Below are 124,381 nucleotides of genomic sequence, written 5' to 3'. Positions count from 1 at the left end.
AGAGGAGGCTCAGGAGGCAGGACAGGGAGCCAGTCCTGGGCTTCCTGCCTGGTTCAAAAGGAGGAGATGTGGCAGGGCGAGGCCTGGGAAGGCTGGGAGTTGTTGTACCCTGTCCAGCTTGTAGACCAGGGCTGTTTGGTACACTTGTCTAATTAGCCCTTGAAAAGCATGGGCTCGTGCTGTACAGGTCCGCTCATCTGGGGCCTTTTTTCTTTTTCTTTTATATATAAATACAGTTCAGTGCTGTAAATATATTTTCTCTTCCTTATGATTTTAGTGACGTTTTAATGGCATTTTAGTGACACTTTAGTTTTCTTCACTGTGAGAATACAGTGTATGATACATACGGCACAGAAGATGTATTTGATCGACCCTTTCTGTTGCTGGTGAGGCTTCTGGCCAACACCAGGCTGTTAGAGTTAAGTTTGGGGGGAGTCGGAAGTTACCCAGAGGTTTTGAACTGCGCGTTCACTTAACGTGAGCCACAAATGCAAGCCACGTGTGAGATTTTCAGTTTCCTAGTAGCCGCTAGCAGCCGCATTTAAAAAGAGTAAAAAGCCACCGGTGAAACTGATTTTTAGAAGTACATTTCATTTAACACAGTGTATCCAAAATATTGTGACTTTAATCAAGATAAATTTTTGATGAGATTTTTTTTTTAAAGATTTTATTTATTTATCTGACAGAGATCACAAGTAGGCAGAGAGGCAGGCAGAGAGAGAGAGAGAGGGAAGCAGGCTCCCTGCTGAGCAGAGAGCCCGACGCGGGACTCGATCCCAGGACCCTGAGATCACGACCCGAGCCAAAGGCAGCGGCTTAACCCACTGAGCCACCCAGGCGCCCCTGTTGATGAGATATTTTACGTCTTCTTTCACACTGGGTCTTTGAAATCCAGTGGCCGAGGTCTTGGGGCTGCCGCATGAGGCGGTTCAGTTCTCCATGGAGGCTCTGTCCCGTCCCAGCCTTCTAAATGACCATTGTTTTTCTCACATATTTAAAGCCCTACATCTTTTCTTTCTTAGTCCCTCCCGAGTTTTGGTCTTGGGGGGTCAGGGCCCTGCCATCTGACTAGGAGTGTCTCCAAGATCAGGCTGTTCCTGCTGGCGGCATGTCAGCCCCTGTCTGGGGAGCTGGCCGCTGATTTGATTCGGCGTTAGACAGTCACGCCAGGAATTCAGCTCTTGTTTTTCTTGCAGTGAATCAGTTAGCCTTAATCTGGGGTGTGTGAGAGCCTCCGTGGTGCTCATTTATTTCCAGGAGAGCTTCTGCAGACTGGAGACAAAGCTCAACCGTTTCAGATCTCAGCCTGGCTGCCTTTTGCCTCCTGCCGTGGCAGCCTGGGGTCTCCATCCCTCTCCCCCGTTCAGCTTTGGGAGCTGGGGGAGGCTCCCCTGGCTGCTCCTGCTCCCAGTGCTGGAGTCTTGACATTTTTCCCTCTGGGCCCCCTTCCGCCAGTGACCACCACCTCCCAGGAAGGGGCCCAGAGTTCTCGGGGAGGTAGGACCTCCTCCTCCTGCCTCCTGTCTTGGCTCTCCTGGGCGTTGCCACCACTCATCTAATCTCAAAAATAAGGACGTGAGCTCAGTGGTCGGAGATGAGAGGCCGGCCTGTTCAGGGCTGGTTCCTGGCTCCCTCCGTTGGTCAAGCAGCGGCCCCTTTCTGAGGACAATCGATTGCACGCCTGCAAGTAGTGGTTCAAAGAAAATTGTCACCCAGCAGTAACGTGGAGGAGGGGCTGGGGCGGGGCTGCGTGGCCTCTGGGCCTGGTCTTCCATCTCCTGCTCCAGCTCACAACACTGAACTGGGAACGAAGCTTCGGAGACACTCAGCTTCCCTGTTGCTACTGTCAAGGCCCCCTGGTACCCTCCCCTCCCCCGCTGCACCCCCAGCCTCTCCCCCATCGGGATGGGTGATTCCTGGGTCCCCTCTCCAGGACCAGGTTCAGTGGCGTGTCCATGAGACTCAGCCAAAAGGGACTCCAGCCTCTTCATCCCACTGGGACCTTTGGCCAGTCTCGGTTCTCCCCCTGCCCTCTCTAGTTGGAGGGATTCATCCCTACTTCGTCTGTTTTCTGCCCTCCGCTGGGCCTGCCAGTTTGTCCCCGGGCTCCAAAGCCAGCACAACGGCTTCCTTCCCCTTTGCTACTTGTCCTGCCTGCCCTCCACCAGCGCCGCAATGGTTCCGGGGAGTGGCTCTGGAGCTGTAGAAGGATTCTTCAAGGTGGGCCAGTGAAAGGAGGGCCTGGAGATGGGGGGGGCGCCGCAGGGAAGGCGGCTACCAAGATGGCCTCTCTGGCACTCAATGCGGGAAGAGGCCGGTAAACCGGCACCTCTGTCCACCGCCCCATCTGACTCCAGAAGAGCCACCCGGGGCCACTTCTGGGGGGACCAAGTGAGGAGAGGCAGAGAGAAAACCCAAGCACGGGGTTCCCAGGGGGCTCAACCAGACCCCAGGCTCGGCAGCATCTGGAGGCTGATGCTGGGGGTCCTGGGGCGAGGGGCACGGGGGGCGTCCCAGCCCCTCGGGAGCTGGTCTGAGACTTCGGGGGATCCCAGAGCCACAGACAGGGTGACCCTGAGCCAGCCAGGAAGCTCGGGCAGTGGGACTGCAGGGTTGTCCGAGGAGTCGACTGCGGGTGCCCACTTTTAAAAATGGACCTTGTGCCGGCTGTCCAGGGTGAATGCCCCCGGCTGCCCCACAGCGCTGGTGGAGGGCGCAGAGCCGAGGCCAGACGGCCCGGGCCGGGGTGGGGTGAGAGCTGTGGGTGGGGACGTGCCCGATCGCCTGAGAGCCGGCTGCCCTGTGTGCCTGCAGGTGCTTACTAACCCCCAGCCCGAGCTCTGAGGCCGGGCCTCCGTCCCCGGGCATGTGTGAGCATCTGCCTGTCTGCAGCCCTGTCCCTCCCGGGCCGGCTATTTCCCCGTCTGGGTGTGATCGCTGGTTCCCTCTGGGCGTGTGGGTGTAACAAGTCCAAACCTTCTCTGGGAGTCGGGCAGGCTCGGGCGGCCCGCCCTCTGGGCTGTGCCCTTTCCTCCCAAACTGGTCGTGCAGGAGCAGCCGAGTGTGGGCAGTGTGGGGTGCATGCGTGGCAGCCCGGCCCGCGCTCGCTCGCAGCCTCTACCTGCGGGGAGGGGCCTCCCAGAAACTGCCTTCCCTGGGCCTGACCGCCCCACCTCACCAGAGCCCAGCTAAGCAGCCGGGGAGGACACACGCCTGCCACCCGCCACCTGCCTGCACCAGCCGAGCCCCGCCTGAGCCGGCACCTGCCTTTACGACCATGTTCAAGGGTCTGAGCAAAGGCTCCCAGGGGAAGGGGTCCCCTAAGGGCTCCCCGGCCAAGGGCTCCCCCAAGGGCTCTCCCAGCAAGCACAGCCGGTGAGCGGGGCTGGGGCAGCGGACTGGGGCGGGGGTGGTGCCAGGCCCAGGTGCTCTAGGCTCCTGGAGATGGCAGCCCGGAATTCAGGACCAGCCCAGTGCTGGCATTTAGTGTCCCGAGGCCAAAAATCTGGGGGTGGTGGTGGGGGTGGAATGTCTCCCAAGCCTGGATGGAGTTCCAGCCCCGGCAGGAGGCCAGGGCTGGCGGGGGGCTCGCGCACTGTCCAGGGAGCCTGAGAGCCGTGGGTAGGGGTGCTCTGCAGGAGACACACTGGATGGGGTGGGGCCAGGTGGCTGGGAGACCGGGGTGCTTGGCTCCCTGTCTGTGACTCTGGCCCTCAAGACTCCGCTAGGGCTGGGCTGACCCTTGGAACCTGGGCCCAGGGTGGGCAGAAGGACTGAGGCCAAGAGGTGGAGGCGGGGGAGGGCTGGTGCGGGGAGACGGGGTGGGGGGTGGGGGTGGAGGGGGTGGCTGGTGCGGGGAGGCGGGGCTGTGCTGCGGAGCCCAAGCTGCAGCTTTCATCCGAAGGCTCTCCCCTCTGACTGTGAGTTGTGTTACAGTGTTGGGGTGATTCTTGAACCGAGTGGTATGAGGAGAGGGTGTTACTGGGAAAGGGGAGGGCCCTGCAGGCCAGGACATCCTCAGAGCCTCCCCCTGCTCCCCCAGCTCCCCGCTGGACCCAGCCTGGCCCTCGGCAGCCCCATGGTCCGCAGACAAGTTGTCTGCTTCCCTCCCGTTCTTGCCTCTCGCTGGCCTGTGCAGGGTGGCGGGGGCAGACGGGAGCGGAGATGAAAGGCTCATTACCTTGATAGGGATCGGACTGGGGCGATGACACGGAGGCTGGGCTTCTGGGCAGACAGGAAAAACAGCAGTTAAGACTCTCACTGGAGTGACCTGTCCTCCCTGGCGCTCCTCGGCCCTGCCCAGGGTGGAGTGTGCTCCTCCCGGTGGGGGCAGCCTTCCCAGGAGGCCTGGCCTGAGGACAGGTCGCCCAGGGGTCAGGGCCCGCAGCTCCCTGTCCCCAGGTAGGCTCCTAGCTGGGGACAGCTGGCAAGTCTGTCCACACAGCCTGGCCGGCTCCGGCTGCGGCCCCCCAAACAGCTCACTGGTTCCCTGGTGTGCAACCCACTGGTTGAACACGTATTTATTGAGCACCTACTGTGTGCCGGGACTCTTGTAGGCACTGAGGACGCCAACTTACAGAGAACTGACGGGTCCTGGCCTTCATGGTGCCTGCACTCCAGGGGGATAAACCCAGCGCGTGTGGACGCCCATTCTAGGCAGGCTGTGCCCTGGACGCCTCAGATGGTTCATTTTCCAAACACTCGCAGTAGCGCTGCGATGCAGTCAAAGCCCCACTTTACAAGTGAGGAACCTTGGGCACAGAGTTTAAGTAACTTGCCCAAGGCCACACAGCATTAGTGCTAGAGAGTGAGCAAACCCAGGCTGTCTGGCCACAGAGTTCTTTCAGACTGCCCCTCAGCCTGGGCCGGGGTGGGAGGTGTCTGGGGGGGTTGGGTGTCTGGAGGGTAGGGGTGGGCTCATCCTCTGACCCCGAGTTCAAGGTCCAGCTCAGGGAAGCCTTCCCCAGGACTGTAACCTCGTAGGGTGCTATGCTTATGAGCCTTGGACCACTCTACTTTTATTAGGTCTGTGGTTCCCTAGGCCCCAGAGAGTGAGCTCAGGCACACAGCAGGTGCCCCATGGAAAGGACCCTGGGGAGTCAGATCAGGCTCATACTCTGCTGCTTGCTGTGTGACCTGGAGCAAGTCAGGTCCGAATCTGGGGCTCAATCCTCAAATCTGGGGTCATGGTCAGGGTACCCCAACCATCTCTCAGCCTCCCCCCTGCCCCACTGCTGTGCAGCCCCTCCGAACGGTTGTTAGCCTGGCTCTAAGCAAAGCCCAGGGTGGTGAGGGGGAGACAGGCCTGGGGTGGGAGGAGGATGAGGTAGGGGACAGCCAGTCCAACTGCCCCTCCCAAAAGCCCAGCCGTGCTGTCTCGGGTATTAGTGGCTGAGCCATGATTCACTCCCAAGGAAGTGGCAGGGAGCTGGGCGGGGTTGGGAAGTCACGGCCAGGACTGTGATGTTGGCCTGCTGCATGGTGCCGGATACCCCAGAGACCCCCACTTTCTGAACCCTCACGTGAGGACAGTGCTCCCCCACCTCCAGGGCCGGGTGTCTCACAGAGTCCCTTACTGAGAGAGACCAGAGCGCCCCAGGTCCTAGACGCCTCCCTCCCAGGCAGTGACACCAGCTGGAGGGCAGGACAGGGCAGAGGGAGACAAGAGACCCCACGCAGGTGAACAGAGGGGTCTTTTCCAACCGTGCTCGCTCTGTCCTCCCCCACCGGCACCCCAGGGCTGCCACCGAGCAGTTGGCCTTGCTCATCTCCCGCATGCAGGCCAACGCTGACCAGGTGGAGCGGGACATCCTGGAGACCCAGAAGAGACTGCAGCAGGTAAGGCCTCAGGGGCAAGCGGAGGGGCGTGGGGACATGGGAGGCCCACTAAAGCCCCTGAGTGGCCACTGGGGGCGGCTAAAGGAGGACAGACAACCCTCATCCTTCCCTGCTCGGTCCCCAAACCTGGTGGGAGAGAGGCCTCAGCTCTCCTTTTCTGGTGGACTCCCCACTCGGGGGCTTAGAGGGGTTCGGGGGTGGGGCTTGGGTCTCCCCGTGTCCCTGCACCCCCCCCACAGGTGCCCTGGGCCTGGCCCTCTGCCCGCGCGAGCGCCAAGGTTGGCGGTGCCGCCCGGGGAGCTCAGGGCGGGGCTCAGGCGGGATGTGGTCCCCCGCCTACAGGACCGGCTGCACAGTGAGCAGAGCCAGGCCCTGCAGCACCGGCAGGAGGTGGGCCGCAGCCTGAAGGAGGCCGAGATGCTGCTGAAGGACCTCTTCCTGGATGTGGACAAAGCCCGGCGCCTCAAGCACCCGCAGGCCGAGGAGATCGAGAAGGAGTGAGTGGGCGCAGCCGGGGCCAGGGCTCTAGGTCGGAGGCACTGGGGTTCCAGGGGAGCCCCAGGCCCGGCCCTGACCTGCTGACCCCCTCCTTGCCAGCATCAAGCAGCTGCACGAGCGGGTGACCCAGGAGTGTGCCGAGTACCGTGCCCTGTACGAGAAGATAGTGCTACCGCCCGACGTGGGGCCCAGGGTGGACTGGGCGCGCGTGCTGGAGCAGAAACAGGTCAGCGCTGTCCTCTGCGTCGGAGACACCTCCAGGTCCTCAAAGTCACACCTGGCACCATCAGACAGCAAAACCGAGCTGTGTGTCGTCAAGGGGCCTGCTGGGGCACTTGCACCTGTGGGAGGGTCTGGGAAGGGAGAGAGCAGAGGAGACAGTGCAGGCAGGGGAGGCTTCCTGCAGGAAGGGGCTGCAGGAAGAGGGCTCAGGGAGGTGGGGGAGCTTAATTGGGCTTTGGGTGGAACGGTGAGGAGAGGGCGCTCCAGAGGAAGAAACAGAGGCTCCAGCCCGGGGTGTGGCGGGAAACGGGGTTTTCTGGGCCGGCAGGTGAAGCCAGGTCATGGGCACCCTGAACTTCGGGTGAGGAACTGTGCTTCGATGTCACAACAGAAGGGGTGCCACGATGACAATGAAGGGAGAGTGGGGAGGGCAGGGGCAGAGGAGGGTGTCACAGGGTCCCAGAGCTAGTGAGAGCTTTCTAGGTAGGAGGTGCCGAGGCCAGGGAGGGCAGGAGGCAGGGAAGAGTAGGGAGGTGTTGTAGAGGCTGAGTGCTGTGTCCTGGGGACCCGTAGGAGTCCGGGGCCGTAGTCACGAAGATGCTCAGGCCTCAGCCCGGGCCGCTGGAGAACAAGCGCGTCCCCCGGGGCGAGCGGGCTGCCATCCCCCGAGGCCGCTCAGCTGGCCTGTCCACCCTCTGCCCAAACGACCGATTCCGCTTCTCCACACGGGGACGCAGGGAGGACGAGCGCAGGCCTAGCCCGCTGGCTGAGCTGAGCGGTCGGCTCTCCTGCAGAAGCAGGTCTGCGAGGGCCAGTACGGGCCGGGCATGGCGGAGCTGGAGCAGCAGATCGCCGAGCACAACATCCTGCAGAAGGAGATCGAGGCCTACGGGCAGCAGCTCCGGAACCTCATTGGGTCGGTACGTGCCGTACAGCCCCGCCTGGCCCTGCAGCCCTCCCCCCACCTCCCCCATCAGAGCCGGTGTGGCCCAGCAGGACCTCTGGGCCAAGGGATGCGGGCAGGGGCGAGATGGGTGCGGGGTGTGTGGGCTGCCCTCTCCCCCGCGCCCCGCCTCTCACCGAGCCTGCTTTGTGCTCCCCGCCCCCCGCTGGCCGAGGCAGGACGCAGCTACCATCAGGAGCCAATACCGGGACCTCCTGGTGAGCAGGGGAAGGGCTGGGAGTGGGGCAGACCTGCCTGCCTGCACCCTTGGGGGGCACAGCATCTCTGGGCGCAGGCTGACGGTGCCCCTCGCTACCCCTGTCCCCTCCCCGCCCTCCCGAGCACAGAAGGCGGCCTCGTGGCGCGGGCAGAGCCTGGGCAGCCTGTACACGCACCTGCAGGCCTGCACGCGCCAGCTGAGCGCCCTGGGCCAGCAGCAGCAGAGCATCCTGCGGCAGGACTGGAGCGACCTCCTGGCCGACCCCGAGGGCGTGCGGCGGGAGTATGAGGTGGGCGGGGGAGAGTGGTGCTGGGGGGCCAGGGGGGTGGGCGGGGAGACAGGGGCTTCCTCCACCTGTCCCCTCCTCACCCATGCTCCCGACTCTCCCCGCCCACCCAGCACTTCAAGCAGCACGAGCTGCTGAGGCAGGAACAGAGCGTGAACCAGCTGGAGGACGACGGAGAGCGCATGGTGGAGCTGGGCCACCCGGCCGTGGGGCCCATCCAGGTGCGAGGGACAGATCCCGCCCACTGTCCCAGGGATGCCGGCCCCCTCCGTCGGTGGGGCTGGGGGTGGGGGGCTTCCCAGGGAGGCTGGGGAGAGAGGGAGACGCGGCCCGGGTCTGGGCAGCGGACGGGGGCGCGGATCGGGGCGGGCGTGGTCCGAGGGCTCGGTGCCGCTGTCCGCAGACCCACCAGGAGGCCCTGAAGGTGGAGTGGCAGAACTTTCTGAACCTGTGCATCTGTCAGGAGAGCCAGCTGCAGCACGTGGAAGCCTACCGCCGGGTGAGCCTGTGGCCGGGGGCGCGAGCCAGGCAGGGGAGGCTGTGGCAGGCGGCTGCAGGGCTCCGGGCCGGGCACAGAGGGGCCCGGAGAACGCCACACGGTCACATGGCTCCCAGGGAGGGTTGGTTCTTAAGCGGGGAGAAAACAACTTCCTCTTTTTGAGCGTACGTCATCAGTACACATCCCTGACAGATACACGGCATATCTGTAGGGTTACAACTTTATAGCGAGATTAATAAGGGAAAGATGTCCCACAACTCTCCTGAGAAGGGATGATCGTGAAAAGAGGGTTGAGAAACGTTGACAGAATGCACAACAGGGACTTATTTTATTTATTTATTTGGTGATTTCCACCCAAAATGTTACATATGCTTTGAGAGGGACAAAAGCCAAAGAGTTTTTTCCTTCCCTTTTTTTTTTTTTAAGATTTTATTTATTTACTTGACAGACAGAGATCACAAGGAGGCAGAGAGTCAGGCAGAGAGAGGAGGAAGCAGGCTCCTTGCTGAGCAGAGAGCCCGATGCAGGGCTTGATCCCAGGACCCTGGGATCATGTCCTGAGCCGAAGGCAGAGGCTTTAACCCACTGACACCAAGGCACCCCCCCCTTTTTTTGTAAGATTTTATTTATTATTTGACAGAGACACAGTGAAAGAGGGAACACAACAGGGGGAGTAGGAGTGGGAGAAGCAGGCCCCCTGCTAAGCAAGGAACCTGATGCGGGTCTCGACCCCAGGACACTGGGATCATGACCCGAGCCAAAGGTAGATGCTTAACAACCGAGCCACCCAGATGCCCCTTTTTCTTCCTTTTTTAAAAACATATTTTCCTACATAACCACCGTACCGTTATCACGCCCACGGACAGGAGTTCTGCCGCATCACCCAGCTGCAGGGGTGATCCCGGCTTCAGAGCGTGCTCCTGGCTCCCACTCCAGCCCCGACACCCTGCACCCATCCCCGGCCCCAGCCAGGACCACCGCAGGTGCTGGAGTGAGCAGGAGAGGCCTGCTTCCCCCTGGGCAGGAAGGACAGAAGCCAAGGTGTTTTATAACACTAAGTCACGTTCAGGGAGCCCAAAATCCGGTGGAAAGGCCCCACGGCCTGAAAGCCGACAGTTCGGGGAACAGGGACAATTTGCGTTTAGCTGGCTTGCAGGGTCGGTGGGCAGTGGGCTGCCCCTGACTGTCCAGGACCTCAGTTCCAGGAAGAGGCCGACTCCGTCAGCCAAACCCTGGAAAAGGTGAACTCCAGCCTGGACACCCAGTACAGCCCAGCCCCTGGAGCGCCCCCTGGTGCCCCCACAGAGCTGCTGCAGCAGCTGGAGGTGAGAGGGGCCCCTCCCCCTGCCCAGGCCACCTGCATTCCACTCCAGGGATTGGGGCTGGCCCCTGGGTCTGGGCCTCACCCTTCCCGGGGGCTTAGTTCTGCCCTGAGCCCATTTGGAGGGCAGGAAAAGGGGGTCTGCTCCAGCAAGAGGGGGTTGCTCTGTTACCAGCAAGCCCGTCCCCCGCTCTGGACCTGTTTCCTCACCTGTAATGTGACAGGGACCCCCCAGGAGAGCTCTGAGCCAGACCCTGCCTCCACTCTGGAGGCCTGAGTGATGCTAGGCAGCCCCTCCACCCCAACCAGCAGATTCTGGAGTCCTGGGCCCCCTGGAGGGGCTTCTTTGACTTGCCTGTCTTAGAGACCCTGTCTCTGTGAAGACCGGACTCCTGGCTCTGGGAGGGGTGGCACGGGGCGGGCCTCAAGGGCAGCCTGGCACCCCACAGGCAGAGAAGAAGCAGCTGGCCGTCGCGGAGAAGACCATTAAGGACCTGCAGCGGCGGAGCCAGCAGGTGGCGCCTCTGCAGCAGCGCAGGAACCCGCCGCAGCAGCCCCTGCATGTGGACAGCATCTGCGACTGGGACTCAGGAGAAGTACGCACTCGGCCCGCCCCGCCGCAGCCCTGCCCCCTCCGGTCCCACCCCCTCCCCCAGGCCCCCAGCCCCACCGTTCCCCAAGCCCTGCCCGGCCTCTGGCCTGTCCCCGCCCCTACCCCATCTTGACCTTCATTCCTTCCCTTATTCCCTGCCCTGAGCCTCCACGAGCCCCTCCCCACCTGTCCCCCAGGTGCAGCTGCTGCGGGGCGAGCGGTATTTGCTGATGGACAACACTGACCAGCACACCTGGGTCATTCAGGGCCCAGGTGGGGAGACCAAACGCGCCCCAGCCGCCTGCTTCTGCATCCCGGCTCCGGACCCTGAAGCCGTGACCAGAGCCTCCAAGTGGGTCTGCCTGGCGCTCCTCAGGGGCAGGAGGCAGGCTGTGGGCCCAGACCAGCTCCTGTGCTGTTTGAGGCCGTTGCCTGGCCTCCTCCTGGACCTGTGACTCCTGGGTGGGGTGGGGGGCTCGGAGAGAGAGAGAGACGTCCTTCTCTGATCTCCTTGTTCTAGGTTGGCCTCGGAGCTGCAGGCCTTGAAGCAGAGACTGGACACAGTCCAGAGCCACCTGGCGGCCAGTGTTACGCAGCCCTTACAGACCGGCCAGCAGGGTACGAGGGCTGGCCGGGGACTTGGGGGGTTTGTTGGCCACTGTGGGTGGGTTGCGATGGGCAGGCGGTCGTCCTGGATTAGGGACTCCTGCTAGGGGAGTCCAGCTCTTGGGTCGGCAAGCCCCAAGCATTGTCCCTCCCCTGGTTAGGCCCTGCCTTCTGTCCCTCTCCCGTCCTACCCCCCACAGGATGCTCTGGGGGCACCCAGGGGAGAGCTGCTCCTCAGGAAGATGGGCCTCGGACCCTCACGGCTCCCTATGCCCCCAGCTCCCACTGGCTCGGCCCCAGCAGACCCTCAGGCCCAGAAGCTCCTGATGCAGATGACCCGGCTAGATGGAGACCTGAAGCAGATAGAGAAGCGGGTGCTGGCCTGGGCCCGAGCCCCGCTGAGCCGCGCAGCACCACCGCAGGACCTGGAGGGCCGCATCCAAAGCCACCAGGTGGGTGGGTGAGCGAGGACGGTGGGGATGAGAAGCAGTCCCGTGCTGGGGGCGTGTGAACTAAGGGTGAGGCAAGTGTGGGAGCAGCCGCAGGGACCCAGGGCAAGGAAGGGAGTGGACAGTCCAGGGCTCCAGTCCCGGCTCCTTCACCGACCAGCTCTGTGATGTTGGCAAGTCACTTAACCTCTCTGGGCCTTGGTCTCCTCATCACCAAAGACACACAATAATACTCAGCTCATCTGAACGAGGTGCGCTAAGACCTGGGAAGGTTCCAGAACGGCAGGGCCCAGAGTAAAGGCCCTGTAGCCCGCACTGGGGAGGCGTTCTGGTGACGGTCTGAGAGCGGCAAGGAAGCCTGAGCGGGATTTCTCCTGGAGGCAGGTGGGGGCGCCTCCCTGGCCAGGCAGCCGCATGTACTCCTTCTCCGTCCCTCCCCGGCGCCTGGGGCGGGGGGTGCAGTTTGGGTTCCGTCCTTCCCAACTGGTGGTTTGGTTTGGGTTTGGTTCCTAAATTTCCCAGTCGTGTCCGTACCCATCATCCTACAGCTTGCTGTCCCCTCCGGCTTGTATGGTCGGGGGGAGGACGTTTCCCGGGTCAGAGGCCGGGACGGGATGAGCGGGCGGTGTTGCCATTGGTTCTGAGGGAGTCTTGTGGGGAGGAGACGGGGTGGGGGGAGGCAGGGGCAAAAGGAGGCCGAGGGCAGTAATAGACACCACCCGGAGGCCCAGTGAGACCGCTGTGCTCGGCAGAGCCGGCACCGATGGCTTTCAGAGCGGATGAGCGGATGAGGAGGGACAGAATAACCCTACCGGGACAGAGCTCAGGCTTTGCTGTCTGACCTGGGGCGGCAGGGCAGGACACTGACGTTCTGTGCAGTGCACAGCGACACGGGGTCTCGCTGCCTCCTCCCATCATTCTTCAGTTGAGGAGACTGGGGCTCGGCCAGGCTGACTGGCCCACGGTCATCCACACGGGGACTCTCAGGGCCAGGACTGTCCCCGGGTCTGGGGCCTGCGCCCAGGCTCGCCCCCACCACACTCTGAGGCCTGGTGGGCAGGGTCGGGTTGACCCAGCAGGAAAGAGACCTCTGACCCTGTCCCTCCCTGCCCCAGGACACAGCCCAGCGGCTGCAGGGCCTGGGAGCGGAGAAGGAGGCCGTTCAGCGTGAGTGTGAGGCGTTTCTGTCCGCCCAGCCCGTGGGCCCCTCTGCCCTGCACCTGCCCGTGGTCCTCAACAGCGTCAAGAACAAGTACAACGACGTGCAGGTTCTCTGCAACCTCTACGGGGAGAAGTGAGTGCTCCGGGGACTGAGGAAGGGGACAGCTGGGTGGCCCTGCCGGGGTGCGGCTAAGAAAGCACCTGACCTTGGGCCCCCCTGGAGACAGAGCCAGAGCTGCCCTGGGGCTGGAGCGCCAGATCCAGGACGCGGACAGGGTCATCCGAGGCTTCGAGACCACCGTGGCGCAGGAGGCCCCCATCCCCGCCGGCCCGGGCGCCCTGCAGGACAGGGTCAGCGAGCTGCAGGTGAGGGGCCGGGTGGCCTCCCGGGGGGACGGGCCACGGCCTCACCAAGCATTCATGGGCGGGTAGGGTCACAGGGCGACTCGTGGAACCCTGAGGGTGCATGGCGTCGTGTCCTGTCCTCTCCCAGCGCCTGCGGAGGGAGCTGCTGGAACGGCAGGCCTGCGTGCTGGGGCTGCACCGGGAGCTGAAGGCCACTGAGCACGCGTGCGGCGCCCTGCAGAACAACTTCCATGAGTTCTGCCAAGACCTGCCTCGCCAGCAGCGCCAGGCGCGGGCCCTCACCGACCGCTACCACGCTGTGGGGGACCAGCTGGACCTGCGGTGAGTGGCTGGGCCATCGGGGCTCGGGGCAGGCCCCACAGCGCACAGCAAGCAGCTGCTGCCGCCGAGCTGTGTGACCTCGGACTGGTGACCTCACCTCTCTGAGGCTGGTTCCCTCAGCTCTGAAACGGGGTAATAGCAGTAGCCGTCTCCCAGGGTAAGCCCACCCACCTCCCTGGCTGAGACGGTCTGGTCCGTCCCTGAACGCCCAGCTCCAACGCAGGCCCAGAGTGAGGGGCTCAGCCCGGTGGGTCACTCGGCCCTTCTGGTTCATCCCGGGCAGGGAGGCGCCCCCCAGCCTCCTCCGTGCGCCCCTCACCTGTCCGCACAGGGCAGCGCTCACCTCAGCTCCGGGCCTCCTCCTCCCGCAGGGAGAAGATGCTGCAGGACGTCGGCCTCACCTACCAGCAGTTCAAGAACTGCAGGGACAACCTGAGCTTCTGGCTGGAGCACCTGCCCCGCGCCCAGGTGCAGCCCGGCGAGGGGCCCAGCCAGATCGCCTACAAGCTGCAGGCGCAGAAGGTGAGGAGCTGGGGCTGTCTGGGGGGCGACCTGTGGGGGGGAGGCACGTGGCCCCCGAGTGGCCAGTGTTCTAAGAGGCCTCAGAGCTCAGACCACAGACCCCCAGGGTGACCCCCAACCCCCCACCCCCACCCCCACCCTAAATGCTCCACCTGGCAAGGCCGTGTCCATCCGGTCTGAGGCGGGCAGCGAGCTTTATGCTCCTGGGGCTTCCAACTCCTACCGCTATGTACTGGCCATGAACCAGAGGCTGCGGGTCCGGCCGGCTCATGAGCAGCCCAGTCTGCGGGGGGAGGCCGGTGCACCACAGGTGCTCTGGTGGAGACAGAGCCCGCGGCAGGACACGCGGGGGCAGGACGAGAGGCCTGGAGGGCAAGGGCCTGGGACTGCAGGAGAATGACAGTGTCTGGGATAATGTCAGGAGGGTGGCTTGGGACAGTCTTAGACCTGCCTGCTGATTAGAACCACCCCGGGGCTTTTAAAACACCCATGCACCAGAACCCCACCCCGGCCTGATCAAATTGGCTTTGCTGGGACCAGAACATCAGCACTTTTTTTTTCAAAGTTCCCCAAGTGAATACAAGGGGCACCCAGGCTTAAGAACAAGTGGGACAGAGCAGGGGTCCTCAGAGGGTGGTCCCCGGACCCGCAGCACCAGCGGCACGGAGACACTTAGACATGCAAATCCTTGGGCCCCAGCCAGATCTGCCCGGAGACTCTGGGGGCGGGACGGGGCCTTGCATCTCTGTTTTAACAGGCTCTCTAGGTGGCTGTGAGGCACAACGCTGGGTGAGAACCTCCGCCTTCTAGAACCTGAGTCGGAGGGGCACTAGGTGGAGGGAAGGGACTCTGCCAAAGCAGAAGGAAGAATTCCTGGAGACAATCATGCCTGGAAAGGCAGTTTCCCAGGCGACCTCCTGCCCCTGTGGGGCGCAGGCGGCACCCAAGGCCCCTGCAGGGGAGACTGGGTGAGCGCTGTTTGCTGACCTCCCTGTCACTTCCTCCCTGGCAGAGGCTACAACAGGAGATCCAGGGCCGAGAGCAGGACAGGGCCACGGTGTCCCGCCTCTCCCAGGACCTGCAGTCAGCTCTCCAGGTGAGCACGTTCCTTCCTCTCCCCTCCCTCCTGCCGGTCCCCTGCTTTACCACCCCCAGCGGCCGCCACTGACTAAGAGCCCGTCGTCCTTCCCTCCCTGCTCAGGACTATGAGTTGCAGGCAGAAACCTACCGCTGCTCCCTGGAGACCGCCGAGGCAGGGTCGGCTCCCAAGAGAGCCCGCGTGACTCCCCTGGAGGAGAGCATCCAGGCGCAGGTGAGATGGGACAGGCCGGTGGGGCTTGGTGTCCCCTGCCTCCCCCCGGCACCAGCTCTGCAGCTGCTAGGGCTGGAGAGGACCCTGCCCTCCTCTGACCTTCCTTCGGCCTCTCTAGGAGAAGAGCCTGACAAAGGCCTACACGGAGCTCGTGGCTGCCCACCAGCAGCAGCTGCACCAGCTGGAGTTTGCCAGAAAGATGCTGGAGAAGGTATGGCTGGCGACAGCAGCCCCTGCGTCCCCTTTACGGGGCAGCCTGGGCTGCTCATTGACCTGGCCCCCTCTTGCCTTCCTCCTAGCCCCGGGGCCTTAGGGGCTGGCGGGGGCGGGGGGAACAGGGGGAGCAGCTCCCCACCTCCTCCCATCGTCCCCCCCCCCCCCCCGCAGCTCTTCCAGGCCCGTATCCATCTCAGCGTCAGGCCCTGGAGAGGTCATTCGGGGCGGTCACAGCTTCACCACTGGGCAGTCCACTGGTGGGGACGGGAGAAAATTCGCACGTCTTCAGCCTTAGGTAGAACTGGCCACAACGGCCGCCTAGGTCTCTATGCCTGGGGGACCAGGAGACTCTCCAAGTCTGGCTGAGGGACTTGCCAGCTTTCTCCTACCCAGAGGAGCACTCCAGCATTCCCCCAGAGGAGCGTGGGCCCATGTCCGGGAGCCTAGATGGAAGGAGAGGGGAGAATGTTTGGAGAGGAGACCTGTCCTGTTCGCACGTTCTAGTGCAAACTCTTCCCAGACACTGCCTTGCGTCCTAACATCGTGGGCCCGCGGGGTCCTCTCAGAATCCTGCATCCAAACACCTCGGGTCTGCAGCTCCTGGAAGTCTCCGGAAGCAGGGAGGGGTCTCTGATCTCAGGGTGGGGTGGGGCCGGTGGAAGTGGGGCTCATCCCTTCCCTGCCCCCTGCTCCAGTGCTCTTCCCTTCTTTGTCTCACTCTGCAGAAGGAGCTCAGTGAGGATGTCCAGGTGCCCCACGGCGCACAGCAGGGGTCTGCGGGCCCAGCCCAAGCAGGGCGGGAGTCAGAGGCCCTGAAGTCGCAGCTGGAGGAGGAGAGGCAGCGGGTGGCCCGGCTGCAGCAGCAGCTGGGGGAGCAGAGGGACCAGCTGCTGCAGCTGAGGACACAGCGGCCCGTGGAGAGGCTGGAAGAGAAGGAGGTGGTGGAGTTCTACCGGGACCCCCAGCTGGAGAGCAGCCTGTCCACGCTGAGGTCCCAGCTGGAGGACGAAGGCAAGCAGCGGGCCGGCCTGCAGGCAGACCTGGAGGCGGTGGCCCAGAAGGTCGTCCAGCTGGAGAGCAAGAGGAAGGCCATGCAGCCTCACCTGCTGACCAAGGAGGTCACCCAGATCGAGAGGGACCCCGGCCTGGAGAGCCAGGCGGCCCAGCTCAGCGGCGAGATCCAGCACCTGCGCGGGGAGAACGCCGCCGTCTCGGCCCGGCTAGAGGCGCTGAAGAAGGAGCTGCTGGCCCTGGAGCAGAAGGCGCCGAACGTGAAGGAGAAGGTCGTGGTGAAGGAAGTGGTCAAGGTGGAGAAGGACCTGGAAACGCTCAAGGCAGCCCAGGCCCTGAGGCGGCAGGTGGAGGAGGACGCGGGGCGGAGGAAGGCGGCGGCCGAGGCGGCGGCCAAGCTGCAGGCTCGCATCGGGGAGCTAGAGCGCGCGATCGGCGCGGTGGAGCCCAAGGTGATCGTGAAGGAGGTGAAGACGGTGGAGCGGGACCCGGGCCTTCTCGAAGAGGCGTCCAGGCTGAGGCGCCTCCTGGAGGAGGCCAGGAGCAGGGACACGGCGCTGGTGCGGGAGCTGGAGGACCTGCGCGCCAAGTGCAGCGCGTTGGAGAAGCAGAAGCCCACGGTGCGGCTCCAGGAGCGCGTGCACGAGACCTTCCAGGTGGCCCCCGAGACGCAGCGGGAGAGGGCGCGGCTCCGGGCGCAGCTGCAGGAGACCGCGGGCAGGAGGAGCCGCGCCGAGCAGGAGGTGGAGGGGCTGCTGCCCGACCTGGCCGCGCTCCGGGCCCGGAAGCCCACGGTGGAGTACAAGGAGGTGACCCGGGAGGTGGTGAAGCACGAGAGGAGCCCCGAGGTGCTGCGGGAGATCGACCGCCTGAAGGCCCAGCTCAACGAGCTCGTCAACGGCAGCGGGCGGGCGCGGGAGCAGCTCATCCGGCTGCAGGGGGAGCGCGACGAGTGGCGGCGGGAGCGGTCCAAGGTGGAGACCAAGACGGTGAACAAGGAGGTGGTGCGCCACGAGAAGGACCCGGTCCTGGAGAAGGAGGCCGAGCGGCTGCGCCAGGAGGTGCGGGAAGCCGCCCAGAAGCGGCGGGCCGCGGAGGACGCCGTCCACGAGCTGCAGAACAGGTACCTGCTGCTGGAGAGGAGGCGGCCCGAGGAGAAGGTGGTGGTGCAGGAGGTGGTGGTCACCCAGAAGGACCCCAAGCTCCGCGAGGACCACAGCCGGCTGAGCCGCAGCCTGGACGAGGAGGCCGGCCGGCGGCGGCAGCTGGAGCGCGAGGAGCAGCAGCTGCGGGCCGCCGTGCGGGAGCGGGAGAGCCTGCTCAGCTTCCGCGAGGACCGGAGCAAGAAGCTGGCCGCCGAGAGGGCGCTGCGGCAGCTGACCCTGAGGATCCAGGAGCTGGAGAAGCGGCCTCCCGTGGTGCAACAGAAGATCATCATGGAGGAGGTGGTCAAGCTGGAGAAGGACCCGGCTCTGGAGAAGTCCGCCGAGGCCCTGCGGCGGGACCTGGACCAGGAGAAGACGCAGGTGACAGAGCTGCGCCGGGAGTGCAAGAACCTGCAGGTCCAGATCGATGTCCTCCAGACCACCAAGTCGCAAGAGAAGACCATCTACAAGGAGGTGATCAGGGTGGAGAAGGACCGGGTGCTGGAGGGCGAGCGGTCCCGGGCATGGGAGGCGCTCAACAGGGAGCGCGCGGCCCGGCAGAGCCGGGAGGAGGACGTGCGGCACCTCCGGGAGCGGCTGGACCGGGCGGAGGCGCTGGGGCGGACCTGGGCCCGGGAGGAGGCCGAGCTCCACAAGGCCCGGGACCAGGCGGACCAGGAGCGCCGGCAGCTGCAGCAGGAGCTGCGGGAGCTGGAGAGGCAGAAGCAGCAGAAAGTGCTGCGGCTGCAGGAGGAGGCGGAGCTGCTGAACCAGAAGACGGAGAAGGAGCGCCAGAAGGCCGCCCAGCAGGGCCAGGAGCTCTCGCAGCTCGAGGCGGCCATCCTCTGCGAGAAGGACCAGATCTACGAGAAGGAGAGGACCCTCCGGGACCTCCATGCCAAGGTGAGCAGGGAGGAGCTCAACCAGGAGACCCAGACGCGAGAGACCAACCTTTCCACCAAGATCTCCATCCTTGAACCCGAGACCGGCAAGGACATGTCCCCGTACGAGGCCTACAAGAGGGGCGTCATCGACCGAGGCCAGTACCTCCAGCTCCAGGAGCTCGAGTGCGACTGGGAGGAGGTCACCACCTCGGGCCCCTGTGGCGAGGAGTCCGTGCTCCTGGACCGCAAGAGCGGGAAGCAATACTCCATCGAGGCCGCCCTGCGCTGCCGGCGCATCTCCAAGGAGGAGTACCATCTCTACAAGGACGGCCACCTCCCCATCTCCGAGTTCGCGCTGCTCGTGGCTGGGGAGACTAAGCCCTGCTCCTCGCTCTCCATTGGCTCCATCATCTCCAAGTCCCCGCTTGCCTCCCCAGCCCGCCAGGGCCCCGGCTTCTTCTCTCCCAGCGTCTCTCTCGGGCTCGCCGATGACAGCTTCCCCATCGCCGGCATCTATGACACAACCACAGACAACAAATGCTCCATCAAGACGGCCGTGGCCAAGAACATGCTGGACCCCATCACCGGGCAGAAGCTGCTGGAGGCCCAGGCGGCCACCGGGGGCATCGTGGACCTCCTCAGCCGGGAGCGCTACTCCGTGCACAAGGCTATGGAGAGGGGGCTGATCGAGAACTCCTCGACGCAGAGGCTGCTCAACGCCCAGAAGGCCTTCACTGGCATCGAGGATCCTGTCACCAAGAAGAGGCTGTCGGTGGGCGAGGCCATCCAGAAGGGCTGGATGCCGCAGGAGAGCGCGCTCCCGCACCTGCAGGCACAACACCTGACCGGGGGCCTCATCGACCCCAAGAGGACCGGCCGCATCCCTGTCCCCCAGGCCGTGCTCTCCGGAATGATCAGCGAAGAGCTGGCCCAGCTCCTGCAGGAGGAGGCCAGCTACGAGAAGGATTTGACAGACCCCATCTCCAAGGAGCGCATCAGCTACAAGGAGGCCATGGGGCGCTGCCGGAGAGACCCCCTGAGCGGCCTGCTGCTGCTCCCCGCCACGCTGGAGGGGTACCACTGCTACCGCCCCGCCTCGCCCCAGCTGCTGCGCTGCCGGCGCTAAGGGGCCCAAGCAGTCGTGGGGAGCGCGCGTGGTGGGGAGGGGGACGCAGGCACCCCTTACCCCAGAGCAGCCCAACACGAGGGGCTGGCCTTCCCTCTGTCTGATCGCGGTGCTATTACTCAAAAGTTTGTGGTGTTGGGCCCCCTCCCCTAACTCTGATGCCCAGTCCATCCCCAGACCCCGAGATCAGCGCAGTTGTTTTTCCTACCCCCCCCCACCCCGCCAAGTGCTTCCAATAAACGAATTCTCCCAGCGTCTAGTTCACATTTGGGAATGCGGAATTGATTTGTCTGAGCCACGAGCACAAGGGACAGATGGCTCGGGGTCCTTCCCAGGTGGGATGTGGACACGCCAACCAGCCCTGCCAAGGGAACAGGTGCTTCTAGGGGCTTCGGCTCCCTGGACCTGGGAGGGTATGTTGCCAGGTCATGGGAAGATCATGAACAGCCTCTCCCCATCGCCTCTGTTCTGGGTCTCTCGGTTCGGGCCAGAAATGCTTTCCAGCCCTCTGTCTACCTCCCCCTTGTCAGCAAGTCCCTGGTTACCCCTTGAGGAGAATAACACTGGAAAACTCAGGAATACATCACTTTTATTTCCTGTTCTTAAAACCAGAGGCAAACGAACGTAAGTATACGCTAAGTACAAGACGACTACTCAGAACCGGCACGCACACCCTCACCCACGCCGCGATCAGGAAAATGTCCTCTCTCCCTTGCCCGGCTTCCTGTTTAACTTGCTTTCTTCCCTGGAACGCAACTCTTCCCCCAAAACATTTTAAAGCCATAATGACCAGCAGGGGGCACCCTTTCGCTGGGGCAGGGGCGGGGCGGGCTGCATGGTGGGGAGGGTCTGGCTCCATCTTCCTCCGGCTGGGGCGGGCTTCGCGCTCACCCTGGCCTCTGTTGTTCCAGAGCCCAGGGACACAGTCTCTAAGGATCCCCGTCCCCCCTGGTGCACGGAGCTTCCGTGCTCCCACCTGGAAACGGCAACGGCAAACCAACCAACAACACGGGAACTTGCTAACCTGTGGACAGAACTAACTCAAACTCAGCCCTCTGGCGGCCAAGGCCAAACTCAGAGCTTTGCTGTTCTCTTTCTGGGGCAGTGGGTGGGGAGGCAGCAGGGGCAGCGGCTGGAGAGAGGCTGGGAGGCTCGGGCCTTCTCAGCGGCAGAACCGCTCCAGCACACACTGGTGGGGTGCCGGGCCGGGCCCCGTGGACGAGAAGTATGGATGCACAAGGGCGGCCTTGGCTGAGATCCGCTGGCTGGGATCGTACTGCAAGAGTTGCTGTGGAGGAAGGAGGAGGAGGAAAGACTGAGCCGTGGGGTGGCCAGGCCAGGAAAGGAGATGCCCTCCAGGCCCCAGGTGGCGGGCCCCAAGCCCCAGAGCAGCTGCCTTCAAACTAGAACTGCGTGCAGCCACTGCCTCTGGGCTCGCCAGCCAGTTCTGGCCACTCCCGGGATCCGGGGACAAGAAACTAGTTCTAGGCGGGCCCAGGAAGTCATCCCTGGCTCTGTAAGACTAGAGGCTGAGACCGTCCGTCTTCTTCCCACTGGGGTTCCCTGGCCTCTGTGCCTGCTTCTGGTGGAGACAGACTTCTCTCCAGGTACCAGGAAGGAGAGGGCCAAACCTGTCTCGGGAGCATATTAGGAACTCTGAGCCCCAGCTAGGCTGTGGAAGGACCCTTGCCCAGGGGTAGCCGGATGGAGCGCTAAGAGCCTGGGCTGGAGGCATACGCCTTCCCGCTGGCGCTGGGCTGGTAGACACACCGGCCCCTGGAAGGATGAAAATACTGCCCTGCCTTCTTCTGGCCCAACACTAGATTAAAGAAACAGACGTGATCCCGAGTCTTTGCGGGCAATGGACGGCTCTGCCTGAGGCCTTCTGGGCAGTCTGGCCTGGGCCAGCCCAGTCGGTCAGGATGGTGCGACAGCATAGGGTAGCTCGGACTGTGGCAGGGGCCCAGACTGCAGGAAACAGCCTCACAGAAGAGCAGCGACTGCGGAAGGAGGCGTGCTCCCTGCCGGCAGAAGCTCACAGAGAAAGGCTAAGTATCGGGCACCTGCGTGACTCAGTGGAGCATCTGCCTTTGGCTCTGGTCACAATCCCAGGGTCCTGGGATCGAGCCTCGTGTCGGGCTCTCTGCTCATTGGGGAGCCTGCTTCTCCCTCTCCCCCTGCTTTCTCTCTCTCAAATAAATAAATAAAATCTTAAAAAAAAATGTCAGGGACAAGTATCAGAGCATAAAAACAAAGCTAATCAGAAGAAAGATGTTTTAAAAGGACACGTGAATGCTGGACTTATCCAGGAAGGAGCCTCCGAGTTGAACGATCAAGAGGGCCAGGGACAAGCTGGCTATGTTCAGGGTCAGAAAAGAGGCCTGCTGGACTCAGGGGCACTGGGGCGACACGGGGCTGGCTGACAGAGACACTTCCCGTGGGCGCAGCGGCCATTCTTGCCCTCCCCTGCCTCCCTCCTGGACCTACCATGAGCAGGTCCTTGCCCTCTGGTTCCAGACTGGGCACGATCTCCTCCAGCCCCTTCCTGGTCCACTTGGGGAAGCTGCCCTTATAGTCGGGCAGCTGGGTGACCCCTGGCCACACGGCTTCACTGGGTGTCCCCAGGGTCCGAAAGATTCGGAAGAGCTGGTCAATCTCAGAGTCACCAGGAAACAGGGCTCTGCGGGTCACCTGAAATGAGGGAGAGGAGGTGTGGGGTCCGGTCCCCCCTCTAATCCTACGGAATCCAACCCCAGATAAGATACGCTTTCCAGGGCTGTGCTAAGAATCCCGGTTTTTGTCTGGAATACGGTTTGCTTCCTTAGTCATGTAGCCAGTCCCTAACAACCAAGTCCACCTCTCCCAGGAGAATCGGAGCCCCAGCCCTACCCCAGCAGGACCCTGCCTGCGGCCTCCCTGTGGCCACATCTGTCCCTCCCTCTACCATCTCGGCAAAGATGCAGCCGATGCTCCAGACATCCACGGCCGTGGAGTAGAACTTGCTGCCCAAGAGGATCTCGGGGGCGCGATACCAGAGCGTCACCACCTGTGGGGGCGAGAAAGCAGCGCCAGTGGGGCGGCCGAGTGCCCCGTGATGCCCCTTCAGCGGGCCTCCTCCTCCCGCCTGGGCGGCAGTACCTCGTGGGTGTAGGTGCGTAGGGGCACCCCGAAGGCTCGAGCCAGTCCGAAGTCAGCCAGCTTGATGGCACCCAACTCGTTGATGAGCAGATTCTGGGGCTTCAGGTCTCGGTGGATGACCCGATGCGAGTGGCAGAAATTGACCCCCTGCAGCAGCTGGAAGAGGTAGCTCTGCCCGAGCGAGCGGAGCGGGGAGGCGGCTGAGCCGGGCTGGCTGGGCGCGGCGTTCCGGGGCCCCCCCACGGCCTTCCCTCCTACCTTGACGGAGCGGAGCGGCAGCTCGGAGGCTGGGGCGGAGTCCATGTACTTCTTCAGGTCCTGGCTGAGGAACTCAAAGACCAGGTAAAGCTTCTTCTCACTGTGCACCACGTCCAGCAGCCTGGCCGGGGGACACCGGTCACTACGCGGCCCCCACCCCGGCGGACCTGGCCTCCCCACCTCCCTGCCCACCTCACCTGACGATGTTGGGGTGCTTAAGCTCTTTGAGCAGGGAGATCTCCCTGATGGCCGTGCTTGGGACTCCCTCCGTTTCCCTGCGGGAAGGGAGGGGACGGCGTGGAGGCTTCTGCCCCGAGGGAGTCCCCTGCGTGTTCCGTGTTCCGAAAGAAGGGCCTGGCCCCCAGCAAGAGGGCCCTGGGCCTCTCAGCATGTCCTCACACCACCGGGGGCACTGGGCGACGTGTGGCGGGGAGGAGGATGGCGAGGGCTGCCCCCGTGTCCCCCCCCCACCGTCCCCATGCCCCCCACGCCCCCCCCTACCCGCACGTGCAGACGCGGAGCTGAGCGTAAGGCCCCGAGGTGAGGGACGGGGGTGGCCCCCGGGCGGGAGGGGGGCGGTGTCTCAGGGGCCGCGGCGGCACTCACAGATCCAGCCTGATCTTCTTGAGGGCCACGAGCTGCCCGGTCTCCTTGTTCTTGGCCTTATACACCACCCCATAGGTGCCCTCTCCAATCTTCTCTACCTTCTGGAACACATCCATAGCCGCAGAGCTGCCCAGGAAACAGAGGGCGCCTGGGGCATTCACCGCCACACCCAGCACCCCTGCTGCCCCTCCGGCCCCCACAGAACACCCTGCCCAGTCCCCACCCGGGCCCAGGCTCCCCCTGCCCCACCCCCAATCCCCAGGAACCAGCCCAGCCCAGGCCTCCCCCAGCCCAGGCAGGAAGGTGCCCGGCTACGGGGCGCAGGAGGGCCCAAACTTCTCAGCAGGGCCCCTGCCTTGGGCCCCGCCAGGCCCAGGGTCTGGGGGCCAAGGCTTCCCAGAAGGGTGGCCTGGGGGGCTGGAGTCAGCCCCGGGACAGAGGTCAGGGGTCAGGAAGGGTTTCTAGAGCCATAGCCCTTCCCTAGGCCGCACGGTCAGGCTGAGGGGCCATGCCCCAAACTTCTGGGGTAGCCCGGCCTCCTCTGAGGGTATAAGTTCAGTGGGGGCAGCCCCCCTGCGTCTTGAGCCCACCCTCAGGGCCCCGGGGTGGGAGGGGGCCCTAGCACCCCTCCCACAAACCCCAGCCCAGAATTCACCAGAAACCCTGTGCTCCAGGGGCCTCACTGCTGGCAGGCTGCCTGCTCCACGGCTCCCCCTCCTGGCCCCCGCCGGCGCTGCACCACATGCACACAACGCAAGGTCTCCCCCACTGGGGCCTTTATTCATGACTACCTTCCAGAACCCTCCATATGCCCCCTTGAGGCTCAGCCCCCAGCATCCCACAGCTCAGCCACCCACAGGCTCCTGGCCCGGCGTGTGTGTGTGTGTGTGTGTGTGTGTGTGTGTGTGTGTCTGGAACAATCCAAATGAGTAACCCCTCCTCTCCTCTCAGGCTCCAGAAAAGGGCTGTCACTCTGGGGAAGGTCTGCATCTTCTCTGCTCAGGCATCTCTGGTGGGCTTGGCCTCAGGAGCAGGCTGTGGGGGACGGTTGCCAGGAAGTGCAATTTGGTACTGGCTGCTGTCCCTCTCTTGCTGGTACCGCCTCTGCTCCCGGACAGCTTGCTCCAACAAAGGTAGATTCATTCCTTCCACACAAGTCAGCACCCGGGCCTTCACCACAGACCCTCCATCTGAAAGACACAAGCACAAGGCACCAGCAGGGACTGACCCCCCGTGTCAGCAACGCCCCGGATGCATCCCAGCTGTTTCCCCCGGACTTGCTCTCAGGTTGAGTTGGAAGGATGGCATCCGGGATACTGGTAATTCTTCTCTACTTGGGCCTCAGAACAGTGGGCCTGTCGCACCCTATCGCATGTGTCTGGAACTTAGGGGATAGTCCGAAAGTCCCACTTCTCCACGGAGGAAGGGCCGGACAGCTGCCCCCTCGACCTCTGTCCTTTGTCATCTTAATTCCTGACGCCTTCCCTGCCTCGAGTGCCTGGGGTTGAGGGGGGTCCCAATCACCATCCCACTTCTCCATTTGTACTAAGGGAAGGTTCCCCTTGGCGAACTGGGCCCCACTGGCATTGGAAACTGGAGCAAAGAGAACCGCATAATGAGTCAATCCAAGGTGAGAGTTTGGCCTTGTAGGGCCAAGTCACCCCACCGCGGACGAGGGGCTGGGTGGTGCTTCTGGCACATGCTGGGCTGACCTGATGGAAAGATCTGTTAGCATGCCGGGATGGCAAAGCAGAAAAGACAACTGGGCCTGCCCTGATGGATTTGTTTGTTTGTGTTGGTGTTTTTCTTAAAGCAGGCTCCACAACTCACAGCCCTGAGATCAAGACCTGAACTGAGGGGCGCCCGGGTGGCTCAGCGGGTTAAAGCCTCTGCCTTTGGCTCGGGTCATGACCCCAGGGTCCTAGGATCGAGCCCCGCATCGGGCTCTCTGCTCAGCAGGGGGCCTGCTTCCCTTCCTCTCTCTCTGCCTGCCTCTCTATCTACTTGTGATCTCTGTCTGTCAAATAAATAAATAAAATCTTTAAAAAAAAAAAAAGTCAGACGCTCAACTGACTGAGCCGCCCAGGTGCCCAGGTTTATTCATTTATTTATTTATTTTTTTTTTCATCCATGTTCTTTATACGCTCTGGTCAGGTCAACAAACACATTTAATGTGCTGGGATAACCTGTTTCCTTCTGATGTGGTTTTGAGATACAGGCTCTTTGGTTAGATGGTTAGATAGGTCATGCCTTGCCTCCCTCCTAGTCTAGACCTCTTTTTCTCCCTCCTTCCTCCCCTTTCTCCCTCCCTCCCTTTCCTTTCTTTTTATTTATTTATTTAATATTTCATTTATTTTGAGAGAAAGAGCACGAGCAGAGGGAGAGGGAGAAGCAGACTCCCTGCTGAGCAGGGAGCCCGATGCAGGACTCGGTCCCAGGACTCTGGGATCGTGACGCAAGCTGAAGGCAGACGCTGAACCACCTGAGTCACCCACGCGTCCTGCACAGAACTTTCCTTACATGATGCCTATCAGCTCTTTCCTCCTGTCAGCGTGGGAAAACCCTCCCTCCTAGATTTACACTGAGGAACCAAAATGAAGCAAATAATCCTAACATTTGTGTGGAACCAGAAAAGACCCCAAAGAAGATGCTACTTAGAGCCGTCTACACACTCAATGCAATCCGTATACTGAGGAACGTATTGTCTCTCTCTGTGAGTGAAAAACATTATTTTTTTTTTCAAGATTTTATTTATTTATTTGACAGACAGGGATCACAAGTAGGCAGAGAGGCAGGCAGAGAGAGAGGAGGAAACAGGCTCCCTGCAGAGCAGAGAGCCTGATGCGGGGCTCGATCCTAGGACTCTGGGATCATGACCTGAACTGAAGGCAGAGGCTTTAACCCACGGAGCCACCCAGGCGCCCCAGTGAAAAACATTATTACACACGGAGCGACCGTAAAATACAGGATTGTCGTCCGGGGCGAACTGGGCAGTTCCGGCCGTCCACCTGCAGGCGTTGGAACTGCGATCAAGGAACGGCGTCTGAAGAACTACCGCAGGGAGGGGAGAACAGAGTCTACAGACAAGACGGCTACAGAGTCCTTCAGGGGAATTTCTGGCAAGTGGGACGAACGCAGAGCCACGGAGGGACTGAATGACAAGGGCAGCGGGAATGCGGTGGGTGGAGGCGTGGGCGGGAGAGGGGAAGGGGTGAGAGGAAGAACAGACCTGCCTTCAGGACGTCCGCCCGAGCAGGGAAGGAGGGCCAGAGAGAGGGAGGGCCGGAGAGCAGAGGCTGATGACACCGTCATTACTTTAACAAGGAATACGCTTGCGTGATCTATATCCTCAGAGGGAAGACGCAGCGGGAACAGGCTGAGGACTCGGTTGAGAGGGCAAAGTCCCCGTGGGAGGGCCGGCCGGGAGTCAGAGCACAGGCCCGCATGGAAGACAGGCCCGTCTTCCTCCCAGAGCGGAGGGGAGGAGCCTCGGGCAGGTGTGGACACAGGTCAGTCCAGGAGGGGCTGCTGCTGCGGCCTCTGTTGGACCCGGGACGTAGGAGGTGAGGCGGTCCCCCAGGCTGACAGGGGCGGGAGGTGATGAAGTGGGGGTCTCCTGTGACCAGTGAGTGCCAGAAACAGCGACTGCCCCCGGTGGGAGGGGGTGGGCCAGGACACGCAGAAGGGCCCAGCGCAGTAAGAGGCCTTGAAATCGTGCTAGGAGCCCCCCCACCCCCAAACGTGTGAACCTTCTGGATCAGCAGAAGGGGGCGGAGGTTGGGGGTTTGTCAGGCTGCGGTGATGGAAGGCGAGGGCCGGAAACTTCCGCCAGGAAAGGGCTTGCTGGGGCAGGAGGCCTGGCTGGAGCGGAGGAAAGTGAACAGGAGAGAAGGAGGGAGAGAAAGGAAGAGCCCGAGCTGCACAGGTCCCATGAGGCCGCAGGGCAGGGAGGTACCAGGAGTCACGGCTGTGGTCTCAGGTGGCAAAGGGGTGGCTGTGGGAGGCAGAAGTGGGCAGAACTGGTTGGCCGACGAGAAAGGCAAAGCTGTGAATGCCAAACCGGAGCAGCCAGGAGGCTGCCGGCCCCACCTCTGGGCCCTGTGGTGTGTGAGATCGGGGAGGCTGACCAGGCTCCACGTAGGGACGGAGGGAACTGCTGTCCTGGGAAAGAGCCAGGTTTCAGGCACTTTTCAGGCAAGGGCGTAAAAAGGAGCCTTTCGGGGCAGAGCGAAGGTTCCAGAAGACACAACAGGAAGGCTTGTGAAGGCAGGGAACAGCAGTCAGCTAGAAGAAAACCAGGCAGGGGGTGCCTGGGTGGCTCAGTGGGTTGAAGCCTCTGCCTTCAGCTCGGGTCATGATCCCAGGGTCTGGGATGGAGCCCCGAATCGGGCTCCCTGCTCAGGGGGAAGCCTGCTTCCTTCTCTCTCTCTGCCTGCCTCTCTGCCTACTTGTGATCTCTGCCTGTCAAATAAATAAATAAAATCTTAAAAAAAAAAAAAAAGAAAGAAAACCGCCAGGTAGGGTTTATGGGATTTATGGCAAGGGCTCGAGGGCAGCCTCTAGCTATAGGCAAGGTCACCTGCAACCTGGTACTTCTAGGGACTCTGGAGCAGAACTGAGGAAAGGCTGTGTCCCCACACCTCCACTCTGCACAGGAAGCCTTGGGCTCTGGGATGGTGCCCCAAGAATGTGTCAGAACCAGTGGGTTTCAGGGGTGCCTGGGTGGCTCAGTGGGTTAAAGCCTCTGCCTTCGGCTCGGGTCATGATCTCAGGGTCCTGGGATCCAGCCCCGCATCGGGCTCTCTGCTTGGCAGGGAGCCTGCTTCCTCCTCTCTCTCTGCCTGCCTCTCTGCTTGTGATCTCTGTCTGTCAAAAAAAAAAAAAAAAGTTTAAAGAACCAGTGGGTTTCTCACGTGGCAGGCATCTCTTCACCTTTTTTGGCCTCCTCAGCTCACTGTGTGCACAAATTTCAGGAAGGTGGCGCTATTTATTTTTCTTTTTAAGTTTTATTTATTTACGTAATCTCTACACCCCATGTGGGGCTCGAACACATGACCCCCGAGATCAAGAGTCACATGCTCTTAGAACTAAGCCAGCCAGATGCCCCAGAAAGGTGACTTTGGGTGGCATCTAGTCTGTCCCCAGAGCTGCTGACCTTGCCACCTGACAGATCTGTGTCTCATTGACGTTTGTGCCGCACTGGACCAAGGACACACAGCAGCTGAAAGCCGTGAGCCAGATCGCTGCAGGCAGGGGGTGAGCAGCCCCTCCCACGCTCAGCCCACACTCTGCCCCCGTTCCCAACACTGTCTTCCCTTCTGTGTGTCAGCGGCAAATGATGAACACGTCTTACTGAGAAATTAGAAACTTAGGCGGAGGGCTTTAAGAAAGAAAAAAAACACATAGATGGTGATGAAAATAATGAGAAGCAGTCAAGGAGCCAGAGCCCAGGGAGACAGGGCGGCTGCCTGACCTGAGGCTTGATCATTTGGGTTCAGGTTGGGGGAGGGGACAAGGCCACCTGGAGGTGTTGCTGCCTGTGACCCCCAGGTGTGTGGCTGCTGATCCACCTGCTTCTCCAGTGAGGCCTTGGGGCAGAGCCGGGTATGGCTGGCCCATCCCTGCTGTGCAGCGTTCCTGCCGCCCTGCCCTTTCTGGACCGATGGAGCGATAGGAGCAGTCAGTGATAACATCATTGCCTGGATTCATTATTTCATCAGGACTTGTAAAAAGGTGACTTTAGACATTTCCTGCGTTCATGCACTACGGTTCTTCTCTAAAGAACTTTTCCTCATCAACTGTGAGCTGTCCCTGAACCACAGTCCGTTCAGAAAAAGGCAGGGGAAAGGTGGTTTAGGGCAGCCAGGACGAAGCAATCAGCCAATTCCAGACCCAAGTTCTCTAATAAATGGCATTAAAAAAAAGGGGGGGGGAGGACAGAACTCGTACAGAGACTTGGGGTTTGTTAGCCAAACGCAACAAATGGACTTTGGAGCCTGATCTGAACTACTCAAGTTTGAAAAGCCACGGAGGGGAAGGGAGTAAACATGGACAAGGTGTTCGATTCTGTGGAGGGACAGCTGTTTTGTTGGGTGAGATGGGTAGTGGTAGAGACAGAGGACGTGTTTATGGGGAAATGAAATGATATCAGATTTGCTCCAAAAGACCCCAGCAAAGTAAACAGGTCAGTGCAGGCAGTGGACACAGTGACGGCCGACTGCGGGCTCCGGCCGACTGCGGGCTCCAGCATTCGACTTCTGTGCACATCTGGCTGGGATAGTCGAGGGATAAAGTTACATGTGTTGAACATACAAAGGTTTCTTCCCGTTTTTTTCCCCACCACAAGGGATTCTAACTGTCCGCTCCGGGCCCGGGTCTTGTCCTGGCCTGCTGCCCCACCTGACTTTCAACCCCTCTCTGTGTCTGCGGTCAGGCCTTAGTATCCTGGACACTGGGCGGTGGGCTCCCGGGAGCTCCCAGGATGCACTGGAGGGCTGGGGGTACAGGAGAAAGCCTCAGGGGACCTGGGCTGTCGTCAACGTGGCAATCACTTGTGCAGAACCCCCTTTGTACCTGTTCCCACCCCCATTCCTGATGCCTCTCTCAAATCAATACGAAGGCAGGAACTCCGTGAGCTAGCTCAAAGTCTTTTTTTTTTTTTTAAAAGATTTTATTTATTTAACAGAGAGAGATCACAAGTAGGCAGAGAGGCAGGCAGAGAGAGAAGAGGAAGCAGACTCCCTGCTGAGCGGAGAGTCGGATGCAGGGCTCGATCCCAGGACCCTGGGATCATGACCTGAGCCGAAGGCAGAGGCCTTAACCCACTGAGCCACCCAGGTGCCCCAAGCTAGCTCAAAGTCTTAAGCCTAAATAAAGATTCACTTCTATTAAACCAAAGGCAATTAAAGTAAGCACCATCTAATAACATTTTTTCTAGCACATTTCATCCAGAGTTAAAAACCATCACCTCTGGGACGCCTGGGTGGCTCAGTCTTTAAGCATCTGCCATCAGCTCAAGTCATGATCCCAGTGGGAAGCCTGCTTCTCCCTTTCCACTCCCCTTACTTGTATTCCCTCTCTTTTTTTTTTTTTTTAAGATTTTATTTATTTATTTGACAGAGAGATCATAAGTAGGCAGAGAGGCAGGCAGAGAGAAAGGGGGGGTGTGGAAAGCAGGCTCCCCGCTGAGCAGAGATCCTGATGCGGGGCTCGACCCCAGGACCCTGAGATCATGACCTGAGCCGAAGGCAGAGGCTTAACCCACTCAGCCACCCAGGTGCCCCTTGTATTCCCTCTCTTGCTGTCTCTCTCTCTGTCAAATAAATAAAATCTTTTTAAAAGATAAATAAATAAATAAATAAAACCCATCATGCCTGGGGCTCCTGTGTGGCTCAGTCATTAAGCGTCCGTCTTTAGCTCAGGTCATGATCTCAGGGTCCTGTGATCGAGTCCCTTGTCGGGCTTCCTGCTCAGTAGGAAGCCTGCTTCTCCCTCTCCCACTCCCCCTGCTTATGTTCCGTCTCTCACTGTGTCTCTTTCTGTCAAATAAATAAATAAAATCTTTTTAAAAAAACCCACCATGACTTTTAGAAAGGAAGTTGGCAGTATAAAGTAAGAAATATGAGGGGGCTGGGGCGCCTGGGTGGCTCAGTGGGTTAAACCGCTGCCTTCGGCTCAGGTCATGATCTTGGTGTCCTGGGATGGAGTCCTGCATCGGGCTCTCTGCTCAGCAGGGAGCCTGCTCCCCGAACCGCCCCCACCCCCGCCTGTTTCTCTGCCTACTTGTGATCTCTCTCTGTCAAATAAATAAATAAAATCTTTAAAAAAAAAAAAGAAGAAAGAAAGAAATATGAGGGGCGCCTGGGTGGCTCAGAGAGTTAAGGCCTCTGCCTTTGGCTCAGGTCATGATTCCAGGGTCCTGGGATCGATTCCCGCATCGGGCTCTCTGCTCAGCGGGGAGCCTGCTTCCCTCTCTCTCTGCCTGCCTCTCTGCCTACTTGTGATCTCTCTCTGTCTGTCAAATAAATAAATAAAATGTTTTTTAAAAATTAAATAAATAAAATAAGAAATATGAATGTTTGCATCCTTCAATAGAGCAATTCTACTTTTAGGAAATGATCATGAAGAAATAATCAGAAAATGGACAAAGACTGTACATGAGGATATGAACTACAGCATTTAAAAAAAAGATCTTATTTATTAATTTGACACAGAGAGAGAGACAGCAAGAGAGGGAACACAAGCAGGGGGAGTGGGAGAGGGAGAAGCAGGCTTCCCGAGAGCAGGGAGTTCGATGTGGGGCTGGATCCCAGGACCCCGGGATCATGACCTGAGCCGAACGCAGACGCTTAACAACTGTGCCATGCAGGCGCCCTGCAACCTTCAACTCTAAAGATTTTATTATTTAACTGAGAGACAGAGTGAGGGAGAGAGATGAGAGAGCACACAGAGGGAGAAGCAGGTTCCCCACTGATCAGGGGAAATTCAAAAAGACTGAAGGCAATTGTGTAAGACCAGGCCTGGCACATGGTCGGCCTTTAGAAATTAATGATTTCTCTCCCCTGGCACACCCCTAGAGCAGGTTCACTGAGCCCGATCACATCGGTTTCTGTGAGTCCTTGAACCTGTGGGCCGATGTGGAAGGGAAGCTAACCCCAGGGAGGGACTCCTGCAGGGTCAGAAGCCAGGCCTAGTCCTAACCGAAGACTGCCCCACGCAGGACCCAGCATGAAAAAGGAACGTGAAGCCACGGGCTTACCCTGGTGCTCGAGCTCTCCAAGGACGAGGTACAGGGAGTCCACCTGGGCTTGGAACGGCTCCACCAGCTTGGTGCAGACCAGGATCTGGTGCTCATCAGATCCGTGCTGAGCTCTCAGGGTCACTCGGGATTGGGTCATGTCATACAGGAACAATCTGCGGGTCAGCGAAAGCACAATCAATCAGTTCTGTCCACAAACAGCATGAACGCGGAAAGCTCAAAGGGCTCTAGCGAACCCAGGGGTCTCTGATCAGAGAAAAAAATGGCAGCAACGAGTCAGAAAAACTGTTTTCAGTCTAAATTGTGATGATGTAAATTATATGCATTACAAGGCACCTGTTTGGGTTTTCTTTTTAAGATTTTATTTTTTTATTTGACAGTAGGCAGAGAGGCAGGCAGAGAGAGAGGAGGAAGCAGGCTCCCTGGTGAGCAGAGAGCCCGACGTGGGGCTCGATCCTAGGACCCTGGGATCATGACCCAAGCTGAAGGCAGAGGCTTTAACCCATTGAGCCACCCAGGCGCCCCACAAGGCACCTGTTTAAGGGGTGTTGGCAAAAGTATACACGAGTGTAACCAGCACCCCAATTAAGATGTGGCCCGTTTCCATCACCCCCAAAAGCTCCCTTGTGCCACTACTCAAGCTCCCCATCTCCCACGCCAGGCAACCACTGATCTACGGGTTCGTTTTCTCACTCTGGCACCTCGTGTACAGAGGGGCACAACAGCACGTCCTCTCTCGTGCCAAGCTTCCTTCACTCAGCACGGCGCTTTCGAGAGTCACTGTACTGCTGGGTCAATCAGCGCTTCACTCCTTCTATCCCTCAGCAGCAATTCTGTTGAAATGACTGAAAACAGTCTGTGTATCCGTTCATCAGCTTGTCTGGTTTCCTGCCGGGGTCGGGCTATGACCAATACACTGTATGAACTTCTGCAGACCAATCTCTTTGCTGACATATATTTTCATTCCTCTTAGGTAAATACCCGGGTAGGATCGCAACGTCATTCGATCAACCTGTCTGTTCAACTCTAAGAGAAACCGGCGAATTGTTTTTCCAAACGGGTGTGTTACTTTACACTCCCAGCAGCAACGTGTGAGGGTTCTAGCGACTCTCCACATCTGGCCAGGACTTTGGTATGGTCGGTCTTTTTAAATTTTTTTTTTTTTCTTTTTTACAGATTGAGAGAGAGAGAGATTACAAGTAGGCAGAGCAGCAGCCAGAGAGGGGAGGAAGCAGGCTCCCTGCCAAGCAGAGAGCCCGATACGGGGCTCGATCCCAGGACCCTGAGATCATGACCTGAGCCGAAGGCAGAGGCTTAACCCACTGAGCCACCCAGGCGCCCCTGGTCGGTCTTTTTAATTGTAGCCATCCTAGTGTCCTAGGGGGCAGGAAAATAGTGTATCGTTGTGGCTGCTGGTTTGTTGGTGGGTTGGTTTTTTAAAGACTTTATTAATTTATTTGAGAGAGAGAGAGAGTGCAAGAGAGACTGGGGTGGGTAAGGGCAGTGGGAGAGGGAGAGGCAGGCTCCTTGCAGCAGGCAGCCGCAGGGGCTCGATTCCAGGACTCTGGGATCATGACCTGAGAAGGCAGACGCTTAACCCACTGAGCCAGCCAGGTGCCCTTGCTGAGGTTTTAATTTGCACTTCCCTGTGACTAACGATATTTACCATCTTTTCATATGCTTATTATCCATTTGTGTGTGTATATATGTATTTTTTTTTAAAGATTTTATTTATTTATTGGACAGAGAGAGATCACAAGCAGGCAGAGAGGCAGGCAGAGAGAGTGAAAGGGAAGCAGGCTCCCTGCCGAGCAGAGAGCCCGATGCGGGACTCGATCCCAGGATCCTGAGATCATGACCTGAGCCGAAGGCAGCGGCTTAAACCACTGAGCCACCCAGGCGCCCTGTATATATGTATTTTTAAAGATTTTTATTTATTTATTTAACAGTGAGAGAGGAACACAAGCAGGGCAGTGGGAGAGGGAGAAGCAGGCTCCCTGCTGAGCAGGAAACCCGATGGGGGGCTTGGTCCCAGGCCCCGGGATCATGACCTGAGACGAAGGCAGATGCTTAACGACTGAGCCACCCAGACATCCCCCTATATGTGCATTTATTAATTATCATATGCAAAATTGCTTACTTTTTGGATGACTGCTAGGTGTTACGTATATTCTCTTTTGTGAAGTGTCTGTTCAAGTCTTTTGCCGTCCTCCTGTTTAAGATTCTGTAACATATGCTTTCCCCTCTGGTTTTACTTGGGATAATGGAATTATAGTAGACCACACATATTTAAAGGATACACTTTGACACCACATACACTCGAGCAACTGTCCACGTAATCGATAATGAACACACTGTTCCCTAGTGCACTTTCACAATCCTCTAATACATCATACCCAGGCAATCCTTGCGGGCGACTGGCCTGCTTTTTTTTTTTCCCCACTTTAGAATTTTTTTTTTTTGGCATTTCCTAAACTTTTATATAAATGGAGCTATACAACATGTAATTTTTTTTTTTTTTTTGGCCTGGTTCCTTCCTTTCTTTCTTTTTTTCTAAGACTCTATTTATTTATTTATATTTTATTATTATTGTAAAGATTTTATTTTTTTAATTAAAAAAATTTTTTTTAAGATTTTATTTATTTGGGGCGCCTGGGTGGCTCAGTGGGTTAAAGCCTTTGCCTTCAGCTCAGGTCAGGATCCCAGATCTCTGTCTGTCAAATAAATAAGTAAAATCTTTAAAAAAAAAGATTTTATTTATTTGACAGAGAGAGATCACAAGTAGGCAGAGAGGCAGGCAGAGAGAGAGGGGGAAGCAGGCTCCCTGCTGAGCAGAGAGCCCGATGTCCCCGCCCGACTTGATCCAAGGACCCTGAGATCATGACCTGAGCCGAAGGCAGAAGCTTAACCCACTGAGCCCAAAGATTTTATTTTTTTAAAGTGATCTCTATACCCAACGTGCCGCTCAAACTCACAACCCTGAGATCGAGAGTCGCGTGTTCTACCCACTGAGTGCGCCGGGCGCCCCCTGTTTAAATATATGTTTAGCTTTTAAAGAAACTGCAGGCTGTTTTCCAAAGTAGTTGTGCCATTTTACATTTCCACGGGGAGGGTCGAGGAGTTACAGCTGCTCCACAACCTCATCGGCATCTGGTTTCAACAGTCTTTGCAAATTCAGCCAGTGGACTGGGCCTGTGAGAGTATCCCGCTGGGGTGTGAATTTGCACTTCCCTGATGATGCGATACATACATGGTGTGAACACACGCCCATCGACACGGTCATGTACATCCATACCCATGAGTGTGTCTAAATTAATCACCAAAAGGTTAGCAGTGGCGGTCCAGAGAGTGGGATTATGGGTATTTTTGTTTGCTTTCTTCACACTTCTATGGACCATCTCATTTTCCAATGAAAATAAATTCATGTTTTAGCATTTAAAAAATACGTTGACGGGGATGCCCTGGTGGCTGAGTAAGAGGTACGTGCGATTCTTGATCTTCAGTCGTGAGTTCAAGCCCCACGCTGGGTGTAGAGATTACTTGAAAAAGTAAAACTTAAAAAAAAAAACTAGACAAACTTATAATAACATTTTAATTGTCTTTCTGGCAGGGCTGGGGTGTGTGGGGGGGAGGAACTGAAATATCCCCACACCCGATGGAAAAAAAAAAAAAAAACGTTCTCACCTGCCAAATGTTCTCAGTGTGCCCCCGTCGGGAACTTGGCCAGCACTGACTTCCCAGGGGAAGTAATAGATTCCAGGTTTGGGCAGCATCGCAAATAGTTGGGATTTCTGAAGATTCCTGAAAAACCAACCAGACGACAGGCTGAGATTAGCAGATACCTGAGACCAGCGACACCTGAAAGGCTAGTTCCAGTGGTAGTTTAATATTTAAACATATTCAAGGGTGCGTCTGGGTGACTCAGTCGTTAAGCATCTGCCTTCAGCTCAGGTCATGATCCCAGGGTCCTGGGATAGAGCCCCACGTCGGGCTCTCTGCTCTGCGGGGAGCCTGCTTCCCTTCCTCTCTCTCTGCCTGCCTCTCTGCCTATGTGTGCTCTCTGCCTGTCAAATAAATAAATAAAATCTTAATATATATATATATTTAATGATATTTAAGAGTGATAGTTTAATATTAAACAATTTTTAAAAAAGATTTTATTTCTTTATTTGACAGAAACAGAGAAAGTACAAGTAGTCAGAGAGGCAGGCAGAGAAAGAGGGGGAAGCAGGCTTCCTGCTGAGCAGAGAGCCTACGCAGGGCTCGATCCCAGGACCCTGAGACCATGACCCGAGCCAAAGGCAGAGGCTTAACCCACTGAGCCACACAAGTGCCCTAAACAATTTGTTTTTTGACCAGTTATGCATTCACTAATTTAAAAAAGCAAAACAATATAAAAAAGATCTGGGGTGGGGCGCCTGGGTGGCTCAGTAGGTTGAGGCCTCTGCCTTCGGCTCAGGTCATGATCCCAGAGTCCTGGGATCGAGCCCTGCATCGGGCTCTCTGCTCTCTCTTTGCTTCCTCCTCTCTCTCTGCCTGCCTCTCTGCCTGCTTGTGATCTCTGTCTGTCAAATAAATAAATAAAATCTTTAAAAAAAAAAAAAGATCTGGGGTGCCTGGGAGGCACAGTCCTTTGGGTGTGGGAATCTTGGGTTTCAGCTTGGGTGTTTCAGCTTGGGTCGTGATCTCAGGTGATGAGATCGAGCCCCAGGTCTGGTTCCTCACTCTGCGTGGAGTCTGCTTGAGACTTTCTCTCTCCCTCTGCCCCATGAGCCCCACCCCCATGCATATGTGCACTTTCTCTCTCAAATAAATAAGCAAACCTTTATTTTTATTTTTTTAAGATTTATTTATTTATTTGAGAGAGAGCACATGGAGGGAGAGGGAGAAGCAGACTCCCTACTGAGCAGAGAGCCTGATGTGGGGCTCGATCCTAGGACCCTGGGACCATGACCCGAGCCGAAGGCAGAGGCTTTAACCCACTGAGCCACCCAGGCGCCCCTCTACTTAATATTTTTTTTTAAAGATTTTGTTTATGTATTAGAGAGACAGAGTGAAAGCACAAGCAGGGGGAATGGCAGGCAGAGGGAGAAGCAGGCGGGATGTGGGACTCGATCCCAGGACTTTGGGATCATGACCCTTAGCCAAAGGCAGACGCTTAACCAACTGAGCTACCCAGGTGTCCCAATATATTCTGACATTCTTTCATAATTGTACATAAAGTGCACCTTCGTTTTGTTTTTTTTTTTTTTAAAGATTTTATTTATTTGACGGAGAGCGAGCGAGCACAAGCTGGGGGAGTGGCAGGCAGAAGGAGATGGAGAGGCAGTCTCCCTGCAGGGCAGGGGAGCCTGATGCAGGACTCGATCCAGGGCCCTGGGATCATGACCTGAGCCGAAGGCAGTCGCTTAACCAACTGAGCCACCCAGGTGCTCTTTTCTTTTCTTTTTCTTTTTTTTTTTTTAAGTAGGCTCCACACCCAGTGTAGAGCCCAGTGTGGGGCCTGAACCAATGACCCTGAGATTGAGACCCAAGCTAAGATCAAGAGTTGAATGCTAAACTGGCTGAACCGCTCAGACGCCCCTACAGGTTTGTTTTCTGAAATCTAAAGCTAAAACTATTCTAAAACAAAAAGTTTATTTAAAAAACAATGAAGGGGGGGGCGCCTGGGTGGCTTAGTGGGTTAAAGCCTCTGCCTTCAGCTCAGGTCATGATCTCAGGGTCCTGGGATCGAGCCCCGCATCCGGCTCTCCGCTCAGCGGGGAGCCTGCTTCCTCCTCTCTCTGCCTGTTTCTCTGCCTAATTGTGATCTCTGTCTGTCAAATAAATGAATAAAATCTTAAAAAAAACAAACAAACAAACAATGAAGGGGCGCCTGGGTGGCTCAGCTGGTCAGGAGTCCAACTTGATCTCAGCTCAGGTCTTGATCGTGGAGATCTGATTGAACCAGCCAGATGCCCCGTCACTGATAAAGAATGTGATTCATTCTTTTATTTCTTTATTTTTAAAATTTTTGTTTATTTATTTGAGAAAGAGAGTACACTTGAGTGGGCAGTTGTGGACAGGGAGCCTGCTTAATATTCTTTTTCTCCCTCTGCCTTTCCCCACCTCTTTAAAAAAACCCCAAACCTGTAAAGAGGGTACCCAGTTCTCCCTATAATTAACATCTTTTAAAAAAATTTTTTTATAACTCTTTTTTTTAAGATTTTGTATTTATTATTTATTTGACAGATAGAGATCACAAGTAGGCAGAGAGGCAGGCAGAGAGAGGGAGGGGGAAGCAGGCTCCCCACGGAGCATAGAGCCCAATGTGGGGCTTGATCCCAGGACCCTGGGATCATGACCTGAGCCGAAGGCAGTGGCTTTAAGCCACTGAGCCACCCAGGCGCCCTTGTTAGTAATTTTAAAAAGAGAAAGATAACACCAGTTAAATGACTCATGTGACTTTAAACGAGTCACGTGATAATGATGGAAAGGACACCTGGCAGGCTTCTGAAGATGAGACATTGTATGCTCTCATATGGCAAGATCTCCAAGATAGGGACACCTGGGTGGCTCAGCTGGTTAAGCATCTGCCTTCGGCTCAGGTCATGATCCCAGCGTCCTGGGATCGAGTCCCACATCAGGCTCCTTGCTCAGCAGGAGCCTGCTTCTCCCTCTGCCTCTGCCTGCCATTCTGTTTGCCTGTGCTCTCTCTCTCTCTGACAAATAAATAAATAAAATCTAAAAAAAAAAGATCTCCAAGACAGACCGTCAGGAAAAAAGGTAAGGAGCACACATATGCATATAATAGGTACAACTGTGTATGTGTGAAGGAACACTCTAGAACATGAGGATCCACACGTAGAAGACGTTAGAGAAGTGGGGACTCAGGAATAACGATTCAGTGACAAAGGGACCCTGAAGGTGACGGGCTTCAACTGTTCGGAAGGATAAGCCAAAGGAGACAGAAACACAGGAAATGGCAATTAAATCATCCCAAGTCAGACCCTTGCAGAAGCCAGATGATATAGCTTTCGCACAGAAGCTCAATGCTGGGGGCGCCTGGGTGGCTCAGTCAGTTAAGCGTCTGGCTCTTGATCTCAGCCCAGGTCTTGATCTCAGGGTCATGAGTTTAAGCCCCACACTGGGCAAAAAAAAAAAAAGAGGGCGCCTGGGTGGCTCAGTGGGTTAAAGCCTCTGCCTTCGGCTCAGGTCATGATCCCAGGGTCCTGGGATCGAGCCCCGCATCGGGCTCTCTACTCGGCGGAGAGTCTGTTTCCCTCTCTCTCTCTGCCTGCCTCTCTGCCTACTTGTGATCTCTGTCAAATAAACAAATAAAATATTAAAAAAAAAAAGAAAAAAGGGACAAGCAAAGAAAGTTAATGTTACCTAGGACGTTGCACAATTGGTTTTGGTACCCTCTAACGAGGAGGTCATAAGGCACTGTCACTGGTCAACGTTCAAAGATCATTTCAGGAGAGCTGTGTACAGAACAGCGCGGGACAACCGGCCAAGGCCCAGTCCTACCGTCCTAGGAGCAGATGCTCCATATCCCTGTGACCAGGGAGCAGAGCTGTTCCTGTCCCCAGTAATGACAGCACCCCCTAATCATCTTTGGGATGAGAGAGAAGCAAAAACCAAAGCAAAACCAAAAAACCAAATTATCAGTCAAGAGAAGAAAAAAATGTATCGGTTCCTATTTGGGGATAATGGTGACAATTCTGTCCAATCTAGCAAAAAGGTGAAAACTTGGGATGCCTAGGTGGCTCAGTCAGGTCAGCCGATGCCTTCGGCTCAGGTCATGATCCCAGGGTCGTGGGATCGAGTCCCGCATGGGGCTCCTTGCTCAGCAGGGAGCCTGCTTCCCCCTCTCTCTCTCCCTGCCACTCTGCCTACTTGTGATCTCTGTCAAATAAATAAGTTTTAAAATCTTAAAAAAAAAAAAAAAAAAGACTGGCTTTTCTTACAGCTTAGCCAGATTTTAAGTACTGTCTTTGCAAGTCCGAGGAATGGTATAATCTGTAAGTAGAGCTTTGCCCTCTTCATTCCCCAAGACAAAACATCCACTGCTGGGAGAAAAACGCACCATACGAACAGGCGACATAATGTTTTCTTTTTAACAATTGGGAAATTTGAAAAGTACCGTACAGGAAGGAAGGGAAGGATGGCGACCCAATGTGACTGCTTCCTTCATTTTTTTCTGAAGCAATTGCTAAGATTTCTGTAGTAGGACTAAAGGTCAGAAAAGTAATACCTGTACCTAAGTTGTGATAGGTTTTATTAGCTTTGGGTTTCCTTCTTGGAGATAAGAATCTTGATTGTGTGTGTTTGCTACTCTACAATTAGAATAGATTACCAGTTTATTAAGGCAAGGATAGAAAGTCAGGAACAGCCAGATAGAAGGGATGCATTGAGCAAGGCATGTGGGAAGGGCCCTGGACTTCTCTCTCGGATCACACCACAGTCCCAGCACCTCACTCTGTCCACTAACCCTGAGGCAACTCATAAATGATTTTATTCTATTTTTAAAAAGATTTATTTGAGAGAAAGAGCATGATCGGAGAGGGAAAGGCAGAGGGAGAAGCAGGCTCCTCGCTGAGCAGGGAGCCCCACAAAGGGCTCGATCCCAGGACCCTGGGATCATGATCTGAGCCACACACAGATGCTTAACTGGCTGAGCCCCCCAGGCGCCTCTCCTAAATGTTTTTAAAGCCACAATTCTTTGTTAGTTCATATTGCACAATGATTCTTCAACACTACAACTCAAAAAAAAAATTTTTTTTCAACTCAAGTTACTACACACAGGATTTGAACTATGGCCTCAAAAGATTCTATCACATGGTTGGGGCTGCGCTGGTGGCTCCGTCAGGAAGAGCCTGCCTGGGGATCAGGTCATAATGGTCCCAGGATCAAGCTACGCATTGGGCTCCCTGCTCCGTGGGAAGCCTGCTTCACCCTCTCCCTCTCCCCCTGCTTGTGCTCCCTCTCCGACTGTTTCTCTCTCTGTCAAATAAATAAATAATCTTTAAAAAAAATTCTATCAAAAGGGAAGTATTACAAATTTTATTTATTTTTGAAGATTTTACTTATTTGAGAGAGAGACAGAGAGCGAGAGAGGGAACACAAGCAGGGGGAGCGGGAGGGGAGAAGCAGGCTTCCCACGGAGCAGGGAGTCAGACGCCGGACTCGCTCCCTCAACCCTGAGATCATGACCTGAGCCACCCAGGTGCTGCTTGAACCTAGCTTTTTCAACAAATACATGGAAGAAAAATGTTGAGTGGGAACTTATGCATTAAAAGAGGCTTGGGGGGCGCCTGGGTGGCTCAGTGGGTTAGAGCCTCTTCCTTGGGCTTGGGTCCTGATCTCAGAGTCCTGGGATTGAGCCCCACATCGGGCTCTCTGCTCAGCGGGGAGCCTGCTTCCCCCTCTCTCTCTGCCTGCCTCTCTGCCTACTTGTGATCTCCATCTGTCAAATAAACAAATAAAATCTTTAAAAAGAGAGAGAGAGAGAGAAAAGAGGCTTAGGATTCTTACCAACTGACTGCAATGTGTAGACTTTGTCGGGACCTTGATTTGAACAAACTGTGGACAGTTTTTTATGAAACATTTGAGTATTGATTATAATGACCACAAGAAATTTTTAAAACTTCCAATTGTGATAATGGTATTAGGAGTGTGTTAAAAATAGTTTAAAGATACATACTAAAAGTCTTTTTTTGTTAAAGATTATTTATTTATTTGACAGAGATAGCGAGAGAGGGAACACAAGTAGGGGGAGTCAGAGAGGGGAAGCAGGCTTCCCGCCAAGCAGGGAGCCCAATGCAGGGCTCGATCCCAGGACCCCAGGTCCATGACCTGAGCCGAAGGCAGACGCCTAATGACTGAGCCACCCAGGCGCCCTCATACTAAAAGTCTTTATGGATATGATACCAGATTTGCTTAAAGTTAACATGGAGGGGAATTGGGGGGAGGTACAGGGGATAATTATCGGACCTGGGTGAAAAGTAGATGGGGTTTGTTGTATTATCCCTTCTACCTTTGTACATGGTTGAATAGTTCCACAATTATATTTAAAATTAAAATATATTATATTTAAAAATGTAAATCAGGTCATAAAACCCCACTGAAAATCGATTAAAGGCTTCCCATGATAAATTCCTATTAAAATTGAAAGTCTCTGGGTTGGCCCACAATGCCACATGGGGTCTGCGCGGGCCTGCGTCTCGGCTCTCACGTTTGCCATCACACTTCCTCTGGCTCACCCCCACCCTCGAGACCTCCACACGTGCTTTTCCTCGGACTGGAGCAGTCTTCCCCAGACCTTCACAGAACCAGTTCTCTTTCCCTATTTAGGGCCTAGTTCATCCTCCTCCTCCTCAACAAGGCCTTCCCTGTCCTCCCTTGCCCCACCGCTCCCAGTCTCTCTGTCCCCTTAGCTTGATTTCTTTTCTCCACTGTACTTGACTAAGTAATAGAATTTCAGGGCGTGATTTACTTCTTTAATGCCTCCGACTCCCACCAGATTATGGGCTCCATAAAGGCATTATTCCTCAGGTATCCCCTGTGCCTAAAACCGTGTCTGGGCATTATTAAGTATTTATTGAATAGATGAATGTATTCATGAAGAAAACCATCTACCCCCCCCCCCCCCCCCCACTCCGCCCGGAAACAGAGAACCCAAACCACATCCTGCTGCCTCCATTACCCGGGCCTTCATTAGCATTTTGTCTGTTTTACTCCTCTTGACTGTCCAGCCCAGGCGAACGGTTTGACCATGAGGAGCCAGTTTGCCTTCTGAGGTCATCTGAATTCCCCTTGATGTTTCCACCCATCTTCTAATGTTGCACAGGGGTTCTTACCCAACCCTGAACTGAAAGACATACCTTAGACCAAACTTCAACCCTCAATGAATTCTGGCTTTACCTTGCTCTAGACACTGCCAAAGCTTTGCCAGGTCGGGTTTTTCCTTCCATGGGTAGCAACCACCTCACTTTGTCTTATAATGTTGTGTTGGTGGTACCTGGAGAGCAAGCTTTTCACAAGAGGCCTACAATCCACACCCAGCAGCCAAACTCAGTATTTTAATGGTGGGGGGGGGGGAGCAGGGGGCGGGGCATTAGAAACAATGAGTAACACTGCCTTGCCCTGAAACCTTGGGAGTCTGGGGCAAAAAGAAAAATCGGTATTAACGATCTTTTCTTCGATCTTGCTTAGTGCTCCCTTAAATCACACCGGAGGTGAGTCCCTCATTTCTCTTACCCTATTCCCAAGACTATTCCTAAAAACTGATGCAGTAAATAAGGACGAAGCGCATAGTTTTAAAAAGCAGTGGATGGGGCACCTGGGTGGCTAAGCGGGTTAGGCCTCTGCCTTCGGCTTGGGCCGTGGTCTCAGGGTCGTGGGATCCAGCCCCACGTCCGGCTCTCTGCTCCGCGGAGAGCCTGCTCCCCGCCCCACCCCGCCTGCCTCTCTGGTTACTTGTGACCTCTGTCTGTCAAGCAAATGAATAAAATCTTTTAAAAAAATAACACGCAGTGGATGACTATCCCGTTTCAAGTTCTAACGGTGCTAGGGAGATAAAGGACAGGGCGTAACGAGCTCGTCTTCATTACCGTGGTATGAACTCAAAAAGTCACTAAAACCCAGAGCTAGCACGTATTTTATGTAATCAGAATTAAAAACACAACTGGTTAAAAGCCGCTGCCTCCGAGGATGGGGAGCTTTTGGTTTTCATTACACATTCTCCGAAGCCAGGTTTCCGCAACTCGGACATCTACTGCTTTGATGACGACGGTGGTAACTGTGAAAGCAACGAAGTCTGCATTCCAGGCCGTGTGAGCGGCCCGCTCGGTCCCATTCTGGTCCACACCCACCCCATACACGGGGAGGGCCCGCACCCCACACCCAGCTCCCCGAAGCCAGCGTTTCTGGCAGCAAGAAGGCGAGTGTCTCAACACGAGATAACCGGAGGCCTCTTCCCAGGGCGACTTTGGTCCTCCTCCTCTCTTTTCTCCAGTCCGGGAGGGTCTGCGGAAGCCCTACGCCAAGCCTCCCCAGTAACGCCGCGCGGCCCTAACTTGAAATCACCCCCAGCCGCCGGCCCCCACCGAGGACCTCCCTCCCTCGGGCCTCAGCACCGGGACCCGGAAGCCGCGCGACCCACGCATCCCAAGGCGCAGGCGCACTCCTCCTCAGCCCCCTTGTCCCGCCCCTTCCCTACCTCCTCGCCAACCTGCTGGGGCGTCGCTGCGGCCTCTAGCGCCCAGTTTCCGCCCCGCGCGGTCGCGTGACGAGGGAGGGGCGGGTTACCAGGAGCGCCTGGCTGGCCTCCCTCTCCGCCCCCCGGGGCAGTCTCGTGGCGGCCTTCCGGGATTGCCTCCCGGGGGTGGGGGGCGCTGTTCGGGATCCCGGGAACGAGAGCGGAGGACTCGCCCGCCCCTCCGCAGGGTACAGTCGCCGCGTCCCCGGCGCCGCCTCCGCCTCCGCCTGGCCCGCGGGGAAGGAGAAGGGGCGGGCCGGGGCGGGCCGAGGCGAGCGGGGGGGCGGGGCCTCGGCGGTGCTGGGGCGGCTCTTAGGGCCGGGCCCGGGCTGCAGCTGCGGACTCCCGTCGCCGCCGACACCGCTTCGACCTCTGCCGCCACCGCCGTTGCGTGTCGCCACCATGAACCAAGATCTTCGCAGGGAGCGGGAAGCCGCCAGCTTCAACCCGGAGCTGCTCACGCACGTCCTGGACGGCAGCCCCGAGAACACCCGGCGCCGCCGAGAGATCGGTGAGGGCGGCGGGCCAGGCCTCCCTCCTTCCCGGGGCGCGGCCCCAGACTCGCTCGAGGAGGAGTCGGGGGGCGCTGTGGAGCGTGGTCCGCTGCGCCGGGCCCAGCTTTGGGGGAGCGGGGACCCCCACCCCCAGGGCCGGCCTGTGGCGGGGTGAGGGGTGTCGGCCCACCTGCCCGCGCTCGGAAAACCCGCAGGGATTCCAGGAGGCGTCGCGGAGCCCTGCGTCTCGGTCTTCCTCTTGATGCCCTCTCGCCCTCTTCCAGAGAACCTGATACTGAATGACCCGGACTTCCAGCACGAGAACTTGAATTTCCTCTCCCGCAGCCAGCGCTACGAGGTGGCCGTTAGGAAGAGTGCCAACATGGTGAAGAAGATGCGGGAGTATGGCATCGCGGACCCCGAGGAGATCATGTGGTTTAAAAAGTAGGTATGCCTTCGCCCCGATTAAGTGCTCGAGCGCGAACCTTCATTTAAGCGCGCAGCCCGCGGTGTCCTTTTCCATCGCGCTCAACGTCGGACGGCGCAGCCTGCGTATTTGCACCCCACTTGCAAGTGATGTGAGCGCAAACCGGGGTTGGCTTTTGTGTTGAAGTCTTGTAAAGGGATGACGTCGGTAGAATGCTGATCGGGAATGCAGAGGCTGCCGTCCGTCTTGGTTCCCAGGAATCAGTACCACTTCCTTTGGCCCAGACATCTCCGTGCGGAGTGATTTAAATTGCAAAATACCTTTGCTCTTTGTAGCAAGGAGGTTTGCTAAATTTAGAGGCGGGGTTCGATTTTTGGTTGCAAGACCAAACAACGTTTTGGAGCAGTAACAGATTGTATTTCAGTATGAGCGTATAAAGCTTGAGATTAGACTGAGGGGCCGTGTGGGGTAGATGAAGAACACGAGTCAAACTTCAGAGCGAATATATAAAGAACCTAGCATTCTTGAATTCGGTGGCAGTGTTATCTAAATGGTTTGTGTTACTTAAATGGCGTAGGAGACCTCCTAAAACCATGCCTCGGGACTGGTGCTGGAAAGAGTACGTACTTTTTTTTTCCCCAGACCAACTGGTTTTTGTTGTGTTATGTTTCTTAATTAGAAATAAAGCACTTTTTTTGGGGGGGGCGCCTGGGTGGCTCAGTGGATTAAGCCGCTGCCTTCGGCTCAGGTCATGATCTCAGGGTCCTGGGATCGAGCCCCGCATCGGGCTCTCTGCTCCGCAGGGAGCCTGCTTCCTCCTCTCTCTCTCTCTCTGCCTGCCTCTCTGCCTACTTGTGATCTCTCTCTCTGTCAAATAAATAAATAAAATCTTAAAAAAAAAATAAATAAATAAATAAAGCACTTTTTTTTTTCTTTTTTTTTTTTGCCTTTATCTCAATGAGCAGTAATTATGAGACCCGAGTACAAGATTTCTTTGACCTCTGTGCTGTCTTAGACTTCTCATTCATTCCTGGGCACTTCCTTTTTTGGGGGGCTTTTAGCGTTTTAGAAGTCTGTTATTTTCATCAATAAAGATTAAATGATACGAATGGTGTGTATTCAAGAGCCAAGAAAAAGGGAACATGTTACAAGTTTTGCCTTTATACAGTGAGGGAAATTTCTTCTTTATTCTACTGCCTCTCAGACATTTAGTAACTAATTTTTTCAGTCTAACCTGTTTAGTATTTGGGGGAATGGAATCATTTCCTGTAGCCCTTAGGACTGAGAATTCCTCTCCTTTTTAGTCGTAAAATTATGATTTACTTATTTTCAGTAGTCAGAACCGAAGTTATTTATCAAATTCCAAATGTTCTTTTTTGCTTTTGAAGTTTGTAACTCACGGCTGTGGGGATATGGAGGTAGAGTGCCTCCTGCAAGATTGCGTTTCCGAATCACCCGAGTTGGGTTTTTACGTAAACTTCAAAAATGTAAGATTTTATCCTTTTTTAAACAACCCCCCCAAAGAGATCTGTTCTGTTTTCCTTCTAAGTGGTTGGTGCAGTGTGTGTCAGAACTGATGGGATACCGCAGTGAGTGCTGGTTCACAGTGGAGTGCAGTCGCAGTGAAACAGAGCCAGTGCCTTTACGTGGGTCAAAACAGCAGGTGACGTGCCCCGGTTGTTTTGCCTGTCATTTTTTATGATACGGAACTTGCCGTTTGGGGACTATAGGGTACAAAGGATTTTTGTTTTGTTTCTGTAAAGATTGTACTTGCTTATTGGACACAGAGAGAGCAAAAGTAGGGGAAGCAGCAGGCAGAGGGAGAGGGAGAAGCAGGCTCCAGGCCTGGCTTGGTCCCAGGACACCGGGATCATGCATGACGGGAGCCCAAGAGAGCCAGGCGGCTCTAGAGTACAAAGTTTAACACACCTTTTGACGTCTTTCCAGTATCTCTAGGATAGGACAGGGAGAGCAACTTATGTGTAAGAAGGGGGTTGAAAATTAGTCTTGGCAGTTACTAAATGCTATAGAATCCAAGCCCGCCATTGACTGTAGCTCACACCCAAGTCTCATGTACCACTAAGAAAGAAAAAGTGCTGCCCATTAATTATGACCTCCTGTTATTTGTGAGATGCACTCGATTTCGTAAATGCTCTGTTGGTGCGGTATCGCCAGAACCGATGAAATATAGTAGTGTTTCTTTTTCAAGGGATTTTGAACATTTACTGGTTTCTTTCTTTTTTTTTTTTTTTTTTAAGATTTTATTTATTTATTTGACAGAGAGAGACACAGTGAGGGAACACAAGCAGGGGGCGAGGAAAAGGGAGAAGCAGACTCCTCTGCTGAGCCAGGGATCCTGATGTGGGACTCAATCCCAGGATCCTGAGATCATGACCAGAGCCAAAGGCAGATGCTTAATGACCGAGCCACCCAGGCACCCCAAGCATTTACTGGTTTCTTTACAATTATTTCTCATATCTCAAAATTCATATATGGGAATATCTTGAAGTTGATGGAAAATTAGTGAGAATACTTTGAGATTTCTCAATTTGAGCAGTAGAAGAATTGTTCTCTCCAGGCCTTGGTGAAAAAACCTTGCTATTTGGGGAATGTAAAAGTTGTTTTCCTAATCTCCCCTCCCATAATTTTGTCTTTTAATTATCCTGTTTCCTATGAAAAGAAAACTAAAGTAATTTAAAATTCTAATGAAGATCAGCCATGGTTTCTGTTACCCTCCTTAGGTTTTTCATTTCTTAATTTTTCTTTTTTTAAGATTTATTTGTTTGATAGACAGCTAGAGAGGGAACACAAGCTGGGGGAGAGGGAGAAGCAGGTTTCCCGCCAAGCAGAGACCCCAGGGGCTCAATCCCAGGACCGCAGGACCGCGGGATCATGGCCTGAGCTAAAGGCATACGCTTAACAACCGAGCCACCCAGGCGTCCCCTTCCTTAGCTTTTTAAAGCCGATTCCTTGAAAAGCACCTTCAGGAGTGATTACACATAATTTAAAAACGAGCACTGATATTTTGTTCGTGAGTTGATTTTCAGGCATCCTCAAAAAAGAATCTCAGCGTGCTTATTACCATAAACACTCAACAGTCTTTGTCTTGTGTCACCAATTTTTCCCTCTGAATTTCTTAGAATTATATCGGGTCGGTATCGTGATTTCACGTAACCAACCGCACAGCCTCCCTTCCCTGCCAGGGAATAGGAGTGTCTCATGTTGCCCCAATTTTGGATACCTAAATGACTGCTTCTCTTCCTCAGAAACTTTCGTAAGTTCGTTTCCTCTTTTAGTAAAATGTAATTGTTAGGGAATGCTGTGGGGCTCTTGCCTTTGAGAGAATGAGGTCCGCATTTCTCTACCTCATCAGGCTTGGAACTCCCAGTTCCATGTGGCGGGGCCCTGCTTCTCCACCGTCTAGAGCCGCCAGCTCCTGTTGACCCAAGTCGCTTGGAAGCTGACTCACTTCTATTCCCTTTTTCCTCTCCCTCCCTCCAGTCCCTTTAAATCGACATTCAAGGGCGCCTGGGTGGCTCAGTGGGTTAAGCCGCTGCCTTCGGCTCAGGTCATGATCTCAGGGTCCTGGGATCGAGTCCCGCATCGGGCTCTCTGCTCAGCAGGGAGCCTGCTTCCCTCTCTCTCTCTCTGCCTGCCTCTCTGCCTACTTGTGATCTCTCTCTCTGTCAAATAAATAAATAAAATCTTTAAAAAAAAAAAAAAAAAATAAATCGACATTCAATATTGGTGTAAACATTATGGAACCTCCAGGTTAAAAAGGCATTTTTCATATTCCTTGGGTGCAAGTGTTCCTTAGGCTTTGCAGTCTGTCCCCAGCACCCCTAAAAGGTGATCTTCGAGCCTCAAAGTGAATTGGCAGCCTTCCGCCTCCTTTTTTTAAATTCAGGCCTTGCTCACTGGACAGACCGCGACAAACTGGCGACCCTGCTTCGTGTGCATTCCTCTAGTAGCCGTGAGGATCAGTTGAGTGCTCCTTGCTTGGTATTTTGAGCCCTTTATAGAGACAGAACAAGGTAGACGCCAGTAAGACCTCTCACAGTGTAGCCAAGGCTGACTGGTATAGGTGATTTGTATTTTGACTCTTTCAAGATTGTGTTTTATGAGAAAATAGTTGGAGACAGAATTTCGGTGTGATTGGAGTTCCCTCAATCCGGAGTAAACCTCAGACACCATCAGAGATAACTGTGTAACATTCTCCCATTTCTGTTTACCCACCTTAACTCTGAAGACCTTTAGAGATCGGTGCTTTGGCCCTGGAATGTGTATTTACTATCCCAGATGTTTGCGCTGGTGTTACCTGGGGAAAGATTAATCTATTCTTCAGCACCTGTTGTTACTGGCTCTACAAATAAATATTCCACGGAGTTCCTTTTGATTTTCAAAGCAAGTAACACTTGAAAATAAAGGAAACACACACACTCCGGAGAAGATGACAAAACCAACAAAACCAACAAAACCAAAAGGGGTTCTTAGGCTAAAACCTGAGGTAGAATTTGCTTCCTGGCTGAAGTGTAGCATTAAAGAATTCTGGCTGTGAAACGACTTGGGTGGGGAAGGGGTGGATAGCCCTGGATTTGGTAAATTTTACATTTAATTTCTTAAGAGAATGGTTGAAATTTTCCCAGCCTCAATGCTGAAGGCCACAGTTGTCTGGCAAGAATGCGTGGTGGAATGCAGTTTCTGGAGTAAGGCTGAGATCCTTTTCTTTTCTCTCCTGTAGAATACATTTGGTCAATTTTGTGGAACCTGTGGGCCTCAATTTCTCCATGTTTATTCCTACCTTGCTGAATCAGGGCACCACTGCTCAGCAGGAGAAATGGCTGCTTTCATCCAAAGGACTCCAGATAATTGGCACCTACGCCCAGACGGAAATGGGCCACGGTTAGTCCACATTTGAGGGTCAGTGGGTAACCCACCTCAGGAGTGATAAATGACTCCTGATGTTTGGTTTTTCCTGCTGCTGCACTTTTGGGATTTTGTCTTTCAGTTGTTAAGCCTTAAAATTCAGCTTCTTATTTTCTCATTGATCATTTCCCCATAAACTGGTCCAAGACTCTATCCCGAAACATCCTTCATTGTTATTTCTAAAAGTCTTTTTACCCTTGCTACATATACCCCGTTTTAATGGCTGTTGAGCAATTTGGAAAGAGGAGATTGAAAATGCGGCAAAATTGCGTTGGCGTCTAATTATAAAGAGAGACTTTGTTGGAAATTCTTGGGAGTGTTAATGCCTTAGCACTATATGGAGGTTGCCTCTGTGCTTTAATGAAGCCCAAGATGTGGACTTGAAGGGGGACAGAGGATTAGAGCATTTAAGTGTCTTACTATTTCTTTCATTGCCCACTAGCAGGCTTAGAAGGCAGGTTGGGAAAAAGTTCATGATTCTTTTCATTTGGTTACAGCAGTCTCTTTTTATACTTTTTTCTTCACATATTTCTGGACTTCGGATTGCCAGTCATTCTTCGTTAAATTGTTCATAATAATGGGACACCTGGGTGGCTCAGTCGGTTAAGCGTCCAACTGAGGCCTTGATCTCAGAGTCATGAGTTCGAGCCCCACGTTGGACTCCATGCTGGGTGTGGTGTCCACTTAAAAAAAAAAAACAACATTGTTCATAAACGGCCAGCTCCTTTCAAAAAGTTTGTGTTTGGTCTGAATGAGAAGGAGGTTCATTTTCACGGACAAGGCCATTGGGAGGTTTGGGGGTTTCAGATTTGAGCTGCCTAGTCTCATTCCCTAATTTATCATAAGGCCACCATTATGTAAATAAGGAGAAGAGGAGGAGACGCAAATAGCATGAAAACTTCATTTTTGTGTTTGATTTGGTGCTTTTTGGTTTGGTGAAATGGTTTAAGGAAATGTTCTTTATCATAATCCCCATGAGAACTGCAGATTCTGGTTGTGATGTTGTCTTACGAACACCCGGCCAGAACACCCAGGACTTCGGCTTCCGGATAGCCAATACTGAAATAGCCTGAAGAAAGGTTTCCTAAGGGAAGGAATGTAACACTCATTCAGGTCTTCCTGTCTGGGGGAGATGGGGGATGGGGGGAAAGGGGGGGGAAGTGTGTGTGTGTGTGTGTGTGTGTGTGTGTGTGTGTGTTTTGTAATCTTGAAATAGCTTTATGGCACAGAACCCTTCTTTTTTTAAGTATGCATCCTTGTGGAATTTCTTAGACTTATAGTCCACGCTATTCGTAGGAGGCATAAAGATCGAAATTTTTCTGAGGCTAAATGGGTTCGATATGTGTGTCTCTCTGGTCTAACCCTTCTGTTTCTATAAAGTACATTGTAAATGTATATTTGCCCTAAATTTTGAAGGAGAGGAAGAAACGACTTGAAGTTTCTGGTCTGAGGAGCCCAGAAATTGGTCCGAGGTCCTATGTTGTTCTGGGCGAGTTGGCATTTTTTGTGAGTTTTCTTTCCCTTATTGCTTCTCTCTTTTGGGTGATTTCTTGTACTTGAACCAACTTTGTCTTAGGCTCTTTTATTTTCGAGAGCAGAGTTGTGACATTAGGTCTTGTTTCCCGCTGGGGCCTTGTCCGTTCACATTGGGGTTTGTTGGGCTTCGCCCACCGCTGTCCTTTTCCCCGGGGGCACCAGTCAGTCTGTCGGTGAATCCACGGCCTAGGACAGTGCAGCCTTGTGTAGAACAATCAGTCCTTTGACATCAGAGAGACTGGAAATAGAGCGACTCATGCAGATGGAGAGTGGCCGGTTCGATCTGAAGACCAGAATGTTGACCAGCCAACAGTGGTTACCTCAGGCGTCACGGAATTGGCTCTGCCTTCGAGGTGGGATTCTTTCAGCTCTAGGATGCTGCTGGGAAGTGAGGAGACAGCCCTGCTCCAGCGCCTTCCAGGATCCTGAAGAGTCTTTTTTTTTTTTTTTTTTTTTAAGATTTTTTAAAATTTATTTATTTGACAGACAGAGATCACAAGTAGGCAGAGAGAGAAAGGGGGAAGCAGGCTCCCGGCTGAGCAAAGAGCCCGATACGGGGCTCGATCCCAGGACCCCGAGATCATGACCTAAGCTGAAGGCAGGGGCTTTAACCCACTGAACCACCCAGGCACCCAGATCCTGAAGAGTCTTACAATTCAGTCCCCTGCATGACATCTACACCACCTGCTTTCTCTCTTCCCTCCTCTGAATACTCACCTGTCTGTAGAGGCCCACAGACTGCGACACACGCTTGGTCTGGGGGTCTGTGAGCCTTCTTTACTCCAGGGCAGAGGTCTGGGCTCAGGGGTGCGCCCTCTCCCGGGGGTTCTGGTGTGGAAGGGACCGTCCGTGGAGCGTGGCCCAGCAGGAACCCACCTGATCCTGCATTTCTCCGGGTCCCAAAGCAGGTAGTATGCTTGGTCTTCACAGGTACGTGGTCACTTCAAGTTCTTGGCCACCTTATGGCAGTTCTCCTTCCTTTGTTTTCTGCTGTTGTCCTCCAGGAAAGTAGAGCTTCTGCAATAGCCAGTTACCTTCCTTGCAGATTGGTCGGTACTCAGATAGGAATTAGCGCACTCTCTTCCTTTGGAACTTGAGAAATAGATAGTGAACGTGGTTGTGCCCATCTCTAGTCTTTCTCCCCCGTATTTTCACTTCTCTGTCTCCTGTCCTCTTCCTTCCCACGGAGTCTCTTCCCTGTTGGGCTGCCCATACGGCTCTCTCCCTAGGTCTGGAGGCTCTTCAGATTCCCCACGATGATTGTTCATAACAATATAAACTCGGCAAAAACCAGGGCCTCTGGGGTTATGTCTTCAGAATAGCTTTCTCAGAAGTAAATTACTGCATTGAAAGGAGGGACCATTCGATAGCTTTTGTTGCATAGTTTAAGACTTCTGGAAACACAGAACCGGTTTATAGTGTATTTAGTGAATTATTAGTGTGCTCTGTCTCCAGAAGCCCCATCAATGTGGTTGCTTTAATGTTTCTTGCTACTTTAATACATATCTAAGAGTTAAAAGTTTTCATTTTCCAATGCCTGTGAGCCTGGACGTGTTGGCTTATTGTCTGTATTTCCCGTGTATAAACTGGGTTTTTCTCCTTTGCGTGTTGACTGGATAGAATCTGTACATTGATCTTACATGATTATGTTGGATGCTTCAAGTATTTTTTCTGTTGCCTTCTGTTTTGTTAAACGTTTTGGCCTTACGTATAGAATGCATCCTTCTCTGAATAGGTACACATTTTTTTTCTTTATATCTTGGATAATTATTCTTTTATTTTCTTCCAGTTTTTTTGTTTGATTTATGTTTAATGCTTTGACTAGTATATGGTATAGAATGATGAATGAATCCCATGCCGTTTTTATGTTTATTAGCTAGTAGTTTTTTTTCCCTGTTGTTCTTTCCAGTTCTTCTGAGAGTTTTATTAATAGTTTCAGTTTATTTCTGGAACCTTAACATATATTTATTAGTCCCTTTTTGTTTTTCTCCTAATGTCATAAACATTGGTTCGTTGTTGCTTTGTAAAGATATTTACAAGTCTGACAGCATAAAGCCTGCTGTTACATTTTAAGACCCTCATATTTGGTGTCCTTGTATACTTACTCTTCTCGGTGGATACCAATCTTAATTTGTTAAATTCTACATTATATTCTGCAGGAATTTCAAATCCGTGTTCCATTAAATTCTTGTATTTCTTGGGAAGTATTATCTTTATTATAATAAAGGACTGACCTTTTTACCTAGGAATTAGCAATGTCTTTCCTGTTAGGTATAACTTCTTTCATTCATCCTATTAGGTATTGATTTTTTTTTCCTAGTTAAATCTTTAATATCCTGAGCTAAGTTAATGTAACAGATTTTAAATATTTTGTTGTGTTTGTAAATCGCTTTTCTCTTTACTGAGGTTTCTGCTTAAAGTGTCCTGATGGATAAGAATGCAGTGATTTTTTTTCTTTTCCTTAGAGCGTACAACTTTTCTAAATTAATTTATTATTGGTGGTATTTTGTTGTTGTTGATTCCTAGGATTATAATCATGCTGCCCACAGCAATGCTATTTTAAGTCCGTCCTTTTTTAATGTATTATTAATCTAATCATTTTGTCTTCAGCATTGGCTGCCAGCCCTAGGTCATATAGAGGGAGAGACTGGGAAGGCCTTTCAGTGTTACGGTTTTAAAAGAATTAACGGTGGGCGCCTGGGTGGCTCGGTGGGTTAAGCCGCTGCCTTTGGCTCAGGTCATGATCTCAGGGGTCCTGGGATCGAGTCCCACATCGGGCTCTCTGCTCGGCAGGGAGCCTGCTTCCCTCTCTCTCTCTCTCTGCCTGCCTCTCTGCCTACTTGTGATCTCTCTCTCTCTCTCGCTGTCAAATAAATAAATAAAATCTTTAAAAATAAATAAATAAAAGAATTAACGGTAGCACTTCACCAAAGTAAAATGTTGGAGCTTTGTGATTTTAAACTAAAGGATTTAAAAATAATATATAATCATTATCATGCATAACCAACTTTTTACAACAAATACTTGATTTATTGATTTATTAAGATTTTATTTATTTATTTGACAGACAGAGATCTCAGGTAGACAGAGAGGCAGGCAGAGAGAGAGGAGGAAGCAGGCTCCCTGCTGAGCAGAGAGCCTGATGCGGGGCTCCATCCCAGGACCCTGGGATCATGACCTGAGCCAAAGGCAGAGGCTTTAACCCTCTGAGCCAGCCAGGCACCCCAAATACTTGATTTAAGTAAAAAAAACTATCCAGGTCATTCCCCCCTTGTAACATGTCTAAATTTCATCTACTCGTGCATTATCCTTACCCTGGTCACAAGAGACCTTTTTCTCCTAAAAACGTTCTTCAGTCTCAGAGCGGTTTCTGATTACAGTAGTTTCCCCTGCCCTTACTCCGTGTGTTTTGTGGTAATGCTGGCATTGGTTTTTCCATTACCCGCACACTGCTGGAGACCCCTGTGGGTCTGGTGGGCCGCTTCAGAGCGGCCCGTCCCTCCCCAGGAATCGCTCTGGGTTCTAGCAATGCCAAATAAGCGTTCAGCACTGAAAGTGGCAGGTCCCAGGGCGCAGGGGTCAGTCCTGGTTCCACCGGTTTCCTCCTATCAGGTCCCAGGTGTACGCTGATTTTTCTTCCTAGGCACGGTTCTTTCTTTTAAAACCCGGAGGCGAAGGCCTTCGTCCTTGCAAGGGAAGCACTCTCTCGTTGCGTGATTGTGTTTTTCTGGAGGGTTTCCGCTGTTGTTAACTTTTTACTTTGAAATGCTTATAAATCCATAGGAAGTTGCAGAAGTAGTACAGAGAGGTTCCGTGGGCCTCCCCGGAAGTTTCCAGCAGCTCTAAGGTGTCACAGGGGCTTGCCTTTGCCACTTGCAGAGAGTGCGGCGCTGCGGGCAGCTGTCTTGGGTGTCTCTGGTGTCCACCTCATCGTGCTTGGTCCTGGCTGCATTTGTACGAGAATTTTCCACAGCCAGAAGATGGGATCAGGTGGTGGGATTCTTGTCCTCCTTCTGCCATTATCTTCCTGATCTGAAAGCACTTCCCTCACCTCAGCCTAATGTTTTTATAAAGTGGGTCACACAGCCTTTGATTTTTCTGTGATTGAGTAACAAAGTAACCATTGCAATCAGAAGACAGAGCTGACCAGCCCTCCCGTGAGCAGCGCACCACCGTTATTTTCTGCCTTCCTTTCTGGACAAACTGAGAGGGTTTTTTGGTTTTGGTTTTTGTTTTTTTTTAAAGATTTTATTTATTTATTTGACAGAGATCACAAGCAGGCAGACAGAGAGGAGGAAGCAGGCTTCCCGCTGAGCAGAGAGCCTGATGTGGGGCTCGGTCCCAGGACCCTGGGGTCATGACCTGAGCCGAAGGCAGAGGCTTTAACCCACTGAACCATCCAGGCGCCCCAAACTGAGAGGTTTTAAAACTGAAAGGTCGCATAGGCTAATTTCTAAGATAATTAAAGAGAATAATAAGGAGCAGTACAGAGTCGGTTAAGCAAGATCTGGAAGTTCAGTGGGATTCCAATAATGTGACAAGATAACGAAGACATTTCAATCTATGTCCTATTAGAAAGTAATTCACACAGAAGTCTAAGGCATCTGCAAATTTTAAGTGGAAAAAAAATGACTTTAGAGAGTGGATTCAGAGGCGCCTGTCTGGCTCACTTGTAAATAAATAAATAAATGGATTCAGAATTACTAAAACTAAGGTGTTTATTATCAGTAGTAATAATTCCCATATAATTGGCTTGTTATGCATGACTCTGTTATTTGTAATTATTATCATGGTCTTTTCTAGAAATTGCATGTCTTTTTAAATTTCTGATATTAATCACTGGGTGAGGAGCACTGCCAATTTTTGTATTAAATTATTTCAATAGGGCATGGCTGGATATTTGTGATGAACCTGAATGAAACAACCAGATTAAAAAAAAAACAGATTTATGTAAGGAATGTGGCTTTATGCTGGTTGTTTTATGGACACACACAAAGGATTCCAGCCTAGAAGCAAAATTGCTTCTAGAAAAGCCTTTCGTCTGGGGGAGCGTTTGTCCGTTTGAGAGAACAGTTCCCCCGTCTCACCTCTTCAGAGTAAATCATTGTACAACTTAAATTCTCCATCCCATACAAGCACTTCAGATTTTGTATTGCCTTTGCTTTAATTGCAAAGCTGGACTCCTCTCCCTGCCTTGCACTTTTTTGCGGCACAGGCTTTGGAATCGGCAGCCAGTGCCCGCCAAGACCGATCGTGTAAGAGCCCAGCAGCGGAAGAACAAACTTCTCGCCAACTTAAGAAAAATGAAATTTGTCAAGAGTCGATGAAAGTCATACAGAAAGGGGCAGCGCTCTCACCCATGATGATGTCCACCCAACTAATTCATACTTACAGAAGGTTTTTTTGTCTCCTTCCCCTGACTCTGTTCACATTGCTGTTTCTCTCACACCTGATGACTCTTCTCTCGAATGCCTGTCCTTGGTGTTGCTTCGAAGTTTTGTGCACCGAGGGCGGCCTGAGCCTCTGGATCTCCACTTGGGCATGTTCTTGCCCACTTTACTCCACCAGGCGACCACGGAGCAGCAGGAGCGCTTCTTCATTCCCGCCTGGAACTTGGAGATCATTGGCACTTATGCCCAGACAGAGATGGGCCATGGTACGGCGCATTCAGTCTACCTTCGGGGCTGGGCGGGGCTCTGCAGGCTTAGGTATGTATGTGGACAGTCTGGCGTGGTAGCAAGGGTGCGCCCCCGTGCCCTGATCTTCCTGCAGAGGCCAGGGTTTCCACACACGCGAGTCTTGGCGTAGACATGGCTTTGGTCAGTCATCACAGAACTATGCTGGTTATTCTTTTTCATGGTTCCCCTCTGGGGGTCAAGAATTACGAGTCAGGATTTAAGTTTGTTGGAGTTGGGTAGAATCAGGTGCATGTAGCATCTGAACCCATCCTTCTCCTTCACTGTCTGATTACCTTTCCCCAGGTGCCAGAGGAAGCACAGATCAGTAGTGCAGGTGCTCTCTGACTTGCTTGAGGGAAAAGAGTGGCTTATATTACCATAATGTGAACATTTTATACCTTGATCTTTTTTGTACCTTGATTCAGTAAATTCAAGCATGTTCTGAAGGCAGCTTGGCCAAAGATTATGGGGGGAAAAAAAAGAGGATAAGCTGTATTTCCAGGCAGTTGGTTTTGGTGGGAGTGTCTGTCCCTGTTAATCTGGTCTGAGTTGGTGTCTCTGTTTGCTGTTCATTTCCTTCCATCTTCTCTTTTCCGACTTTGAGGTTTCACAACAACCGATCTAATGTATATTTACCACATATGTGCTCATTTCTCTGCAACTTTATCTTAATTGTATAGCTAATTTGGCTCTTGCTGCGAAGTTGTAATTTATAGGATTCTCACAAGACCCAGTCCATTGTGCATTGCAAACATTTTGTCATTATCTGTTCTATTATTCTGTTACTTCTTTTCCTATAAAAACGTCTTTGCTGAAAGTGTCTGGTTCCTTGGTTCTCACAGTACTGGAGAAGGTTGTGAATCAAACATGAAGTGATCATTTCTGTTCCTCAACTTGGAAGTTTCTAAATGTTCCAAAGTTTAAGTTTTTAATGAGGTCTGGAGTTACCTAAGCAGTTTGGGAAAAGGTTCTCAGCATTTGCTTCAGGGTAGTAGTATTAGAGGAAGTGTCATTTAGAACGTTTTTCTGTAACTGTTTTCAAAGAATTTTGGCACATTTGTATTAGGATTTAAAGCACGAATCTTTGTCCATCTCCAGTCAACGTGAGACTGGGAACTCTTCCTACTCACAGTAATGAACCAGCAGAGTCAAAGTTAAGGCCTGACTTGGATATCACAGAGCGCATTCAGACCTTATTATCAGACTTTTAGAAATCAAAAAAGAAAAAAAAAAAGTCACTGTTCCAGGTCTCTTTTCCCCATGGCAGTTATATCTTTTTAAAGTTCTTATTTTCCATTCTAGCAATCACTCTAAAATAAGTCTTTAGTTTATAAGAACTTTGGCTGGAGTCTCTTTCTGTCACCGGTTTTCTTGGTCTTTGTAAACAGAGAAGCCCAGAGTGTTGAACTGGTGTGTAGACAGCGCACATGAGTTGAAATTGGCACGCTTAAACTTAGAGATGTTATTTTTAGAAAGGCAGTTCACTTCCCTGTTGTGTTGCTATCCTATGACCTTGTGAAAATAAGATTCTAAACTGCCTTTACATTTTCTTTTGATCTAAATAGAGGTGCATTAACCGAAGTACACAGATAAAACATGCTTGACGTTTGTTTTCCCTTGATAGGAACTTCCAGGGTGGAGTATAGAGATTATGAGGCACCGGCTCAGTGGGTAGAGCATGTGCCTCTTGATCACAGGGTCATGAGTTCAAGCCCCAGTTGGGTTTACTTAACAAAAAAAAAAAATAGTATAGGGAAGTATGTATCTTGGTTATTAACCATTTGTAGCTTATCTACAAATATCTTCTTGTCGTTAGATTTTGTTGTTCTCTGAGATACTAGAGCTGAAAGGACGGGGCAGGAGATTTTACCCTGTGCTTGTTTGTTCGCATATTTTAGCCAAGGTGAATGTAACTTATTCCCTTAGGAACTCATCTCCGAGGCTTGGAAACCACAGCCACTTACGACCCTGAAACTCAGGAGTTCATTCTCAACAGCCCTACTGTGACCTCCATCAAGTGGTGGCCTGGTGGACGTATGTGAATTTCTTAGCATTTATTGGGTGTTTTGAAGAGTTACTACAAGATTGTGTTTAGCTTATATGAGAATATCGTTTTGGAATACGGAAACACTGAAGTCTCAGACTCTTCACAGCTGTCGACATTCTCTTGTGGTGCCTGTTGTAGACCTTCCTCCGTTTACAGGCACAGAAAGGACCGCTGTCTGTCTTTTAAGTTTTCCTCTGAGCATTCCCATCATTAGCAGTTTCCTTAGTCACCATTCAAACCAGCTTCGTATTCCTTGTGTGGTTATAAGTAATTTAAATGTAAGTAACCACTTGTGGCGAGTGGCCAGTGTTTTGGAAAACACTTCATTAAGGGAGGAAAAGGAAATAAATTAATGTTCTTATGGTTATCCTAAAAAAATTTCATGTAAATGAATGAGAGATAAGTAGAAAAGAAAGTAAAGTCTTTTTAATTAAATTTTTTAGTAAAGTTTTTTTTTTAAATGAAGGATTACTAGCAAATCAACAAGCTGTACACCTTAAACTTACAAATACTATAGGTCCATAATGTCTCAATAAAATGAGTATAAAAGCTTTCATATATATAGAATGAAGGATCGCTTTGCCAAAATTCGATAAATTTTAATGGCGATCAGCTTAAGTGAATTTCTCTCTGAAAACTGGGTGTGGTACTGTCAGAAGCTTCTTGGGTCCACTTTATCCACGGAGGCTGGTTTTGATGTGCGGTTTTCCCCCATCTTTTATTTCTGTCCTTTGAAAGGTGTAAGAAAGTTTGCTCACTTCTGTCTCCTGTTCTCTCGGTTATAGTTGGAAAGACTTCAAATCATGCAATAGTTCTTGCCCAACTCATCACTAAGGGGAAGTGCTACGGCTTACACGCCTTCATCGTACCTATCCGTGAAATTGGGACGCATAAGCCTTTGCCAGGTTAGAATCGTTCGTCTGCGGTTGAGTTGCGAAACTAAACTGATGACATTCTTCTGCAAAAAAGTGTGACACACAATGAGAGAGGCCGGGCAAGCCTGCAGTCGCGGAGCACGAACACCTTGTGATTGCCTTTCATCTGTGGTAGGTATTACCGTGGGAGACATCGGGCCCAAATTTGGCTTTGATGAGATGGACAACGGCTACCTGAAGATGGACAATTACCGTATTCCCAGAGAAAACATGCTGATGAAATACGCCCAGGTATGTTGGCGGAGCAGAGGAGTCTGACATGGGGTTTCCATGGCTGTCGGTCACCACGGGGTTGCAAGGGTCTGTTGTTTTAGAAAGTAATAACATGTTTTTCCTTCTGATGCTGCTTTTCTTAATGACAGTGAAATCAAAAGCAGTTGGCAGGTATGAAGAACATATTCTAGTTTGCTAAACCAGTGGGTCTCAAACTTTAGCATGCGTTAGAACCACCTGGAGGGCTGTGTCCAGTAGGCGAGGGTGGGGATGAGATTTTGTGTTTTTTAGCAAGTTCCCAGGAGATGCTGCTATTCTGGGGACCGCCCTTTGAGAATCATGAGCACAGACTGCCACTCGAGTTTAACAGAAGGAAGCATCGGTCCCATGTTCTTTGTCCAGGTGAAGCCTGATGGCACGTACGTGAAGCCTGTGAGTAACAAGCTGACCTACGGGACCATGGTGTTTGTGAGGTCGTTCCTCGTCGGAGAAGCAGCTCGGTCCCTGTCCAAGGCCTGCACCATTGCTATCCGGTATAGCGCTGTGAGGCACCAGTCTGAAATCAAGCCAGGGTAAGGGAGGCATCGGAGATGGGCTCAGTGCTGAAGACCCGCCTTCAACCCCATTCCAGTATCAAAATCCCCAAATGTGATCTCAAGACTGCGCGTTGGCCATGCAAAATTAGCCAAGGGGCAGTGTGCTGGGTCTGCTCCTTAGAAACCAGACTGCCTTTTCCTAAGTAGAAAGATTAGGGTAGCCGCCTTATTATTTTTAACCTAAGAAAATCAGTAAGATGACTTGAACTCTGTAAATGAAATGTCTAGAGGCGCCTGGGTGGCTCAGTTGACTAAGTGTCAGCCTTCAGCTCAGATCAAGATTCCAGACTGGGATCGAGCCTCATGTTGGGCTCTCTGCTCAGCCTGGAACCTGCTTCTCCCTTATGCCCTGCTTGTGTGTGTGCACACTCGCGCTCGCTCTCTCTCTCTCAAATAAATAATAAAATCTTTAAACAAAAAAATGAAAATGTTTAGAACACTAAAGGCAGTTTGAAAATCCTGAATGGTGGGAGTGGCATGAATGGGACTCCGATTGTGTTCATAGCCATAGTCTTACTGCCTTTCACTTGAGCGTGACTCCCTGATGACCTTTTTAACTCCTATTGAGGGAATAATGAAATCGGTAAGAGCTGACCTTCTTAGATGTCAGATAGTCAGATAACTCCAGGCATTGGGTCTTTTCCAGAATTGTGGTTAAAATAGTTCTTTCAGCCGTCTAGTGTGTTAGACTTCTTTATTATTGCTTTCCTTCTGGGAAATTAACTTTGATTTTTGAATGTCGCTGTGCAGTAGTTTCCTTCGTCATACTGCAAAGACGAGGATGGATGTGAACTTCACAGCCGGAAAATTTTATCTGCTTCGGCAGTTCAACAAGGTAGCTGAGAACATGGTTTTCTGTAGCCAGATAACCTAGATTTCAATTGAGAGCGGATCCGCCACATACTGGCTGTGTGACCTCAGACAGGTTCTTAACCTCTTGTTTTCCCCTCGGTGAAATGGGGAGAATGTGATTCAGTATGTCAAAGTGTGTAGACCAGAATCTGGGGCATATTAAGTTCTGTGTCAGTGTTTACTTTTGTTTCTTCTGTGTCCGTTAGTGAACCAGAACCACAGATTTTGGATTTTCAGACCCAGCAGTATAAACTCTTCCCACTCCTGGCCACGGCCTATGCCTTCCAGTTTGTGGGCGCATACATGAAGGAGACCTACCATCGGATTAATGAGGGTATTGGCCAAGGGGATCTGAGTGAACTGCCCGAGGTATGTGTTCTCTCATTCACGTGTGGGCTCCCTTCTGTTGGATATTCGCTGCTTGGATAACGTCCAGGGAAAACTACGTGGAGGGCTTTCCTGAGAAGAATCCACGTGTTCTCAAAAGATACAGCCATTTTTTTTCATTGAAAGTGAATCAGATAAGAAGATATGTGGGACTTGTTTTTAAGTTTCAGAAGCACTATACCGTGGTGGTCGTTTATTAATCAAAGGAACATAAGTGGTGACTTTTTTGTGGAACATTGTGGAAGGGAGTGTGGGAAACAATACAAATTCAGGCCACCGAGACGGCCGTGCTCCAGTTTGCACGTGTGCCAAGGGATGGGGCGCGTGGCCGGCACTGTCCGGTGAGGAAGGGAGGGCTTCCTGGGGCGGCTCGGACCGGGGGCGCCCCCCGCTCCCTGACAGCCGTGCTTTCGCCTCAGCTCCACGCCCTCGCTGCTGGCCTGAAGGCCTTCACCTCCTGGACAACGAATGCCGCTATCGAAGCCTGTCGGATGGCGTGCGGCGGGCACGGCTACTCTCACTGCAGCGGCCTCCCAAATATCTACGTCACTTTTACCCCAACCTGCACCTTTGAGGGCGAGAACACCGTCATGATGCTGCAGACGGCGAGGTGAGAACCCGTTCTATGCTTCAGCTGTCGTTTCGGCGCTAGGGGGTGCCTGCGCGGCTCCGTCCGTTAAGTGTCCGACTCTCGGTTTCGGCCCAGGTCGTGGTCTCAGGGTCCTGGGATCGAGCCTGGTGCCGGGCTCCACACCCAGTGTGGAGTCTGCTTGGGGTTCTCTCTCCCTCTGCCTGTGGCCCCCGCCTGCGCACGTGCTCGCGCGCTGTCTCTCTCTCTCTCTCTCTCAAATAACTAAGAATATTTGAGTCCTCTTCGTCAGTTCCTGTTCCCATGTTTACGCTTCATGTTACATCTGTTCCTGAAAAAGGTGGTTTTGCCTCCGTCTCACCTGCCGGTGTTATCCCATCGGTGGCCGAGCAAGTACAAAACACCTGTCGCGTTACTTAAAGTCACCTGTCGTGTTACTTAAAGTCGTTGCAAGAGTGTCTCTGTGCCAAGAAGCATAGGTGCTGAGAGCATGCGCCCTGCTGGTTTCTAGGTTCCTGATGAAAAGTTACGACCAGGTGCACTCAGGGAAGCTGGTGGGCGGCATGGTGTCCTACCTGAATGACTTGCCCACTCAGCGCATCCAGCCGCGGCAGGTGGCGGTGTGGCCGACTGTGGTGGACATCGACAGCCCTGACAGCCTGACGGAAGCGTACAAGCTTCGTGCAGCCAGGTTAGCCCCCCCGCCTGCCCCGGGAGCTGGGGTCGGCCGTCGAGGGGGCGCCTCTGGGGGCCGGGGCCTGACGGAAGAGCGGGAAGCCCGAGTCCTGCAGGCTCCAGTTTTCTCTCATTTCTTAACAGATTGGTAGAAATTGCTGCAAAAAACCTTCAGAATGAAGTGATTCGGAGAGAAAGCAAGGAGGTAGCATGGAACCTCACCTCCGTGGACCTCGTGCGAGCCAGCGAGGTCAGTGGTAGTGCTCCCTCTCCCTGTCTCTCTCCTTCCCTCTCTCCCTCTCCCTACCTTCACAACACACACCCCCCCCCCCCGCCCCAGCCCATTTTCCTAGTGCAGAAACCCTGTTGCTGTGCGCTGAATCTTTTCCAAAGGCTCTCTCTGGCGTTTTCTTTTTGTCTAGGCACATTGCCACTATGTGGCAGTTAAGCTCTTCTCAGAAAAACTCCTCAAAATTCAAGATAAATCTGTCCACGCTGTCTTAAGGAATTTATGTCTCTTGTATTGTCTCTATGGAATCAGTCAGAAGGCAGGGGATTTTCTTCAGGTGAGTTTTTTCTAAATTTAAGTCCTTCTTTTTTGGGGGGTAGAAAAGTTCCTGTGGTCTACTGTATGGTTGTGTGTGTGCACGTGTCTGTGAACGTCTGTCTGTATATGTGTATCTTTGTTTGTTTGCTGATTTTATCTTTTCTAGGGAAGCATCATGACAGAGTCTCAAATTACCCAAGTAAATCAGCGCATAAAGGAGTTGCTGATGGCAGTTCGCCCAGACGCTGTCGCCCTGGTGGATGCGTTTGATTTTCAGGACGTGACGCTCGGCTCTGTGCTTGGCCGCTACGATGGGAACGTGTATGAAAATTTGTTTGAGTGGGCCAAGAAATCCCCACTGAACAAATCAGAGGTACAAAAAAGTGTCTTTTCACCTTTTGAAATTGTCCATTTAAATATTACGGCAGGAAAGACCTCAGAGGTGAGTCCTCTGTGAAAGTTCTGGAAGCTCCTGTGGCCTCTTTGGACAGTCCCTTTTTTGAGGAACAGATTCAGAAGGGAACTGGGTTGTTCCTACAGGTCACAGGTCTTTCATCTCCTTGACTGTTTCATAACTGTTGAACAGGGGCGCCTGGGTGACTCAGTTGTTGGGCGTCGGTTTTTGGCTCAGGTCATGGTCCCAGGGTCCTGGGATCAAATCCCACATCGGGCTTTCTGCTCAGTGGGAAGCCTGCTTCTCCCTCTCATTCCCGCTGCTTGTGTTTCCTCTCTTGCTGTCTCTCTCTACCAAATAAATAAAATCTTTAAAAAGAATGATTGAACATGTTCGAGCATATACAAAAATAGAATACTGTCATACCACCCCCATGTACCCTTTGTCACACCTGAGTGACTAGTCTCCTGGCCATTGTGTTTCACTTGAACACTCCCCTCCCCTGCATCTGCCCTGGGGATTGTGGTGAGACAAATGCAAGACAGCAGATCACTTTATCTGTGGATATTTCAGGATGTGTGTCTCGACCTTCTTGGGTGAAAGTGTGCTGGTTTACGTCGCAGCCACTCCTCACTGCTACTGTTCTCGCCCTTCCCTGCAGGTCCATGAGTCTTACTACAAGTACCTGAAGCCACTGCAGTCCAAGCTCTGAAGGGTTGTGGGGACAAGTTCCACTCGCTCCAGGAAGCAGCTGGATTCAACACCCCTTCACACTTGTCATGAAAATCTGCTTGGAATCTTTACCAAACTTGGAGAGCTATAGAGCAAATGATAAATTGAGCCCTTTCCTCTTTTGATAAATGAAGAAGAAAAATGAACAGATTTCAGAGATTAAATGAAAAAAACAAAACAAAACCAGATGTGTTTGAAGTGCACTTAACACGGCAAGAGGCCTGTCAAGCCGCAGAAAGAGCTTTAAGAGATACAGCGTGACTTCCATCTGTAGCGCTGCTGACCCCAGTAGGCCATGACCTTGGATAATTCGTAGAATTTAACTACTGAGTAGTTAATTATTTTCACCTCTTAATCGCTAATCACTGGGTATATAAGTGTTTTTCAGCAAAGGTATTTTATATGGGGGTAAAGCCCTTCCCACCTTTTCTGCTAAACGTCCTACCATTCCTGCCACGGGCCCTGGCTCAGCAGCAGGACCGAAGAGAAGGGATTCGGGGAAAGACGCGAATCAGGAAACTTGAGTGCGAGTGAAATGTGTGCCCGGCACACTGACGCGACTCCAGCTGTTCGCCCCTCTTTGCCGACCTATTGCTCCCACCTCTGTTCACAGTAGCATCTTCCTGGTACGCGGAGCTCTTCAGCACAGGCCTCGCCTAGGGGCACTGTCCCATGTCATTAGAAATCACTCTTCCATTTGAGGGATCCCCAAGTCATCGGTGCGGTGGCATGACAGCTCGCTTCATCCCAGACTTCTCGGGAAAGGGCAGGCAGCAAAATTATCTACAGTTTTGACCCTTGGCCACTGATGGCATCTCCAGCGGTGGCGACTCATCCCGTTGCCCCTCCCTGTCCCGAACGAGATGCTAAGAAAGGAAAAGGAGTCACAGCTCCTTTGTGGTAGAAGGAGTACAGGGAGAGCTCTCTTAGTTGAGGTTACTGTGACTGTTGTGTCCCGACCACTGGATATTTTGGAACAATCCAGATTTTCTATATTCTGCCATTTGTCATAAACCGTTTGAATGCTTGGAGGTCACAGTGTCCGGCAGTGCACAGGTAGACGCTCAGGCCACCTCCTCTGCCCAGGAGTACCACAGAAAACTGTGACAAACCATGTCGTCTGGTTTGGGGATATAAATCATCGAATCAGTATAATCATCAAAACTATGGCTAATGGATAAATGCAAATTTCACAGAATGTCTTTCTTACTATACATGGGCTTTGTTTTCAGTCTGTTTCTAGGAGCTTGATCTGAATTGTGACATTGTTCTTTGAGCTGAAATCATTCTACATTTAAAGGTTAAACATGTACTCCCTAATGAAGTTTTTTTCTTAAAATCGAAGTAAAACAGCATCACTTGTTTTGTTCTGTTTCTTTAACCTGCTAACTGTATCTGTGACATCTGTCTCACGAAACCAGTTCTAGAATCGGTCTGCAAAATGCGGTATAATTCAGGGGAAATGTCATTCCTACCTTGGGACCCAGCATAAAATCTATCGCAGTGGAACCAGTTATATGAGACTCTCACGGTCAGAATACTTGTTGGCCACTAAGCCTTAATCCTTCCACCAAGAGAGCTGACTGGGAATTATTTTTTTAGGATTGAAGTAGCAAGCACTCTGTTCATTTCTTTGAGATATATCTGGACCATAGTTCAGATTCTTGGAAATAGTAAAATGCGTAATACTGACCTGTTAAATGTAGAATTGCTTTAGAATTAGTGGTCAAATACCTAATTCCCAGACGAATATCTGTAGTTGGGATCTGCTACCCCATCTACCTGATGGAACTATAGACGCCTGGGCTGGCGCCGGCGGGTGCGAGCAGGTTGCGAACACCGCCCAGCCGCCTTCAGTCCGGCATCTGGAGGAGGATTTAAAAGCAAAATCTGATATTTGATACTGTTTTTATTAACATTGGGGTTTTGTCTTGTACTTTATTCACTGTAACCTAAGAATATAGTAAGACGTCCTTAATTTGTACTCTAACAAGGAAAAGAGAATGCCACATAACGTTATGAAGAATTTTAAGGTCCAGGTTTACGAAGTTACTAGGTGCAGGCAACATAAAGTGCACACTCCACCATGGCGGCCCGGGGCCTGGCGGCAGCTCTTGAACAACAGGGGGGCGCCTGGGTGGCTCAGTGGGTTAAGCCTCTGCCTTTAGCTCAGGTCATGGTCTCAGGGTCCTGGGATCGAGTCCCGCATCAGGCTCTCTGCTCAGCAGGGAGCCTGCTTCCTCCTCTCTCTCTCTGCCTGCCTCTCTGCCTGCTTGTGATCTCTCTCTGTCAAATAAATAAAATCTTTAAAAACAAACAAACAAACAGCAGGTCCTGTCTGATCTTCCGAAGAAGCCAGGTCTCTGTTGCAGGTGAGTTTGGTTCTTTTGTGAGCCATTGGCACAAGAAGTACTCAACCTACTCTTCTCTAAAATGATAAAATGCTAAGAGATTTTTCTATTAGATACTGATAGAAGCCTTACTCAGAATTTTGAGGTTTCATAGGATTTTGCTATTTGTAGTGGATGAAGGTTGATTTCTTCCTGAAGTGTTCGGAGCTCTGCTTTGTGTCCTACTAGATCTATACGGAGGAGTAGTTCCGTGTTTGGACATTAGTGGCCTCAAAGCACAGTTGGTTCCAAAGCCTTTGGGGCCTTTCATGTTCTTGGCTTAGGAACATAGCAGTGCTAAGTATCTGCTTATCTTCAGAACATTGACTTAATTACAACATTAACTATATTCACATGCTTTCTGAGGACTCCCTGCCTGTAATTTCAAATTTCATGTACCTGGAGGCATTTTACAGATCCTAAACACATGCGAGGCCTTCATTCTTGGGATTTCTTCAGCTCAGGGCTTTGGCTGGAGAAACAGGACCCATTCAAAATCATGGGGAACAGAGATTTAGATGGCTGTGGCTCACAGTCCCGCCCGCCTTTTCTGAGCGCTTTCCGTCCGTCTTTGAGGAAGGCGGAGGTAAGGGGCAGGTGTGCTGGAGGATTTGAAAGTCACAGTGTAAATGACTGAAATGGTTTTTTATTTTGAAAGACCAATAGACATGCTTTTAGCTATCCACACTATAAAGTCTCTCTACCTAATGCTGTGCTCCATGATGGTAAACAGAAACGTGAGGAATCTAGAGTTACCAGGTATTAGCTGTTGCAGACCTGCAAATTCCTGGAGTCCAAGGGTTTTTTTGTTTCATTTTTATTTTGCTTAAAATTTTTTTTGTTTCATTTTTATTTTGCTTAAAATTTAGTTGGGCCACTGGGACATCTGTGAGGCTCAGTTGGCTAAAGGTCTGCCTTTGTCCAGGTCATGATCCCTGGGTCCTGGGATTGAGCACCGCGGCAGGCACCTTGCTCAGCAGGGAGTCCCCTTCTCCCTCTAACCCTCCTCCCTGCCATTGCTCGCTTACTCTCAAAAAGTTTTAAAATAAAACATTTAGTTGGGCCGTTGATTATCTTAGGAAGATCACGAAAAATTGGGGAGTGATTTTAAGAATTCTGAACCAAAATAGGTTGTTTGGCCACAATACTGTTGACTACACAGTTTAGGTAGCAAACATATAACCTTCCACGTAATGTTCAGACTGTGCACTACTTTGTAAACATTTTATTTCCAATTGCTGTAGATTCAAGGATATTACTTGTATTCTTTGGACTGTATAATTCCTTGCTACCTTTTCTCCTTTTACTGTTAGGGTTTGCGTTTGGTTCCTACCTGACAAGAGGCATTTAGCATGTATTGTTACCCATCCCTGGCTGGACCTGTCCGTACAGGTACGAGTACCGAGGAGGTGCTCGGGGCCAGAACTTCTGAACCATGACTGGACAGCTGTGACCCGCCAGCCCTGCTGGGCGTGGGCTGCGGGTAAGCCAAACCTTTTTCCTTTGTAAAATTGAAAAAATCCTCAATAAAACCTGTGGTTAACACATGTGTTATGTGCCTTTATTGGGTGACAATGTTGGGTTCTGTTCTGGCTCCACCGCTTTGATATTTACTTTTTAAAGATTATTTGAGGGGTGCCTGGGTGGTTCAGTGGGTTAAAAGTCTCTGAGATCAGGTCATGATCTCACCCCGCATGGAGCCCCGCATCTGGCTCTCTGCTGAGCAGGGGGCCTGCTTTCCCCTCTCTTTCTCTGCCTGCCTCTCTGCCTACTTGCGATCTCTCTCAGATAAAATCTTAAAAAAGCAATAAAGATTATTTGAGAGAGAGCACAAGTGGGGGAGGAGAGGGGTAGCGGGAGAAGCAGACCCCCACTGAGCAGGGGGCCCACCATGCGGAACTTGATGCGAGGACCCTGGGATCATGACCTGAACCGACTGAGCCGCCCGCCCCCCCCCCCCCCCCAGTTTTGATTTTCACAATTGAGCCGGTAGGTCGCAGCCACTTCCCTAAGCTTTGAGGTGTGGGACACATAATTGCTCAAGGTTTCACAAGTCAGTTTTCCAATCTTAATACATTCCTCATGCCCCACCCCCGCCACCCGGCCAAGGGTCAGCCTTCGGAGGAGGTACTGGAACCCAGGTCCTGGCAGTCCCCGGGGCCGGCGAGAGGAAGAAACCCAATGGCCTCGAAGCCGGTCGCCCTTCTCCCCAAGTGGCGTGGAGGCAGCTCCTAGCAACACGCCCGGCCGCGAACGGAGGTTAACGGCCGTGGCGGGGCACTCTGGGAAATGTAGTTTTTCTCAGCGTCCCCTGCTCCTTTGGTTCTGGTCCATGAACAGACCGAGGACTACAACTCCCAGGATGCCTCGCGCCTCGCCTTTCTCTAGAACTCCGAGAGATTGAGAGATTGGCGTCTCCGGGGCTCCGGCGCGCCAGGCCAGAGCGAGTTGGGCTCGAGTGGGGTCTCACCGGCGGCTATGGCTAGCGGCTGCGCCTCCGCGGGGAATGGCGCGTAACCCGGGAGATTTCTGGGGCTGGGAGGGGAGTAGGCCGCGCTCGGGGTTGAGCTGGGATGGGCGCGCGGAGGGGGTGACGCAGGAGGGGCGCGGACCCTGGGGATCTAAAGGGTGACCCGGAAAGGCCCTTGCTAAGGATTTTTAAATGCCTGGCACGGACCTGGCTGAGCAGATGCGATGACGCGATGGTACCCCGTGGCACTTTGGGCCTTCGCAAACTTCTGAGCGGTTCCCCCGGCCTGGGAGGCTGGGTCGGAAACCCTAGGAGATGGCAGAAGCTCTCAGATGTGATGTGAGACAGAAACTTTGTGTCTGACTTGTAGGTCGTGAAAATTGCCGTAAAAAGAAAGAGAAACACAAACATTCAGAGTGACCCCTGTAAGTAATCCCAGATGAATTTTGCATTCTATTAACAGGACCTGCAACACCAGACAAACAGAGATGAGCCCCTCTGACTCCTTTCCTCCGAGGCATGGGAAGGTCGGTCTTGGTGATGCTCAGGTCGGGTAAGGAGACAGTGACAGTCTGAGTCAAACCCTCGGCTGTTAATGGATTAAGTCGGCTTTACAGTTAGCGTGAAGGGGACATTTTCCACCATCGGTGAAAATAGTTTCAACGAGTAAAACCAGTGCTCACATCCACTCTTTGTGCTGAATGCACAAATGCGGTCGTGGGTGTTGCCTGGGATTCCGCATGGGCTCCGCATGGGCCATCGTGCCGGCACCCACCTTTCTGAGGTGGGTACCTACCATCTCCTGCATCCTCTTTCCGGGTAGGACTTGAGGACCAATGCACTTTACGTGAGTGATCTCCAGGCCTCGGAAAGCTCGTTAAGTCACCCAGAGCACTTTGCTTCTCATCTAAGTAGCTCTCCCTATCAGGAATTTTTAATTTATGGAACTAGATTTTAAACTCTTGAAGGGGTAAAGTGAGAGAAACTTTGATGGGCCTTGGACCCAAGCACTGTTAAAGCTACATCATTTTTAAGCAACCACTTGAATTTTCTTCATTAGGGAGAATGAGCCTGATGCGGGCAGAATTCAGATGAGCTGGACAGCGCTGTGAACAAGCTACAAGCAGCTCCCAGAGCCTCAAGATGGTAGGCAGAATGCAGACTCTCACCCCTGCTCATACCCCCACAATCTTGACTGCCTGGAGAGCTTTAGGGGCTGGGTGACAAGGACCAGGATGTGGTCCCTAGAGAAGAATGATGAGAGGTCGAGGTAGAATTGATACCAGACTTATTATACTCTGAGCCAGAAGCAGTCTGTGTCCCTTGCTGGTGCTGAGAAGTCAGGGACACCGAGGAGGGGAAAACCTTCCCAGTCGTGTTATCTCTTGCCTTGGGAGGGTTTGCAGGTGGCATCTGGAAATCAGGGAAGAGGAGAGACTTCTGCCCCCGCGATGGCGCCCACAGTGGTGTCCACAGCTGGGCCGTTTCCGTGCTCTGAGTCTATTCTCAGAGACTCTGGGAAAGTATAAAGAGCTTCTGTCTCTAAATGCCGTTGGTGCTCCTTTTCCTCTGGTGACCTGGCAAAACGCACAACAATTTATTCTGTATTCTCGGGTTCAGCCATGTTCACTGTTCTGATTTTGTTAATGTGATTTGTTTTTCCAATGTTAGGCACCAAAAACCAAGAAGGGGTTGAAAGGTAAGTGGAAAAATCGCATATCACCCTTAAGGCAAAAATAATACCCCATCATTCATCCAAAAATAACCTAGACATGTCTGTATCTAAATGTTCTTTTTTTTAAATTTATTTTTTACTTCATTTATTTATTTTTTAAATTTTTTATTTTTATTTTATTTATTTTATTTTTTAATTTATTTTTTACTTTTTATTTTATTTATTATTTATTTATTATTATTTTATTTATTTGACAGAGATCACAAGTAGGCAGAGAGGCAGGCAGAGAGAGGGGGAAGCAGGCTTCCCGCTGAGCCGAGAGCCCGATGTGGGGCTCGATCCCAGGACCCTGAGATCATGACCTGAGCCGAAGGCAGAGGCTTTAACCCACTGAGCCACCCAAGCGCCCCTGTATCTAAATGTTCTTGACATGAGTCTTGCCAGTTTCACCCATAATTGCACAGGAAGCTTTGGTCTTCATAGGGGACTCCCTGTGCTGCCTGTTGGCCCTCAGAGTAATCCAGGAATCAATAGGGGCGGGGCCCCGGGGGAAAAAGTCCTTGTCAGGCTCCGTATCAAGAAGTATACAGTTGGCATTGAGGACAGTAAAGGCACTTCAGCTGGGTGCAAAACCTCATTTAGTACTTGTACTTTGGGTTACCCCCATGTCCCCCCCTTCGGAAAGCGGCCAAGGAGGTGGGCCTCCAGACCAGTACTGGGGGAGGAGGAGGGGGAGGTCTCAGACGGAAGGGCATGAGGATGCTATTGGCACAAAAGAAGCTTGTGTGTGCCTAGAAATCTTGGACGCTTTTCCCAAAGAAGCACATGGGGCTTTATTCAGAGTCTGGGAGACTGGCTTGTTGGCCAGTGTGTCCCATAGAATGCAGGTTCTCCTGAAAAGGCTCACCGTTACCCTTTCAGAGAGTTGTTTTCCGTTTCTACCCTGGGGTCCTTCGACAAGGCATTGTGATCTGTTGCCAGAGAGTTGGGAAATGTCTCATGGTTAACCCAGAGCTGGGTCCCAGTCCCAGCATCTGAGTGCTCTGGTGGTAAAGAGTCTGGAATTGGGAGGAGGTCTCAGGTCATGAGGCTTGTGAAGGACTTTCTTTCCTCCTGAAGTCTTGACGGTTTTTCTCTTTGGTCTAGGCTCCATTGATGATGTCCTTGGTGACCTCTTAGGGGATGAGAGTAAGTGCTCCTTCCGCAGAATCCCCTGATTTAGGCTTGTTCTTTTTTTTTTTTTTTTTTTTAAGATTTATTATTTATTTGAGAGAGACATCAAGAGAGGGGCGGGTAGCAGAGGGAGAGGCAGAGAGAGAAACCCAAGCAGGACCCCTCCCTGAGCGCAGAGCCTGATTCGGGGCTTGATCTCATGACCCAGAGATCATGGCCTGAACAGAAATCAAGAGTTGAACGCTTCACCAGTGGAACCATCCAGGTGCCCCTCATTTTTTTTTTTTTATTAAAGATTTTATTTATCTGACAGAGAGAGACCGTGAGAGAGGGAACATAAGCACAGGGAGTGGGAGAGGGAGAAGCAGGCTTCCTGCAAAGGAGGGAGCCCGATGCAGGGCTCGATTCCACACCCTGGGATCATGACCTGAGCCGAAGGCAGAGACCTAACGACCGAGCCACCCAGGCACCCCTCATTTTTTTTTTTAAGATTTTATTTATTTATTTGACAGAGAGGGAGATCACAAGTAGGCAGGGAGGCAGGCAGAGAGAGGAGGAAGCAGGCTCTCCGTGGAGCAGAGAGCCCGATGCAGGGCTCAATCCCAGGACCCCGGGATCATGACCCGAGCCGAAGGCAGCGGCTTAACCCACTGAGCCACCCAGGCGCCCCCATTTTTTTTTTTAATTGAAATCTTATTCACAGAAAATTCACTCTTTTCAAGGGGACAATTCACTGGCTTTTAGTATGTTTACAAAGTTACATAATTATCACCGCGATCTAATAAGCAGTCACTCCTGTTGTCCCTTCCCACAACCCTAGACAGCCACGTTCCCTCCCTGTTCTAGACACATCGTACGAGATGGAATCACTCCACACGTGGCTTTTGTACCTGACTTTGTTCACTCATCATGATGTCCTCATGGTTCGCCCACACTGAGCCGCTCCTGCCTTCGTTCCTTCCTGTGGCTGGACCGTCTTCCAGTGTGTGGCTGGACGACCCACTCATCACAGGTGCTGGACACCTGGGTGGTTTCCACACCTGGGCAGGGCTCTTAGGAGTGATGCTCTCAGGAACGTGCAAGTACACGTTTCTGTGTGGCCATACGTTCCCAGGTCTTCTGAGGGCATATCCTGAGGGATGGAATCATTTTTTTTTTAAAGATTATTTATTTATTTATTTGACAGAGAGAGAGAGATCACAAGTAGGCAGAGAGACAGGCAGAGAGTGAGAGGGAAGCAGGCTCCCTGCTAAGCAGAGAGCCGGATGTGGGACTCAATCCCAGGATTCTGGGATCATGACCCGAGCTGAAGGCGGTAGCTTAAACCACTGAGCCACCCAGGCGCCCGGGATGGAATCATTTATATGGCAACTCTGTGGTTAACTTTCGGTGGCACCACCAGACCGTTGTCCACAGCAGCCGCACCATTTTGCTTTCCCACCAGCAGCGTGGGAGGGTTCGAGTCTCCACCTGCCCTGCGGCACTCGCTGATTTTCTGTCTTTTTGGTCAGGCCCGCCCTCATGTGGGCAGATACGGTTGCATGGCATTGTGGGGTTTTTTTTCATCTCTTTAAATTTAAATTCAACTGATTAACATCCAGAGTATTTTTCCTTTCAGAGGTGAAGGTCAGTGACTCTCCAGTAACACCCAGTGCTCATTCCTTCACGTGGGCTCCTCATGCCCGGCACCCAGCCCGCCCCCCCGCCAACCCCTGCCCTCTCGTGGTGGTTCGAATGTCCAATTCCCCAGTGACCAATGACACTGAGCGTCTTTTTCATGGGTGTATTGGCCATTTGTGTATCTTCTTTGGAGAAAGGTCTCTCCAGATCCTTTTTTAAAATTGGGTTGTCTTTTTACTGTTGAGTTGTAGGAGTTTCTACATGTTCTGGATATGGTGCGTGTTCCTCTCTGCTGTACCGAGGAGCAGGGCTCCCAGGGCGTGGAGAGCTCACTGGGGGCGGCTGGGCTGAGGCTTCCCCAACCTGGCCCAGAAGAACCCACGGAGCCTGGGCCTTGTGTTCCAGCCGAGAGCTCTGGGTGCTGGAAGCGGGTCTTTCTTCCTGCCCTTCATGGGTGCTGTGGGCTTGGACTCCTCGGTGGGCCTGCACTGGCATTTAGGGTGAACCTCCTAGGAGAAGGTTTTTCTGGGAGAGCTTGCTGGGGAACGTCCAGTCTTCTTCATCTGACTCCCGTTCGCTAGCCAAATGGCATCATTTCTGTTCTCTTCTCTTTTCCCAGTGACCCTACCTGAGGAGCCTGTGAAACTAGCTTCGCGTGCCCGAGACGCCACAGGGGTGGGCCAGGCGCTCCCTTCTTCCAGGGCTAGAACGAAGTAAGAGCAGGCCTGGCTTGAGTGACTATGACCCCTTCAGTCCAAATACTGTGACCTCCTCACACTCCCCGCTTCCCACCTGCTGTGTGCCCCGCTCCTGCTCTCCGGTGTCTCTCCCTTCGCTCCGCCCCTCGGCCTCGAAGGAATCTGAGGAGTGGAAAGCCGGCTGACCAGGGCTCAGAAGTCCTGGCTGCCAGTCCTGCCGATGCTCCTTACTGTGTGATCTTGGATGATTCCCGAACCTCTCTGAGCGTCAGTGTTCTCAACCCCAGAATAAGAGAATTGGCCTAGATCCGCGGCTTTCAGGTTCTTCTTCCAAAGTGCTCCTGACATTTGAGAGGAAGTTTTGTGAGTGCTCTGCTCTCCGCCTTCATCTTGGCCAACACAGTTCTGTTTCTCTCTCTCTCTCTCTGGTTTTTTTTGTGTTTTTTTTTTTTTTGAAGATTTTATTTATTTATTTGAAAGAAAGAGCACACAAGCAGGGGGAGCAGCAGGCTGGGGGAGAAGCAGACTCCCTGCCAGGCAAGGAGCCCGATGCAGAGACCCCAGGATCCTGGGATCATGATCTGAGTCGAAGGCAGATGCTTAACTGACTGAGCCACCCAGGAGTCTCTCTGTTTTTCTCTCTTATCTGTTGTCTTTAACACTTGTTTTTCCATCTTGGGGTTATTTTTGTCCTTTTGATACAGTCCATCTCCAGTGTTAAAATAGTCTCAGGCGTCCCGCATGGCGATCAGATGGGTCTGTCGTTACGCTGTGCTCCCCATATGGGTTTAGCAGATTGTTTTTAATGTTTTTAAAGGTCCTCTGCTGCTTTAAAAAATAATGGAAAATCTCTGCATTCGGTGGCCTGTGAAATTCCTTTAAGCAACTCTGCCCCTCTTTCCTGGAGAAGCCTTCCAGGTTCCCCGGCGCTGTCTGAGCCGCCTTCCTTTCTCGGACTCAGTGCCCTGGGGAGGCAAGAGGGTACCGATTGTGCCTCTTCGCAGGTCCCTGCTGGAGGACTATGGCTTCGGCACCACAGCGGGCCTCACAGGACCCGACGCTGAGGTGAGCCTGGGCCACCCTGCTCCCCACCCACCCTCTCCCCTGACCCCAGAAGCGGTGACATGGGGGTGGCGGCTGGGAATGGCTCACACAAAGTTTTACAAGTTTTGCGACGCCAGTGTGTTCTTTTTATTTATTTACTTTGAGATTTTGTTTATTTATTTGACAGAGAGAGACGTAGAGAGGGAACACAAGCAGGGGGAGTGGGAGAGGGAGAAGCAGCCTTCCTGCCGAGCAGGGAGCCAGACGTGGGGCTCGATCCCAGGACTTTGGGATCATGAGCTGAAGGCAGATGCTTAACAAATGAGCCACCCAAGTGCCCCGCCAGTGTGTTCTTAAAAGAGTACCCAAGGGCCGCCAAGTGGACCCAGATGTGAACCCAACGGGCTTTTCCTTCCTCGCGGTGGGATGAGCTGGGAAGTGGAGCTCCCAGGAAGTCTCGGGTGTTGCCCCTTATAACTGTGCTGCCCCCAGTAAGCTGCCCGGCTGTCCGCTTGCATAGTTGGCAAGTGGCATAGCGATGGCCTGTCGTGGAAGGGTTCTTTCCGCTGAGGAGGGACGGAAGGTGGCAGTGCTTTCTGGGTCTCCACACATGGGTAGGTTTGACGTCTGGGGACACTTCAGTCCCGGCGGAAGGCAGGACCTCCCGGTCCCTATTGGCCAGGCTCTGCCGCGGCTGAGCCCTCTGCCGTCGCAGAAGCAGGAGAACAAGGAGCCAGAGCTTCACTGGGCCTCAGCTAACATGTGTCCTTGCCGTCCCGCGGACTTAGGTGTCCGACGTCTCAGAGGCGGACCCGCAGACTTTGCTCCAGACGATGAAGGTACGGAACCAGCTTTGCACGGTTCTGGGAGTGGGTGCGGGCGGTGGGAATGTTCTGTGCCAAGCCTTCCCCGTCCCTCGCATGTTTCCCTTTACAACTGGTGTTCCTGAGCCCGTCCTAGTCGAGAGACGAGCTCATCCGTGAGCTGCCGCCCTTCGTGTCCTTCTGGATAGAAATCCACTTTCCTGGTGGCTGGAGATCCAGCACTGGGAGCCATGGTCACGCACCAGGCTCCAGGTGCGGTGGGGCTGACTCCCACCCAGAGACACAACCGCACGGAGGGAAAAGAAGGAGAGACTGTCTGCTCTAAAGCTGCTGCTTTTTTTTTTTTTTTTCAAAGATTTTATTTATTTATTTGACAGAGATCACAAGTAGGCAGGGTGGGGGAGAAGCAGGCTCCCCGCTGAACAGAGAGCCCCATGCAGGGCTCGATCCCAGGACCCTGAGATCATGACCTGAGCCAAAGGTAGAGGCTTAACCCACTGAGCCACCCAGGCACCCCTCAAAGGCTGCTGCTTAACTGTTCCTGTGTTTCTCTTCACATCCCCTGCCAAGGCCCCCTCAGTCCCGCTGTGCTCTCATCGGATCAAGCCCCAAGCTAAGCTTGGGAATGGAATTTTAAGACGTAAATTCTGTAGAGTTTATAAGATAATCCCCCAGGGCTCAGGTGGCCTACCCAGGGTCTGAAACCTTAAGTCACCTTGACTTCCCCCGCCCTCCCGCCCAGCAGCACCCTCCCGCCTGACCTCCTGCTGCTCGTCCCTCTTATTAACTCTTGGTCCCAGGCCAAGGCCGAGGGCTTGCTTTCAGCCTTGGGTTGGGGGGGCGTGGGAAGGGAGCGCTAAAGAATTGGAGTCTGTTCCCTTCTGGGCTCCATATTCAGCCTTTTTAACCTCATCTTGAAATCATTCTTCCCCTGGGGCCCGCCTGTCGGCTCCCCTGGCCACAGCCCTCCTCCAGTCACTGAGCTGCTGGTGGTGACTTCAGGTCTCCCGCTCCAGACCCATGAGCTGGGCCCCCACCCCCCCAGCGTGCTCGGCCTCCCTGTGGTCCAGTTTTCTTTCCCAACTCCCCTTTTTCCTGCACAGTTTCCCCTTTCCCCTGTGTTCGTCACACCTCTGCCCCTGGGATGCCAAGCGTCCTCCCAGATGGAAGTCCTCATCCCCTTGTGAGGGTCAACATTTGGCAAGTCTGTGCAGGGGAGGGTGGTGGCGGGAGGCTGACGGCCTTCCTCTGCTGGCCGGGTGCCTGGCCCTTTGTCACGGCCCAGCTGCTGTCCCTCTGGGAGTCTTCAATGCTGGGGTCCTGCTGTCTTGTTCCCACCGTGAAGAGAGGCCCCCCCCCCGCCACTTACTAAGCCCATGTGAGAAGCTGTGGTGACGGGTGCTGGTGACCCTGTTTGGAAGTGGCGTGGAGGTCCCACCCGAGCCCGGGCTCGTCTGCGACAGAGCCGGTGGAGAACCTTGTGCTTCGGCTCGGCCTCTCACGGTCAGGGTCAGTTCCCCACACCAGGTCCCCACTTGTCCCCCATGGACTATGGAAGCCGTATCACCACCAGGCCACTCGGAGCACAGGGGCATTCAGCAGCCCCTAGCTGAGCACCGCTCAGGAGTCCTCCCTCCCTCCCGCTTTTCCAGGACCTGGACGACATGGATGCGGATCTCCTAGGTCTGAAGAGGTCTAATCTGGCCTCTAGCAAAAGAGCTGCAAAGGGTCCTGGGAAAGAAGAGCTGCCCAGTCATCCCAAACCTGCCAGCATAGTGACAGCCAGTGAGAAAGGTGTGTGGGAGAGAGCTCCTTGAATCGAGGGACACTCTGGGGACCGGGAAGGTACTCAGAAGGGAGCTCTCATTCCTGTGGGTTTTCTCTGTCTGTGGTCGGGGAGGGGACAGCTTCCTCCCTCCCTAGTGTGATTCCAGGCCCTCTGAGTTCAACGTGGCAGCTCCCAGAGAAACCATCTGAGTTAAACTGGGGAATCTGGTGGGAGCCTGTGTACCTCCCGAGTCCATGACTCTGTTGGGGTGACATGTGATTGGGGGGCAGGGGGTGGCTCCAGACCACGTTTCCCTGGCAGAAGCCTGTTTGAGAATAGGGAGGTGTCCTCTCCACGGCCATGAGCACTCAGCCCCCCAGGGAGAAGGGCACGACATCCCAGGATCCCTCTGTCATGGTGTGACAGGACCTTGGCTGGGAGAGGCCCAAGCCTATGATGTTGCCTTCTGTTTGCTTCTCACAGGGGATGCTGTTCCCACCAAGAAGCCCCCTCCCTCTACCAGCAGCTTTGGGCATCAGTACAGAAAGTTTTCCTTCGAAGGTACGGTAGGCCCTGCGGTCACGGTTCTGGGACACTTTGGTTTTGAGAGTGGAGGATCCTGGGTGATGCTCACTTGCTTCCTGGGGCCAGGTTGCCGTGTGTGTCAGAGGAGGAGCAGACAGCCGGGGCCGCTGGTTCAGCTGGAATTCAGCTGGGCCACTGGAATTCAGGGAGGGACTGATGGTGTTGTGTTGGGTAGAGGAGATTTGGGTCAATTATTTGCAAGACTTTGAAGCCAGGCATCAACCTGAAGGTTTTATAAAGCATAAGAAGAATTCCCCTTCCTTTTCCAAATGCATGAAAATTTTACTTCACTTCTGATGCCTGGGGGACATTTCCAGAAGGCTGCACAGACAACAGAGTCCGGGGACTCCCAGGCAGGCCCAGGGCCGCTCCCCAGCTCCCTGTCTCCTTGCCAAGGCTGATGTGTGTCCTCTGGGTCCTGAGTGGCCTGTTAGTAGAGCAGCTAGAAATCTCCCTTAGAGTGATAGCCACCGCCCCCCCCAACACGGTGTAGGGCTTGTTTTCCTGAACAAAGCACGCAGTCTGACCTGTGCTTTCCCTTCTGGCCGTGAGACTTGGAAGATCCACTGGCAGGACTTCTCTCCGATGATGAGGAAGGAATCACCAAGAAGTCCCCTGAGACCGAGAGTAAAATGGCTTCTAGAAAGAGCCCGGCCCCAGTCAGAGATCAAGGTAGGGAGGGTCGGCTTGTTGCTCGTCCTGCGCAGAGGCAGTTGGCCCACCCAGAGACTCCGCCGGGCCGGGACCACAGGTCTCAGATCCTGGACCAAGAGATTAGCGGTGTCTCTGAACAAGGGGGTGGGGTGTGGGGGCCTGGGGTGGTGGGGGGTGTCGGATCCCGCGCGCAGACTAGACACGTGCACTGCTTGCGGTCACACCCAGAAGTCTGGGTCACAGAGAAGCACCCCCTCAACCCCTTCAGACGCCACAGTTGAGGGCGCGATGGGCCATGGGCGCTGTGCACTGTGTTCTGTCCTCTAGGTCCATCTGTCCCGCTCACTCCTGGGGACACCCCGATCCGAAAGAAAGAAGAAGTGCTGTTTGATGAGGAGGACGACGTCGTGGCTACCCTGGGGTTTGGAGACAGCCCCACAGCAGAAAGAAGGCAGACGGGCGACCAGTAAGGGTCCTTAGGAGCGGAGAAACCCAGCACATACGGCTGCCTGGGGCCCAGTGAAGAGCTAGAGGGCGGGCACGGCGCAGGCCCCCCGGCGCCCCCCACGTTCACGCATACCTGCGTGTGTCGCGTCCCACAGGGAAGGGCCCCGTCCCGCTCGCTCCAGGCTGGATGAGCTGCTGGGTCGGGGCACTGCCCCCAAACTCCTGGCCCGCCCGGGCACTGGGGAGCACAGGGAATTCAAGCTGGACAAGAAGTACCAGAGGCCCCAGGGTGAGGACGCTTGCGGGGCAGGGGCGGCGAGGTGGGGGGCTCCCAGACCACGCTCATACCGTAGCCCTAATGAGAAATACGCTTAAGCCGCAACACACGTTGTCGTAACTGGGGCAGAGGGCCCCGGAACGATCATGACCGTGTTCAGTGCTCTGTTATTTTTTCATTTTTGCGCGAGCAGATGTATAAATACATTGGTTGTGACTCACGGAATTATTTTCTTGACCTGCCAATAGGTAGTAGCCCACCGTTTGGAAAAGATCGCTCTAGACCAGTGTTTCTCAAAGTGTCGGCCCAGGGGCCAGCTGTTGAGAAGCGTTCTCACGGCCCGGGCAGCCCGCTGGCCTCCTCTAAAGGACGCCTGGGGCAGGACCCCGCCGGTGCCTTTTTCACAGGTGATGCCCGGCGTGCGGGATCCTGAGGCCTGGAGCTCACACCCCACGCTGCAGCCCTGTCTCCCCCACAGCAGCTTCACCCCTGCGCACTTGCTGACGCATCAAGCTAGCAACTCAGTCTTTTTAAACAGAGCTCTGCAGCCCCAGAAGCGTCAAATTCCCTTGCTCAAGATCACAGGCTTCTTCATTTCTAGACAAGGAAGATCCTTGGGGTGATGAGGACTTCACCTTTGGGGCCTATCAGCCCACCGTGGGCTCCAGCGAGGGCCGCCAGTCCCGCCGGCAGTCGGTCAGGTAAGCGGGGCCTGAAAAGAGCCTGGCCTTGGGAGCTGGTGCCCATCAGGAAGGAGGAGGGGCCCCAGGCTCCCGCATCCCGCCGACAGTCCTATTGGGGAACCAGGTGTACAAGGTCCAAGGGTGGCTCTTTGCGGGTGCTGAACCGGTGGCGAGGTCTGCCCAGTCCTGCCCATCCAGGCCCATTGAAAGAACAAGGAGGAGATGCCCCCCGCACTGCCTGGAATCCTTAGAGCCATAAACAGCTGAGGTCAGCCGACCTCACTGAAGGTCATTCAGTCTAAGGGTAGCGAGACCGTGAACTTCAGTGGCCTCTCCTGCCCGCCACCCGCTCCCCCAGAACAGCCCTGGGGTCCACCGTGACACCTGGCCGCAGGCTCATCCCTGTGCACAGCAAAACTTCCAGTTAGTGGTAGAATTTTCAGAATCTGGAGTTTTTCTCCCGGTGTACATTTTCAGTCTTGAAATAATTGAAATAATTTCAACCTGACTGAGGAGGTATAAGGGGGCGACGGAGAACTCCTTCCTGCGCTTCGCCCGCCATCTGCCCTTGTCGATGCCATGCCGTGTTGGCTTCGCCAGCCTCTTCCGAGCCAGGCAACCCTGCACACGCATTGCCATTTCTCCCAGTTCCAGTACGTTCTTCGACCTCAGAACACGCTGCCAGGGGCCAGTAACGCTTCTAGGCAGTGGCCAAATAAACGAACGCGGACGTTGTTGATGGGAAAACCTAAACCACTTGCTCTAGCTCATTGTTCTCTGGACGTGCCCATGGTGGTCGTTCGGTGCTGTTTGCTAGGGATGGACTTGTCCCCTGTTCACGTGGTGGAATTCAAGATGTCTGTGTTCGATGGCGTTCTACCCACAGCGCTCGGCTGGCCGCTGCGCCTGAGCTGGTGTGGGCACTGTGCTCGCTGGGCGGTGGCTGGCTGCACGGAGCCCCAGGGAACCTCTCACTCCTTCATGTGGGCCAGGGAGTCACCCCCGAGCCCCGGAGGGAAGGGCAGGTCGGGGGGCTCTTAGGATGGCTGCTTGCCCTGCCTTAGACCCCCTCTTCTCTGTCTTGAAGTAGGTTCTTAGCAGAAGGTGGTGCAGACACCAAGGGAGAACCAGGCTCCAAGCAGAGCACCCCAGCGGCCTCCAGCCCCACGCACCCCAGGAAGGGAGGAGCCGACTGGTTGGGCCTCAAGGATGACGACCTGCTCCCCCCCTCTCCCACCAGAGAGGCTCAGAGGGGAGGGGAGGCGCTCTCCACTCCTTCCATGCTCCCTTCCAAGAGCCGGCACTCAGCCCCAGCTGGACTGCCCTCCTCCTCTCTGGGGCCAAAGCCACCCACGGAGGGTACAGGTTTCCCTGCCAAAGCCAGCCAGGCTTCCCAGCTGGGAGCGTCTGAGGAGAGAGAGGAAGAGGATTGGCTGAGCCACGCCTTGTCCCGGAAGACGTCGCAAGGTCTGGCCAGGGAGGAGCACTCGGGGGCCTCCAGGGGCCAGAAGAACCTGGTGGGGGCAGTAGGAAGTCTCCCTTCCAGCAGGTACAGGCTTGGTCTCTTATCTAAGGGAGGGAAGGCCGGGCCAGGGTGTGGCGGCCAACCTTGCCCATCTTGGTGCCTCAGTCAGGAGTGGCGGCCTGCGCCGCCTCTTAGCTGTGCCTCTCTACCTCTCCGACACTACAGAGAGAGCGCCCCATCCTTGCCCCGGAGCAGACATGAGGGGATCGGGGTTGGGGGACTGTTGACACTCATACCCTGACTGCTGTGTGCACCAGGGCTGACTTGATCAGGTGGGGACAGCGGGTAATCTCATGTGACGAAGGCGCAGCTATCCTAGTGCCTCTGATCAAAGGCCCTGCCCACGGTGCCCTTGGGGTCCCAAAAGACCCCGTGTCCAAATTACTGGGGCCTCTGCTGCCCTGAGCTAAGGGACATGACACATGTTCGTGCTTTGAGGGAGTCCCAGAGAAGACAGTGGCTAAGGGGCGACTCCTGGGGAAAGCCACCGAGTGGCAATCCTGTGGGGCAGGACAGCGAGTGACCTCTGGGAGCAAGAGGGCAAGACTGGGATCGTCTGGAGGAAGTGGCAAGATGCCGTGTGGCCCGAGCAAGGAAGAGGTGAAGTAGGCAATTCTGTGACAGGCCGGGGACGTAATCCAGCCCCAGGGCTGAGGTGAATGAGGAGAGTAGCTTTTTTTTTTTTTTTTTTTTAAAGATTTTATTTATTTATTTGACAGAGAGAGAGAGATCACAAGTAGGCAGAGAGGCAGGCAGAGAGAGAGGAGGAAGCAGGCTCCCCGTGGAGCAGAGAGCCTGATGCGGGGCTCGATTCCAGGACCCTGAGATCATGACCTGAGCCGAAGGCAGCGGCTTAATCCACTGAGCCACCCAGGCGCCCCGAGGAGAGTAGCTTTGACCTCCACCTGAAACCAAGGGAAAAGCTTCCCTTTGGCTCTGAGAGCCAACCAAGGTGGGTGGGAACCACAGACAGCAAAAGAGAGGAGTCCAGAGGGAGCTGGGCCTGGCCAGAGAGTAAGCAGAGCCCCAGTCTAACTCAACAAAGCTATGTGGGCCAGAACAAGGCCTTGAACTTGAGCTTAACTCTGGTGTCTGCAAGGTGTGGATTGTTTTTCCTTAGACTGTCAACAGATGGTCCTTGCCATCCTCTGTGGTCCTGCGGCCAGGAAGGGTCCTGGAAGGCCAGGGGCTCAGACTTGGGAGGAGAATTCCCAGGATGGGATGATGGGAACAGGAGAGGCGCTGAGGGGACAAACGGCCAGGAGCTTCACACGCAGGCCTTGTCCCCGCCCAGCCATGTCCAGCCTAACCGGAACCTTCTGCCACCCTTGCTGTAACATTTACTTCCTCAGCCAACCTGTTCCCAGCACTCAGGTGTTCGAGCAAGCAGCCGCTGGAGGGCCGTTGGGAACAGCGGCGCAGAAGCTACCAACAAGGCCCGCCGCCTCGGGGTATGTCCACAGGGACCGGGGCGGGTGAAAAGCTGGGTTGGGCCTGCATGGGCCTCCCCTTAGAGACGAGGGGCAGCCGTGCTGGGCTCCGACTCGGCGGATCTGGCGTACGGTATTTGACACCTTGTATCGGGCCTACCCACCGAGGGGACCTGACGCTGGCCCCGTCTCCTTTATGCAGCCAAGTCCTCATTCTCAGTAAACAGCCAGCCACCAGGCCTTTCCAGTCAATTCTCTGAACCTTCACAGCCCATGCCAACCCTCTCCTGGCCTCCCTGTGTTCTACACAGCAGGCTGCTCACTTTGCCACTGCTGACCCCCGCAATCTCTGTGTCCTCAGGTCTCCTGTGACGTGGAACCAGCCTGCCTTGACCCTCCCTGGAGGTGACCCAGAGAGGGGGACAGCCCTCGGAGACCTCTGCAGCGCCGGTTGGTTTTCTGCTTTGTTTGTGCTTCCCCTCTTGGAGGGGAGGAGGCGCTGAGCTTCCTTTGGGGTCTGGGAAGACGAGTAGAGCCGGACTCCTGAAGTCACACGGACACACGCAACCTCCAGGCCTCGGAGGGCCTCCTGCTCACTTCTCTGCTGCTCATTTTCAGAGCCCGCACCTTGTGTCCCGAGCTCCCAGGAACACCCAGGGCCCCCTGTGCCCATCCAGGTAGGCAGGGCGGACACACAGGAACAGGCCTCGGGCCCACGGAGCTGCTCTCCAGTGCTCAGAGGCAACGGCCGTGGTTTGAGCCGACAGCCTGTGGGGCGTCGCGTGTCGGCGGGTCTGACGGCCCCCCCAGTGCTTCCCTCACCCTCCAGCCTCGCCACTGTCAGGCAGACGTGGCCGCTACTTTGCCAACTCCGGGAGGGAGGCAGAGGTTGGCATCTGTACGGGGGCAGCCAGGAATCCTCCAGTCAGAAAGCAGGGCCGCGGGTGTCCCGTTGTTCCGTCTAGAAAGCCGCCTCCATGGCTGCCGTCCTCCCCCCGCTGTGCCGCCTGTTCCCCAGGCGTGGGAGGCAGTCGCCTCTGGGCCTGGCCGGGAGGAGACCCTAGAGACTGAGCCCCAGGAACCCAGCAGCACCTTTGGAGGTGGTGGGCAGCGGGCAGCCTGCAGGAAGTAGAGAGGCGCCCCACGTCCGGACACGCGGCCCGGCCGAAGGAAGTTTCTGTCACAGCTGAGACGCTGCTGGGGCTCCGCTGCTGCCTCAGAATCTGGAACACCTGCTGCGGAGGATGTAGTCCTGAGGGAGGACGGGAGGGACAACGACCGCACAACTCCAAGGCCTCGGCCTCGGCCTCCTGGTGTCACGTCTCTGTCCCCATCTGCGGCCACAGATCAGGCGCAATGCCTGGTGTCACGTCTCTGTCCCCATCTGCGGCCACAGATCAGGCGCAGGGCCTGGGAGGGCCAGTGGTAGCTGCGCTCCGCGGAGTCCTTGTCCCGTACCTGGACCATCTCCCCCTCCTCCTCCAGCCCCTGCTCCCCGAGTCCCTGGTGCGGAGCCTGTTGCCGGGCTCAGAATACCAGAGGCAGCTCCTGGCCGCACAGGTGCAGCTGCGGGGCAGCACCGCCGAGCTCCAGGCCGACCTTCTGCAGAGCCAGGCCCGGCTGGCGGAGCTGGAGGCCCAGGTGAAGGACGGAGGAGCTCCGGGCTGCGGGGGGGGGGGGGGGGGGGGGGCAAGGCTGTGCGGCCTGGGGGGCTTCCCCAGGTGGCCCAGGGAGCCCACCTCCCCACCCTCCCGCCCTCTCCAGGTGCGGAAGCTGGAGCTGGAGCGGGCCCAGCAGCGGCTGTTGCTGGAGAGCCTGCAGCAGCGGCACCAGGCCGACCTGGAGCTCATCGAGAGTGCTCACAGGTGCCCACCGCTCCTCCCGCCCGGGCTTCCCGAGCCTCCGGGCGGGCCCTAGCCGATGTGCCCGGAGAGGCTCTTTGGCTATCTGCCCTCACCGTCTGAGCCCCACGGCTGTGTGTTTTGTTGGCAGAAGCCGTGTAAAGGTGCTAGAAACGTCATACCAGCAACGGGAAGAGCGGCTGCGGCGGGAGCACGAGGAGCTGGCGGCCCGCTGTCTGTCACAGTGCCAAGAAGCCGAGCAGGCCCGCGCCGAGCTCACAGCCCAGCACCAGCGGCGCTTGGCGGCTGCCATGCAAGAGAAGGACCAGGAGATGGAGCGGCTCCGGGAGCTGCAGCGGTGAGGGCGAGGCCCCGGGGGGCAGGCAGAGCCCGGCTGTCTTCGAGGATGGCCAGAGGAAGTCCATTCCCCGGCGACCCTGAGCCGTGGCTGAGCAGCAGAGGCGCGCCCCCTTCCCTTCCACGTGAGGACCGAGGCCAGGCACACTGCCCCATTGCCCGCCTTGGGTGGAGGGCCTACCCCTCCTCCAGCAGCGGCGCGGGCCTCCCTGAGGGCCCCACCCAGCTCAGCACAGGGCAAGGCCCTCGCCTGCTAGGGCCGAGTCTGGTAACTGACGGACCATGGAAGAGGTTCACACTCCTGCGCCTGGCGTGTCCATCCGGGCGCCCGTCTGGATGAAAACAAAACCAAGAAAGGGCGCGTAAAGGAGCCAGTCGGTGGGCAGAGCAGGCTGTTCCACACTTCTCAGATTGGCCAGACGAGAAAAGGCTACCTACACACTGGTCTTTTCTCTGACATCAAGTGTCTTTTGCTAAGTCACAGAAGGAGTCTCCCCGTTAGAATGGCTGTGGCATTCAGGTCCCAAGACACGCAAGGACGAGGAGCAGAGCAGAGGCAGTGCCTGGAGGAGAAGAGGAGGACGAGGAGGAAGGACAGCGAGAGCACTGACTGCCGAGCCCTCTCGCGTAGCTCAGCGCGCATGCTCACTGCCTCCCTTCCCATCAGGGCCTCCATCCTGGAGATGCGCCGCGACCACGAGGAGCAGCTGCAGCGCCTGAAGCTGCTGAAGGACCGAGAGATCGACGCGGTCACCAGCGCCACCTCCCACACGCGGTATGGGCGCCGTCCGGGTCCCACCCGCTCAAGTCACAGGGCTGAGGCCCCGAGGCCAGACTGACCCAGTCCCCCCCCCCCCCCCCCCCCCGCCCCGCCGGCCCCAGGTCCTTGAACGGCATCATCGAGCAGATGGAGAAGTTCTCCAGCAGCCTGCACGAGCTGTCCTCCCGCGTGGAGGCCTCGCACGCCACCACCGCCCAAGAGCGGGAGCTGGGGCTCCGGCAGCGTGACCAGCAGCTCCGAGGTACCAGGTGGGCCATGGGCTCCCCACCCTGCACCTCCATCCCACTGGGACGGCGGGCGGGCCCTGAGCGCCCCGTGGCCCCCCAGCGCTGCAGGAGAGGCTGGGCCAGCAGCAGCGGGACATGGAAGAGGAGAGGAGCCGGCTCCAAGAGGTCATCGGGAAGATGGAGGCGCGCCTGAATGAGCAGAGCCGGCTACTGGAGCAGGTGGGCCGCCCTCCCGCCGGCGGAGCCTGTCTCCCCAGCACCCCAGGGATGCCCCAATGCTTGCCTTCCCTCCCTTCCTGCGCAGGCCCGTCACATTCCTCCATCCACTGAAGCCTGTGCCCCCTGGGCTCTAAGAGATGCATTTTTGAACTCCTGCATATCCTTTCCTTCGTGCTGGGTTATGACGTGATACATTATACTGAAAAAATTAAAATACAGTTAGCAAATAGAAAATTAAAATTACTCATTGGCCAGAGCCACCGAGGGTCTCCTGTATCTCCCCGGACTTAGCATCAGATACAGGTGTGTTTGTGTCGTGAACCCTATGTATTCAGTGCTTCCTCTGATGACTTAATCCCCTGCCGCGGCCCAGGCACAATCAAGTTCCTAAGCTCATGCTAGCGTGGCCCCTAGTCCCCAGCACACACCGTTTCACACCTGCCCCTGCGGTGGACGGGAGATGGGCAGGCAGAGTGCTGCAGCTGGCATTTCGGGGACCAGGGCTGTGGCGGCTCTTCAGCCCTGTGGAGCGGCCCAGTGCGTCTCGGCGGTAGTGCTGAGCTCCTAGGCCTTGGTGTAGCTCATCCCAGCAGCTGGGCCCTGGGAGCCCGGCTAGGCACCTGTCCTCCTGCACCTCTCTCTAGAGGTGTTTGGGGCATAGTGTGGGAGAAGAGGAGGTGGGGGTGTATTGCCCAGCTCCCTGGGGCGCAGTCAGGCCCGACAGAGGGGGCGGGCGGAGCGTCCAGGGAACGTGTGTCCTCAGCCCTCACCTGGCCCCCAGGAGCGATGGCGGGTGAACGCTGAGCAGTCCCGGGCTGAGTCCACGCAGCGTGCTCTAGAAGAGCAGAGGAAGGTCATGGTCCAGCAGATCTCCATGGAGCGGGAGGAGCTGGAGAAGGCCAAGGTGAGTGCAGCCTCGCCGGGTACAGTGGTGACCCCTGCCACAAGCCTAAGGATGCTCACCCCGTGCCCTGGCCCCCTCGTCCCAGAGCGCCTTGCTGGAGGAGCAGAAGTCCGTCATGCACAAGTGTGGGGAGGAGCGGCGGCGCCTCGCGGCCGAGTGGGCTGAGTTCTATGCCCAGCAGAAGCTGAGTAAGGAGCGGGCCGAGCGTGAGGCGGAGAGGGCGCTGCAGGCAGACGCGCAGCGGGAGGGCACCCTCGTCAGCCTGGCCAAGGTAGGACCCCGAGCCTCCAGAGCAGCCGGGAGCTCAGCAGCCCTGCCCTGTCCTTCCCCGGCCCTCACTGCTCCTCCCTGGGGATGCATTCGCCTAGCAGAGAGCCTAGAGATAACAAGAGCGTAGAAATGAAAACAATAGCCATGTAATAACAACTTCCTTTGATGGTCCTAGATGCTTTATACACGTTCATCACGTTCCCCTGACTTAGATACTCTAGAAGCAAGGAGGCTGGGGTTCAGAAGAGTTGAGCCCCAGGGTGAGAGGCAGCCCTGAGGCTTGGCCCAGACCTCTCTGACCCATCCTGGAACCCCTTGCCCCACCGCCTCCCCCAGAGTCAGCGTGGATCAGAGCCACGGAAGGGGGGGAAGGGGGAGTTTGCTCCGGAGCGGGGAGCGTAGCCAAGGCCTTGCGGTCTCCAGGAGCAAGCGGAGCTAAAGATCAGGGCCAGCGAGCTCCGCGCCAAGGAAGAGCAGCTGGCGGCCGAGAGGGAGGCCGTGGAGCGGGAGCGCCAGGAGCTGAGGCTGGAGAAGGAGAGGGTCAGCGCCGCCGCCCTGCGCACCAGGCTGCAGGCCGAGGAGGTGGAGAGCATGAGCCAGGTGCCTGGCGGCTGGGCTCGGGGGGGGGGGGGGGGGGGGGGGTGTGTGTGCCCGCGCAGCCCCCCCACAGACCCGGCCACTTACCCCGTGGCCTCCCCGCAGGTGGCCTCGGAGAAGCTGGAGGAGGGGCAGCGGGCCCTGCGCGAGGCCCGGCAGGTGCAGCAGGAGCAACAGGCTCGGCTGCAGCTCGTCCAGGAGCAGCATGAGCGGCTGCGGCAGCAGGAGCAGCGCGTGCACCAGGCAAGCCCCCCCGGCTCTGGCCAGCCCCTCCGCCCCCTCCCACCTCCCGCCCTCACAGCCACATCCTTCTCTCTCCGGGGTCCGGGACAGGAGCATCTGAGTCTGGCCCAGCAGAGGCTGCGGCTGGACCACGTCCGACAGGACCTGCCCTCCAGCCCCGTGACGCTGCTCCCCAGGACCCAGGGCCCGGCAGCCTCCTGCCTGAGTGGTGAGTGGCTTCCAAAGGATGGGACGCGGGCTGGCCCGGCTGTCGGGGGCCAGTGCTCGGAGCGGCTTCCCTCCACTGGAGGTCGGGGCCTGTTAAAGTCCTCTCGCCAGTCCCTGGTTACACAAGCAACACGTTTGTTAGCGAAAACTAAGAGATAAGAGAGAGGAAAGCTGCTTTGAAAAACTTACTCTCAACCTCATTCTTTGACATTTGGGGGCATAGCGTTCTACACTGTGTGTATGTTTAAAAAAAAAAATCAAGATCATCTTAGTTGTTTTCTACCTTCATTTCTTTCATTCAGAAACATGCACATGCAACGTGTTTTCCTATCAGTAATTAAATATTTAACCATAATTCTTTTTTTTTTTAAGATTTTATTTATTCATTTGACAGAGATCACAAGTAGGCAGAGAGTCAGGCAGAGAGAGAGAGAGAGAGAGGGAAGCAGGCTCCCCACTGAATGGGGAGCCCAATGTGGGGCTTGATGCCAGGACCCTGGGATCATGACCTAAGCCAAAGGCAGAGGCTATAACCCACTGAGCCACCCAGGCCCCTGACATTTGACCATAATTCTTAATCAGCATCATTGTTCCGTTATGTTCCGTGTTTTTATTGATTCCCTACTGAGTGGGTATTTTTGTCACTAAGATCAACACCTCAGTGGAAGTAAGTGTATATATATATATATATATATATATATATCTACATATCTACACATATATATATATATCTATCTATATATCTACACCTTTGCCTGATTATTTCCCATGAGTAAATTCCTAGAATTGGACTTGCCAGGTAAGATCCCATGAGCATCTTCCTTTTTGTTTTTGTTTTTAACGATTTTATTTATCCATTTGACAGAGAAAGACACAGCGAGGGAGGGAACACAAGCAGGGGGAATGGGAGAGGGGGAAGCAGGCTTCCCGCAGAGCAGGGAGCCTGATGCAGGGGCAGTCCTACTACTCTGGGATCATGACCTGAGCTGCAGGCAGCCACTTAACAACTAAGCCACCCAGGCGCCACCCATGAGCATTTTCAAAGGCTTTTGAGAGTTGGTGGAAGTGCCCAGAAGGTTAGCCTGGCTGCTGCCACCACAATGGTAAAAGGCCCCAGGGATCAAGCTGAGGCTGTTCTGCTGTCCCCCCTACGCCACTGCCCCTGACCTCCTCCTCCGCCCCTGATCTTTGCAGCCATTGTGGCTCCTGCTCCCACCACGCCCCAGTGCAGCCAACCCCCCGCCAGCCTGGGCCCCTCGCACCTCCACGCCAAGCTGGTGCTGCTGAGGCACACGGCTGAGCAGGTGAGTGTCCCGAGCAGCCGGCGGCCCCAGCCTGAGCCGCCCACTGCCCCCTGGGACCCAGGGCTCCTCTCTTCCCACTGGTGGGAGGCAGGAAGGAGCCCACTCTGGCTCCAGGGAGGGCTGAGCACCCCCTATCCCGGAATAATGGGCAGACTGCCCACCGAGCATGTCTAAGACAACGTGCTCCAGGCCTGGTTCTGTGGGAAGCTACCTGCATGTATCATCTTGGTTGAGCCTCCCAGTAACCCTGTGATCGGAATGATAGGAGAGGTCACTTACAGAGCATTCTCTGGGTACCGGGCTCTGTGCTGAAAGCTGTTTGTGCAGTACGAGCCTCCCACCCCCGGCCCCGGTCCTATGGGCGGGTGATGTTATTATCCCCGGTTGAGAGACAGGCTTACAGAGGTGAAGTCATGCACTGACCAGGGGCCTCACCATGGCTGTGTCTCACTTCCGTGCCCCCACCACCCCCGCTGCATCCCAGAGCCAGGGAGCAAGTGGAGGGAGGGGCCCCAGTGATGGCTGCCTCCAGCTTGCCCGCAGTCCTGCGAGCCAGCATCCCTGTTCCCAGAAGTGGGTGCAGGAGGCATCCAGGGAGGGGGGCCCTGCTCACCCAGCTCTGCCTTTCAGGACCGTGACTTCTTGGAGAATGAGCAGTTCTTCCTGGAGACCCTGAAGAAAGCCTCCTACAATATGACATCCCATTCAGCCTGAAGGGCGCCCCCGGCTGCTCAGCGGAGGCCTCCAACCCTGGAAAGCTCTCCCCCAACAGCCGCCCTGGCTGCCGGCTCTGAGGAGGGAGTGCCCAGGGCCTGATTACAGCTCCTCCTGGGGACAGGGTGCGAGCACATCCTCTCTGCACACTCCAGCCTCTAGGGCCTGAGGACCAGTGGCCTCTGGGGAGATGTGATGCCGAGGGTGCCCCATGACCCAGCCAGCCACAGCCTCGGTTCTCCTCCCCCAGGCCCCTCCAGCTCAGATCCAAGGGCTCACTGGGCTCTGGGGGCCCCTCCCGTCCTCAGCAGGCAGGTGGCTGGGGGATGTTTTCTCCTGGGCCTCTTCTGAGGCAGGGGAGTATTTTTGAGAGACACCATGGGCAGGCTCCTAGCCTCCCTGTCTGAGAGGCCAACTGAGACAGCACGGACTTGCCTCCCTAACTGGGACACAGAGTCAGAGCACATGTTTTGAGGTGCCTTCTATCCTCCTGACCGAGGAGGCGAGTGGGGGCACAGAGGGGGTAAGGAGGGCGCCCTGCCCAGCCAGGTTTTACTTCGCAGTCTTGTGCTCTCAGGTTGGCTGGCAGAAAGTCCCCGCCTCCTTCCCAGTGAGCCCTCACAAACTCTGGTCTGTCGCTTCTTGTAACTAGGGCTTCCCAGAGGCAGGGATGGGCGTGACAGTGGGGTATGGTGAGGAACCAGTAGAGAGGCCTGCGAAGCCACAGCAGCTGGGGGCAAAGACAAGGGAGCCCCTGCCGCAGCTGGGGTGGGGGGTAGAGAGCCCTGGGGTCCCCATGGGGCCTTACCCAGACTGCTGCCCCTTGGGAGGGCGCCTTTGCCCTTCTCCCTGCAGGGGCACCAGGAGAGGGGCGGCGGCTTGGCAGTTGTCTCAGCAAACTGGAGGATGGATGGACTCCACTAACAGAACCACGGTCACTCCTAAAGCAGCTTCCCTCGGCCAGTGACTGGTTACCTTCCCCTGGAGGACAAAGGGCAGAGGAGGACGAGGCTGAGGGGTACCAGCAGGCAGCGTTCGTCTCTCTGCTCCTTCAGAACAGCTTTCAGAAGGATCTTCATTTACCAGCAATTTCCAGCCTTCGTCTTGGACCCATTAAATTGGTGTATTCTTAGCGACTGGATTGTTAGAACTTGCCGGGACTCCTGGGAGTTTATGCTTATTTCTTAGACGGGTTCCCCTGTAGCATCATTACTGCTGTGAAGCTGGCTGGTGCCAGGACCTTCCAGAATCGCTGCGCTGACTTCTATCCTACAGGCCAGAAGAGAATGATGGTCAGCCCTACCTCATATGAGGGGACAGAGGCTCGGGGAGATTAAACCGTCTGCCCAAGGTGACAGCAAATAGCGGGGCCTCTTCTTGGGGGCAGATTCCAAAGTCCCAGGGTCTCAGCCACCTAATTCCGCTGCCTCCTTCCAGAAGACCGTGCTGCACACTGAGCCCTTGTGGGGTACGAGATCTCCAAGCTGCTGCTCAGGGCGGTGCCTCCACTGGGGAGGGAAGCATCAATGTCCCATTAGAAACGTCATGAAGCTGGGAATTCAGCTTGGTCTCTCCACAGACACCTAGAGGAGTTACCCCTGGGTGAAGAGCTGCAGGGCTGTAAGCATGGGCACAGCCTGGCAGGAGCTGGCATTGACTTAGTCCCCTGACAGAGGAGACACCTGGCAAGAAGACCCATAGGGGCGGGCTTGGTCTTCCAGACAAAGAGAAATGAGTGTAGAATTAGGAAGCCAGGCTGTATGGCCTCGTTTACCTTCAGGGCAGTGGGTACGCACTCACTCTTAAACGGTGAACCTCTATTTGCGCTTCAGAACCCGCATCCAAGCTGTGGACACATAGGCGGGTCAGAACTGCTTGCAGGGGTGCTGGGGAGACTGAGGACAGCACTCCTGGGGGTGGCAGCCAGGCGTCATGGAGACGTGATCCCACGGGACCTGATGTCTAGCATGGAGGGTCAGGAAGGAAGAGGTGTGGAGGAGGACCCCCAGATTCCTGGCTTGGACAACCAGCCCCTGACATTAAGGTGTGGGAGGTAGCTTACTTCTCTCCTTCCATCAACTTTTACCCCAGCCCGCAGACTAGAGGGCTACACATGTGTATCTGCTGCTCCTTCTCCCTTCAAAATTAACTCCACAAGGTCATAACGCAGATGTTCAATCCATTTTGCTGTAGAGATAAGTATCGGTGTTAAGTGACCATGAGAAAAGACACGGGGGGGGGGGGGCGGGGGTAGGGGCACTGCTTCCACTTCAAGAGCCATCCGTGCTCGTTATTTGCTTCCAGTTGGTCCATGTGGAAATCCGGGCTCAACTTTCAAACAGTTCAGTTCCAAGCGACCCATTCTTGGAGCGTCCTAGGACTCAAGACGCGGGGGTTCGAGGGCCTGCGCGCCGCTTGCCTCGGTGCCCTCTGCAGAGGGGCAGGCTGCGGTGTGCGCCGCCTCATGGCAGCAGGCGGCGGCTAGGGGCCCGGACTGCCCGCAGCTCCGCCCCGCCAGCCATCGGGCACTCCCGGAGCTCTCCGCCACCGCCCGATGGGGGGAGGCAGCTCGAGCCTTCCGGAAAGGAAGAATCCTGAGCCCCGACGGGGGCGTGGCTCGTAGGACTCAAACCCGGGGGCGGGGCCGGGCCGGGCGCTCAGGCGCTGCTCCGGCCACCTCTGCGGGGTCCTAGGCGGCGGCGGCGGCGGCGGCGGCGGGCCGTCTTGGGGCAAGATGGCGGCGCCCTGGTGGCGAACCGCGCTGTTTGGAAGTCAGAGGTGGCGGGGCTTCAGCACCTCGGGTGAGGGGTCTGAGGTGGGGGGGCTCGTGGAGGTCCCCGTGTACCCCGAGCCCCGGGGCTCGAGCCAGCGTCCGCGCCTAGCCTCACGTCCCGCTGTCTGCCCGCAGCCGCCCTGAGCCGCCGGACCGCTCCTCTAGGGCCGATGCCCAACGAGGACATCGATGTGAGCAACCTGGAGCGGCTGGAGAAATACCGCAGCTTCGACCGCTACCGGCGCCGGGCGGAGCAGGAGGCGAGGAACCCGCACTGGTGGCGGACCTACCGGGAATACTTCGGGGAGGAGTCAGGTGCGGGGCGACCGGAGCGGGCGCTGTGAGCGCCGGCCTCGCGTCTTGGGGGGCTGGGGAGCCGCCGGCCGCCTCCCCGAGCGCTGGGGAGGGGGTCTGTCAGCGCCCACCTGCGCACCTTGCGCAGTTTAGTCCCAGCAGGATTTTTCACACCTTTTGGTTCCTTTATTTGGAAGATTCCCTTTCCCCGCTGTTAGAGTTCCACCTTACTATACTCCTAAAATCCTTCCCAGATTCCTTCCCCCGCCCCCAGATTCCGTGTTAGAACGTTCTTCTGTGGTCCTAAAATACTGTGTAGCCCTGGCCACACTCTATCCTGACTTTGTTTTCACTGGCCCTCTCCCCATATTGGGATTCCTGAGGACGGGGATCTTGCCTGACTTGACCATATTTGGTCCTTGCGCCCGCATAGTGCTGGGCACATCGGTGTGCAGTTCTTTCCTGAATGAAACTGAAAGCTCTGGGCAAAACGACTCGGGGATCCTGCCCTTGAGCAACCTACTTCCTGAGTCCATCCCTTTGGAAGGCATTTAGGGAGGCAGTTTTATGGTGGTTGAGGACACACGGATGGAATCCACATAGCCTGATTTAAACCCAGATCGGCTTCCCAGGAGTCGATGCTGGCAGGCCAGGTCCAGGGACCTCTAGAGAAGGATCCCTGATGCACGACCGATAAGAATCAAACTCGAGGCAGCAGAAGGTGAAAGCAGAGTTTCTGGAAGGTATAGAAAGAACGCAGGTACAGACAGTGTGTCTGGGAGGTTCAGAAAGGAAAGGAGAGAGCCTCTTCTTTGCTTGGGGCCTGGGGTTTTTATTGAGGATGGTGGTCTGGTGCATATGTCCTCTCAGGCATCCAGGAACCAGTTAGAACAAAGATAAGGGCCCAGGTGTTACTCCCTGGAGCCAGGGAATCTTGGCATTGAGATGTGTAGAGCTGGTTGTCTGGAATAAACATACTGTGGCTTCATGCGGCCATTCTTATCTGCTCCTTCCTTAGATGTTAGCTATTCTAAAGACATCGTTAATTCCTCGTTCCTTACAAGAGGCATCTGTAAAGTGGGGGTGTGGGTCCTAGCAAAAAGAGAAGCAGGAAGGGGTGTGTGGCTGGCTCAGTTGGTAGAACACATACCTCTTGATTTCCGGGCTATGAGTTCAAGCCCCATGTTGGCATAGAGTCTACTTTAAAAAAAAAAAAAAAGAAAAAGCAGGAAAAGGAGCAAAAAGCATATTTTTATGGAGTCCTTCATTTTCTCTATCTCAGAGTGGCATGCCTGAGCTTCAGTTTCCTCAGTGTAAAATAAAATAAGTATCACAAAATTGTTACATTAAAGGTCACAGTCGGGGCGCCTGCGTGGCTTAGCCGTTAAACGTCTGCGTTTGGCTCAGGTCATGATCCCGGAGTCCTGGGATCAAGCCCCACATGGGGCTCCCTGCTTGGCGGGAAGCCTGCTCCTCTCTCTCCCACTCCCCCTGCTTGTATCCCTCTCTCGCTCTCTCTTTCTGTAAATAAATAAAACCTTTAAAAAAAAAAAAAGGCTGTGGTCCATTGAATTTTTTTAGACAAATCCATCTTTGATCAGGGTTCAGTGCATCTTACTTACTGTTACTGTCTAACGTAAACAGAAAAAGTATTGGATCGAAAGTCATCTTGGGCCTTGTTACTCAAAGTGTGTTCTGAGACTAGCAGTACAGACTTTACCTAGGAGCTTGTTAGGAATGCAAAATCAGGCCCTACACTGGCCTGTTGATTCAGAATCTGAATTTTAACATATTTCCCAGATGACTTGTCCGTTAAAGTATGAGAAATGCTTAAGTCTTTTTTTTTTTTTAAGATTTTATTTCTTTGACAGAGAAATCATAAGTAGGCAGAGAGGCAGGCCGAGAGAGAGGGGGAAGCAGGCTCCCTGCTGAGCAGAGAGCCCGAAGCGGGGCTCCATCCCAGGACCCTGAGACCATGACCTGAGCCGGAGGCAGAGCCTTGAGCCACCTAGGTGTCCCTGCTTCCTTAAGTCTTTTTTTTTTTTTTAAGATTTATTTATTTGACAGACAGAGATCACAAGTAGGCAGAGAGGCAGGCAGAGAGAGAGAGAGGAGGAAGCAGGCTCTCCGCTAAGCAGAGAGCCCGATGCGGGGCTTGATCCCAGGACCCTGGGATCATGACCTGAGCTGAAGGCAGAGGCTTTAACCCACTGAGCCACCCAGGCGCCCCTCCTTAAGTCTTTATACCTTCAGCTAATTCTGCCAGGGACTCAGGTGGATGTCCGTGCCCAGGTGTGAACAGGCTTAAAGGTCTTCCCCACCATAATTGAGATGATCATCCATCCACCTGTATAACCCATGACCTAGACAGTGTGACCTGGTTTAGGGATCAGAAAATGCAGTCTCAAGTCTAATCCAGTTGGCTTAGCAGGTGGACCCTGCTCGGGTCTGTGAAGCAGACTGCACAGTATGATTTAGTCTTGTGAATAAAGGGTAGCTTTACCAGCAGAACTTGGGCCAGTGAGGGGACTAGGGAGGACTGGCAGCTTCACTGAGACTTGATCCCACTTTCTCCAACATGTCTTCCCTCTCCAGATCCCAAAGACAAGATTGACATTGGACTGCCCCCACCCAAGGTCTGCCGGACCCAACAGCTGTTGGAGCGGAAACGGGTCCTCCGAGAGCTGCGAGCCAACTCAGAGGAGGAGCGAGCCGCCCGCCTCCGCACAGGTTAGCCCTCCCAGGGGAGGGGCCCCACCATGTCTCTGCCCCCACCGGGCATCCTAACCAGCATCATTGCTTACAGCACGCATCCCGCTGGACGCTGTGCGGGCCGAGTGGGAGAAGACCTGTGGCCCCTACCACAAGCAGCGTCTGGCTGAGTATTATGGCCTCTATCGAGACCTGTTCCACGGTGCCACCTTTGTGCCCCGAGTCCCCCTGCATGTGGCCTATGCCTTGGGTGAGGACGACTTGATGCCTGTGTACCTTGGCAATGAGGTCACGCCAACGGAGGTAACTGCTCTCTCGTCCCCCTCCCCGCACTGGTACAGACACATCTCACCACGGGACCACAGCTCCTTTCTGAAAGCACTTACAGAGGTGGTTTTTATGGTGGTTAAGGGCATAAGCATGGTACCTGTGTAGGCCGGTTTGGGGTTCTGTTCTCCGTCTCCCCCTTTTGGTTTCCTGGTAAACAGCACCACGGTGATTACGAAGGAAGGAATATAAAATGAAAAGAAGAGCCATCTTGGCGTGCTCTGGCCACTAGCCCCTGCCCATTGACCCGGCAGTTCAGATGGAGCGCTGGCCGGGCAACCGTGCGGGTTCCTTCTATGCACTTCTCTTTGCTGACCTGCCCTCTCAAAGGACCATCAAGGGCGTTTGGATCAGAGTGGGCTCTCCCTTCTCCAAAGCTCCCTCAGATTCCTGCCCTCCAGAAGGTCGGCTCATAGCAGCTTGTCTGTCCCTGGTGGGGATGACACCGTCCCTGTTTTCTCCCCATCAGGCCTCCCAGGCCCCGGAGGTGACATATGAGGCAGACAAGGGCTCCATGTGGACACTGTTGCTCACCAACTTGGGTAGGTGTCTGGGGCTCGCCAGGCCGCTGCCTCCCTCACCTCCCAGGAGCCAGTGCTCTGGGGAGCTGGGGGCGGGGCCAGGGCCAAGGGCAGCAGGGCCCAGCAGTGAGTGGGGTCTCTTTGTGTGCAGACGGACACCTGCTGGAGCCAGATGCCGAATACGTCCACTGGCTGGTGTGAGTACCTGGGCGGGGGGAAGGGGTCAGAGACGTGTGAGGAGGCGCTGGCGTGCTGGAAAGAGCTGCACCTGAATGTCAGTCTGGGGATTGGCGGTGGGATTTTGGATTCAACCTCCACCCCATCCCCGCCACCCCCGGGGGTGGCCCGCACTGCTGCTTCCGGATGCTGTCAAGAGCGGTGTAATCCACTGGCTGAAGACAGGTCCGGAAGGAAAGCAGGCAGTAGGCCTTGGCTGTTCTCACAGGCCTCCTGTCTCCCTGAACTCGTCTTCTCATCTGGACATCTAGGGCGATGCCACCCCATGCCTTAGCCGCCCTGCGGGGCTCTGTGACAGTCAGATGGGAGGAGTACAGCGAGAGGCCTCTGGCAGCTGTGGCCGCCCAAGCTGGGCTGCTTCTGTTTTCTCAGTGGCCTTTGGCTCTGGCGCCAGGGTGGTGGAGGTCAGGCGGCTGATCCCAGCTTTGGGACTTCTGGGTGATTGGGGCCTGTGACTGGGAGGCTAGTTTCTGTCATTTTTAATCAACTGAAGTTACTGGTCTGAGCAGAGAGACCCTCGGGGAGTTCTGTGTGGGGCAGGTCAGTGGCCGTCATGGTGTCGTGATGGGCAGACGCTCCCTGACGAACCCCAGAGCCTCCAGGAAACAGAGATGCAGCCCAGAGTCGGTGTGACTCTCCAGCCGGCCCCACTGGCTCCCTGCGGCCTAGTAAACGGTCTGCTAGACCTCACTCTCTCCCTGACCATCTCGAGGACACCCGTCCCCAGCCTCTGAGCCCCTCCTGTTCCCGTCACAAGTTTGGAAGCTATCCAGGGGGTCCCAGAGCTGGGCCTCCTACTTGACTGTCAGATGAAGAGCATTTAGGGTTTGTCCTCCCAGGAAGCGGCGTCAGTCTCTAGGGAATACGCGGATGGAAACTTCCTACTGCCACCTTCCTTGATAACTCATGGATCCTGTTCCTCCCCCAGAACCAATATCCCAGGCAACAGCGTGGCTGAAGGACAGGAGACTTGTCCATACCTGCCCCCCTTCCCTGCCCGCGGCTCCGGCTTCCACCGCTTCGCCTTCCTGCTCTTCAAGCAGGATAAGCCAATTGACTTCTCTGGGGACACCCGGCCCTCACCCTGGTATTCGCCCCCTTCCCACCCCCCAAACACGTTCTATCCCCTCTCGGGCCACCTTCCCAAGGAATGGTCTGTCCTCGGTTCTCTGTCTCTTAACTTGGGCTTGAGGTGGACAGCAGGGTAGTTGTGCTAGGCAGATCCTAAGGGGCTTCTCAGGATTCCCTGTGGGGCTGCAAGAGGGGTGTGGGGCTCTGAGGCCCCATTTCCTGCTCGTAAATGCTCCCCATCTTCTTGCAGCTACCAGCTTGCCCAGCGGACCTTCCATACTTTTGATTTCTACAAGAAGCACCAGGAAGCCATGACACCAGCTGGCCTGGCCCTTTTCCAGTGCCGCTGGGATGATTCGGTCACCCACATCTTCCACCAGCTTCTGGGTAAGGCCCAGTGGGCTGGGGGTGGGGCAGGGGCAGCCGGCCTGAGCTCACAGGCCTCTCCTGACCTGCCAGGGAGAAGTGCCGCTGGCAGGCACAGCACCCCTTGGGTGGACGGGCTGGGCAGCTGCAGGCTAACAGACGAGGGAAAGGGGCTCAGTCCAGCGTCAGTCCACACCCATACCCCCTCTTCCTACAGACATGCGGGAGCCCGTGTTTGAGTTCGTGCGGCCACCCCCTTACCACCCCAAGCAGAAGCGCTTCCCCCACCGGCAGCCCCTGCGCTACCTGGACCGGTACAGGGACAGTCACGAACCCACCTATGGCATCTACTAAGTGGCCAGAGTGCCACCCATCTCAGAAGGCAGACTGGGTCTCTTGGGACCCACCAGCAGGGACAATAAAGACACAGCTCCGCTGGGCCAGGCTGTGGGCTTCTGGGCCCTGCCTGAGGCAGCCCCTTCGTGGCCCCGGGGGGCCAGGGTTTGGGAATGAAAAGAGCTCTCCGGGAGTGGTGGCAGGGGTGGGACATGCGAATAAAGATGGTTTTTACTGTAGCTGGTCTGGGTCTGTGTTCTGGGAGCGCGCCAACCCCATGATGGCTCTGTAATCCTCCGTGGATGGAAAGAGAACTGCCTCCTGCCTCAGGACGTGAGCCCCTCAACTCTGCCTCTGAAGGGTGTCGGGCCCTGAGATCAGGGGGCTGGAGACGGGTCCAGAAGAAAGGCAGTGGGGCTTGGCTGCTCCCAAAAGAGCTTTGCCAGCCCTGAGCATTGGTTTCTTGCTGGATATTCACAGCATGGTTGGTGGCAGGCTCCCGGCGACGGGCTGGGGTGCTCAGAGCAGCAGGTGTGAGACCTCTGGGCACACCCAGAAGCCCCTGTACCCTTCTGTGTGGTTAGAGTGTTTTTTCCTCCTCTCTCTAAGTAGCCAGTCGAGAGGAGACCTACCTTCCCTGTATTACCACACAGAAGACGGAGTGCTGCATTGCCGCGAGAGGGAACCCTGCCTCAACATTAGGCCGGTTGGTTAGAAAAACAAGAATTAATCCTCCGTCAACTCCCTGTGGCCCAGCACACCGCCCCAGGGCAGGTGGGTTAGATGCAGAACCCCTCTCCTCTGCTAATCCTCTATAAAAAGTGAGGTTCCAGGGGCGTCTGGGCGGCTCAGGTTATAATCCTGGGGTCCTGGAATCAAGCCCTGCATTGGGCTCCCTGTTGAGTGGGGCGTCTGCTTCTCCCTCTCCCTCTGGCACACCCCCACCCCTTGTGTGCTCGCTCTCTGCTCTCTTTCCTTCAAATAAAATCTTTAAATAAAAAAAAAAAAGAGGGGCACCTGGCTGGCTCAGTGGGTTAAAGCCTCTGCCTTCGGCTCAGGTCATGATCCCAGGGTCTGGGATCGAGCCCCACCTCGGACTCTCTGCTCAGCGGGGAGCCTGCTTCCTCCTCTCTGCCTGCTTCTCTGCCTACTTGTGATTTGTCTGTCAAGTAAATAAATAAAATCTTTAAATAAATGAAAAGAAAAGTGAGGTCCCAGAACTCCCACCTGCGAACAAGGAAGTCCCCAGCAGGGGGCCCACACGGGAGTGGATTCCAAGAGCAGTTGAACTGTCGGGGGTGCGAAAAAAACACTCTATTGGTCTCCGTGTCGGTGACCAGAAATTTCCACCTCACTGTTTACTTTAAAAGCACCAAAGTTTGGCGTAGCTTAGAGAGAGGAGACACCCCAATCTGGCAGATTGCTGAAACAGCACAAGGAAAAGGGCCGCGGAGCACTTCCTGGCAGGAGAGCGCGCCAAGGAGCTCAGCCGTGCGCCCAGTGCTCTCAGGGACCCAGTGCTCTCAGGAACCGGCGCGACCTCGTGCAGTCTCCTTTCATCGCCGAAACTGCCGGGAAGTAGCTGCTGTTGTCCAGGTTCCCAGATGGGGGGTCCAGAGGGATTGCGTGGGGGGCTTCAGCCAGGAAGAGGCTCTGAAGCCCAACGGGGTTCCCAAAGTTTCTGGTCCCTGAAGGCGGGGGCCGCGCCCCTATACAGGAGCTGCTTAGAGGGTTTGGGGGAAAGGATGGCGCTCCCAGGGTGGGACCACCGACAGGCGGACCCCAACTCCCACCCTGGGGCGGCGTGAGGCTGCAAGGGTGGCTCGGAGCCCGGACGAACGGGAGAAAGTGGGAGTCGCGAGGGCCCAGGTCGGTGGTAGAGGAGGCAACAGCCGCTGGGCTCCAGATAGACGCGCCCTCGCTCCTCCCGCCGGCTCTCGCGAGGACCCGCGCCCCGCGCCGCGCCGCGCCCCGCTGGGCCCGCCGCTCGCCGCCCCGCCCGCCCGACCTCGGAGGCCCCGCCCCTAGCCCCGCCCTCTTTCGGAGGCACCGGCCACCCCCGGCAGAGCAGCGCTGCGGCCTCCGCCATGGCCGCGCCGCGGCTGGAGGACGTGCTGACCTGCTCCATCTGCCTGGGGCTCTACGTGGAGCCGGTGACGCTGCCCTGCGGCCACAACTTCTGCGGGGCCTGCATCGGGGACTGGGGACGCGGCTGCGACAAGGCGTGCCCGGAGTGCCGGAAGCCCTTCCCCGACGGCGCCGAGCTGCGCCGCAATGTGGCGCTCAGCGCCGTGCTCGAGGCGATGCGCGCCGGGCCCGGCCCGGACTCTGCCCCGGCCTCTGGCTCCGCCCTGGGCGCGCGCTGCCCCCGGCACGGGCGGCCGCTCGACCTCTTCTGCCGCACCGAGGCTCGCTGCATATGCAGCGCGTGCACCGTGAACGAGTGTCTCCTCCACGAGCGGGCGCTACTGGACGATGAGCGTCGGGAGCGCGAGGTGACACCGGGGTCCCCTGCCCTGTCTCTCGGCGCCCGGGCTGGGGTGGGCAGCTTCAGCAGGAGGAGGCTTTGGGATGTTTGTGTGTGTTCCCGAATAAAAGGGGAAAACAGGTGCTTGGAATAGAGATTTCGAAGTTGGTGACAGGCCCAGGGTTGCGACCCCAGCACGGAGGGGCTGCAATGGAGTGAAGGAAAGGGCTCTGCAGGCGAGGACGTTGGCGTGTTGGAGGGCGCCCCTGTGGCTTCAGAAGTCACAGAGCGTGGTGATGAGATGTTACCGCTGAGGCTCTGGGCATGCAAGTGGGCAGCGCCGGCCAGCAGGTGACAGCAACGGGGAGGGAGGGAGTGCCAGGTGGTACAAGCAAATGGCACGTGCAGGCTGAAGGGGCATGTGCACGGCCAAGGTGTGAGAGGACAGACGCCCATCCCTGGGGGACAGTCAGGTGGAACCAGGAGATTGCCCCTCCCCACTTCCTGCCTGTGGCGCATTGTACAGTGGGGGAGGCCATGGGCCTGGACAGAGACAGTGGGTCTGGGAAGATCTGACAGCTTTGGCCAGTTTATCAACTTCTCTGTCCTGTGTTCTCATCTGTGAAGTGGGGATCTTGATGGTCCTTGACTCATAAAGAAAGTGGCCTGGAAAAGCAGAAGCAAAACAGGCTCTTGACCAGGGGCTGGGAATGCTGCTTTGTCCTGCTCCCGTAAAAGCACAACATTCTGACCCTCCAGGGTACCGGAGGAGTCACAAAGAGGGGGGAGCTCTTCTCCCCCATGCCCAGAGCTGGGGCTGAGGTCTGGCCGGCCTCCAGGGTACCAGAGGAGTCACAAAGAGGGGCGAGCTCTTCTCCCCCATGCCCAGAGCTGGGGCTGAGGTCTGGCCGGGCGTTTGGAAGAACCCACCCTGGACGTGTGCCACACTGCTCACTGGTCAAATAGCTTCGGTGCTTGGATCTGTTGCCCCTTCCCTGCAAGGCTGCCGAAGCCGGAAGTGCGGCTTCTCTCCATTTACTGCCGGCGGGTAGTGCAGGGTGTTTACAGCCCAGAGACCGTGGGTGCTCTCTCCAGGTTGCTCGGCCTGCAAGAGAACTGGAGGCCAGGTTTAAAGCCCAAGGCCTCTGCTCTGCCTGTTTACCTCCCCGCTCCGGGTTGGGAATGGGCTCTGTCTGGGTCTCCCGGGGACTCGGACCCCGTTCACGCCTGTCGCAGACCAGGGCCGGTCCACTGGTCAGCCTTGCCTGGGGTGGCACGAGGAGGGGATGCCCCACATCCCCTCCTGTTTGTGGATTGAAGGGAGGACTTCACAGCCATCCCTGGTCCCCTCTTGTCACTTGTTTCCCTGGTGGGCCCCCAGGCCCAGCTGAGAGCCACGCTGGGGGTCAGCCAGCAACAGGTGACCCAGGTGGAGAGGCAGCTGGAGGAGCTGCAGCAGCGCAGCAGCCAGATCCAGGTACCAGGCCCGCCGACCTACCCCCTGCATGCTCCGGCTGTGTCCTGTGGGCAGCCCCCAGGCCCTCCCAGGGACGCTGGGTCGTAGTTGTGAGCTGCCTGGAAAACGCCTCCGGGAAGCAGGGAGGGAGAGACTGAGCAGGGTCGGGGGAAAGGTTCCAGGGACGCTGGCTCCCCGCATTCCCACCCCTCAGCCCAGAGGGCAGCCTTGGCCTGGGCCGCCCTAGGCCACCACTGCTTCGCCCACACAGAGCTCGGCCTGCACCCTGGCCTCCATGATCTCGGGCAAGTTCAGCCGCCTGCTGCAGGCCCTGGAGATGCGACGGGCCTTGGCACTGAAGGACATCGAGGTGGCCGAGACCCAGGCACTAGCACAGGCCCAGGATGCAGAACAGCGACTGCGGGGCCACCTGGAGGCCCTGGTTCATTACGACCGCAGGGTCCGGGACCTCCTGGAGCAGCTGGATGACCGCACCTTCCTCCAGGTAGCGGGGACTCAGGGCAGCAGGTTGGGGAGACCAGCGTCCCTGCCCCCAGCCCACAGGCTCACTGCAACTGTCCCTGGGGCTCAGGAATCACAGCTCCTGGCCCCCCCGGCGCCTCTTGGGCCTCTGACTCCTCTGAAGTGGGACGAAGATCAGCAGCTGGCCGGCCTGAAGGAGTCACTGAGCCAGCTGTGTGGCCTCCTCCTGGAGGAGGGGGACCGCCCCAGGGCACCAGCTGAGGCTGCTGATTCGGGTAAGGCTGACCCCACGGCGGGTGGGCTGGGGGGCGGGTCAGAACTCTGCCCCCCAGGACTCCCCCACCCCACCGCTGCCCTAACGCTTCTTTGCCTCCTTAGAGGGCCCAGGTCCCCTGGCACCAGTCCCAAGCGCAGTTTGTCCACTGAGGAGGAAACTCTGGCAGAGTAAGGAGACCGGCATGTGTGTGCATAGACGTGTGTGCATTGTGCGTTCGTGTGTACGCTGTGCGTATGTGTATACGTGTCTGGGAGGGTGCGTGTGTACCTGGGTGGGGGGCACACGCCATGACTGCCCTGCCCGGATGTCTGCCTCGTGCCCATCCCCCTCTGCGCACCTGTGCTAGGAGGACAGCCTCTTACACGTGGACCCAACAGAGCGTGTAAGCAGATTCTGGCCCCGCAAACCCGGGCTTGGTTATGATTCTCCCACTAGTTACCGAGTTAGGTTACCTTGGGGAGGCTCAGTTTTTTTCATCTTTGAAATGAGGCGGCTGCCTGCTGTGGAGACATCGCCCCTGGCTGCACGCCTGACGGCCGTGGGGCTTTGCCCTGGCAGAGCTCCAGTTGCCATCCCTGCCTCTGGGGACGGGACGGTGAAGGCGCACAGGCACCTGCCTGCTCACCTTCCACCGGTCCGTCTGTCCCTGACAGATTACCGCAATCTGACCTTCGACCCGGACAGCGCCAATCGCCACCTCTACGTATCTCGGCAGGACCAGCAGGTAAAGCACCGTCACAAGCCCCGGGACCTGGCTGGGCCAAGCAGCTTCGAGCTCTGGCAGGTGCGGTGCACCCAGAGCTTCCAGAACGGGCGACACTACTGGGAGGTGCGCACATCTAACCACTCGGTGACTCTGGGCGTCGCCTACCCAGACCTGACGCGGCGCAAGCAGGGGCCCCACACAGACAACATCGGGCGCGGGCCGAGCTCCTGGGGGCTCTGTGTTCAGGAGGACAGGGCGCAGGCCTGGCACAACGGGGAGGCCCAGCTCCTCCCAGAGGTGTCGGGGCGGCTCCTGGGCATGGACTTGGACCTGGCTTCTGGCTGCCTCACCTTCTACAGCCTGGAGCCCAGGGCCCAGCGCCTGCATACCTTCCATGCCATCTTCACCCAGCCCCTCTACCCTGTCTTCTGGCTCCTGGAGGGTAGGACTTTGACCCTGTGCCATCAGCCCGAGGCCAGGCTCCCTTCGGAGCTCCTGGAAGAGGCCTCGGAGCCCAGCTGAGGAAGGAATGGGATGGAGCCCTGGGCCAGAAACAGGTGCTGCCATACCTTTGTGCCCAGAAGCTGCCCAGCCTCTAGCTTGGGGACCTGAGGCCACAGCGATAATGGGACCAGCTTTGGGCCAGAAAATCAACTCAGAACTAGGCTGGGCCACTTGGGAAGAGAGGTTGGGAGGGAGCCCCCAACCGGAGTTCACTCTCCAGCATCACTGAAGGACACGGGGACAAGAAAGGGACTAAAACGGGAGGACCCTGCCCAAGCAGAGCCCACTTCTCCATGCTGCTGAGGCGTTCTGAGGCTGACGCAGCGCCCATGGGCTCCTGGTCCTGCAGCAGAGTGCGCGCAGTCAGGCCTCCCCACACGGTGTGGTGCAAATACACACTCCGCGGCCCGCTGGCCTCCCGTGAAGGTGACGTAGATCAAAGGAGTGGGGCGGTGGGCGGGAGGTGGGGGGGGGGGCCCACAAAGCATGGACAATTCCGGGAGAAAACCTAGAGAAAAGTGATTTTTTACTTCCTTCCTCTTTTTTTTTCTTACCATTTTGGTAGATCTTCGTTGCTTTTGTACATCCTTGTGATTGCATTTTAAAAACACTTGTGTTTTTTGCATTTTTTAAATTTAACATACCCATTTTTCACGGTATTAATATTTTCCCCTGAATGATTACCATATAAACAGTCTTTCTTAATGACCGTCAGAATTTATTTCCCTAACACAGGTACCCTCCGCTCTCCAAAAGTTCAAGTTCTGCCGCTTGGCTTTCCTAAAAGACCTGCATTAGCATGGTTCCGGATTTCTTTTGGTTGGTGCGGACAGGTGCCATCGGAGGTCTTTTGTAAAGCAAGGTGGCAGAAGGGCAAACTTGGGCAAGCCAGGGATACTCTCTGCTGTGTGCCCTTTCTGCCTATGAAAGCTCTCATAAGGACACTCTACTTTTGGATTGCTCAGGGGACCCCATATCAGACACGTTGGCATTGTTTTATTTGGGACTGTAAAAATTCCACCACGATGCATATTTCTGAGCAGGAAGCTTCGGCCCTATCTGTGGCTACGTAGGTGGGCTGAGTTCAGTGGAGTTACTCAACAGAAGCAGAAGGGCAGGGGCGCCTGGGTGGCTCAGTGGATTAAGCCGCTGCCTTCAGCTCAGGTCATGATCTCAGGGTCCTGGGATCGAGCCCCGCATCAGGCTCTCTGCTCCGCAGGGAGCCTGCTTCCTCCTCTCTCTCTGCCTGCCTCTCTGCCTACTTGTGATCTCTCTCTCACTGTCAAATAAATAAAATAAAAAAAATTAAAAAAAAAAAAAAAGCAGAAGGGCACCTGGGTGTCTTGGTTTCTGCTTAGGTCATGATGTCAGGTTCTGCTTAAGATCCTTTCGGTCTCTCCCTCCACCCCTCTCCCCTTAAATAAACAAAATCTTCAAAAATAATAATAATGATGAGCACCTGAAGATTCTGTTTTGTATACACATGGTCAAAATGAAGCAACCTTGAGGCAGACAAGCCCTCCCCCTTCCCCTGCCGCCCCTACCAGACGTCTTAGCTGGGCACAGCCTCGGCCCCTGTCCCCATCACCCAGGGTGTGGGGACTAAGTACAGTGATGTGTATAGCGCTGGGCCAGCGCTGGCTTCCTTTGTTTTTGTTTTTCATACTCAGACGATACTTTCCGGACAATCCCTGGACTACGTTTGTTAGTGTGTCTGGAAGTGGGCACTGGGACCTAGAGCAGCTGTAATTCTGTTACTCAGAACACTTCACTTCTTGATCTGGATGGTGGTTACAAGGATGTTGGCTTTACAACTGTTGGTGCTATACGTGCATTTCTACATACTCATGACTAATTATTTTGCAAGAATTTTTTTTAAAGGATAACACATGCAATCCCGTGGCCCCAGCTGTGGCCCCCAGCTGCACGCCCCATCCTGCAGGTGCCTCCGCAGCCTGTGGCTCTCTGTTCAAGGGCGGGGCCAGGCCTCTGGTCAGTACAGCCCGGGCAACAAGCTTGGAGGAGGACTCCGAAGTTGGGGACTCCCCAGACATGAGGAGGGTGCTCTTGCAGTGTGCAGCCTGACCGAGTGACAGTAGACAGTCACCTTGCTGCACAGCTGGGCCGACAGTTGCTGAGAGACCCAGCTGGGGGGGAAGCAGGATTGGGCTGGCCCAGTGGCCAGCATTGCTGGCTCTCGCCATGTACAGATTCTGACCATCACTGCCCCCAACCCACCCCCCGAGCCCAAAGCCCCAGCACGCGTGTGGGACAGGCTGCTCCCACACTCTGAAAGGGGGAGAGAAAGGAAGAGAGCCCCCCCTGCTTCTGTGGTGGGAAGGGTTTGGGGTCTTCATTCTATGATACTACGTTTTATCAGGCCATCAGTCCTTTCCATATCGTTCTGTAGGAATGTTCCTTATTGTGACTGTTGACCTTATTTATGAGATGAGATGCTGCTGGCCTTTTTGTAGGCTGTGCTTTTCAAGTAGGCCTGAGGCAGGCATTTGCAAATTATTGGAAAGCTGCTTCAAATGAAATGCCCTCTATCCACCCAATTCTGCCAGAAGTCTGTCTCCTCTCCAGGAAAAACATATTGGGAGGGGAGAAAAGCATGGATTTTGGGGCGTAACATTTGTGAGGGGGACACATTTGATTAGCCTGTGAATGTTTCCAAAATCTCTGCACCACCCCTCTAGTATCTGGGCTTCTGTGAGGCCGAATCAGGAGGATGGGCACACAGGCACACCCAGGAAGGGCAAGGGGACAGGAGAGATTTTAAAAGACGCCTCAGGTGCCAGGGGAGTTGAGGGAGTTGGATTGGAGGTTGCTGTTCCCCAAGCAGGAAGGGATGGGAGGGAACAGCATGGCGACTGTAAGAGATGTGGCTTCGAGTAACACGGGACAGGAAGCTAGAAGACTGTGGAGCTAGGCTTCCGAGGACAAAGGATTTCCATTCTAGAATTCCATACCCAGCCAAACAGTGTCAGAGCTTGAACAAAGACCTTTGCAGTCACTTTCACATCCGTTCTCAGGAAGCTCCCAGAAGATGAGCTTTTCCAGAGTAAAGAAGTAAAGTCAATGAAGAGGAAGGAAGACCTGGGACCCAAGCAACAGGGAGTTCAACACAGAAGAGAAGTGGTATAGAACTGAAGTTTCAGGGCGCCTGGGTGACTCAGTGGGTTAAAGCCTCTGTCTTCTGCTCCAGTCATGATTCCAGGGTCCTGGGATCGAGTCCCACATCGGGTTCTCTGCTCGAGAGGGAGCCTGCTTCCTCCTCTCTCTCTGCCTGCTTCTCTGCCTACTTGTACTCTCTGTCTGTCAAATAAATAAATAAAATCTTAAAAAACAAAACAAAACAGAACAAAACTGAAGTTTCCAGAAACTTGAGCATGAACATCCACCAGGATTTTCAAAGCTTACAAGCACGTGCTTTGCAGATGAGGCACTAAATGCTAAAAGTAATAGGTAAGATGTTGAAGCTGGCAGTCATGGGAGCAAGCATCTGGAGCAGGTGGGACACAGAACTGCCAGCTTTTGTTACAAGGCTCATAAAATTGTTTACTTTTTGGAGAAAGAACAGCAAATAAAGCCTAACCCCAGCAGGAGAAGAGAATAAATATTAGAGCAGAAATCAATGAAATAGAAACCAAAAGAACAGTAGAACAAATCTATAAAACTAGGAGTTGGTTCTTGGAAAAAAATAATAAGATCAATGACCCCCTGGCCAGACTTATCAAAAAGAAAAAAAGACCCAAATAAATAAAATCATGAATGAAAGAGGAGAGATCACAACCAACACTGAAGAAATACAATTATAAGAACACGTTATGAGGGGCGCCTGGGTGGCTCAGTGGATTAAGCCTCTGTCTTCAGCTCAGGTCATGATCTCAGGGTCCTGGGATCGAGCCCCACATCGGGCTCCCTGCTCAGGGAGGAGCCTGCTTCCCCCTCTCTCTCTGCCTGCTGCTCTGCCTACTTGTGATCTCTCTTTCTGTCAAATAAATAAAATCTTAAAAAAATATACAATAAAGAGCATGTTATGAGCAACTCTAGGCCAGCAAATTAGGCAATCCGGAAGAAATGGATGCATTCCTAGAAACTGAACTACCCAAACTGAAACAGGAAGAAATAGAAAACCTGAACAGACCCATAACCAGCAAGGAAACGGAAGCAGTTATCAAAATCTCCCAACAATCAAGAGACAGACAGCTTCCCAGGGGAATTCTACCCAACATTTAAAGAAGAAGTAACTCCTATTCTTCTGAAGTTGTTCCAAAAAAAAAAAAAAAAAAAAGAAAGAAAGAAATGGAATGAAAACTTCCAGATCTTTCTATGAGGACAGCATTATCTTGATCCCAGAACCAGACAAAACCAGACCTCAATCCCAAACACCACCAGGAAGAATTACAAACAATATTCTTGTTGAACACGGATGCAAAAATTCTCACCAAGAAACTAGCTAGTAGGATCCAACAGTATGTTAAAAAGAGTATTCACCAGGGTGCCTGGGTGGCTCAGTGGGTTAAGCCGCTGCCTTCAGCTCAGGTCATAATCTCAGGGTCCTGGGATCGAGCCCCACATCTCTGCTCAGAGGGGAGCCTGCTTCCCCCTCTCTCTTTGCCTGCCTTTCTGCCTACTTGTGATCTCTGTCAAATAAATAAATAAAATTAAAAAAAAAAAAGTGTTCACCACAACCAAGAGGGATTTATTGCTGGGCTGCAAGGGTGACTCAACATCCACAAATCAATCATGGTGACACACTGCGTTGATAAATGAAAGGACAAGAACTGTATGATCCTCCCAAGAGATGCAGAAAAAAAAATTTGACGAAGTACAGGATACTTTCTTGATTAAAACTCTTCACAGTGTAGGGATAGAACATACCTCAATATCATAAAAGCCATATACAAAAGCCCACAGAGAAATTCTCAATGCAAAAAAATGGAGAGCTTTTCCCCTAAGAGCAGGAGCAGGACAGGGATGTCCACTCTCACCACTGTTGTCCAACATTGTACAAGAAGTCCTAGCCTTAGCAATCAGATAACAAAAAGAAATAAAAGACACCCAAATCAGCAAAGAAGTCAAACTCTCTTTGCAGGTGGCATGATACTCTATGTGAAAAACCCAAAAGACTCCACCCCAAAATTGCTAGAACTCATGCAGGAATTCAGCAACATGGGAGGAGATAAAGTCAAGGCACAGGAATCAGTTACATTTCTATACACTACCATGAGAGAGAAGAAAGAAATTAAGGAGTCGATCCCATTTACAATTGCACCAAAACCCATAAGATACCTAGGAATAACCAAAGAGGGAAAGGATATGTACTCTGAAAGCTATCGAGCACTCATGAAAGAAATTGAGGAAGACAGGGGCGCCTGGGTGGCTCAGTGGATTAAGCCGCTGCCTTCGGCTCAGGTCATGATCTCGGGGTCCTGGGATCGAGCCCCGCATCGGGCTCTCTGCTCCGTGGGGAGCCTGCTTCCTCCTCTCTCTCTGCCTGCCTCTCTGCCTACTTGTGATCTCTCTCTCTGTCAAATAAATAAATAAAATCTTTAAAAAAAAAAAAAAAAAAAAGAAATTGAGGAAGACACGAAGAAATGGAAAAAAGTTCCATGCTCACGGATTGCAAGAATAAAAATTGTTAAAATGTTTATGCTTCCCAGAGCAATCTACACGTTACTATCAAAATACCACCAACATTCTTCACAGAGCTGGAACAAATAATCCTAAAATTTGTATGAAACCAGAAAAGACACTGAATAGACACAAGAATGTAGAAAAAGAAAACCAAACCTGATGGCATACAATTGCAGACTTCAAGTTCTATGGCAAAGCTGTGATCATCAAGGCAGCCTGGTACTGGCCCAAAAGCAGACGCATGGATCAGGGGAACAGGATAGAGAATCCAGAAATGGACCCTCAACTCTGTGGTCAACTAATCTTCGACAAAGCAGGAAAGAATGTCCAATGAAAAAAGACAGTCTCTTCAACAAATGGTGTTGGGAAAATTGGACAGCCACATGCAGAAGAATGAAACTGGACCATTTTCTTACACCACACACAAAAACAGACTCAAAGCGGATGAAAGACCTAAACATGAGACGGGAATCCATCAAAATCCTCGAGGAGAACACAGGCAGCAACCTCTGTGACCTCGGCTGCAGCAACTTCTTGCTAGACATGTCTCCAAAGGCAAGGGAAACAAAGGCAAAATGAACCATTGGGACTTCAAGATAAAAAGCTTTTGGGGCAGGGGCACCTGGGTGGCTCAGTGGGTTAAGCCTCTGCCTTCAGCTCAGGTCATGATCCCGGGGTCCTGGGATTGAGCCCCGCATCGGGCTCTCTGCTCGGCGGCTGCTTCCCCCCCTCTCTCTGCCTGCCTTTCTGACTACTTGTGATCTCTGTCTGTCAAATAAATAAATAAAATCTTAAAAAAAAAAAAAAAAGCTTTTGGGGCACCTGGGTGGCTCAGTCATTAAGCCTCTGCCTTCGGCTCAGGTCATGATCCTAGGGTCCTGGGATCCAGCCACGCATTGGGCTCCCTGCCCAGTGGGAAGCCTGCTTCTCCCTCTCCCACTCCCTCTGCTTGTGTTCCCTCTCTCTCTGTGTCTCTGTCAAATAAATAAAATATTAAAAAAAAAGATAAAAAGCTTTTGTACAATAAAGGAAACAGTCAACAAAACCAAAAGACAGCTGACAGAATGGGAGAAGATATTTGCAAATGTCTTATTAGATAAAGGGCTAGTCTATAAAGAACTTATCAAAACTTATCAAACTCGGGGTGCCTGGGTGGGTCAGTGGGTTAAAGCCTCTGTTTTCAGCTCAGGTCATGATCCCAGGGTCCTGGGATTGAGCCCCGCGTCGGGCTCTCTGCTCGGCAGGGAGCCTGTTTCTCTCTCTCTCTCTCTCTTCTCTCTCTCTCTCTCTCTCTCTCTCTCACTGCCTGCCTCTCTGCCTACTTGTGATCTCTCTTTCTGTCACATAAATAAATAAAATCTTTAAAAAAAAAAAAGAACTTATCAAACTCGACACCCAAAGAACAAATAATCCAATCAAGAAATGGGTAGAAGACATGAACAGATATTTCTCCAAAGAAGACATACAAATGGGTGCCTGGGTGGCTCAGTGGGTTAAGCCTCTGCCTTCGGCTCAGGTCATGATCTCAGGGTCCTGGGATCAAGCCCCGCATCAGGCTCTCTGCTCAGCAGGGAGCCTGCTTCCTCCTCTCTCTGCCTGCCTCTCTGCCTACTTGTGATCTCTGTCAAATAAGCAAAATAAAATCTTTAAAAAAAAAAAAGAAGAAGACATACAAATGGCCAACAGACACGTGAAAAAATATTCAACATCGCTTGGCATCAGGGAAATACAAATCAAATCACAATGAGATCCCACCTCACACCAGTCAGAATGGCCAAAAGTAATAAGTATTAACAAGTCAGGAAACGACAGATGTTGGCGAGGACCCTCTTACATTGTTGGTAGAAATGCAAGCTGCTGCAGCCACTCTGGAAAACAATATAGAGGTTCCTCAAAAAGTTTAAAATAGAGCTTCCCTACAACCCAGCAATTGCACTACTACGTATTTACCCCCAAAACACAAATGCAGTGATCCTAAGGGGCACGTGCATCCCAATGTTTATAGCAGGAATGTCCACAATAGCTGAACTATGGAAAAAGCCCAAATGTCCATCAACAGGTGAATGGCTAAAGAAGATGTAGTATATACATACAATGGAGTATTCCTCAACCACCAAAAAATGAAAAATCTTGCCACTTCCAATGACGTGGATGGAACCAGAGGGTATTATGCTAAGCGAAATAATTCAATCAGAAAAACAATATGATTTCACTCATGTGGAATTTAAGAAACAAAACAGGAGCATCGGGGAAGGGAGGGAAACAGAACAAGAGGAAATCAGAGAAGGAGACAAAATATAAGAGACTCTTTTTTTTTTTTAAGATTTTATTTATTAAAAAAAAAAAAAAGATTTTATTTATTTATTTGACAGATAGAGATCACAAGTAGGCAGAGAGGCAGGCAGAGAGAGAGAGGAGGAAGCAGGCTCCCCGCTGAGCAGAGAGCCTGATGCGGGGCTCGATCCCAAGACCCTGGGATCATGACCTGAGCCAAAGGCAGAGGCTTTAAACCACTGAGCCACCCAGGCGCCCCGAGACTCTTTTTTTTTTTTTTTTTAAGATTTTATTTATTTATTTGACAGAGATCACAAGTAGGTAGAGAGTCAGGCAGAGAGAGAGGAAGGGAAGCAGGCTCCCCGCTGAGCAGAAAGCCCGATGTGGGGCTTGATCCCAGGACGCTGGGATCAGGACCTGAGCCGAAAGCAGAGGAACCCACTGAGGCACCCAGGTGCCCCATAAGAGACTCTTAATCATAAGAAACAAACTGAGGGTTGCTGCTGAACGGATGGGGTGACGGGTGATGGGCACTAACCCATGATGTAATGAGCACTGGGTGTTACATACAGCTGATGAATCACTGAACTCTACCTCTGAAACTAAAAATACACTCACTATATGTTAATTAATTGAATTTAAATTTTAAAAACTTTAATTACTTTTTAAATTCTAATCTTGGGGTCATGAGTCCGATCCCCACATCGGGTGTAGAGATTACCGAAAATAAATAAATAAATAAACTTAAAAAGAGAAGTACATCAAAACCATTCAGTGTTACCTTGGGGCATGGCTTGGGTCCCATGTCAATTTCACAGACAGGAGCGAGGCTGGGAATGTCTTGTTCATTACTCCCATTTGCTGGATGGCTTTCGCTTGTTTTTGCTTCAGTCTGACCTTTTTCTTTCCCTTTCAAGCAATGCTGCAGCCCTGTAGACAGGTTCATAGATGAGGTTTAGGATTATTTTCAGGTTCCACGTTCTGGGTTTACATTCTGTCTCCTCTGGAGGAGTTGTGTGACCTCTGGCAAGATACATAACCTGTCGGAATTCCATTTCTCATCCTTCGAGACGTAGTTCTTGCAAAGGCAGAGTGAGATGCAGGTGTGATCATGCTCCGACAGACCTCAAAAATGCATTTTACCGTCTCCCCTTAAGAGCTAATTCATTCCAAAGAGAGAATGAATATGTTGGGCAACCTCAAAGCTACGATGATGGAGGGGCACCTGGGGGGCTTAGTGGGTTAAAAACTCCGCCTTCGGCTTGGAGGTTTTTAAATTTTTAAAATTTTTATTTAAAGATTTTAAATAAAATCTTTAAAGAAAAGAAAAGAAAAAACAAAAAACACCACTGTCTTGACAAATCACAGTTCTATACTTTCCTAGGGACGCAGATCTTCCTGGGCAGGCTCTGGGCTGGGAAGCCGGAGGCCGGCTGGCACTTGTCCATGTACACGTCCCAGCCCAACTGGCACCCCTCACCCCTCCAGAGCCAGGCGGGTCTGTGGTCTCAGCGAGCCTGGACAGCTTGCCTGTCAAGCCTTGGAGCTTGGTGGCACTATGCCTGAGCCTCCCAACTGATTCTGGGGCTTGGCAAACAAGCGACAGTCATGAGCAAGTGGTGATCCCTGTGGAAACCAACGTATGGAACTCATTACCCGCCTTCCTGCCAAATTGGGCACACCCAGGCCGGTTCCCTCTGCTACTCCTCAGCTTGAGGAGCTTTTCCCGCTCTAGTTTCTGCACGCCCGAATCCTAGCAACCCGTGAAAGCCCAGCTCAGATGCTCCATCCTCCACAGGGCCCTCCCGGATCCGCCTGCCTCTTCCAGTGAGTCCCCCCAGATTGCACCCCCCATTTAATATTTCATAGATCTTTGTTTTTTTCCAGGAAAGATGGAAGGAGGCTCTGCATAGCATCTTTCTAAATTAGGCATTTTTTTTTTAAGATTTTATTTATTTGACAGACAGGGATCACAAGTAGTCAGAGAGGCAGGCAGAGTGAGAGGGGGAAGCAGGCTCCCTGCTGAGCAGAGAGCCCAATGCGGGGCTCGATCCCAGGACCCTGGGACCATGACCCGAGCTGAAGGCAGAGGCTTTAACCCACTGAGCCACCCAGGCGCCCCTAAATTAGACATTCTTAAGCTGGGAGTCTTGGTGAGAAAATTCTCTGCATCTTCACTCTTCTCTAAAGTGAAATTTGGCATTTCTCTCTGTTACAAATGGAGAGAACATACCACAGTGGAGTTAGCAGTTCTGTGACTTGTCACCAGGAGAAATTACAGGTAGTTTCATAGCATCTTACGTGGTCACACAGAACCTGAAATATCACTTACGTTCATCACTATCTGAAAAATAAATGATTAAGCCTCCATCAGATGTTGTTAAAAGAAACACAGATATCACAAATTTATTTTCTATTTTGTACCTGTATTTCAGGGTAATCAGTTTCCATGAAGTCCTATGCATTTTGCTTTGTATATTTGAAAGCATTACTTTGGGGTCGTCTGTGTGTCTCAGACGGTGAAGCATCTGCCTTGGGCTCAGGCGTGACCCCAGGGTGCTGGGATGGAGTCCTGCCTCCGACCCCTGCTCAGCGGGGGGCCTGCTTCTCCTTCTGCATCTGCTGCTTCCCCTGCTTGTGCGCTCTCTCTCCGATAAATAAATAAAATTTTTTATAAACAAACAAACAAACAAATAAATAAAAGCATTACTTTGGAAAGGTGCCCCTGGCTTCAAGAGGGGCCCTGGCAATGAGAAAGGTTAAGCCCCACTTCTGGATGGAATGGCCCTGCTCTCACTCTCTTATTCCTTCCTCTTTGGACTCTCACCAGCAGGGGGCCTGGCAGATAAGAGTTGTCTCCATTCTTCTATATTTTTTATTTTTATTTTAAAAAATATTTTATTTATTTAATTCAGAGAGAGCGATCACACAGTGGGAGGGGCAGAGGGAGAGGGAGGAGCAGACTTCCTGAACAGAGGGGAGCACCAGGTGGGAAGCAATCCCAGGACCCGACACCACCCAGGCGCCCTGTGTGGTGTTTTGATCCTGATTAGACTGGGCTAAGGGCTTGGGGGGGGAGGAAGACCGTACCTTCTGCGGTACTTACTGTCAACGTGACCTATCACTGTTGATGGTGACCTTGATCACCCTGCTGGGGTCAGGCATGCCAGGCTTGGGCCAGTAAAGTGACTCTTTTGCTCCCTTTGGAAGAAAGTCACTATGCATTAAAGGAGTGGGAAATCAGGCTCCAACTCAGAGTATCCACAACAATTATTTTGCAATCTTCTCAATGGGGAATCTGCTTATGGTTCTTCATTTGTTTACCCCGTCATTTATTTATATCAGTATGAACCCATGGGTGTTTATTTTATACTTTGGGTTATAAGCCAATCTACTTTATTTTGTTGCCGTTTTATTTATTTTTTAAAATCTTTTTTTTTTTTAAGCATTTTATTTATTTATTTGAGAGAACACGCTAGAGAGAGCGAGCCAGCGACCGGGCGCTGGCAGAAGCAGAGAGCAGGGGCAGAGGAAGAAGCGGACTCCAGCCCAGCAGTAGGGGGCGGGGAGGAAGCCCATGCGGGGCTCGATCCCACGACCCTGAGATCCTGACCTGAGCGGAAGGCAGATGATTTACGGACTGAGCCACCCAGGCGTCCCGCCATTTTTATTAAACAACATTAAGTGCATGTCTGGATGAGCCTTAAATGCCTCCATTTGGGGAACCCATACCCCCCAGCCCCAGGTACACCGCAAGTGCCGGGGGGTTGGGGTGGGGGTCCGTGAGGGGGAACTGAATTCCCTCACACGAGGGACTTGGAGGGTGACAGTAACTTCCCAATTCAGGGTCAGAAAAGCCCAAGTTCCCCACAAGGGGTAAAACAGAGTCGCTAAGGGGCAAAAACACGCGCACATCAGCGGTTAATTTTCTCTGCAGTCAGCAGCAGCTCAGAGACTTTGCTAACAAGTGCCTCGGGGAGGTCTGGAGCGCGAAGGGGCTGGAGCGGCCGGGTGGCAACGGGGGGGGGGGGGGGAACGCCCGGCCCCTCTGCAGTCCGGGGGCCCGGCTGTGGGGGGAATTGAGGGTGATGGAGGGGTGACCTTCCCAGCTTCCTTCCAGTGTGCCGGCCTCGCACTCTCTGCCCTCCACGCTCCCCTTGGACCAGCAGGGACGGTGGTGCAGGAGCCCCTTGGGGTCACACGGGGCCGGGGGTGGGGGACACACGGGGCCGAAGACTCCCCGCGAAGTCTGGGCCAGCGCCGGGTATACCGAGACCCGCAGGCGGGTCTGCGGCGCTGGGGGCGGTCCGAGCTGGGGACGGAAGGGGGCTGGACCCTTGGCCTCGGTCCCAGGGGGCGGCGCCGCAGCGCGAGCGGGCAGGGTCCCTCCCTGGGCGGGAGCAGAACAGGCGGTGCCCGCGCGGCCGCGGAGCTATGGACGGCAGCGGGCCCTTCAGCTGCCCCATCTGCCTGGAGCCGCTCCGCGAGCCGGTGACGCTGCCCTGCGGCCACAACTTCTGCCTGGCCTGCCTGAGCGCGCTGTGGCCGCACCGCGGTGCGGGTGGCACCGGCGGGCCCGGAGGCGCGGCCCGCTGCCCGCTGTGCCAGGAGCCCTTCCCCGACGGCCTGCAGCTCCGCAAGAACCACACGCTGTCCGAGCTGCTGCAGCTCCGCCAGGGCTCGGGCTCCGCGCCCGGGCCCGGCCCGGGTCCGGGTCCGGGTCCGGGTCCGGGTCCAGGAGCGCCGGCCCCGGAGCCCATGCCGCCCAGCGCGCCTCCCAGCGCCCCGGAGCCTTCGGCTCCCTGCGCGCCCGAGCCCTGGCCGGGCGGCGAAGAGCCGGTGCGCTGCGATGCCTGCCCCGAGGGCGCCGCCCTGCCTGCCGCGCTCTCCTGCCTCTCGTGCCTCGCCTCCTTCTGCTCGGCGCACTTGGGCCCGCATGAGCGCAGCCCCGCGCTGCGCGGACACCGCCTAGTGCCGCCGCTGCGCCGGCTGGAGGAGAGCCTGTGCCCGCGCCACCTGCGGCCGCTCGAGCGCTACTGCCGTGTCGAGCGCGTGTGCCTGTGCGAGGCCTGCGCCGCCCAGGAGCACCGCGGCCACGAGCTCGTGTCGCTGGAGCAGGAGCGCGCGCTCCAGGAGGTGGGCGCGTGCACCGGGGGCGCGCCGGGGCGGGTCAGGGCCGCGCGGGGCCGCGGAGGGCCCAGGGATCCCCGCCCCCACCCCTTTTCCAGATAGGGTCCTAATGTCCTCCCCTAACCTGAGACTCTTTGCCGTCCTTCCCAGTACTGACAATGTCATCCATCCACATCGCGGCTCGAGATGGGAATGGGGTTTGGAGGGGTCCAGAGAGAACGCGAAAAGGACTGGAAGGGCAAGCCGGGGTCCCGGCCGATGGGGGTCTAAGGCAAGGGAGAGCAGAGTGAGGCCCGCGGGGCCCCCGCCGGCTGATTCTGGCAGAGCGGCTGTTGCGCCCGGCCGGGTTCCTGCCGGTTCCCGCTCAGATCTGGCCTGGGCTCAGGCATCGGGTTGAGATGGGTGTGGCAGGCGACAGGAGTGTGGCTGAGGGTGGACCAAGCATACAGACCGCTCTTGTCCAGCTGGTCCGGGGGCCCGTGGTGGGAGCATGTGCTCGCAGTCCGTCAGCTACCTCCGCCCCCAGTTTCCTCTGGCCTCCAGCCCGGTCTTGGCGCGTGGGCCTTGGGATTTTCCGTCTCTCCTGCCTGGAGCAGTGACTCACAAGACCCAGGGGACTTGCCCGGAATCCCCATTTTTCAGGCCTAAATTGGGGACACAGGCTCTTTGGGGACAGGGATCCCCGAGACAGCTGAATGCCCTCTGTGCGGCACCTACCTCACTGAAGGGAGCTCTCCAGTGAGTGGGAGCAGCGTTAAGGAGCGTGGATGGCCTTGTACTTGCCCACTGGTCAGAGGGGGAGGCTGACCGCCCACGAGCCTGCCGGCCTGTGCTCCAGACTGCCTGTGCTGCCAGGCACTTGGGAATGGCACCTGCCTGGGCTTGAGGCACCTCTGGCCTATCATGGGACATCACGGCCACTCCCAGTCCCCCATGCGCAGATGCCACTCTCGGGTCATCCCTCTTTTCCCCCTTGCTGAGGCCTGGTAGCCCGGGGTAGGGCTATGGCCTCTGCCCGGCCCCGTGCTAGTTAACCGTGTCACCCACAGGCGGAGCAGTCCAAAGTCCTGAGTGCCGTGGAGGACCGCATGGACGAGCTGGGCGCTGGCATCGCACAGTCCCGACGCACGGTGGCCCTCATCAAGGTCGGACCCCACGCTGACCCTGTGCCTGTGCGGTCCTGCGGTGGGCTCCGGGCATCGGCCGCGTGCTCTGGTCCACACCAAAGAAGCCTGTGCTCCCGGCACCGCCTGCAGCACCGCTGAGCTCGAGCGGCTCCCCTGAGCGGGCACGGGTCCGGGACAGCGCCGCCTGGTCCCTCTGACCCCACAAGAGGGCAGGGTGGGAAGGTGGGGGTCTGGAAAGAATGGGGCTGTTCTTGCCCTCACCCTAGTCCCGTGTCGTCCCATGCAGAGCGCAGCCTTGGCAGAGCGGGAGAGGGTGTGCCGGCTCTTCACGGAGGCCGCAGCCGTCCTGCAGGGGTTCCAGACGGAGGTGCTGGGCTTCATCGAGGAGGGAGAGGCCACCATGCTGGGCCGCTCCCAGGGCGACCTGAGGCGGCAGGAGGAACAGCGCAGTAGGCTCAGCCGGGCGCGCCACGACCTCAGCCAGGTCCCTGAGGCCGACTCGGTCAGCTTCCTGCAGGTCAGCGCAGCTCGAAGGGGGCAGAGACGGCGCAGAGCGGGGGCAGGCGAGGGATGGAGAGAGAAGGCAGGGGGGTGGGGGCTGGGCCCCCGGGGGGGCTGTGCCATCCTTCCGGCGGCGCAATCCCCCCCACCCTAAGGAGCGGCCGCCAGCAAGGCCTTAAAAGTCACGTGTCCGGCACAGGAGCTGCTGGCTCTGAGGCTGGCCCTGGAGGAGGGGTGTGGCCCTGGGCCCGGTCCCCCGAAGGAGCTCAGCTTCACCAAGTCCTCCCAAGCTGTGCGGGCGGTGAGAGACGCCCTGACGGTGGCCTGTGCCAGCCAGTGGGAGCAGCTGCGGGGACTGGGCGGCGACGAGGATGAGCTACAGAAGTTGGGCCCAGAAGGTGGGTGGCCCCCCCAGGTGACTCACCCTTCCCCAGTCTCCCTGCACAGGCCCCCAGGCCCAGGACCCACTCAAGAACGGAAGACAGAAACTGTGCACCGGGTGCAGGGTGGGACACAACTCCTGAGGGGAGCCGCAGCTCAGTAATGACCAGTCCAGCCCCTTCAGCCACAGCCTCGGGGGCCGAGGGGGCTTCCCCTGCCCTGCCGTCTAGCTTCAGAGGGGCTGAGCGGGGAGGAGGTGGAGCAGGGACAGACCCCGAGGACCAGGCTTGCGGGTGAAGACAGGGTGCCATACTGGGCTGTGTGCCTGTCGCGGGTACAGGCTGGGAGGAAGGAGAGAGGGATTTGGGTTACAGGGGCGCCTTGCACCCCTGCCCAGCCACAGGCCACTGGAGAACCCCTCCCCACTGTCTCTTCTGCAGCCGATGCCGAGTCCCAAGACCCCGACAGCACCAACAGCCTCGAGAGTGAGGTTCCCAGGGATTACTTCCTCAAGTGTAAGTGGCTACCTGGGCTCTCCCTTCTGCTCACACCAGGCCCTCCTAAGGCTGCTGGGCTGAGCGCTAGCACGAGAACACCTGGATTCCCACCCCCCTCATCCTTAGGGCGAACTGGGTCCCCTCACGGGGTGCTCTCCGGTGGGGCTGAGGCGTGCTGGTCGCTAAGGAGCCGAGAGACTGTGTTTGGGGAGGAGGATGCCTGGGGGAGAGGCTGTCCCGCCTGCGCCTGCGCCTGAGCCCCCTGTCTCTCTTCCCCTTTCCACGGGAGCAGTTGCCTACATCGTGGACCTGGACAGCGACACAGCTGACAAGTACTTGCAGCTGTTCGGGACCAAAGGTGTGAAGAGGGTGCTGTGTCCCATCAACTACCCTGAGTCACCCACCCGCTTCACCCACTGCGAGCAGGTGCTGGGCGAGGGCGCCCTGGACCGGGGCACCTACTACTGGGAGGTGGAGATCATCGAGGGCTGGGTCAGTGTGGGGGTCATGGCCGAAGACTTCTCCCCGCAAGAGCCCTACGACCGGGGCCGGCTGGGCCGCAACGCCCACTCCTGCTGCCTGCAGTGGAACGGCCGGAGCTTCTCCGTCTGGTTCCATGGTCTCGAGGCGCCCCTGCCCCAGCCCTTCTCGCCCACGGTCGGGATCTGCCTCGAATACGCCGACCGCGCCCTGGCCTTCTATGCCGTGCGGGACGGCAAGATGAGCCTTCTTCGGAGGCTGAAGGCCTCCCGGGCCCGCCGGAGCAGCTCCCTGGCCTCCCCCATCGACCCCTTCCAGAGCCGCCTGGACAGCCACTTTGCGGGACTCTTCGCTCGCAGGCTCAAGCCCGCCTTCTTCCTGGAGAGTGTGGACGCCCATCTGCAGCTCGGGCCCCTCAAGAAGTCCTGCATCTCCGTGTTGAAGAGGAGGTGATGCCCTCGGGCATCTCAGCTCCTGGGAAGCGCGCTTCTCTGCGCAGCCGCCGTCCTGCCCCACGGGAAGCCCCCACCGCCCCAGGCTTCTCCTTCCTGGAGGCCCCCACCTTCCATATACTTGGCCTTCGAGGAGGAGGCTGCCAGACCCCTTCCAGTGCCCCTCGGACCCTGCTCCCCCGCAGGCCTTGTCTCTGGGAGAGAAAGCCAGAGCTGGGGCAGATCCAGGCTACCCAGCACCCCCCCTTTCCAGGTTCCTGGGACAGTGCCTGGCACACAGTAGGTTCTGAATAAATGTTTGTTGAATGAATGACTCCTTTTTCTTTTTTTTTTTTTTTTTTTTTTCCCTTTTTATTTATTTTTTTTTCAGCGTAACAGTATTCATTCTTTTTGCACAACACCCAGTGCTCCATGCAAAACGTGCCCTCCCCATCACCCACCACCTGTTCCCCCAACCTCCCACCCCTGACCCTTCAAAACCCTCAGGTTGTTTTTCAGAGTCCATAGTCTCTTATGGTTCGCCTCCCCTCCCCAATGTCCATAGCCCGCTCCCCCTCTCCCAATCCCACCTCCCCCCAGCAACCCCCAGTTTGTTTTGTGAGATTAAGAGTCATTTATGGTTTGTCTCCCTCCCAATCCCATCTTGTTTATGACTCCTTTTTCTATCCTTCTGTCCACCCACCAAGAAATCTCATCTCTGGAGAGCTGGTCTTGAAAGGCAGGAGGTGTCAAGATTCTTGTGGGGGGGGGGGCTGGGAGGCGGAAGGTGGGGGAGAGCCCTGGCCCAGGAGGAGGGGGCTGAAAAAAGGCCTTGCCCTTTGGGGCAGCCCTACTCCCCAGTTCTGGGCTGGGGGAGTTAAGGTGGCTTCTCC

The 124,381-nt window shown here is 54.7% G+C and overlaps 8 protein-coding genes and 1 long non-coding RNA gene across 23 annotated transcripts; 7 read left to right on the top strand and 2 right to left on the bottom strand.

Moving 5' to 3' along the window:
* The first annotated feature begins 3,063 nt into the window (after window positions 1-3,063).
* Window positions 3,064-19,677, top strand: EVPL (envoplakin). 2 transcript variants are annotated; one of them, XM_045984630.1, is made up of 22 exons: window positions 3,064-3,375; window positions 5,739-5,838; window positions 6,181-6,335; window positions 6,436-6,562; window positions 7,353-7,474; window positions 7,677-7,719; window positions 7,849-8,010; window positions 8,121-8,228; window positions 8,411-8,506; window positions 9,706-9,831; window positions 10,277-10,423; window positions 10,617-10,771; window positions 10,940-11,037; window positions 11,305-11,477; window positions 12,590-12,768; window positions 12,863-13,001; window positions 13,129-13,322; window positions 13,694-13,844; window positions 14,857-14,940; window positions 15,046-15,156; window positions 15,275-15,367; window positions 16,098-19,677. In XM_045984630.1, exons 1-22 carry the CDS (start codon window positions 3,278-3,280, stop codon window positions 19,536-19,538), a joined length of 6,102 nt encoding a protein of 2,033 aa, XP_045840586.1. In that variant the 5' UTR covers window positions 3,064-3,277; the 3' UTR covers window positions 19,539-19,677. The 2 variants fall into 2 exon arrangements, with proteins under 2 accessions (XP_045840586.1, XP_045840587.1); XM_045984631.1 differs by having other exon boundaries at window positions 3,307-3,375; window positions 5,782-5,838.
* A 478-nt stretch (window positions 19,678-20,155) lies between these two features.
* CDK3 (cyclin dependent kinase 3) lies at window positions 20,156-24,143 on the bottom strand. Its single transcript, XM_045984637.1, has 7 exons — window positions 23,541-24,143; window positions 23,132-23,209; window positions 22,935-23,055; window positions 22,677-22,847; window positions 22,483-22,584; window positions 22,026-22,229; window positions 20,156-20,826 (listed from the first exon to the last, which is right to left on the bottom strand). Exons 1-7 carry the CDS (start codon window positions 23,654-23,656, stop codon window positions 20,701-20,703), a joined length of 918 nt encoding a protein of 305 aa, XP_045840593.1. The 5' UTR covers window positions 23,657-24,143; the 3' UTR covers window positions 20,156-20,700.
* Window positions 24,144-24,294: 151 nt separating this feature from the next.
* Window positions 24,295-44,650, bottom strand: TEN1 (TEN1 subunit of CST complex). Of its 2 annotated transcripts, none has more exons than XM_045984639.1 (4): window positions 44,513-44,650; window positions 35,983-36,099; window positions 32,299-32,453; window positions 24,295-24,730 (listed from the first exon to the last, which is right to left on the bottom strand). In XM_045984639.1, exons 2-4 carry the CDS (start codon window positions 36,069-36,071, stop codon window positions 24,540-24,542), a joined length of 435 nt encoding a protein of 144 aa, XP_045840595.1. In that variant the 5' UTR covers window positions 36,072-36,099; window positions 44,513-44,650; the 3' UTR covers window positions 24,295-24,539. The 2 variants fall into 2 exon arrangements, with proteins under 2 accessions (XP_045840595.1, XP_045840594.1); XM_045984638.1 differs by having other exon boundaries at window positions 44,501-44,638.
* LOC123929218 lies at window positions 26,773-44,469 on the top strand. The gene is made up of 3 exons (XR_006815900.1): window positions 26,773-27,103; window positions 33,272-33,430; window positions 44,031-44,469. It is a non-coding gene; the product is annotated as an uncharacterized LOC123929218 (long non-coding RNA).
* Window positions 44,651-44,914: 264 nt separating the features above from the next.
* Window positions 44,915-65,753, top strand: ACOX1 (acyl-CoA oxidase 1). 3 transcript variants are annotated; one of them, XM_045984632.1, is made up of 14 exons: window positions 44,915-45,050; window positions 45,318-45,477; window positions 57,418-57,578; window positions 59,527-59,634; window positions 60,433-60,552; window positions 60,698-60,813; window positions 61,198-61,367; window positions 62,450-62,612; window positions 63,050-63,240; window positions 63,731-63,910; window positions 64,039-64,144; window positions 64,317-64,460; window positions 64,608-64,814; window positions 65,497-65,753. In XM_045984632.1, exons 1-14 carry the CDS (start codon window positions 44,942-44,944, stop codon window positions 65,545-65,547), a joined length of 1,986 nt encoding a protein of 661 aa, XP_045840588.1. In that variant the 5' UTR covers window positions 44,915-44,941; the 3' UTR covers window positions 65,548-65,753. The 3 variants fall into 3 exon arrangements, with proteins under 3 accessions (XP_045840588.1, XP_045840589.1, XP_045840592.1); XM_045984633.1 differs by lacking the exon at window positions 57,418-57,578 and adding an exon at window positions 50,202-50,362; XM_045984636.1 differs by lacking the exon at window positions 44,915-45,050 and adding an exon at window positions 50,202-50,362 and having other exon boundaries at window positions 45,339-45,477.
* Window positions 65,754-70,886: 5,133 nt separating this feature from the next.
* On the top strand, window positions 70,887-93,856 carry FBF1 (Fas binding factor 1). 10 transcript variants are annotated; one of them, XR_006815914.1, is made up of 33 exons: window positions 70,891-70,980; window positions 71,488-71,573; window positions 72,099-72,126; window positions 73,249-73,290; window positions 74,122-74,287; window positions 75,515-75,608; window positions 76,598-76,658; window positions 77,426-77,476; window positions 79,114-79,255; window positions 79,713-79,790; window positions 80,367-80,486; window positions 80,796-80,934; window positions 81,071-81,204; window positions 81,441-81,599; window positions 81,794-81,893; window positions 82,963-83,424; window positions 84,753-84,851; window positions 85,192-85,280; window positions 85,449-85,507; window positions 86,316-86,471; window positions 86,595-86,695; window positions 86,823-87,029; window positions 87,696-87,803; window positions 87,911-88,050; window positions 88,137-88,255; window positions 89,037-89,159; window positions 89,245-89,430; window positions 89,853-90,029; window positions 90,132-90,269; window positions 90,360-90,477; window positions 91,671-91,780; window positions 92,411-92,619; window positions 93,350-93,856. XR_006815914.1 is itself a non-coding variant. In XM_045984773.1 (32 exons), exons 5-32 carry the CDS (start codon window positions 74,185-74,187, stop codon window positions 92,492-92,494), a joined length of 3,657 nt encoding a protein of 1,218 aa, XP_045840729.1. In that variant the 5' UTR covers window positions 70,887-70,954; window positions 71,488-71,573; window positions 72,099-72,126; window positions 73,249-73,290; window positions 74,122-74,184; the 3' UTR covers window positions 92,495-93,856. The 10 variants fall into 10 exon arrangements, 9 of the variants coding, with proteins under 9 accessions (XP_045840729.1, XP_045840731.1, XP_045840736.1 ...); XM_045984773.1 differs by having other exon boundaries at window positions 70,887-70,954; window positions 92,411-93,856; XM_045984774.1 differs by having other exon boundaries at window positions 82,966-83,424; window positions 92,411-93,856.
* A 1,275-nt stretch (window positions 93,857-95,131) lies between these two features.
* On the top strand, window positions 95,132-101,362 carry MRPL38 (mitochondrial ribosomal protein L38). Its single transcript, XM_045984782.1, has 9 exons — window positions 95,132-95,295; window positions 95,403-95,582; window positions 98,157-98,291; window positions 98,368-98,576; window positions 99,070-99,142; window positions 99,273-99,318; window positions 100,287-100,445; window positions 100,680-100,816; window positions 101,013-101,362. Exons 1-9 carry the CDS (start codon window positions 95,229-95,231, stop codon window positions 101,147-101,149), a joined length of 1,143 nt encoding a protein of 380 aa, XP_045840738.1. The 5' UTR covers window positions 95,132-95,228; the 3' UTR covers window positions 101,150-101,362.
* Window positions 101,363-103,101: 1,739 nt separating this feature from the next.
* TRIM65 (tripartite motif containing 65) lies at window positions 103,102-108,261 on the top strand. Of its 2 annotated transcripts, XM_045986318.1 has the most exons (6): window positions 103,102-103,626; window positions 104,980-105,075; window positions 105,326-105,559; window positions 105,647-105,812; window positions 105,916-105,981; window positions 106,468-108,261. In XM_045986318.1, exons 1-6 carry the CDS (start codon window positions 103,219-103,221, stop codon window positions 107,040-107,042), a joined length of 1,545 nt encoding a protein of 514 aa, XP_045842274.1. In that variant the 5' UTR covers window positions 103,102-103,218; the 3' UTR covers window positions 107,043-108,261. The 2 variants fall into 2 exon arrangements, with proteins under 2 accessions (XP_045842274.1, XP_045842275.1); XM_045986319.1 differs by lacking the exon at window positions 104,980-105,075.
* Window positions 108,262-118,881: 10,620 nt separating this feature from the next.
* TRIM47 (tripartite motif containing 47) lies at window positions 118,882-123,804 on the top strand. The gene is made up of 6 exons (XM_045983749.1): window positions 118,882-120,077; window positions 121,121-121,216; window positions 121,485-121,715; window positions 121,899-122,097; window positions 122,521-122,595; window positions 122,870-123,804. The coding sequence occupies exons 1-6, from the start codon at window positions 119,376-119,378 to the stop codon at window positions 123,508-123,510; spliced, it is 1,944 nt and encodes a 647-aa protein (XP_045839705.1). The 5' UTR covers window positions 118,882-119,375; the 3' UTR covers window positions 123,511-123,804.
* The last annotated feature ends 577 nt before the right edge of the window (window positions 123,805-124,381 follow it).

This window comes from Meles meles, chromosome 18 (genome assembly GCF_922984935.1).
Source record: "Meles meles chromosome 18, mMelMel3.1 paternal haplotype, whole genome shotgun sequence".
Taxonomy (NCBI): Eukaryota; Metazoa; Chordata; class Mammalia; order Carnivora; family Mustelidae; genus Meles; species Meles meles.
This window is presented reverse-complemented; position numbering and strand designations above follow the sequence as displayed.

Excerpts from the sequence above, each read along its gene's own strand:
- EVPL (XM_045984630.1), top strand. The coding sequence starts at position 3,278 with ATGTTCAAGGGTCTGAGCAAAGGCTCCCAGGGGAAGGGGTCCCCTAAG. Across the intron at positions 3,376-5,738 it reads TCTCCCAGCAAGCACAGCCG|GGCTGCCACCGAGCAGTTGG; the intron begins GTGAGCGGGGCT and ends CCGGCACCCCAG. Across the intron at positions 10,424-10,616 it reads GCGACTGGGACTCAGGAGAA|GTGCAGCTGCTGCGGGGCGA; the intron begins GTACGCACTCGG and ends CCTGTCCCCCAG.
- CDK3 (XM_045984637.1), bottom strand. The coding sequence starts at position 23,656 with ATGGATGTGTTCCAGAAGGTAGAGAAGATTGGAGAGGGCACCTATGGG. Across the intron at positions 23,056-23,131 it reads AAGCACCCCAACATCGTCAG|GCTGCTGGACGTGGTGCACA; the intron begins GTGAGGTGGGCA and ends TCCCCCGGCCAG. Across the intron at positions 22,848-22,934 it reads TGCCGCTCCGCTCCGTCAAG|AGCTACCTCTTCCAGCTGCT; the intron begins GTAGGAGGGAAG and ends TCGCTCGGGCAG.
- TEN1 (XM_045984639.1), bottom strand. The coding sequence starts at position 36,071 with ATGCTGCCCAAACCTGGAATCTATTACTTCCCCTGGGAAGTCAGTGCT. Across the intron at positions 32,454-35,982 it reads ACACTGAGAACATTTGGCAG|ATTGTTCCTGTATGACATGA; the intron begins GTGAGAACGTTT and ends GCTGACCCGCAG. Across the intron at positions 24,731-32,298 it reads TGGAGAGCTCGAGCACCAGG|ATGGAGGGTCTGTGGTGAAG; the intron begins GTAAGCCCGTGG and ends TGTGTCTTTCAG.
- ACOX1 (XM_045984632.1), top strand. The coding sequence starts at position 44,942 with ATGAACCAAGATCTTCGCAGGGAGCGGGAAGCCGCCAGCTTCAACCCG. Across the intron at positions 61,368-62,449 it reads CAGTCTGAAATCAAGCCAGG|TGAACCAGAACCACAGATTT; the intron begins GTAAGGGAGGCA and ends TGTGTCCGTTAG. Across the intron at positions 63,911-64,038 it reads TACAAGCTTCGTGCAGCCAG|ATTGGTAGAAATTGCTGCAA; the intron begins GTTAGCCCCCCC and ends ATTTCTTAACAG.
- FBF1 (XM_045984773.1), top strand. The coding sequence starts at position 74,185 with ATGATGTCCTCATGGTTCGCCCACACTGAGCCGCTCCTGCCTTCGTTC. Across the intron at positions 74,288-75,514 it reads GGACGACCCACTCATCACAG|TGACCCTACCTGAGGAGCCT; the intron begins GTGCTGGACACC and ends CTCTTTTCCCAG. Across the intron at positions 86,472-86,594 it reads TGGCGGAGCTGGAGGCCCAG|GTGCGGAAGCTGGAGCTGGA; the intron begins GTGAAGGACGGA and ends CGCCCTCTCCAG.
- MRPL38 (XM_045984782.1), top strand. The coding sequence starts at position 95,229 with ATGGCGGCGCCCTGGTGGCGAACCGCGCTGTTTGGAAGTCAGAGGTGG. Across the intron at positions 95,296-95,402 it reads GCGGGGCTTCAGCACCTCGG|CCGCCCTGAGCCGCCGGACC; the intron begins GTGAGGGGTCTG and ends GTCTGCCCGCAG. Across the intron at positions 98,292-98,367 it reads AGCCGCCCGCCTCCGCACAG|CACGCATCCCGCTGGACGCT; the intron begins GTTAGCCCTCCC and ends CATTGCTTACAG.
- TRIM65 (XM_045986318.1), top strand. The coding sequence starts at position 103,219 with ATGGCCGCGCCGCGGCTGGAGGACGTGCTGACCTGCTCCATCTGCCTG. Across the intron at positions 103,627-104,979 it reads ATGAGCGTCGGGAGCGCGAG|GCCCAGCTGAGAGCCACGCT; the intron begins GTGACACCGGGG and ends GTGGGCCCCCAG. Across the intron at positions 105,076-105,325 it reads AGCGCAGCAGCCAGATCCAG|AGCTCGGCCTGCACCCTGGC; the intron begins GTACCAGGCCCG and ends TCGCCCACACAG.
- TRIM47 (XM_045983749.1), top strand. The coding sequence starts at position 119,376 with ATGGACGGCAGCGGGCCCTTCAGCTGCCCCATCTGCCTGGAGCCGCTC. Across the intron at positions 121,217-121,484 it reads GCACGGTGGCCCTCATCAAG|AGCGCAGCCTTGGCAGAGCG; the intron begins GTCGGACCCCAC and ends CGTCCCATGCAG. Across the intron at positions 122,596-122,869 it reads CAGGGATTACTTCCTCAAGT|TTGCCTACATCGTGGACCTG; the intron begins GTAAGTGGCTAC and ends CCACGGGAGCAG.